Source organism: Mauremys reevesii, linkage group 1 (assembly GCF_016161935.1).
Source record: "Mauremys reevesii isolate NIE-2019 linkage group 1, ASM1616193v1, whole genome shotgun sequence".
In the NCBI taxonomy this organism is placed as follows: Eukaryota; Metazoa; Chordata; order Testudines; family Geoemydidae; genus Mauremys; species Mauremys reevesii.
The window spans coordinates 260,583,096-260,727,274 of NC_052623.1; the positions used below are offsets into that span (position 1 = coordinate 260,583,096).

The 144,179-nt window shown below is 40.8% G+C and overlaps 1 protein-coding gene and 1 long non-coding RNA gene across 2 annotated transcripts; one reads left to right on the top strand and one right to left on the bottom strand.

Annotated features, from left to right (window-relative positions):
* Positions 1-4,748: 4,748 nt before the first annotated feature.
* Positions 4,749-86,037, bottom strand: IGF1 (insulin like growth factor 1). Its single transcript, XM_039489762.1, has 4 exons — positions 85,810-86,037; positions 81,630-81,786; positions 24,431-24,612; positions 4,749-5,784 (listed from the first exon to the last, which is right to left on the bottom strand). The coding sequence occupies exons 1-4, from the start codon at positions 85,870-85,872 to the stop codon at positions 5,725-5,727; spliced, it is 462 nt and encodes a 153-aa protein (XP_039345696.1). The 5' UTR covers positions 85,873-86,037; the 3' UTR covers positions 4,749-5,724.
* On the top strand, positions 54,323-64,501 carry LOC120372564. The gene is made up of 3 exons (XR_005585050.1): positions 54,323-54,404; positions 57,061-57,172; positions 64,475-64,501. It is a non-coding gene; the product is annotated as an uncharacterized LOC120372564 (long non-coding RNA).
* Positions 86,038-144,179: the final 58,142 nt, after the last annotated feature.

The following is a 144,179-nucleotide window of genomic DNA, read 5'->3' on the forward strand; positions in this document are numbered from 1 at the left end:
CCTTAGAACTAAGTGCTATTAATCTCAGCATTTAGCACTTCTGGGTGGTCTTACAGACAGCTAGGGAGACAGAAAGAGTGCATATGATTTGAATAGCAATAGCAAGATGGCTAGTGATGCTGCTTCCATAATTTAACTTTGTTTCGTAAAATCATGAGGCTTTATGCTAACAGCGTCTTTAATGCACAACCCCAAAGACTACTAGAACTATGTAAAACAGAAACATCACATTATGATGAAAGCAACATAGTCTATTTGACAGCCAATGAATTCTGTGTCAGTGAAAGCACATTCAGAATGCTGATATATACCAACAGGCCACTTTATAACTCTTGTTTGATTACATTGAGTTTAATCAGATAACTATTGTGATTTATTATAAATTCATCACAATCATTATTGGATCTTTTGCTGCACTTCTATATATTTCAATTGTACAAATTCTTCATAAATCAAAGTATACACTGTTTTCATTCACTGAGCGATATTAGGTAGCTTGCATATTTCTATTTTATGCAAGCTCCTCACTTAGTGGAAATAATGCTCAATTAAAACATAATTCAGGTGGAATACTTAGATCTATGTTAATTTGAAGGATTAATTTATTACAGTAAAGTACCAAATCATTAAGGATAAAATTCACCCCTGTGTACTTAGCCAGCATGGGCTTTACAGTGCGACTTAAATCCACAAAAAAGTTCTTAAGTGATGCGTGGGCCCCTATACTGGGCCTTTGCACAAGGTGGAATTATATCCTATAATAGCAAAGTGTGCTAAATTAATTACAGTAATGGAAGACTTATTTACATTTAAAACTCATCAGGGTAATATCCCATTATCAAATATAAATTTGATGCAAAAATCAGCTCTAATTATAGTTTTCTGGATACAATTTTTCTTTAATTCACAAAGTATATTAAGCATGACATTAATTTTAAAGTGTTACCAATATAGAAATTCTTTCAATTCTGCATTTGTTTTGTGCTGATTGCGGGGTGGGAGGATAATGAAATTGTATTATTGAATTAAAATAAAAGACACTGAGTCTTATTGTATTTTATCAACTATTCTTAACCAAAGCAAAGTGTGAAACCATCTGAATCTCTTTCTTAACTGGATTGATGCTGTGTATTTGTTAGAAAAAGCTTTCAATCAAATACTATGTAGAGGTTTTACATAGATGCAGATTTTTACAAGTATATTTAGTGTATGCTTCCGGGAAACAGTGGGTAGCAGCGGAAGTATCATATTAGTGATTATCATGAAATGTATGAGCCACAGATTAGAAATTGGTGCTAAAAAAAAAAAAGTCCTTTCCACTTTTTGAATATTTGTCTGTGTGACTGGAAGGTATGAAGTCTTAGAGAAGTATTAAGTCCATTTATAAAGCTTATGTAGCTGACATAGGCATAATTCAGATGACAATAAATGACTGAGATCCAAACTCTCCCCATTTTATAACAACCTTTGTTCCTATGTCAAGAAGGAGACTTGAACAATTTTTGTAAAAATGGTATGTAATGAAGGATGAAATGAAAGAAAACACTTAGGCCAATATTTTCTAAACTGGGTGCCTAAAGTTAGGGTCTTAAATCCATACTTAGGCACCAAAATAGGTTTTCTTGATTTTTTTCAATAGGGTCTGTAAGTTCACAACATTTTTGCAAATCTGGCCATCTATTTAGAGGCCTAAATATAGATGTTAGATCTATCTTTAGCCACTCATATTTTAAAATCTTGTCCTGAAGTTGGAAGAAACATGGAAGAAATTCATGAGAAAAATGTGTAAGAAGCAGAGAAGAAAAATTTAATATGTTGTAGGTCAAATTTCACTGCAGATGTTTTTTAAAAGCACAATATACACCCTTTATGCAACCAGTATGGGACTTCCTAATGTAATGTAAGCATCAGGGAGGTCCTTGTTTTTGTCTCTGTCAGACTGGTATCTATACTGTACTATATGTAATCAAGTTTTAGATATTATAACCTCCTTCATGTAAAAATCAAACAAAAGATGTGTATATATCAGATATTGTGTTGGACAATGATCGTCCTGTAAAATATTACAATGCTGTGACAAGCAAAACGTGTAGTGTAGGATTAAAATTAACAAAAAATTGCATTTATGATTTTTTTTCTCTTTCAAGACAGACCTTTGATCCATTTGCTTTACTTTATGGTATTTCCACAGGTAAAATGGATAATTGGTGAGGAGTCTTGACAAGGCAGATTTAGATATTTTGTCAATTTGTGAAAAAATCCTTTAAAAAACCAAAACAATGATGCAAAGGCATTTTAGCTAGATTTGCCATTTGAAAAAATAACAATAGAAAAGTCTGTTTGAGTGAAACTTCGGCATCTTGAAGATTTGTTTGAATTGAAGAAGTGTTCCTAAAAGAGTAACCAGCTACATAGGTTGAGTCCCTAATAAATTATCAAAATTCCTTTTCAGACTAAAAATAACTTTAAAATAATTTTAAATAGACGGATTATAACTTCATCAGAACATAAGTATTCTAGCCTATAGGTTCAAAGAATCTCTATTTGGGTTTAACTTACTAACTCTCCATTCAAAAAATAATAAAACAATGAACTGTCATTTTATGCACATTAAGTTGTCCATAGTGACCATATAAAGTTAAAAAAAAATTCACAGACTATTAGCCATATCTTTCAACTCTTTCTCACAACTCAGAATTACTCAGTATTAGAAGATAACCTGTTTTTCATTGGCACTGCTTTTTCTTCATTTCCCACCACGATCTGAGACAGTGCTTTGCATTACTTTCTGTACAAGCAAAAACCTTATTGTATTGCTTGGGGCTAATAGTGGAGGATGGAGGGCTAGGCAGGAGAAATAGGGAGTGTTAATCATTCCCCTGAATTAGAACCTGGACTATATCATGTCACACTGACTAGAAGCAGAACCCACCACTGATTTCAATGATATGGGACCTTCCATTGACTTCAGTGAGCTTTGAATCAGACTCATGGTCTCATGACTTTAAATGCTTTCCTTCATCTGTAATACCCATTTGGAATAAAATGTTGATAATTGTATTGTGTTTGAAAGCCCTTACCCTGGCCCTATCCCGATCATTTAGCAGATTTCTTCATGACTTTTTTGTGATTAAAAAATTGAAAAGTTATGGCTCGACATTTCTATTTCAATAAGCTTATCTATATAATTGTCATTTTCATACTTTAAAAAAATATTTATATGCTTTCTTTTATATTTTAGTCAAGTACTTTCTTAAACAAAACAATAGCACCACTTCGGCATTGTTGGCCAAATCGGTAAAAGGTAAAGCAAATTGCTACATATTCTTTTCTGAACTTGAGTTGTGATGCACTTACTTGTTGAAACTGAGGGTCATTGAGCCATTGTACTTGGCATAGCAGAGGCTTCATGCATACATACCAATCATCAACAGAAGGGGCAATCTGAAAATGGCTACTGCTTATGGATGAAATTCACTCCTGCCTAAGGCCCATGCAAGGCCTATGGACCATAAGTCTTACAGACACATGTAGGCTGCATGGTCTCTTGGGCAGGGACTGTCTTTTTTATTACATTTGTGAGCTAGTACCACACAATATGACCATGTTCTCTGATGGTGGTTCTTGTTTATGCCATAATGCAAATAATAATAATAAGCCTTGTTCTGACCCTCCTCACAGGTGTGAATTTCACTCTATATGTACAATTTTACAGCTGTGCAGAGCATTTAGTTCTGCTATCCTTTCAAAACTGTTAATGGTTAGTGCTAATTATGATTGAATCTGGGCTCAAATCTTGCTACCATTGAAATAAATAGCAAAAACCATATTGACTTCAGTATGTGAAAGATTGAACCCTTTTTGCACTGCTTGTTAGTCAACAGTCAGGTTTAGCTCTCTCTTTTCTTTTAAACTTCTGTGAAATTCTATGTAGTAATTGAAAGTCTTATTTTGTATCAAATTTTAGAAGGTCAGGATATTTCCTGAAATTTAGTAATTTAAATTTAACACTTTAAAATTTACTAAGGAGTGGAGAGTGCAGAGCTGTCCAGATGCAGAGAGTAGAACTACGTTGCACACCTTGAAGGGGTGTAGCGTTGTGTGTGCTCCTCCCCATAGTAGGTCATTCTGGTGCTCCCTCGGCAACAGTGGTGGTTCCACATCACCCTTTAGTACAGAGCTGTTTTAGCTTTGAATCAGAGCATCACATATCAAGGTTCTGTGAAATGGCACCGATTAGAAACATATAATCTTATTCCTCCATCACCAAGGTATCTGAGTGTATAAAAGGTACAAAGTTACAGTCTAAAGAACTGCTCTGTCCACTTCTCTCTGCAGATTGTTTCTCCTGTGTTTGTAACTGATGATCAGGTTAGCCTTTCTGATTTACAGAGGGATGCTGCAGTATAATTAACACTCAGTTTAGTCGCATAGAGGTGTGGGAAGAAATAAGAGTATGATTAACCCCCTGTTATAAGCGCAGAATACTAATGTTTCTTAAGGATTTAGGGCCTGATCCTACTCATTGAAGACTGTCGACGTTTTTCTATTTACTCCAGTGGGCCTGTGTGTATATGTCTGTGTTTAGAATTACTGTAACTGCATTCATGTGTTACTATAAATACTAGAATCCAAATCTCAAAAAGGAAACTACTGGAACTTCACATCTTTATTTTCTTATGAAGGTGAGAAACAATTTTGAAATAAGAATCTAAAGCACTGAGTCTTTTAAAAAAATACTTGTGTTTTTTTAACCTACTTTCTTTTATTTCATCTTTGGCTTAATTTTCTACTTTGCTTTTTACCTTTTACGGGTTTGGCCGGACCCTTTCATATAATAGATTATAAAATAGCACCATTGTACTATAAAAGAGAATTTTACATACTGTTTGATATATGTGTATTATTGATATGCTAAATTTTACATACTGCATTATATGGAAGAAAAAAACGTTATTTATACTGTTGCAAAACAATTTACCTGAAACAATCATTGATGGTCTAATAGCCTACATATGCTTTAACTGCTTCTAACAATCATTTGCCTCACAGGTTGCAACTATTTGCATCTGAGCAAGATGTGGAAAAATAAAGCTTTGTCTTAAATGTATTTAACCCATATGCTGTCAAAATACCACAGATGGAATAAATGGATGTCTAAAAGTTGTGTTACTTTACTGCTGCTGCTACTGGGAATATCAGACTGTGCAAATATGAAAGGGGTAGACAAACAAAGTTATCAGACACTGTAAAACAAACAGCCTGTTCTTGTATAGAAGTGCAAAAAAAAAAAAAAAAAAGACCAAACAAAACGGAACCCCAACTCTAAGCCAAGGCTGATGAATGACTCCAGCGTCCAGGGTTCATAGGTTAATTTAGTGCAATTGGATCCATCAAAGGCCCATAAATTTGCAGGCTTTTGAGGGGCACAGGATTTTAAGAGTTTTCGTGCAGGACATTTATAACAGGTTAATAATCAAGCAGCATTGTACCAACCTCAGAACATTTTTAGTACTGGGTTGGTTTATAACATTCTGCTCTCTAAAGACTTGATGTTGGAATGTTTACTTGCATTGTTTATTGGGAGAATGCCCATTGGTTGAGATTTCATCAAGCTTATAAACTATAGTTTTTAAGTCTTCCAATGTTTAACAAATAATTTATTTACAGTGAAGTGTCCTGCAGATGGCACATTCATTCTTCATTCTTGTGGATGGCATTTTCTTACATTCTGTAGTTCCTGTTTCCTGTGTTCCCTCTACTTGTATTCTTCAAATGCACTTCCTGAAAGTTTAAAAATATATTTTAATTAGTTTTTAATCTGAGATATGGTTATATAAATAACTTGGGTGGGTGGAATTAGGATTAGGAATCATGAACTCCTCCATTCATATCACTGGTTCTGACAGTGATGCTGTCTGCGGCCTTGGGCAAGTCAATCATGCAATATCTTCCTTATAGAGGTTTATGGTGATTAATGAATGTTTCTAAAACAATTGGAAGATGTAAATCCCTAGAGCCTGTGCAGCAGTGCATACTCAAAGATTGATGATTTCCAAACATGTTTTCTGTCCATCAATACAGATATGAAGACGCAGATATCCTAAGTGTGGGTATTATTAGAGTTCTAACACCAAAACATACAGCACTGGGTCCTGCAGTCCCTTTGCACCCAGAACTCCCAGTGCTCCTGGCATCAGCAGAAAGAAAATTACATCCAGTTATTTATCTGATTTGATTTGTAATCCTGCTCCAATACTTCTGTACCTTTCAACAGTCTCACCAGATAAAAGTTAGCAATCAAGGGATATTCCAATGATTAGCTCAGTGAAATACTGACTCCCCTTTACCAGATATTACTTCTTAATGTCACTAATAAATAGTTGCCTCATATACCTTGAACACATGGGTGGATAAATTTAAATATGATCTGGATCCACTGTAACTTCAGGTTACATTTCCAGCTTCCTTGTGTAGCCCGATCTATAGATTATGGATTGATTATATTGATTACTTAAGAATGACCAGTTAACATTGAGGTCTGGTCTACACTACGGGGGGAAATCGATCTAAGATATGCAACTTCAGCTATGTGAATAACGTAGCTGAAGTTGAAGTATCTTAAATCGAATTACCTACCGTCCTTACTGTGCGGGATCGATGTCCGTGGCTCCTCATGTCGACTCCGCTACCGCCGTTCGGGTTGGTGGAGTTCTGGAGTCGACAGGAGCTCATTCGGGGATCGATATATCGCATCTAGATGAGACGCGATATATCGATCCCCGAGAAATCGATTGCTACCCGCCAATACGGCGGGTAGTGAAGATATACCGTGAGGGTTGATAGGTTCTTGTCCCAAGTTCAGGCCCAGTATTATTCAAATTATTATATAGTTGGAAACCCCAATGTACATAGCTGCAACACTCACACTATAGGAACTCTTCTATATTTACAAATAGTTTATTAATACATTTAGCACAGTCACAAACATCCCAACTCAGTAAGGTAGATAGCAATACTACAGAATGTACATCTGCACATCCATATACTCTCACCATCCCTTGTAGAACAACCTGAAATGTTAGCCATCATCTTTCTCATCACCATCACCTTCCTCTTCATCACCAGTGGCCATTATTCTGGCAACTCCCAAAGATTATGTCTTTCTCCTACTGTCTGTAGGCCGGGATGCCACTTTTATAATATGTTGTGCTGATGCCACTCTGATGCATATTCAGGAGGGATTTCCTCCCTTTTTCTTATTTGTATATCCTCACTTTACTAATGATGGAGTTTTCTTCTCCTATAGGGTGGTATATCAATGATCTCAACTTATCATATACATCAATTCGTTACCATGGCCCTCCTGTGGTTAGGTATCTGCTGATGTATATCTGTTCAAAGTTCAAAGGCCTCAGGTCTTATGCTAACTTGCAGAAGCTAATGTTTGTCAGGATACAGGCCTGTAGGTTCCTTGCATTACTGCTGAATATAATAAAAGCAGAATATAATGCAAAAACAGTGAATATAATAAAGGTAAGCTGGCCCAATGTGCTGAACTTGATTTGCCTCTCCCAGGCTTGGCAAAATAACTTTCCTTACCTGTCTCTAATTTTTCCCAAATGACTTCATCTCACAAACACTCACCCCCAGATGAACCCTTTGGTTTTCACTGATTCATTGCTGCACCAGGCCACCTTATGCTGCTGGCCCCATATCTTAAAAATCCCAAGGATCCTACTCTAATCCACCCTGATGGCAACAACAAATTGGGAAAGGATAAATTATTTGCATCTTCAGCCTTACAATTTCTGCTGTGACAATGGCTTAAAATACCAGCGTGATCATCGTTGCTGCAGGATGTGTACCGCCTCTAAGAAGAATTTACTAAGAAATGGGGAAAGGACAAATTATTTTACACAATAATTTTTTCCTTAAGTCAAGTATTCCAAAAATTATCCAAGCATATTATCTGTAAACTGGAAAGTAGCACAAATGACTGTTCTTGATCTACAGCCATATTACATTGTAGAGGAAATGGCTTCCAAAAACTATTAGGCTAATAATGAACCATGCAGTTCCCTAATGAGCAGATATATCTTCTCCACTATTGTTGTACTTTGAATTTATGATGGCTTAGTCATCAAAGCAAAATATAGATTCTGATGGGCTGGGGTAAAATCATGTTTCAGTAATGATATATGGCCAAATGAGACATTACTTATTATCCTGTCATAACACCAAGAATTAGGTCTGAATCTGAGAAAAGGTGGAGTTGCTTCTCTGCTGTTCTGCTTGCGGACTCAGTATTTTCATCACTGTTGCTAGACAGAGGAGGCATTGGCGGTGGTGGCAGCAGCAGTACATGCTTAAAAAATGGCTCTGCCCCAAGTAGCACATTTTCTACTAACATGAACAGCTGAGACCATTCAAAACTAACTGGAATGTCTGGTTAGCATTTGGATCATCTCCCAAGGTCTCACATGTGACCGCTTCATGCAGACAATGACAGCAATAGAATAAAAGTATGTGGGGAGCTTGGTCTAGTTCACATCTGCTGGTTCACACATGTTGGTTTTAGTTCGATCATGCAGGGTTTTCTCAACAGTGAATGACTTATCCCAATCACGTTATGCAGAGTTATGCAATGTATGCCCCCACTTTAATTGATCTCCAAAAGCCTATGATGCTGTGTCCCAAATTCAGCTAAAAAGCCCCCCTTGCATTTCCACATCTCGCTGAATAGATTTAAAAAAAGAATTCACCGTATTCTTGATGAGAAATTTGTAATCATTAAATACAACATTATATCAAATAAACTGGGACTGATCATCCAGCCCAGAGTGCCATGCTTTATCATTTTTTTTATGGATCTTGGAACTCTTTGACGCATAAGAATGAAATTCTTAAACTGAACAAATAATACAACAAATTATCCCCAAATCATCCAAAAATGAACAAAGTGAAGAAGAATAAAGACTCTACTATAGTCCTGATCCAAAGTGCTTTGAAAGTCAATGGGAGCCTTTCCAATGATTTTAATAGGCTTTGAATTAGGCATTTGGTCACTTATGCTGACATTAAAATCCAGAAAAATATTCTTTTTAAAAATGGCTCTTTTCTTTTTCAACTATTTGAGACTCTGTTAGCAATTATTAAATACATAAAGCACTAGCTATGATCTTCTTCAGATGCTGGGTTCTGGGATAGACATCTCCTTGGTTGCCATAACAGACAGAGATAAGGACTACAGGCAATTTTTAACTGACAAGGCAAAGTAGCCATGCTTTCAATGGCAAAATGCCAAATGCCTGCTATACCTGCACAGAACCAGCAGAGAGTGCCCATTGGAGCCAATCCTTCCCTTACAGCCATACAACTCTACTGAAGACAATCAGGCTACGGAGGCATGAGAACAGAATTTGACCTTGTCTTCTTCAGCGCTGACTTCTTGCACAGAAAGACCAGCCGATCCTCGGATAATGACTATCTCCATGATCTGAAGGGTCATTTAACTGAAACTGGCAAAGAGGATTACGAAGCATGCAGTGGTTTTCTTAAGCTTTCAGGATGGACATTCAAACCTAACATTGGCATAAAAAGACCTCTCTGCTTTACTGGTAATAATAATAAAAAGTCCAATGTTTGTAGTTTACAGCCACTATATCTTAGTTACGAACCCTCTAGAGTCTATTTGGAAAAAGCTTTTTAGCTTTGTGGGCAATGTGGTCAGTGACAAAATAACTAAACTGAAAAGTCTTAAAGAAAACAGCCGAAATTCTGCTCCCTGTGACACCTACTGCTTCCCATTGACTTCAGTGGTGTGGCATGAATGCAAGAGGAGGTAGGATTCATGTCATTGTGCATATTTTGGCCTATGCATGTATATATATGAATTGTTAATGAGCCAATCACCAGAGATGCTGCCAATCTTTCAGAAATAAGAGAACTAAATCAGTCTCCACTTTTCCTCTGCTAACGATGTTTTCTTAGTGTAAAAATAGAAACGTCCACATTTTTTTGTTGTTGTTGAAAAGTCTACTTAGGGCCAAAAGTTATAGATACACTCTTTCTGAGATGACCAAATATCTGAATTTTTTAAAGATTACCTATGCTACTTGTATCTGGATGTTACTACATGGGGGCTAAGCAAGAACAAGGTCCTAAAATAAAAGAAAGGGGAAATTAGACCATGAGTTGTCCGCTTCTCTGGCCCTTTTGCTGGAGGGTGAGGGGATTGTCTGCTAGTGAGTCCTTGTCCTCCCCTCTAGCCCTGATGTCTTTTAGGGAGATAAGGTTGGCCCATTAACTCCAGAATTTGTACAATATGTGGGGTCTAAAACAGGACATTCTTTTCTTGTCCTTAAGGCTGCCTGTGACACCCTTACAAGAGTGGCCAGTCATGCATTCCTAGAATACTGGACATTCCAGGAACAATGTGGGCCTTCCCCTGCCAGTGTGGCCTTCAGTGCATGGCACGTGCAAGGTCATGCCACACAGAGAACACCTGTGTGGAGAGTACTCCACCCCCACTAGTGTGACCTCGCATCCTGGCTGGGGCAGAACAGTGCGCTCTTCAAAATGGCGTTCTCCCCCTCCCCCAATCTGTGATACCAGACAAAACTGCATCTGATTTTGTCTCAGAACTGGACAGGGGACAAAGCATTTAAAAACAGGACTGTCCATATTAAAAACCAGACAAATGGCCTGCCTAACCCTTACATGTACAAGAGTGATGGTGCCTTTTAAGCTTAAGTCAACAGGCCTTTTTGTGCCCACTGTGGTAACCACAGCACTACTATGTAGGAAAAGTCATAGCCTTCCCTACATCCTTGATTTATATACAGGCTGTTGTGGTAATCTCTCTACCTCTTTTGCCTGGATTGAAATTAATTTCCTTTGAGAGTGCTGGCCTGTACTTTTTCTAAATAACTGTCAAAACCCAAAACTCAATTTAGGGATAAATTGACTAAGTTTTTATTGGCAGAAGAGAAAAAAAATCAGAAAAATAAAAATATACGCTCTTAACATGGGATGTACAGCCCACCATATCTAGAATTATAAACTTAAATTCCACAGGAAAGCTGAAGAAAGCAACAATGTTACCTCATGGCCTAAATAATGGAGAGCTGCTCTCACAGTTTTATACTGCAATCTTAGATATTTTATACATGTTATCCGAAAATCAGATTTCTACCTGAAAACCAGTTTGGTAATTGGTGTAATTCAGACTTTGGTATAAAGGTGTTACAAAGTACAGTGTACATTGGATTTAAAACATCTCTTTGCTAATTGTAAAAATATAGTGATGTCTTCTTTTCTTGGTATTATGCATATTAGTATATGATTAGGTTATGTCCTCTGTAGTAATTTGTTTGCTTCTTTACATGGATAACTACATTCACCTTAGCTGGATTTAAGTATAAAGACTTTTCATCACACAAGGACTTTCAATTTTAGATGACAATGCCTATTGTTTAATGATTCTGACTAGATAAATAAACAATTTTTTTTAACGAACTTCAGTTAACTATCCTATTGTATTGCTAAGAAATCTAGGTAATACCTTCCAGCAGAGAATTCCAATAACATACAAATTAACAAGCACTTTTAGCAACTTTGGATAAGCATAGTTGAGCAAAATAATGAAAGCCAAATAAATTTAGGTATGATTAAAATTAGACAGCTATGTCACAATACATATGCAGTGTTTAGGGATATCAGTACCTAAAACTCCATTGGACAATACAGATTGAATCAGAGGTCTGTCTCATATTAACAATACACTGTGACCATATGTGGGACTGCCCTTAAACTCAGTGGATGTTTGAAGACTTGGGTTGAAATTCACTCCTGGAGACAGAGTGCCAGCACAAGGGTTGTTCACCACCTTTAAGTTCTATTTTGAGGAGTTAAGTGGGATATAAGTGGTGCATAAGTTGTGTGCTGACCCGCCGCACTGGGGGTGCAATTCATCCTTAATGAATTTGTATATGTTTGGTGAAATCATGGCCCCACAGATGTCAATGGCAAAATTCCTATTTACTGCAATGGGGCCAGAATTTTGCCCATGTAATTACTGCAAATCCAAAACACATAAAGTATGTTTTGAAAATATTTTTTTCAGTTTTCCCAGAATACAACATAATAAAACTTTAGATCTGAAATATTAAATAGACTGTATGTGCTGCAAAAATATGATTTGTATTCAAAGACTAAAAATTCACTTAAAACTAGGGTCTTAAAAACATAGAGTAAAACTGATTTTTAAAAAATGGATTAAAAATGTTAGTTTAAAAGCTGCATAGACTAGAAATGGGCTGATACTGAAACATCCATCAAATCCCTGACCTATCAGAAGAGGACACCATTAAGTCCATGTGATTTTTACTATAATTATATCCACTTTAAATACAACTGTTTTAAGAATAGGTTCTGTGTAATTTAGTGAATTCCAGTGTATATTTGAGCATATAACTTTTCTTATGCAACTGCAGTATGCTTTGCCCAAAGATGTTTGGGAGCTCACAATTTATATCTTGAAATAATTTATTGAGCAATAGTATGTCATCAAATCGCCCTATGTGTATTTTACATTGCAGTTGCAGCCAGTTGGATCAAATTCTGCTCACAGTTACATTGGTGTAAATCTGGTGTGGCTTCACTGGCATTTTTGTAATTCACTCCCAACTTTGGAATTTTTCATGTGTGGCTTGGAAAACTTTGCACTGAAACATACACTGTTTAACAATTTAACAGTAATCTAAGGAATCAGTGCAGTTGTCTGTGTAACCTAATCTGTTGTAGCAAGGGGAAAAATTGCTGCTGTCTGGTACTGGTAAAAATATATGTAGTACTGATAATTATTCTTGCTAATTTATATGCAACCAAATAAGGTAGAATAGAGGAAAATTACTGGTGGCTATTATTATTCTGCATTGATTATTTCAAGTTAAGATAACTGTAAATGTGTGATTTTATGTTTGCAGTATTACATGTGCTTTATTTAGAATAAATATTTAGTTGATCACCACAACATAAAAGCCATAGAAAAAGATGTGGGTTTGAGTGTTACCAAAATTAAACTCATTAATTTTTTTTGCCATATGCTAACACCTAACTTGATTGAGAGAGGTTGGAAAATGGTTTTTGACATGGGACATATTACAGCACTGATTTTACAGATTAGCCTATGCTGCTTTCTGCAGCTCTCATTGGCCGGGAACAGTGAACCACGGCTACTGGTTGCTGCGGGCGGCCGGGCCTATGGACGGTCAACGTAAACAAACTCTCCCACAGCCCGCCAGTAGATTACCCTGACAGGCCGTGGCAGGTTGCCCACCACTGGATTAGCTTGTTCAATGAAAAGCTGGAGTTGGGGAGGATTTTTTGGTTGGCTCTGACCTTGCACACACTTACACACATGCTTAACTTTAAACATAAAATTCAATGGGACTATTTCAATGTGTAAAGTGAAATGTTTGCAGGATTGGGATTGTCATGGCTGGTTCATGGTCAGCCAGACCTAGTAGTCAGCACCAGAGTCTGTAGACACAGGACAGGAGCCAAGAGTCAACTGGGTTGGGACACTGGAAGATCAGAACCATGAGTTGGGAACCAGTCAGGCCAAGTCAGGATATTGGGGCCTGGAGGTCAGGAACCGCAAGTCAGACGTCCTGAATCAAGTCAAGTTGGAATGCCAGGAGACCAAGGGAAGCAATAGCAGGTAGTAGGTAGCAGGAAGCACAAGGCACACAGTCCAGAGCAGGATGGAGGCCAGTTGTTCATACAGATTCCTGCTCCTGGCTTAAATAGGGCCAGCAAGCCAATCAGGTACTCTGGGACTCTGCCAGTTGGACCTCATGGATGGAGCTTTACATTGGAGCAGGCTTCATGGTCTCAGGTAAGCTATTGCCAGTAGGCTGCTAGGTGAAGGAATGGAGTGTGGATGCTCCCATGAACCTTGTGGGCCCAGGTTAGAGACCTGTGGGTCATGACAAGGCTCTTGTTTTGTAATAATACTAGTGTGACCTACAAAAGGCAAAGTATTAAATTCCAGTAACTTCACCAATATCTTCACAACTCAAATTAAAAAAGGGCAACTACATCCCCTAAATATATTTCACATTTCTCTTTCAGGCTCAGGCCAGATTCCACTGTGCTGAGATCAGAGTGATCAGAGCGCCCTACAGGAGAATGGAGACAGCTTGTAGATGGTAAATGCAAGTTATTATTTATTTTATGGGAAGGTGTGATGGTCTATACTCTTATGGTCACCACTTTTACAAGACTATGATAAATTTTGTATAATGTATGCCTTATTGAGATATAATTTGAAAATTATAATCTGCTGAACATTATTGTCCTGGTAAACTATATATGTATCAACATTGTATGTAACATTATAAAATTTTACAGTATAATATTGCTGTAACATGTTCCAGAGTTAGAAAGGCAGGCTCAAACCAGTTTTTCAGAGACAAAGACACACTAGCACCCCAGACAGGTGTTTAAAGGGCCATCACCTGTTTAAATGGCCATCCTCCAGCGGGGCAGGAGGAGAGATGTAAACAAGAAATTTACATTTCATCACATGGATGATTCAAACTTCACATCTGCAATGGACTGTGTGTCACCATGACTCAGCAAGGATGTTTCTAGCACTAGCAATTGAGTTATAAAGTGGGAGGAAAACATCTGACTACATCTTTCGTCCTCTCATCTCCCTGTTCATGACATCATCTATGCTCAAAGAACTGAGCTAAGGTGCAAGTGGTCCCAGGCTTGAAGGAGACCTAGTCTGTGAAATTTACAGCAGCATATGATGAGACAAAACCTTTGCTTTTAAGGCCACTTAGTTTATTAAGTTAGGTATTAGCGTGTTAAGTTAGGCATTAATTTTCTTTTGTAACCAATCCTGACTTTTATGCATCAGTGCTTGTAAACACTTAAAATCTCTCTCTGTAGTTAATAAAATTATCTTATTGTTTTATCTTAACCAGTGTGTTTGGATTAGAGTGTGTGGAAAGCTCCATTTGGGATAACAAGGCTGGTGCACATCTCATTTTCTTTTGATGAAATGACAGACTTTCTATGGGCTTGCATTGTTCAGTGGTGTGCTGGACAGTACCAGATGCTCATTTCTGGGGGACAAGGCTGGGACTAAGAATTTGCGGGTGTTGCCCTGCAGTTTAATTCATGAGTGACTGGTCAGAGAGCTCATGTATTTATCTGGGAGTGAATTTGCATGCTGGAGGCTGTGTGAGCGGGCCAGTAGTGGACGTTCTGACTGCAAAGCAGTGTAAAAGGCACCCCAGGCTAGACAATTAAGGGGACAGAGCTGTTCCATGGTCCAGATTGTATCCTGAGGAATGTCACAGAAGTCTGATAATTTTCTTTCACAGATCACTTTCAATGGAAGAATACTTTTCAGCACAAGACAGTATAAAGGGTTACCTAACTTTCAGCCCAGATTTGACTAGTTTCTGACTAGTCAAAATACTTTGGTCTAGCCACAATGGTTATCTCAGGCTGTGACTCTAGGACAAGCTATTGGCTTTTTCAATTATGACTATTTAAACTCTTGGTGCTGACTGGACTGAAAGTTCCATGCTAGAATTAGGGCATTTTTACATTAGAAGTGCAACAGTGTTCTCACCTTCTGCAAAGCCTGTGAATTTTGCTAGTTGAGTTTGGAAGTAAAATTTTTTGATATGCTGCTAGAAACAATTGTGGTTTTGTATTGGAGAAAATCAATTTTCATGATAAAATAAAAAGCATTTCCTGTCCACAAATAGTCATTTCTGCCCAGAGGAAAAACAACAACCTGCAGTTGGCTGCCCTTGTATGCTGGGACCCAGAAAAATAGTATCTTTGGACAGGGGACAGCCTTATCTTTCTTGTTAAGTTGGTTAAGTCGGATAACTCCCACTGAAATGAATGGGAGTTAGGTGCCTAAATACTCCCGAGGCTCTGAATCTAACTCCCTGGTTAGCTAGTGAGTATAGGGATTCCTTTGGCATCCTTTCAGGTGGCTGCCTGCGAACAGGTTACTTCCCAAGGTTTCAGCACGGAGGACTGATAGGAGCTGTGTGTCATTGTAGTTTGCAACCTCCCCTAACCACCAATATCCAGAAATCTTTCTGGAAGGATGGCATGTAAGACTGCACTTGCTCAATATGGAGTTTGTTGTTTGGCCTGCAGCCCTACCAGCTCGCCCTTCTGCACACATCACTTTATCAGATTATTTCACCCCAGTGACAGCAATTGTGCATGTTTGGTGTAGTAGTTGGCTGCACTGGGAGAGGGTCATTTGGTAAAGGCTTGTGCACAGAAGAGCAGTTAAAGGGGGTGATGAGAGGTTGGCATTCGTAGGAGGGCAGAGTTACAGTTGCAGTGTGTGGTCTGTAGTGTGCCGTAGTTGTGACAATATTTTTTTTAAAGAGATACCCATCACTGATGAAAAGTAAGACTACCAAAAAATAATAAATTTTTTTGAGTCAAAACCCAAATTCAGTCTTCCTGTTTGAAACTTATGAAAAGAAACCAACTAAAAACTACATGGAAAATGCAAAGGGAATAAAAACAAACCACGTGTGAAATTTCACTCTCATTGGCCATCAAGTTTTAGAGCAAAACAAGAAATGATGCTCTGTTTTAAGTCCATTTTAGAACTCACTTCTAACTGTAAAAGTGTCTCCATAGCAGGACCTCCCTATATCACAGAGGTATTGTGAGGCTTAAATTTGTTGACACTGTAGCTGTGAAGTGCTTTGAGAGCTCTGGGAGAAAAGCATTGTAGAAGTGCAAATTATTATTGATTTAGTTCTGGGACCTGCAGGCCTACGAGATGTGGCTCTCACGTAGTTTTTCCTCCAGGGAAGAAGAAGCACAGATGTGAAACTTCTGTTTCTGAGAAGAAAATATTTATTTTCAGAAGATTCCCCAGGCTCAAAATGTGCATTAATCTCTCATAATAGGAAATCAAATTCAGACTTATTCTATTTCTTTATTATAAAACTCAAATTGCCTTTTGCTGTACTATTGTAGTCTCCTGAATTTGATTTCTGTTGTTCCTCATGGTACATCTTTTTATGCAAAACCTGTATGTAAAGTCTCAGCCTGTTACCTTCTATCTTATGAACATACTGGGTCAAATTCCCACTGAAGTCAGTGGGGCTGAATGGGTGTAATTGAGTGTAAAATTTATCTCATTGACTTATTAATGGTTTTTACTGTAACAGAAAAACTCAAACTTCTCACAAGACACTCATCAAATCATAGGAAGCCATGACTGAAATATAGCTTAATCATAAATAAATATGCTATTCAATCTTACTTATATATGTGAATTGGCTCATCACATCAGAGTCACTGAAACAACACAGAGAATATTTAAAAGACTTTCCAATGACCTTATCAGCAGGCTATTATAGGGGTTCTAAAGCCCTCCAGAACACCTGCTTTCACAGGCAAAAATAATCACTGTTATATTTGTATTGGCTTAAAGTCATGTTATGATGATGATGACCTACTTCTAGTAACTTAATTTCATTCTGTAGAGCTCTATTATAGAATGATAGAAACATTTAGGCATAGTCCAAAATTAGCAGACTTTGCTCAGACATTCAGGGATAGAGAAGTTGATCCCTTCCTCAGAAAGAAAAGTAGTCTCCTTCCAAAAAGTGCTTATGCTGGCTTTGATTTTCAATGACGTTCAGATATTTTATTGGACTTTAGAGTCTCGTTACTCATCGAACCTCAGTACTTCTTGCTTAATAGTACACTCCTATATTGGTCAATACACCTACGTTGGTCAGTATGTTGGCACCAGCTACACAAAAAATCTTCAACAGTGTCTTTATGTAGATAGGCAAATATGGGGTCAAATCCTCAAATTCCTTACTCAGTTTTTATTTAGGCAAGTCCCTCTTCGACTTCAATGGGAGATATGTTTGAATAAGAATTGTCAGCCCTAAGGTCCCATTCTTTCAAGCTATTCTGCACAGGAGGATCTTTGTGCCCACACAGAGGCCCACTGAAGTGAGTTGGGCTCTGTACAGACACAGGATATGCTTGCAAGATTAGGGCATAAGCAAGAACTTCAGGATCTGACCCAGAGGGCCTGCTTCAAAGCCAGTAATTGGAAAGACTCCCATTGGCTTCAGTGGGCTTTGGAGCAGACTTGTGTTGAGGAACTATGCAATGGATATTCTAAAGTAGATAAAGAAATTGTGCACAACCCCAAAAAATCTTTTTCTATTTAACATAATTAATTTAATACATTAAAATGAGAGTGCCAGATCATGGATTAGCAATCAGCTAAATATATTCATATATGGCATGCATTAGAGGAAAAGACCTCATTAGTTTATTAACCTTGCCTTCCCCAGTGGACACTTCCAAAGTTGACTGCAAAGGCTGTGAAATTTATTAAATTTGAAAATATATCTATTATACAAATCAATTGCTTGCCATGTTTTTGTTGTTTCATCTGTATGCTGTATAAAATCTGAAGGTCTGTAAGCTTGTATTTATTAATTTTTTATTTCAAAGTGAATTTATGTTCATGAAAAGTCCTGTATTGACAGCCCTAGAGACTGAAGTCCCGGAAGCTGCATGAGCTTTGAAATATCCTACATCTCTATTTATTTTGGCATTCTGGCTTTGCATTTGTGAGAGCTTGAATTCATGCTCCAATTAAATTTTCCCTAGGTACCACAGTTTTGGAAAAGCTATTCCATGCAAGGAACAATAAAAACACATATTACATTAGTTTAAGTGGTTCATAAAAATGGTGTTTCTCAAACACTAACTCCACCACCTATTAAAGCCATTATATAGTATAACTGTCCTTTTTATTTAAATACATTTAAAACTTGCTTTTCAGTTATAACATCTAGATGCATATTATTTCTACAAGTTCCTGAGTTAGTTAATTCATCCTTCTTTCCAAAGTCTGCAGTATATTAATTACATTTTGAACTCTCTAGCCTGTGTGCTGTAGGAGAATCCATTATTAAAATATTTCTCATGCTTATTTTCATTTCATGGCAGTAGTTAACATAGATGAATGGAGGTTTAAGGGAGAAAGAAGCTCACCAATTTTGGTGGCTGTCATCAGGCAGAGGAAAGTTTGTCTCATCAAACTTTACATAACGCATTCCTCTAAAAATGTTCAATTTGTCTTTTTTTTGCTTTCTTTTTACATTTCCTCCTTTCCCTCTACTTTATCCCTTCATCTGTTGTAGATCTGAGTTTCATTCCTTCCATCTCTTTCCCTGTCTCATTTGTCTCAGTCTGTTTTTACCCATGCTTAATGCTTAGCAAACATTTCAGTTCATTTTTCTCTCAGATTGTTCTTCTTTCACCTCCTTTTCTCAACTTTCTGACTGCCTCTTTTCAACTCTCTTCCCCTCTCATTTCTCCTTAATTATTTTCTCTTTCTTGCACAGATGTTTTTTTTCTCTCCCCTTTTTCAAACTCCAACTTTTTCTGTTGTTCTGGTAAGTGATTCCCTTTCTTTTGGTTTCCTTGAGTTCTCTCTCAGCCCCCTTCTTCTGTTCTCTTTCAGTCTATCCATGTATTCTCTCTCTTCCTCTCAGGTCCCTTAATCAATCCCTCCTCTCCTCTTTCTTCCCCAGAGTGTGTGCTCTCTTTCATCTGCTCTCCCTCTTCTCTTGTCCCCATTTCCCCCTGCTTATCTCTCACTCTCTTCTGGCTTTCCTTCCCCCAGGCTTCATTCTCCCTCTCCTTTTCCCTCCCATCGTGCTCACTTCCCCCTCCTGGTTCTCTCAATAATCCCTCCCCTTCTCCCACTTTTTTCTTCCTCCTCCAACCTCTCCCTCCCTTAGGATCATACTTTAGGTTTTGGGAGGATGTAGGGTGACCAGACAGCAAGTGTGAAAAATCAGGACAGGGGGGTAATAGGAGCCTATATAAGAAAAAGACCCAAAAATCGGGACTGTCCCTATAAAATCGGGACATCTGGTCACCCTAGGAGGCTGTGAGGACCTTTCTGCTAATCTTTCTTCCTTTTGTGAGGAGAAGTGTGTTCCAAGGTGATGAGGGCGGACCCATCTTCTGTTTGTGTGGAGAGTTGTCTAGAGGGTGACTGATTGAGGAGGAGGTGTGTCATGGGGAACCAGTAGGGAGCTGCTGGGAATCTTCTCTCCCTTCAACCACAGTTAAATTGTTTTTTCCCCATCTCCTGAGGTCATAAGGGTGTGGAGCACAAAGAGGAGTTGCCATAGTTCTTCTCTTTTTTTTTTTCCCCAAGGCCATGAGCATTAAAGTGCTGGGACGTACAGAAACCATATAGGTTGCTGCTCTATGGTTGATCTTTGCCTGGAGAAGACTCCACACCTCATACATTCATAGTGGGAGGTACAGCTCTGTGGTTGACTCTCAGCAAGTATTACAGAGCCATTTCTTCAAAGCGTTGAAAAAGCCTTGGGGAAGAGGTGAGACAGGGCTTGCTTTCTCTCAAAAAAGCAGGATGTTGCATTTCTGACAAGACATTCAGACCTTAGAAGTTGTTTTTAAGACTATATAAATTCAAGTTTGCTCTTCTGTAACTTTCACTGAAAATGCTTTATCAGCTTTAACTTTTGCAAAGTATAAATCTCAATATGCTGACCATTCATTTTTATTTAATTTGATTTAATTTAAATCCTTTTCTCACTACCGTTGGGTATTATTATGAATTCAGCTGCCAATTTGGATTCTGTCTTTAAAGAGAAAAAATCCTTCATGTAACTTTGCAGAGAGGGTCCTACAGGATAGAGTTGTGACACCAGGCCACTGCACACTGTACTCAGTCAAATGGCCTGGGCAGACTGGCCTAACCCCAGAAAATGTGCTGCACAGTGTAAAAGGCAAGTAACACACAAAGGAGAGATGCTCAGAGGCCAAACAAGAGACCAAGGTGGAGATGTGTCCAGATGTGACAGTGGCCATGGGCAGCTTACTTAGGGTCATTTAGATTGTAAGCTCATCAGGGCAGGGACATCTTTTACTACATACATGTACAGCACTTAGCACAATAGGGCCCCAATCCTAGATGGAGCCTCTAGGCACAACTGTGATACAAATAATAATAATGGGGACTCAGAGTGCTAGTGTAATGTATATGTGAAATAATAATGGAGAGCAAGAGCAAAACAAGGAATCACTGGACATCATTTATGTCTGTATATAATAGCTGTGGTGAATATTAAATTAATTTGGTTCTGGGGAAAAATGCCAGAACTACAGCTTTGGAGACTAAAGTCATCTATTAATTTACAGAGTAGACACAGCACACTTGGGCAGCTGAAATGAAACCTTCTTCCTTAATGTCCCCTCATTGTGCCTCTGTTCTGAGATAGTGAGAAAGTTCTGAGGAGATCAGTTCATGATCATTTAGTGTTTGGCTTCTCTATTGAAAATGGCACTTACTGTCAACAGTAGTGATGGTTTTATGATGTGAATACTTGTCCAGTGGGATCCGGAGTGAAGTTCTAAACTCACTTTCAGTAGATCCACAGTAGCCATCTGATTACATTTGGACAGTGATGAATTGGTAATGTAAGAAACTAAGAACATAAGAATGGCCATACTGGGTCTGACCCCAGGTCCTGTCCCAGTATCTTGTCTTCCGAAAGGTCAATGCAAGGTGCTTCAGAGGGAATGAATAGAACAGGCCATCATGGAGTGATCCATCCCCTGTTGTCCACTCCCAGCTTCTGGCAGTCAGAGGGTAGGGACACCCAGAGCATGGAATTGCTTCCCTGACCATCTTTGCTAATAGCCATTGATGGACCTATCCTCCATTAACTTATCTAATTCTTTTTTGAACCCTGTTATAGTTTTGACTTTCACAACATCTCTTGACAACAAGTTCCACAGGTTGACTGTACATTGTGTAGAGAAGTACTTCCTTTTGTTTGCTTTAAACATGATGGTTCTTGTGTTATGTGAAGAAGTAAAGAACACTTCCTTATTCATTTTTTCCGCACCATTCATAATTTTATATTTCTCTAGCATATCTCCCCTTAGTGGTCTCTTTTCCAAGCTGAAAAATCCCAGTCTTTAATCTCTCCTCATATACAAGCTGTTCCATACCTCGTCTCAATTCTAATGTATCTTTTTTGAGATGGGGCAATCAGAAGTGCACAAAGTATTCAAGCTTCGAGAGTACCATGGATTTATATAGTATCATTATGATATTTTCTGTTTTATTATCTATTCCTTTCCTAAAGGTTCCTAACATTCTGTTATCTTTTTTGACTGCTGCTGCACTTTGAGGAGGTGTTTTCAGAGAGCTATCCACAATGACTCCAAGATCTCTTTTTTGACTGGTAACTGCTAATTTAGATCCTATCACTTTCTATGTATAGTTGGGATTATGTTTTCAATTGTGCATTTCTTTGCATTTATCAACATTGAATTTCATTTGCTATTTTGTTGCCCAGTCACCCAGTTTTGTGAGATCCCCTTGTAACTCTTCGCAGTCTGCTGTGGACTTAACTATCTTGAGTAAGTTTGTATCATCTGCAAATTTTGCCACCTCATTGTTTATCCCCTTTTCTAGATCATTTATGAATATGTTGAACAGCACTGGTCCCAGTACAGCTTCTGGGGGGACATCACTATTTACCTCTCTCCAATTGGAAAACTGACTATTTCTATTCTTTGTTTCCTGTCTTTTAACCAGTTACTAATCCATGAGAGGTCCTTCCCTCTTATCCCATGATTGCTTACGTTGCTAAAGAGCCTTTGGTGCAGGACCTTGTCAAAGGCTTTCTGAAAGTCCAAGTACACTATAGCCACTGAATTACCCTTGTCCAGATTTGCTGACCCCCTCAAAGAATTCTAATAGATTGGAGAGTCATGATTTCCCTTTACAAAATCTGTGTTAAATCTTCCCCAGCAACCTGTGTTCATCTGTGTCTGATAATTCTGTTCTTTACTGTAGTTTCAACCAATTTGCCTGGCAACAAAGTTAGACTTATTGACCTGTAATTGCCAGGATTGCCTCTGGAGTCTTTTTTAAAAATTGATGTCACATCAGCTATCCTCCAGTTATCTGGTACAGAATCTGATTTAAGTGATAGGTTACATACCATAATTAGTAGTTCTCCAATTTCATATTTGAGTTCCTTCAGAACTATTGGGTCGATACCATCTGGTCTTGGTGACTTATTACTGCTTAATTTATCAACTTGTTCTCTAACCTCCCCAATTGACACCTCAATCTCAGACTTTTCTTCAGATTTGTCACCTAAAAAGAATTGCTCAGGTGTGGGAATCTCCCTCACATCCTCTTCAGTGAAGACCGATGCAAAGAATTCATTTAACTTCTCCGCAATGGCCTTATCTTCCTTGAGTGCAGGGCCGCCCAGAGGGGGGGGCAAAGGGGGCAATTTGCCCCGGGCCCCGGGCTCCGCAGAGGCCCCCAAGAGAACAGCAGAGGCTCCCGCCTCCGCCCCTCTCCTGGAGCCTCAGCGCATCAAGCGCCGAGTCTCCGCCGGGGCCCCTGAGCCCCGCCCCGCGCCACGCCGCATGGGGAGGGGGCGGGGCTGGGAGCGCCGGGCTGAGCTCTGCTCCTTCCGCTCGGCATGGAGCTCCCAGCCCCGCCCCCTCCCCACGCGGTTCTGAGCGGGACGGAGCTCAGGCCCCGCCGGCCACACGCTGCGGCTGTTCAGCCGAGGCGCTGAGACTCCGTGTGAGGAGGGAGCCGGGGTAAGAGGCTGGGGCTGGGGCCGGGGCCGGGGGGGAAGCGGGACCCGCCGAGCGCAGCCGGTCTTGGCGGCGGGGCCCTTCGTTCGGGACCCGCCGCCGAAGTGCCCGAAGACCCGGCGGGGACCCCGCCGAATTACCGCCGAAGACCGGGCTGCGCTTCGGCGGCAGGTCCCGCTTCGGCGGTAATTCAGCGGCGGGGGGCTCCCGCCGCGGGTCTTCGGGGCACTTCGGCGGCGGGTCCGGAACGGAAGGGGCCCCCCGCCGCCGAAGACCCCGGGCCCCCGGAATCCTCTGGGCGGCCCTGCTTGAGTGCCCTTGCACATCTCAAGCATCCAGTGGCCCCACTGATTGTTTGGCAGGCTTCCTGCTTCTGATGTACTTTTTGGTGGTAGTTTTTGAGTCTTTTGCTAGTTACTCTTCAAATTCTTTTTTCTCCTGGCTAATTATAATTTTACACTTGGCTTGTCAGAGTTTATGGTCCTTTCTGTTTTACTCTGTAGATAATTTAGAGGTGAAATACTCCATATTCAAGGAACCAGGCATTCCCTTGACAGACATTACTTTCCAAAAGTGCCACTAAATCTTTGATACCTATATTTGAAACCTAGGGGATATTTTAAATAAGAGTCACAATCATGATGCTTTTCCTTATTAGGTAAAACACACACTACTTGCTACATGACCAGGCTTGAGTAAAATCTCCTACCCTTTGTGCTTTTGGCATATCAGTGTGGCGCTGAGCACGTACAGAGCGTGCAGATTTGGGTGGCTTGATAGGAGCGCAGTACATTTCCAGCCTCCTCAGGTCACAGCTCTGGAAGCAGCATTCATCCACTATTCCCTTGTGGTGTAAACGTCTACTGCTGGATCCATACCCTGTTGGCTTACCTGCACACAACACAAATGGGAGAATTTTATTGTTGGGGGAAAAAATGCAAAAGCCTCAGTAACACTCCTATGATAGGCTGCATTATTATAGCTGGAATACTAGTGACAGCTGTAGTTAAGGCTGCCTATAAGACCCTATATGCCTATATGACCCTTTCTTCAGTTGCTCATAACTCTCTGAATCATTCACCTGAAAATGTCCAGCCTTTGTCTGTGCCTAAGGGCTATTTTATTTTAACATTTGAGCAAAACCATAACTTTTCTTATTATAAAAATGTTGTTAAAAGCTTTTTTGGAACTATTTTAGCACTAAAGAGGTTGAGGGTAGGAAGCTTACATTTGGCAATGTACCTGTCATCATTTGGGTGAAAACTGACTTTGAATTGGTAGAATTAGGAGTGTTTAAAGATCATAGTTTGTTCATAAAAATCTTAGAAAAGTAGGACTGGAAGGGACCTTGATAGGTCATCTATTCCAGTCCCTTGCGCTGAGGCAGTACTAAGTATTATCTAAACCAGCTCTGACAGATGTTTGTCCAACCTGCTCTTAAAAACCTCCAATGACTTTGGGCTAGTCTACACTAGAATGGCTACCTATGTAGCTGTGTCACTCTAGCATTGCTAGAGCAGACGCTTTGTGCCAATGGGAGAGATCTCTCCTGTCAGCATAATTACTCCACCTCCCTAAGTGGCAGTAGCTTCTCCTGCTCACATAGCACTGTCCACACTGGCGCTTAGACAGATGTAACTTATGTCACTCAGGGGTGGCTTTTCCTTGAGCGACTTAAGTTATAGAAAAGTAAGCGCTAGTGTGTCCAAGCCCAGAGATTCCACTGCCTCCCTATGTAATTTGTGCTTAACTCCCCTTAAAGTTAGGAAGTCTTCCTAATGTCTAATCTAAATCTCTTTTGCTGCAATTTAAGACCATTGCTTCTTGTCCTGTCCTCAGTAGTTAAGGAGAACAATTTATTCTTATTGAATTTCATCCTACTTATTTCAGACCATTTCTCCAGTTTGTCAAGACCATTTTGAATTCTAATACTGTCCTCCAATGCGTTTGCAACCCTCCCAACTTGGTATCATCCACAAATTTTACAAGTGTATTTGGTATGCCATTTAGCCAAATCATTTATGAAGATAGAATAGAACCAGACCCAGAACAGATCTCTGCAGGACCCCACTCAATATGCCCTTCCAGCTTGATTGTGAACCATTAATAGCTACACTCTGAGTATGATTTTCCAACCAGTTGTGCACCCACACTATAGTAGGTTCATCTAGATTGTATTTCTCTAGGTTGTTTCTGAGAAGGTCAGGTAAGACGGTATCAAAAGCCTTACTAAAGTCGAATTATATCACATGTACTGCTTCCCCGCTATCCCGGCTTGCTACCTGGTCAAAGAAGAATATTAGGTTGGTTTGACATGATTTGTACTTGACAAATTCATGTTGACAATTACTTATCACCTTATTGATAGGTGCTTACCTTGATTGTTTGATTATTTGCTCCTTTATCTAAGCTGACTGGTCTATAATTCCATGGGCTGTCCTTATTCCTCTTTTTATAGATAGGTAATGTATAGAAGTTTCTTTAAAATAATGGATAGTGCTGTTAAGATACTATTTCCTAACATTTTAAACAAAAGGGGGCTTCACTGAGCCTGCATGTGAGGCTAAAATTGAGTGTAAAGGGGAAAAATATAGTGAATTTGTACAGACTGTAAGATGTGGTTTAATCAGAAAACAGTAGAAAGTAAGGTTGAGTTAGCAGTAACCAGGAAAGTGCTGTAAAAGCATTAAGCATTAAGGTGTATGGTGAGGGAATGCTGTATACTGCTACCTAGCACTGTATAGTTGCGAAACAATGTATGAAACAGGACTGGTATTGCATACTGTTTGTTGCTTATTGTACCCTATGGTCACTGATCAGTTGCGATAAGTGTGTGCTCTGTGAACGAGGCAGTGTTTGCCCATTAAATGTTTGCGAAAGTAAAACTTGATGACACTAATGTTTACCCAATGTGAATACAACAGGGGAACCAATGCAGCAGAAATGAATCCACTTAATAACTCAAATTGATGGTAACAGAAAATGTTTTGCAGTATTAATCCAGCTCTAACCAACAGTAATGTTATTAAAATCCTCACAACATCCACTTCTACTTTTCTCTCCTTCTGATCCATGTCTTCCTTCTTTCTGACTTTCTTTTTTTGATTTCTTGGCTAGTTTCTGCTTTTCTCTCCACTCTTTGACACCAGGCAGGGAGTTGGGCATGGAGCAGCCCTCTCTTTGCTGGGCCTGTAGTTTTACTACTACACAGTGACAACATCCAGTTGGACTGTCAGGAGACTGAGTTTTAGGAAGGGACAAGGGACTCAGCCTGGATGAAGAGTGAGACTGTCACAAAATTGATTAATTTAGTTTTTCATTGGGAAAATTTTGCTTCTTTCCCTTTTACAGTAAATTCTGGAGGCATAAAGACATCCTGGAGTTGTCAGTTTGGGAAAGACAGTACAGTTTGTACTCCTTTGTGATTAAAACAAATAATCACTGATCAAGAGCCTCTGAGACCACAGTACATCCATAAAAGAAAAGATTTTTTTAGTGATAAAATATGTCTAACTTTTTAGCCAGGGATACCGTCAGCTCAGAACTAACTGTCCCTGAGAGCTTTGTAAACTTAAACAATAGTTTTTTTTAAACATCCTTTTCCAGGGATTATAAATTAAAGAAAAAGAAAAACATGCTTATTTAGTACATTGTAATCCACCGAGGGCCTCTATACTGTACATTCTCTGCTAAATTATTTGTTTCATAAGGATAAACAGGACAGCAAGCCAGTAATAGATTATAGTAATATTTTATGGTGTAGGGTTGTTTTTTTTGGTGTGTTTGTGTGTGTACCACTGAAATGTCTTATAAATGTACAGAGATAAAGAATTTTTTAAAGGATTTTCTAGATTATTTTCACCCAGTAAGGAACACTACTACCTGTGAGATATGCGAGACTTGATCCTGAAGCTTTCTAACTTGATCTCCTTAGCATAACTTATTTTATAGAACTTAGTGTTTAGGGGTCAAAAATAGAGTGGCACTTACTTTACCTGGTACTGGGAGCTGTCTCAGCCCTGGTCTACACTGGGGGACGGGGGAACTGATCTAAGTTACGCAACTTCAGCTATGTGAATAACGTAGCCGAAGTCGACGTACTTAGATCAACTTACCGTGGAGTCTTCACTGCGGTGAATCGACTGCTGACGCTCCCCAGTCAACTTTGCCTGCACCTCGTGGCCTGGTGGAGTACAGGAGTTGATGGGAGAGTGTTCGAGGGTCAATTTATCATGTCTAGACTAGACGCAATAAATTGAACCCCGCTGGATCAATCGCTGCCCGCCGATCCGGCAGGTAGTACAGACATACCCTCAGATTCTCTCAGACTTATTTTACATTTAAATAATTGCAGGTTAAACTCTGTCCCTGGATGTGCCTGTGTAACTCTCACTGACACAGATCATGAAACTATTCATAGAAATTAGTTTATTCATCAAATTTAACTTTTTCAATGTACATGTTGCCCATTCTCAGATTGTGATTTTAACAAATCTGTTGTGTCTTATTTTAATTTAGGTTGTAAAATTTTGAGGTCAAGAACTTTATTTTTCACTTGACATGTTTTTACAGTACCTAGAAAGTGCTAATCCTGACTGGTTCCTCTGGGCGCTACTGAATTACTAATAAACAATCAGAATCATATATTCACTGATGCACTGTTTATCAATTGCAATTTGAGTCGTATGCCTTTTTTGTCTAGAAAAGAAGAGAAATTACATTCTGCCAAAAAGCAGAACCAATTCATGGTAGCCATGGCTGCTGTCTTCAGAGTAGGGCGCTGTTTTAGCAAAGCACTTAAACATGTACCTGTGTCCATTCTTATTCAGAAAAGCCATTAAGCACGTGCTTAACTTCAAACACACAATAAAGTCCCATTGAAATGTGCTTTGCTGAATGGGGTTGGATGTAAACATGTACTTAAAGTTAAGCACATGCTCGAATGCTTTGCTGCATCAGGGCTTAAAGGAGCCGAACTACATGGTTCTGAGAGGGTGCTTAGGACCAGAGAATCATCATCAAAAAGTCAGTCTGTTCTCAGTCATTCTGTTTATCTTCTTAAGGTATGTAGAGTACAGACACAGCACACCCAGCTAGCACTGGTATAAATAGCAGTGTAGACAGTGAGACACTGCTTAGATGAGTACAGTAGAGACACACCAGAACCCTATGGTATATACCCTACATGGCTGTCTACACGCCCAAGCAGCACCTTCTATATCTACACTGCTATTTTTATCATTGTAGTGTGCCGCTACCTCCCCACTGCTGGAGTCTTTCTCTGCTGCAGTGATAAGCTCTGGTACTGAAAAGGCAATAGGGATAGGCTCTGGCAGCTCCCCACTGCTGGACCCTTTCCCTGCATCCTCCTCCTTGCCACAGACTTTCACAGTGTGGAATTAGGCCTGGTCTACACTGGGGTGGGGGATCGATCTAAGATGCACAACTGCAGCTACGAGAGTAGTGTAGCTGAAGTTGACGTATCTTAGATCGACTTAGAATCACTTACTTTGCGCCCTCGCAGCGTGGGATTGATGGCTGCTGCTCCCCCATTGACTTTGCTTCTGCCTCTCACCGTGCTGGAGTTCAGCAGTCGACAGGAGAGCGATTGGGGATCGATTTATTGCAGCTACACTACACACGATAAATCAATCCCCTATAGATTGATCGCTATCCGCTGATCTGGCGGGTAGTGTAGACGTACCCTTAGACTTCCTTTCACTGTGACATGGAGCTACATGTATCTCACATGCTGCCCACAAGAGTAAACAAAGTCTTATATGGTCCTTATCACCATAATATTTGAGTCAATGGGGAAGTCACCATCGTTTTTCATCTATCTAAATTCTATGAGATTTCAGCGATAATCATAATATTTAATACTTCTTTAGTGCCTTTCATGACAAGATATCACAAACAATAAAGCCTCACAACAACCCTAGGAAATAGGTAAATATTATTCTCTCCAGATTAGGAAATTGAGGCACAATAAGATTAAGTCACTTGTTAAATACTCCTATAAATCATGAGTCAAGTTGGATATAGAACAAGTTCCCTTCACTGACTACATGCCCTGTGAATGACAGTGTCTTATGAATTTTCCTGAGACAATAACAGTATCCCTGGTTCTCTAACAGAGCCAATTAGCTGTTATGCAGACGTATCAGAACATTTCTTACACTAACCTTTTTCTTTAATGGTAACTTTTTGTCTGATCCTGCAAAAGGACTGCAGGATCAGGCCCTCTGGCTCCTATTCAGCAAAGCACTAAAACATGCACTGAACTTCAAGCACATGCCTAAGTCTCATTGAAGTCCCATTAACGTTAAGCATGTGCTTTAGTGGTTTCTAAATGGGGATAGACTTAAGCATGTGCTTGGAGTGCTTACCTGAGTGAACAGCATGAGAAAATATCTTAAAAAGGCAAGAAGACCTACACATGCAACATCAGTTGTCCTGTTCATAAGAAATTTTATAATAAAAGGAAATGGTCTGAAGGGGAGTTCATTCAAGGGAATGAGCTCCCTAACCTTCCGTTGCTCATATTGTAATCTGTTACCTAAAAGCCAAGGTTGCCTAAAAATACTGATTGATCCTGATATGCCAGTATGACGTATCCAGTCCTGCTCACCCACACAATTCTTCCCTTTCGTTCTGACTCAACTTCAAAACTGCTCTCTGGCTGCCATCAAACAGTTCCTTATATTTATTCAACCTTCAGAATGATGCCTTTGGACATGTAACAGTCCTAGGAATTCCTTTTTGCTGATGTATACTCATGTCCTCAGAGGTTTGTTTCCTTTTTTGTCAGCTGTTAGCTCCAAAGAGGTTTCATATCATGTAGGTCAAAGTTTACTTAATAGAATTTTTGGCTACCATTTAATCTACTGTAGCAAAGTATTCTGCTGTTTCTTGAAAATGAGCCAAGTTATAGAATTCCAATGGTTAAACAGCTGGCTTCTGTACTTCCCTTTAAACAATGCGTGGCCGTGAAGTAATTTAGTAGGGCCTTCTCTATGCTAGACTCTTCGCAGCAAATTTCTCACTGCTGAGGCCACAGTTCAGCTCTACTGGTAGTAGCAATATTGGGAGCTCTAGTGTAGACAGCTACAGAAGGTTTAACCATCCTGCCATCTAGACCTCCTCTGAGGATTAGAAACCTCACTGGTAATATTAACAATGAGAAATGTCATGAAAAATAGTTCAGCAGAAACACAGAGCTAGCTTACTACTACAAAAAGAACAGGAGTACTTGTGGCACCTTAGCCGTGTTAGTCTGCATCAGCAAAAAGAATGAGAAGTACTTGTGGAACCTTAGAGGCTAACACATTTATTTGAGCATAAGCTTTCGTGGGCTACAGCCCACTTCTTCAGATGCATAGAATGGAACATATAGTAAGGATATATATACACATGCAGAATATGAAAAGGTGGAAGTAGCCAAACTAACTCTAAGAGGCTAATTAATTAAGATGAGTTGTTATCAGCAGGAGAAAAAAAACTTTTGTAGTGATAATTGAGAGAGCCCATTTTAGACAGTTGACAAGAAGGTGTGAGGATACTTAACATGGGGAAATAGAGTCAATCTGTGTAATGACTCAGCCATTGCCAGTCTCTATTCAAGCCTAAATTAATGGTATCTAGTTTGCAGATTAATTCAAGTTCAGGAGTTTCTCATTGGAGTCTGTTTTTGAAGCTTTTCTGTTGCAAAATTGCCACCTTTTAAGTCTGTTACTGAGTGACCAGGGAGGTTGAAGTGTTCTCCTACTGGTTTTTGAATGTTATGATTCCTGATCTCAGATTTGTGTCCATTTATTCTTTTGCGTAGAGACTGTCCGGTTTGGCCAATGTACACGGCAGAGAGGCATTGCTGGCACATGATGGCATATATCACATTGGTAGATGTGCAGGTGAACGAGCCTCTGATGGTGTGGCTGATGTGATTAGGTCCTATGATGGTGTCACTTGAATAGATATGTGGACAGAGTTGGCATCGGGCTTTGTTACAAGGATAGGTTCCTGGGTTAGTGTTTTTGTTGTGTGGTGTGTGTGGTTGCTGGTGAGTATCTCACAGCTCTCGGGAGACAGATCAGTCCTCGCTTGCAGACAGCCCCCTAACCTGAAGCAAATATTGGTCACTCAGTAACAGACTTAAAGGTGGCAATTTTGTTCTGTATGTATATATATCTCCTTACTATATGTAATATATATATATATATCCTTACTATATGTTCCATTCTGTGCATCTGAAGAAGTGGGCTGTGGCCCACGAAAGCTTATGCTCAAATAAATTTGTTAGTCTCTAAGGTGCCACAAGTACTCCTGTTCTTTTTGCGGATATAGACTAACACGGCTGCTACTCTGAAATCCTTACTACTACAAGGGCTCTGGAAGGAACTGTGGCATCACCCAAATCAGAATCATTACTCAAGTCTTCACACTGTGCTGTAATAAGTAACGCATTTGTCATTACTGGAGCAGAAGCTGAGAGTGATGTTTAGGCCCTGATTCAGGAAACCATCCCAATTTAGGAAACCACCTAAGCACATGCTTAACTTTAAGCACAAAATGCAAAATGTGAAATCCAAGTTAAATATTGCCAAATCTACAAAGCCAAGATTTTTAAATGTGACTAGTGATTATGAGTGCTCCAATTTTGGGTGTCTGATACTGGCCACCTAAGCAATGAGGTGCCCAAAATCACATTTGAAAATCTTGCCAATGAGGGGGATCATTTGCTATTGGCAATGGGGGCAGTTGCCCCCCAGGCCTCGATCTTGGTTTCCCCTCCCCACCAGACTTTTCATATGCCTGTGTGTCTTCCACTCTTTGCCTCACTCCATGTGACTTTGAAGATATGATATTGTCACATATAATGTTCTATATGCTGACACAACTTTGCCCCCAAGAATTTTTCTGCAATGACGCCCCTGTTGATGACTAAATTGTTCCCATTGTAACTTCTGTATGAGTTTACTTCTATGGCATTTGTTTAGGGTTTCCAGTCACTACTGGGAAAACTAGAGGCCTGTGTAAAATCAAAAGGAAATGTCTGTGTTTTGATGATGGTACGAAAGATTTACAAAAATCTTGCTACCTGTTGTCAAAGTTCCTGTACACTAGGAATTAATTAAAACTTAAATCTAGCAAACAAAGCAAGCTGATTTTAATAAAAATGTCCTGCACTTGTTTTGAATCCTGAACACTTACTTGCAGTTTTGCTTTTATGTTTTATTGAGTGTTGTACAATTAATATATTGAGCCAAATTTGGATTTTGTTTATATCCACCAAAATGAGCATATATTTGTATTTGTAAATATATGATGCATGGATGTACTAGCTCTGAAGCCTAAGTTTTACATGTATGAGACTAAAGGATGAGTTTTATCAAAATGTACTAGTAACATTTGAATGAGAGTTGTGCATTTTTTTTTAACATTGAGAGTACTAGATTGTACGCAGCTACTGCTTTGCAGGATACTTGGTTCCATTGCATTCTGAATGTAAAACAATAGGGGATATTGTCTTAATTCATTGTAAAAAGCTTTGTCTTTGCAAATCCTAAGAGCAGGGCTGCCCACAGGATTCAGGGGGCCTGGGGTCTTCAGTGGTGGGGGGCCTCTGCTTTGGTGGTAGTTCGGCGGCGGGGGAGGTCCTTCTGCTCCAGGACCTGCCACTGAAGTGCCCTGAAGACCCACGGTGGGGGCCTCCCGCCACCGAATTACTGCTGAAGACCCGGCACTTCGGCAGTGGGTCTTCGGCAGTACTTCGGCGGCAGGGGGTCTTTCTGCCCCGGGGCAGAAGGACCCCCCACTGCCGAAGATCCAGAGTGGAAGACGCTCCAGGGGCCCTGGAGCGAGTGAAGGACCCCCACTTGCCCCCCTCTCTGGGCGGCCCTGCCTAAGAGAGTTTTGTTGGGAACGCATGAGCACTCAGATGGCATAGCAATGTAACATATGAAGTCATATGACTTTACTGAGAGTTTTGCCTGAGGAATCATATAATCATAAAGACTTAGGGCTGGAAGGCACCTCAAGAGGTCTCTAGTCCATCCCCCTGTGCTGTGGCAGGATTAAGTATATAAAGACTCATGGATTAGGCTTTATGAGAAAAAAGTCACTGTGTTTTGAACAGAGAAATCCACACAGACAACAAAATCAAACATTGTATTTCAGCTCTGGAAAACCTAGATTAACATACTGTAGGCTAAATCCACTTAGAAGGAAATTATTACTTCTGTCTATGTGGATTTAGTCTCCAGTTTGTGTTAATTTTTAATTTTAGTTAGTGTTTGCCAGACAACCTGACACATAATTAAACAGGGTATTTTTCTTCCCCTAGGAATCTGCTTTCAGAAACAATTTTTTGCTCTTCATTTGATATTTAATCTTAATTTCCTCCACCCCCAAGAAAACCCAACAACCCCTCTTAAACTTGTTTCCAAAGTACAGAGGATGTAACAATTTACCCTCACACATAGCTGAATTGCACTATGCCCTCTGCACAGAGCTGCTATTTGGAGGCCATTAAGTCTACTAAACATGCAATAAGGCCATTGTCGCCACATGGTAATTTTCAAAGTCAGTTGTGCTGATGTGAAGAGTAAGGCCTATAGGCTTGGGTAATAGTGCACTGGGGTATGAAGTGAAAATTGTATAGTTTTAGAATTCTTAAAAAAAAAACTAACAAAAAATTGGGAAACAATATGATGAATTGCTTTAGACCAATACAATTCTCCAGGGGGTGAAAACTTTGCCAGCACAGCACAATTTACAAGCCTAGATCAGATTCCAGCACTGGAAAGTGATAGACACTGCCAAAAAAAATTATACTTTGGCAAGAGAAATGCTTTGCTGGACAGAAATTCATTTCTAAGAGAATAGCCAGGTTTATCAAGGTCTAGGATAAGATAATCAGAAGCCAGTAGATCATTGTTACATTTGAATTCACATAATGTTGCATACTATGGTGCAGCTTCCATAGAGGACGTTGGGATTGCATTCTTCCAACTGTAATGAGAATATATTCCCTATTCTTGTTACAATAGAATAAATTAACATTACACCATATCCTCTTCTTCTTGTATTTGTTCTCACAACAATGAAGTACTGTATAACAATTTTCTGTGGTAGTGGTGATGGTATTGCCCTCAGCTATCCAAGTAAAACATGGACCCCCAAAATCCAATTTAGATGGGGTTAGAGGCCTCTTTAATATTGTTAATGAAATAAATATTGGGAATTGTGTGATTATAGGAGACTTTAATTTCCCAGCTATAGATTGGAAGACAGGTGCTACTAATAATGGTAGGGCCCAGATATTTCTGGATTTGATAACTGACAGATTTCTTCACCAGATAATCACTGAACTAACAACAGGTGATGCTATTTTAGACTTAGTATTGGCAAGTTGCAAGGACCTCATAAAAGAACTGGTTGTAGAGAACAGTCTTGGTTTGAGTGATTATGAGCTAATTCAGTTTAAACTAAATGGAAGGATAAACAAAAATAGATCTGCAACTAGGGTCTTTGATTTCAAAAAAGGCAATCTTTACAAAATTAAGGAAATTATTTAAGGAAGTGGGCTGGACTGATGAACTCAAAGATCTGAATATGGAGGATGCTTGAAATTACCCTAAGTCAAAGTTGGAGAGACTATCTGGAGTCTGCATCCCAAGCCAAGGGAAAAAATGTGTAGGAAAGGGTTGCAGACCAAACTGGATGAATAAGCATCTCAAACAGGCTATTAAGAGAAAGCAGGAAGCCTACAAGGAATGTCAGAAGGAATAGATCAGCAAGGAAAGCTACCTCTTGGAGGTCAGAAAGTATAGGGAAAAAGTGAAATGTCAATCAGGGCTTGCCAAAGAAATTAAAACCAATAATATAAGGTGTATGAATAAAAAGAAGGAAAGAAAGGAAAGAAGAAGTAGGATGGCTAAGCACTGAGGATGGGGTGGAGATTAAAAATAATTTAGATATGGCTAAGGCTGCGAGTCTGTCACGGAGGTCACAGCAGTCATGGATTCTATGACCTCTGTGACTTCTTCAGCAGTTGGTGCTGGCCCAGGGCAGCAGTTTGGATGTGTGCAAGGGGGCTCAGGGCTAGGGGCAGGTGTTTGGGGGTTGTATAGGGGGTGCTTACCTGGGGTGTCCCCCCCCAGCTCCTAGGCAGTGAAGGGGCGAGGGGTATCTCTGCGCTGCCCGTGCCCGGAGGCCCCATCCATGCAGCTCCCATTGGTTGTGGTTCCCAGTTAACGGGAGCTGTGGCAGCTGGCGCTTGTGGTGGGAGCAGCAAAGGAGCCCCTGCCCTGGCCCCTGCCTCTGCCGCCTAGGAGCTGCAGAGATGCAGAGCTGGGTAGGGAGCCCCTGCCAGCTCCGCCAACTTCCCCACCCCCCGCACCTGCGGGGTCCCAGGTCACCTCCCCCAGCACCCACGGGGCCACCAGACCACCCCATTCCCAGAGCACCCCTGCCCAAGTTTTAGTCATGGTGGATATTTTTAGTAAAAGTCATGGACAGGTCATGGGTCTGTGAATTTTTGTTTACGGCCCGTGACCTGTCCATGACTTTTACTAAAAATACCCATGACTAAAACATAGCCTTAGGTATGGCCAAAAACCTAAACAAATACTTTGCCTCAGTTTTTAATAAGAATAATGAGGAACTTGGAGACAGTGGCAGGATGGCTAATGGAAACAAGGATATGGAAACAGAAATTACCACATCCAAGGCGGAAGCCAAACTCAAACAATAATGGGACCAAATTGGTGAGGCTTAGATAATTTCCATCCAAGAATATTAAAGGAACTGGCACATGAAATTGCAAACCCAATAGCAAAGGGCTGTAACCTAGGACTGGAAAATTGCAAATATAGTATCTATATTTAAGAAAGGGTAAAAAAAAGGTGACCCGGGAAACTACAGGCAGATTAGTTTGACCTCAATTGTATGCAGAGTCTTAGAACAAATTTTGAAAGAGCGAGTCGTTAAAGGCATTGAGATAAATGGTAATTGGGATAAAATGCAGCATGGTTTTACAAAAGGTAGACCGTGTCAAGCCAATCTGATCTCTTTCTTCAAGAAGATAACTGATTTTCTAGCCAAAGGAAATGCAGTAGATCTAGTCTACCTAGATTTCAGTAAAACAGTTTATACAGTTCCACATGGGAAATTATTAGTTAAATTGGAGAAAATGGGGATTAATATGAGAACTGAAAGGCGGGTAAGAAACTGGTTAACAGGGAGACTATAATGGGTCATACTGAAAGGTGAACTGTCAGGCTGGAGGTAGGTTACTAGTGGAGTTCTGCAAGGATTGGTCTTGGCACAGTCTTATTTAACATTTTCATTAATGGCCTTGGTACAAATAGCGTGAGTGTGCTAATAAAATTTGTGGATGACACAAAGTTGGGAGGTATTGGCAATACAGGGGAGATCTGGAATATCATACAAGACAACCTTGAAAACTGGAATAATAGAAATGGTATGAAATTGAATAATACAAAGTGCAAGGTCATGCACTTAGGGACCAACAACAACCATCATGAAAAAGGCTAATGCAATCCTAGAGCATCGGGTGAGGTATTTCCAGTAGAGATAGAGAAGTGTTATTACCATTATACCAGGCACTGGTGAGACCTCACCTGGAATATTGTGTGCAGTTCTTGTCTTCTATGTTTAAGAAAGATGAATTAAAACTGGAACAGGTGCAGAGAATGATCAGAGGAATGGAGAACCTATCTTTTGAGAAGAGACTTAAGGAGCTTGGCTTGTTTAGCCTAATGAAATGAGAGCTGAGGGGAGATATAAATGTGCTCAATAAATACATCAGAGGAATAAACACCAGGGAAGGAGAGGAATTATTTAAATTAAGAGCCAATGTTTGCAGAAGAATTAATGGATATAAACTGGCCATCAACAAGTTTAGGATTGAAATTAGATGAAGGGTTCTAATCATCAGAGAAGTGACGTTCTGGAACAGCCTTCCAAGGGGAGCAGTGGGGGCAAAAAATCTAACTTGTTTCAAGACTGAGCTTGCTACATGTATGGAGGGGATAGTATGATGAGATTGCCTACAATGGCATATGGCCCATTTGTGACTGCTATTAGCAAATATTTCTGATGGCTGGAGATGGGTCACTAGATGAGAAGTGCTTTTAGTTACCACAGAGAATTCTTTCCCAGGTGCCTGGCTGGTGGGTCTTGCCCACACACTCAGGATCTAACTGATCATTATATTTGGAGTTAGGGAGGAATTTTCCCCTGGGTCAGATTGGCAGAGACCCTGGGGTTTTTGGGGGTTTTTTGCCTTCCTCTGCAGCATGGGTTAGGGTCATTTGCTGGTTTGAATTAGTGTAAATGGTGGATTCACTGTAACTTGAAGTCTTTACATCAAGATTTGAGGACTTCTGTAACTCAGCCAGAGATGATGGGCCTATTACAGGAGTGGGTAGGTGAGGTTCAGTGGCCTGTGATGTGCAGGAGGTCAGACTAGATGATCACAATGGTCCTTTCTGACCTTAAAGTCAGTGAGTCTATGTATCCTTTCCTTGCCCACACTCAGTAAAGATATGGTCCTGAGAACAACTATTATGCCTCTTTAATACCCATCTTTTCCTGTGGTCAGTGTAACATCTCCCTTTTTCCAGTTGGATTAGTGGGTGAAAAGCAATGTTAAAGCCATTGTTTGAGTAAAATCTTAGCTCCATTGAAGTCAATCTCAGAACTCTCGTTGACTCCAGTGGGGTCAGGATTTCACCTTATACATTGCCTGCAAGAAACTGCTTATGTAGGCCCTGATCCAAAGCGCATGGAAAGACTTCCATTGTCTTTAGTGGGCTTTGGATCAGGTCCATAGTGAGTAATCCTCTGCTTTTCCTTCCAGATGGAGAACAAACATCAGCTCACTAACATGTAAAGAGACATGGGGTCAATGGATGTTTGGGGAGACCTTGAGGGAGGCAAGAATAAAAAAGCTAGTGAGATACCCTATATCAGAATGATCATTTTCCTATGGTAATGCTGGTGAAAATGGAAAATAGTATACTAATCTGGCTACATAATAAAGTTTCTAACCATGTAGTGCTCCTTGGATGTCCTTCCTTAGTTGTATTCTGAGGAATGATAGAAGATAACAAATTACACATGTGGTGTTCTTCTACATTTCAGCATCACTATCTTGTTAGGGACAGTAGGATTTAAGAGCTTTGGCATAATGACATAATAGAATTTATTTCTCTGTGGCATTTTTCACACTCCAGGTATGTCAAAATATCTTACAAAGATGTGCTAGCCCAGTGACTGTGTAAGACTGCACACAGCCATTATAACCCATGTTATGATGATTTTCATTTATCCTATGATAGTCCCCAAAGGTCTCAATCACAATCAAGCCACCATTGTGTTACCCTCTTATAAACACATAGGTAGACAATACTCCCTGTCTCAAAACATTTACAATCTCATTAAAGACAAGTGAGAATGACAAACAATAGGAGGGACGGGAAGAGGGAGAATGAGGATAACGGTAATAATATTGTACAGTTATTTAGGTTTGCAATGTGCACAATATGATAGAGGCTCAAGTTATCATTACAGTCAGCAAAGCAGCAGCTTCATGCTCTACACTATGCAGAAATAGAGAATGAGCCATAAATAAGCCACTAACGTTTCATTCTGTGGCTTCAGGTTGAGTAGCATTGTTTGAACCAGCCCTGACTAAGAGCTTTGTAGTTCTTTATGAGTTAAAAGGTGATTGGTTACCAGAACTGTGACACGAAAATAACTTAAATATGGCTGCTTATGTAATTTCAGTTTGTAGATTTCTTATGCCCATAATTTAAAAAGTGAGTTATTTGCCAGGGAGTTGAATTTTGGTTTACTGCCACTTTCAAGATATTGAGGTACACATATGTCCCTGTCATCACTGTGTTCCCAATGCCTCCCAAGTATTTGTGAAGATATCCATGCAGGACCTCTGATAGGTAGTGATGTATTTACCCCTTTTTCAGGTGGAAAACTAAAGCACAAAGAGATTAATAGCTGTATTAGTTCATCCCTTCTTATGTTAAATAATACCTTCCTCCAAGTTCAGAAGGTTCCTCACAGAGCAAGAGACTTCTCAACTTGAACAATGGTGGCAGAATACAGCCTTAAGTGATTTGCCTAAGGGAATTCTGTGACAGTGTCAGGAACCAAACTTAGATCTCCCAAGGACCAGTATAATGCCTGAACCACATCATCTTCCCTTCATCCCTCTTTTTAGTTATTAGATTTATGCTATTGACTTGTAAAAGAGTAACCTTGAAAGAAAAACATTCCTGTAAGGTCACGATGCTCCTGTCAAACTTGTTTTATGAGCTAAAAGAAAAAGTGAAGCTTTCCAGTAGAGTACATGGTTATTAGAGAGTGAGGATAAAGTCACAGGTGAGAGAAGGACAATGAGTTGTGCCTGGATAAAAACCAACAAGTAGCTAAAATATACTGGTGGGCCTGATTCACCTCTCTCTCACACTGCTTTTACATTACTGTGACTCCATTCACTTTGATGGATTTGCTCTCATTTAACACTAAAGTAAGTGAAAAGAGAATCAGCTTCAGCTACAGCAATAGAAACAAAAAGCCTGTTTTGAGAAATAAGTGAAGCTTCTCCAGAGATGTTCCTTGGATGTTTGAACACTCCTTGCTGCTGCTGAGGGGATCCTAGAGGGATCAGCTCTGGTATAATACTTGTAGGACCACAGAAGACTGTTTACAGGCAGTGAAGTTTGGTAGCAAATAGGAAAAATCCTGAACTTGCAGAGCTGACAGAGCCCTCCTATGCCTGCTTTTATTACTTTTTTTTTAAAGGACAAGATGCCTTTCTAAGTGGGAATTTTTGAGTTCTCACTAACTTGGTATAGTCTTTTTAGTGGTGTTTCAATGATACATATGTTAAATTCCCTCTTAAAGTTGAGTTACTTAAGTAACCAGAGTAATTGCTTTCTTGTACTATTTCCACTCCAACTTTTCTAAAAACTTGAATGATGATGGAAAGCCCGGATCATTTAAAGATGTTTCTCAGAGATTTCTCTTTTATTTGGCAGTCTTTCTGTCTTTTTGTTTCACTAGGTTCATTCTCTGGATGAAACAGGAACATTGTAAATTTTAAGAAGGGTGTGGTTATATTGAAGTCTGTATCTGAAATGAATCTAGCTTTCACTCGAGCTCCTCCTGGGATTGGTATAACTCCTAAATTCCATATGCTATATTAGAAGCTCACAGACTTCTTTTGAGTCCACAGCATTACCCAGACACAAGGATGTATGCACAATAATCTAGCTCAGTTTATGAGGTGGAGAGACAGGATGAAACAATAGCTCTAAAAATGTGTGAATTTTTTCATTTATTTTAATACTGTGTTAACTTGGAATCCTAGAATTGACCATTTAGATGTCAGTTTTGATGGATGCGTTTTCCTGTTGATCATTCTTCTAGAAAGAGCCAGACAATGTTTTTGCCTAGTCACATCATGACAGCCCCTTCAGTGGATGGGATGGTTCACAGAACTAATGTTGCAAGTTTTGAATATGCAGTTAGGCAACAGGCAAACTATTTGCTGCTAATTTTTAAACTGGGTTAAAAGTGAGGTTTACAGTAATGTGGGCTAAAAGTGGTTGACTGAAGCAGTGTGGTTTTTGGAATATTGCAGATTTTGTGGGATTTATGTTCAGCTTCATTGACGCTTGGGCCTGGTCTCTCATTCCCGAGTCAAACAGAAGTTAGGAGTGTTCTGGAGCAAAAATAGTAGCGGGACAGGAGGGAAAAATACTTGTCTGTAACATACTTGAGAGGTTTATGGGCCACAAGTGCCATATTAGTGTGGTAGTAAAGGAGGGCTGAACAATTTTTACGGAATAAATATGTTTCTACAAAATGTCTTTTACTCCTGTGTAGGTTATTGGAGAGCACAGTCTCTTTTAACTTTCTAGCGTTCAACATCTGTAATTCAGTTTTCATTTCTTTAAATTTTAATATCTCCAAAGCCTGGGGGAATTTGGAGGAAGCTTTGTATCACCTGCATGGGTTCTAAGTTGCATCTAAAGCAATTACAAAGGTATAGACCACTGTATGGATGTCTCCTTCAAACATTTTTTGTTGTGTGCCCTGAGGTTCTTAATCAGTGCAGTCAGAAGTTTCTTAAACTATCTACATTTATCTAAAATTAGTTATCTATTATTCAAGAAACTAGATTAATAGTTCCAGTTTCACATAAGGAAGTGATGTGAAACATGCTCCCTGGGCACCAAAGTTTGGTTTAATGAGATGATAGACATTTTTGAATGACTATCCTTGAATTTGTATGCAGTGTAGTTGTAGCCATGTCAGTCTCAGAATATTAGAGACAAAGTGGGTGAGGTAATATCTTTTATTGGACCAACTTCTCTTGGTGAGAGAGATGAGCTTTTGATTCACACAGAGCTCTTCTTGAGGTCTGGGAAAGATACTCCAAGCATCACAGTTAAATGCAAGATGGAACAGATTGTTTATCATAAGTAGTAAGCACATATCCCATTCTAAGGAAACATTCAAGGTAGAGTGGAATACGTGCTAACTACTTATGCTAAACCATCTGTTCCACCTTGCATTTGCTGTGCCGCTCGCAGTGGCCCAAAAGCTTGTCTCTCTCACCAGCAGAACTCGGTCCTATAAAATATATTACCTCACTCATCTTGTCTCTCTAATATCCTGGAGTTTTACAGTTATATCTGGTATTGAAATACAAGAGCTGAGCCAAGTAAGATAGAAAACAGAAAAATCCTCACCACAAAACTGTAGACTTTGGATCAATCCCTGTGATTCTGGGAAGATAAACCTTTGCAGATCTAGAAAAATCATCATGCATTGCTATGTCCTTTGCTAATATCATAGGAAAGGACATGCTTGATTATTTTATATATATATAAATGCATTTTGTTCAACCAGAAGCAGTTTGTATGTGAAATTCTATTAACTGTGAGTACAAACGATAGTGCACAGATAATTAGGGACCATGTTTTGAAAATCTAGCTCATGATGGAACTGATCCAATAACTTCAAAGTGTTTGTGTTTCATTGTACTTGTATGCATTGAATTAAAAAGATTTCCCCCCACACAACTAAGGAAAAATGACCAGCAAGTTATTTGATAAAATCTCATTAACTCTGTTAATAGTTGTTGACACCTTGAAAAAGAATGTTTAATTACCATGAAAATGGGGAGGAAACCCTTGACTGCAGTATTACATTCCTAAACATTTCTGTAGTGAGACATGTCCTTTCATGGTCTCAATATTAATGATTAGTAACAGCTCAATTAAAACTGTAAGTAATCCATTTTAAATAGGCTTAATTTAAATAATATGGGATGATGAAATATGAAGGCGCAAAAGACATGAGATTATTTTGTTTACCTCTTGCCAGTGAAGGATAGTCCATACAGTATATTCTAGAGTAGCTTCTCCAGTCTAATTTGAAATGACTCAAGTAATGTGCTGTTCCCTTGGGGAGAATATTCCATGGCCTAATACCATAGATGTCACTGTTAGGAAGAGCTTCCTATCACCTTATTTGGATTAACATTTCCTTGGCTTACTTCAATTCCACTACTCTTACTAATGTGCTCTTGGGAAACTCAAGTAATTCTGCCACATTCTTGATGTATTTACACTGTTCAAATGTTTATGAAGATGTCTATTGTATCCCTCCTTTAGTCTTCCTGTACCAAAGCTATACATACCGTAGTTCTTTCCATACAGAGTGATTTTTGGATAAAATATGACTGCTCCTCTCACTGCACCTTTGGTCAAAATGTGTACCAAATGAGGCTTTTCTGTGGTTTGGGAAAGTTGGACTAGCTTTTTTCCTCTTGTTATTTTTCATTTCAGTGCCAGCCTGAATGGGAAGTGCCAGAACAACCCAATGAGGTTGTTCAGCCTGGCTGGAAGAAGGAAGTACTGAAAGTCTAACAAGAGAATCAGTTCATGTAAGATTTCCAAATTAATGTCTTCATCATGTGAGATGCTTTGTGCCTTCAACTCCCATTAAGAAGAGGACACTCAATAAAGGCTGCTCAGCACCATGCAGACCAGACCTTACTTTTGCAGATCCTCCAAATTTGTAGAGTTCAGAAAAGCTTCAGGTCAGCTTCTGGGGTGAAATTCTGACTACACTGAAATCAATGGCAAAGCTCCCATTGACTTCAGTGGGGCCAGAATTTCACTGCTGAGCTTTCGGAGGCTTACTCAAATCAAATCTTTCGCAATTTGCGTTTGCTACTTCTGGTCTTTCCTCACATGTCAGCCTCTCATGCCTTTTGGTCATTGTTGCTGCTGTTCTTTGGGCTCTCTAATGTTAGTCATTAACTTTCTGCTAACGAATTGCCCAGATCTTGGATAGTAGCATTCAAGATGCTTTTTTGTTTATCCCTCTAGTAGTTAGACAGCAGTCATTAAAAATAAAACACAATCTCTTTAAAAAGCCTCACAATTTTATTTTTCATCTTCTATTTATTATAATAAAAATGCTGTGCAGTAAGCCATGATCATTCAAAATTCTTAGAGATTAAAAGATGATGACAAATAAACTATTAAATGAAGCCTCATTTAAACAGCACAAGAATTATGTAATCTGGAGGCTATTCACATTTTAAAAGACATAATTTATTGTTTGCGAGTAATGAACAATCACCATAAGAATGGTCTATGGTAATATTTTTGTTATCAAAACTGAAGCTGTTAGGACCATATTAATATAACTATTTCAAAACAAAGGGTGAACCAAATGTTTTGATCCATTATACAATTACATATTACATTTGTGTGTGTGTATAGTTACATCAATAGAACTCCTGGTGTGTATGCAGTTATACTGGTATAAAGATACCACATACTGGTATAGCTTATCCCCTTTCACTTATGGCTGAGGCTTTAAGGTACTTAAGGACATTTTGAAAGTGGGACTTAGGCTGCTAACTTACTTGGTCACTTTTGAAAATTTTCCCCTACACATTCAAGTATTTGTTCTATATTATTTGTTTTTTACACATTTTTGCATCTTGACACAACAGCCATAGGAACAACTTTAGAAGTATAGGTGAGTCACTTCAGTGTTTAAAGAATTTGGTCTCCCCATCCCATTTCTTCCCATTCAGCTCAGTGATTCATCTGGTTCTTTATCTGTCATGATTCCATCTGTGAAAGAGTTTCCCTTTCTCCAGGTGGTTGGTTAAATGAGATACTGTGGGAGCCAGGACATAAAATTGTGAGGGAACATCATGGAATTGCACTAAGTAAGCTGCAAGCAGCTGAGCTGGAGACAACAAGGAAGAGAAAATGGGAAAGAGCTATTGTCGCACCTGTTTAGATGTCTTGCCTTAGTCAGCACCCTGTGACTCCATTTCCTAAAGTTGCTTCTGCATAAACCTGAGGTGGCTGACCTCAAGTTCAGTAGCAAACTGTCAGAGCTGACTTTTGGAGCCTGCGACCGGTTCCTCTCCTCCTTCACAGTTTGGGAGACCTAGAAATGTCAGGGGCTTATCTTATCTTTGATTTAAGAATAAATACGTTTCAGGCTCTTTTCTTGGTAAAGAGAAACTTGAAAAGGTAAAATGTTATAAACTGGTTAGTAGGATTGAAAGTTTGTCCCAAATTTTCCCTAAAAAAACCCATAGGTTATTTAAGGTCCTTCTTATAGCCACCCATGGATGGATTTTGGGGTCTGCTGAAAATCATGACCACTTGTCCATCAATTGTTAGGAGGGTCCAGATCACTTTGTGGACTGAAGGAGTTAATTATATTTTGGTGGAAGAGAAGTTATTGTGCTAGTTCACCTCAGAATGCTAAGACCAGCTCTACAAACTGTAATAGGTGCTTTATGTGTACCCAGACATTGTAGTAAGTGCAGGCCCTGATAAAGGCCTAGTATGAGGCCTGAGGCCTGAACTGAAGTAATGAACAAGACTTTGCTAACAAAAGCAAAGTTAAGCTGTGAGCCAGAGGCCGGCTTGGTTCACAGAAGCTGGCACGAAAAGGGCTAATGCTGCAGAAATACATATTCACCTAGCATACCAAAAAATAAACACAGTATTAGAACATATTATACTAAAACATTCCATAGATAACGAAAGGACAGGCCGACCCATCCCAATGACAGGGGCAAAAGGGTAAAATGATGGATAGAGTTGTTTTGTTTGCACCAACATGTACAAGGTAGAAGGCGGTGCCTTAATACGTAGAAAGGTTGTAACCTGCTACGTAGAAAGGTGGCACCTCAATACGTCAGGTGTGATGTGTAACTTGTTTGTATCTGTGTATAAGAATGCATCCTTGGGGCGGTGTCTTTGTCCGGCCGTAGGGGGAGTGGAAAGTCCCGCCACTAAGCCGGGTCCTTGCCAAGAGGCACTTTCTCGTAGTATGCCCTGAGTTAGGCTAAGAAACCTACAGGGAACTACAATTGTGTCCGAGGTTGCAATAAACCTAGCCGACGTGACTTTGCATCTTACTGGACTCTGTGGTCATTGGGGGTTCTTGTCGGGTCTGCTGTGTCAGCTATCTGCAGAGCTGGGGCAGCACACAGAGGGAACTCACGCACGCAGCCGAGTGATATCAACAAGGAGAAAGCAGAGCACCACACCGGTACCGCTCTGACAACAGACATCACAGATACAGTAGCTCAAACACCAGGCAAACAGTAGATAACAAAGACAGGATAAGTCTTAACTGTAGCTGAAAGGCTCCCCCTTTTGATAAACAACTCTGGTCTTGTTTATGTTGGAATTGAAAATGATTTGACCAATCAATAATAATAAATAAAAATTGGTGGTCAGTGTGTGGCTTTCAGGAGGTAAAATTCCTGTCTATCACTTTCCCCTTGCTTTGTGAACATCCAGTCTTTCGTTAGCCATGAAAACAGGACATTATTCCTATCAGCTATGTATTCCCATATGTCTAGGTAATTGTTTAAATGTTACAGATATATTGATAGTGGATTAAATAAAATAATAATAATAATAATAAAAACAGATGCTGAAGAACAGAACTGCTTTAAGTGGTTTTCTGCTATATACGGAATTATTTTACTGTCAATCCAGTTAATCTACCTTCCTTTTCAGATTAAATGGAAAATTATGGTAAGAAAGCAGATGATACAAATTTAGGGCAAGATTCTGATACTCTACTTTAGTAGTGCTTTACTCCCGAAATAGCGGGTCCCAATGATTTCAAAGGGACTGCTTGTGGAGAAGAGGTACTATTCCATGTAAATAAGTATATCAGAATCTGTCTCTAAAACCTGATGATAATTTTTTTTTACTGCTACTGATCTCTACAGACTTAGTTCTTAGCTTTATGCTACTCCTTGTCAGCTTTGTGCTGTGGAATGTCACAGGGCTGACAGCTGGTGATGTGGAGATGAAGAGCCCAGTCCTGTTAAGTGTCAAAAATATGCTTGGGAAGTACTGCCATACAGTAGAAAGACAAGACACTGTAACTGCTGAAAACAAGATGTGCTGCTTATAAAATCCATGACCTCTGGTTTCCTACAGTATCAGAGAACTCCGTGTTGGTTCTAATTGAACATATAAGTGTAGTTGAGAGGTGTGTTTCACCACCATTCCTCAATAATGCAGCAATGAGGAGATTATCCTTGCTTCCTCTCCAAGGTGACGTCACTGCATTAGGTCTCTTGTGCTGATAAGCAGGACTTAGAAAAGGTTTATGTTCTTAGCACCAGCATTTAAAAATATAATACTCATTTCAATCACATAATTTTAGCTCTGCTAACTCTTAATATTTATCTTGCAAGATCCTTAGAGAATTCTGTAATAATTTCTTTCCGGTTTGGAAAAAAACAGAGAGAGAGAGAGAGAATGGGGTGATCTAAGGATAACTAAGCTCTGTGTTGTCGTGTTCCTCATCCACTGTATCACATCTGGCAAGTATCTAGACTATCTTCCAAACTGATATGCTGTAAAATGGCTAAGTAAATTCAACATTTAGGAGTTCAAACATATTGTTAACATTTTAGTGCTGAAGCTGGCAATAATGATTGAGTATATTTGTTCTCTAAGACAGTGGTTTTCAACCTTTTTTTCATTTGCTGACCCCTAAAAAATTTCAGATGGAGGTGGACCCCATGGAAATCTTAGACATAGTCTGCAAATCACAGATTGAAAAGCACTGCTCTAATAGAACTGGAGTTTCTAATGTATGATTTCACATTGCAAACTTTCATGTCTGACACTGCACTGGCTGAAGATGTTGTATCAGTGATAGGGCACTTGCTTTTTCATACAGACATACTTGTGCCATCTTCCATATCTTGTTGAGATTCATTTTGACTAATTTCCTTCAGAAATTGCTAAAGCCTCTCCATGTTCTCTATGGGCCATGTATTAATTACTACCTCTGGCCTGTTGCACAGACACCTAAAGCCTCTTCTATTAGATATGGAAGAAGAGACTTAAAGGGCTAGATGCTCAGGAGTGGCCCTGTGGCACTGGCACAGCTCAGGGTGGGGACCACTGGGCACCAGCCTGATCCCTAAGGAGCAAGTTATACGCTCTTATTGTGCAAATGGTACATGTAATAATTTGATAGCAAAATATCTCTGCTAAAATGAACAAAAAAATCCTAGTACGATGATCATCAATCTAATGGAAGAACTGAGATTATAAGAATCATGAAATATAAATTGTAATTTCTGGCATAGAATATTACCAACCAAGTAAACTATAATTAAGGTGGCATGACAATTTCCATTATAAGATCCTGTTTTTGGTTACTTATAGCTTAGAAAACTTAAACCTTTTGGGTTGAAATTTTCCATGGAAGATGGCTTCCCCCGGCTTACATTTTTTGGGATGTTTCAGCTAAAACAGTTCTGCCATTTCTAAGAATGAGATTAGGGGAAAATACATTGTTTTGTCCATATTAAAACAAAATGTTCAACTGTTTTGTTGAGAAGCTGTAGCACTTTCATGCTGCAGAGCAGAGACTTGAAATTTCGCAAGTAGGTTGCCTGGGTGTCAGGAATGTGCAATTTGCCATGTGTGTGAAAATTTCCCCACGTTTGGCCAAGTTATAAACCTCTGAAATATCTCAGTTTGCACATGCTGAATAGAGATTTGTTACAGTTTGGAAGCTATAATCTCTGAAAACTCCATCTGTATTGAGCTTTGGATCAGGCCCAACATATCTCCTACATGTTGTCCAGACTCTGCATGTGCTGTCCTCAGAGAGTGATGGATGGTCAGAGGGGAAGGAGTAAAGGGAGAGCAATGGCAGCAGGAACCAGAGCGGGGAAGGGACAGGAACAGAAGGATGCATATGCAGAAGGGCACTTGTTGTACAGGCAACATTAGACGTTTCCTAACTCTTGAGTGCTTGACTTTTCAGCCTTGACCACATAAGTTTGTTTTGTTTTTATGTAATATCATTTGTAGAGTGCAGAGGCAATGAAAGGGTCACAAAGGCCCAGTCTGTGCCTAATCTATGACTGGCACAAAAATCTGAATGAATGAACCTATTGGACTAAGAGAGCGAGAGTCTGCAGAGACAATGGAGCTGTCTTTGAAAACCATGTTAAAAAGCAGTTCAGTCTCAAAAGATTCAGAATTTCAATTCAGGTAAGATAAGTTCCATCCCCTAAAAAGATACTTAGACAAACCTTTTGAAGTGAACTCTCTCCTCTCTGGCACCCTCCCAAGTCCCATCCTTGCTGCCTTCCAGACCAAATAAATTCTTCAATCATCCCTGACTATCCTCTTCGCTTCCCACGAGCTCTCCCTCCTTTCTTTCCAGTCCAATGCTAATTCACAATTACTATCTTTTTTTGAAAATAGGATAGACAATTAGCTTCTTTAATTAAGAATGAACCTCCTAAAAGTTCACAATAGAGGGTTTTTTGGTCTTAGGAAATGCCGAAGCTAAAATGGAGCAGGAATAACTAGATATAGAGACTTTTGAATCCTCAACTGGTTTCCCGCAGTTGCTCAGAAATCCTGACAAACACTGCTTTCAGCCTGATACTGAACACATTTCAGACACACACAAATGTAAGTTTGAAACATGCAGAGTGGCAACTGAAGCTATCACCGCTCCAGGGAAATCTCTGAATTATGTTTGTTACTCTTTCAGGATTGATTGTAGAAACATTTATAGGGAAAGGAGAGGCAATGCTGCCCTGTCACTAGGAGCCTTTTGACTCATCCCTGATGTGGCATTGGCTGAGTACTTTAGAGAATGAAGAGAAGCTGCTTGCCAGGCTGCACCACTGAAGTGGAGCGATGCAGCAGTAGTTGCTGTGACACATCTAGGGAGAAAGGGGGAAAATATGAGCTGGAGGCTCAGAGAAATCTAAAGGATGATGAGTCAGAACGTACCTAAATGTAAACTGAAGACTGGAACTTGGTATTTAAAACCTAACTGCACCAGTTTGCTCAGCACAACAATCTAAAAGCTTATGTGGTAAGATAAACAAACCACTGTGTAAAAAGATATGAATTGTGGTTGAAGGTTAATGCTACAAATGGTGACCAACAGTATTATTATTAGTATTTATTAATATTCTCCAAGAGACTCAGAGCCTGGTATCAGAATTGGAAGAATATTTTTTATCCTTCCCTTAACATTTCTAATGTAATCCAGCACAATAATGCCTAGGTGCCTTTTACATAAATAAGGTACCTAACTATTGTTCTGTCCAAAATAGATTTAAAACATTCTTTCTCACCTTTATTTTATCTAATTATGGCTGTTTTCCATGAGACCATGGCAGGAGATTACTATTATTGTGGGAAAGCCTGCTCAAGGAGATCATGCTCTATAAATTCTGAGACTTAGGCTCATCATGGTCTGCTGGTGTTTCACAGCCTAAGGCCTTGCATCTAGAATACCTTGCCCTTGAGAGTTTCATTCTAGGGATTGGTAAGTGTAGCATTGTGTTTGACCATAGCTGATACATGAAGCATGAAGGGAGAAGTGGGCTCAGAGATAACATGGGCGTATCCCACTGAGAACTTTTGAGGTTCAGGATCAACACTTTGAACTCATGCCAAAATTAGATGTGGAGCCTTTGTAAAGTGCAGAGTACTGATGGTTTTTTGCTTTTTAGTCTGTCCTATATTGGAGGCAGGACAACATGGTGCACCAGCTGCAGGAATTTAAACCTGCTTATGGTTGAGCCTCTTCCTCCCCCTACAGGATAAGGAGAGAAGTCCTCCTTAGATTTGCTTGGACAAAGTGGTGGTCAGATCAGATTATCGGCACTATTACAACACCCCTGATACCTCCCTTTAGGACAAAAATCCAGTTCAGTCTCTGTTGGGCATTATGAGTAGGTTTGGAAGTCATTTCCATTAATTCTTTAGTACGTGTGGTCTGATTTGCTCTCCATTAGAGTTCCCATATTGGATTTAATTTGGGATTGACACACTTGATGAGCACATTTGAAAAAGTTTGTTTCCAGAAGGGTTTTTCTTGCATTTTATGTCAGATGCAAATAGTATAGTACTCTACCTCCCTTGTCCTCTCTTTTTATGTGGCAAGCTGAGCAGTGTGGTGGACAGAGCTACACCAATTCATACAAGGTCAGTGTTGTCCTGACAATAGCCTCCTGTTGTCATCGATAGGTATGTGGCAAGCTGAGTAGCATGGTGGAGAGAGCTGCGCCAGTTTATAGAGGACCAGTATAGTCCCGGCATTAGTCTCCTCCTGTTTAAACTAAGGGCTTGTTAGTTCTGACATCTCCACTGGTCACAACTGCTGGGGTACCATTAAAAGAGAAAGGTGGCTTCTTAGATAGCTGGGCTTTATAGGTCAAAACTAACCTGAAAACAAATTTGAAGCAGAGCAGGTTGTGGAACATATTTAGCAAGCTGCCCTATAAGACATGAGACACTGGATTCAGCACTAGCTGACATTTCCCAGTGATCTTCAGATATAGCACCATGTAGACAGCAATATTATAGAGGTAATCCCAAGCCGACAAAGGAAGAGTTAACTGTAGCAAACTCACAAAGCAAACTAATGTTTTAGCTCTCTGTGAAATGCATCACTAAATTCTCAACACATTTTTCATCCAAGCATGTGGGAAGGCTCAAATCTACTTCTGCTGAAGTCAAAGGTGAGATGTTTGAACACATGGGAGTTTTGTTGTTTATTTCAATGGGGATGGAATTGGGCTCATATTCTGTTTTAAAACCAATGTTAAAATAATTCCTTTTGTTTGGAGAACAAATTGTAATACAAATCATGGACCCAATCACATACTCTTTATACTGGCAATGTTCTTGTCAGTGTGCTCTACATTTAATTTCCATGAAATTTTATATAATGGTACAGAGATTTACTAAAAGCTTTGAAGAATTCTGTGCAACCACATGACATACAATGACAGTTTTTTGAAAGCTGTAGCTAATTTTTATTTATTTGTCAATTGGAATGTGTTTATTGAATTTGCTTGGACTCAGTCTGGTAGCTGATTATAACCTATAATTTCCCAGCATGTTCATATTGCATTTTGCTTAAAATTTGGATTAGTTTTATTCCAAAAACGCAATTATAATGAATGAATTTCTAAAGCAAAAGAAAAAAAAAGAATTTATATCAGATGGAAAACATTAAAAAAAGACAAGGTAGAAAAAGAACAATTGAACCTTATTGTGTCTTGTAAAACAGTTTCACTACATTCAAATAATATGAATAATATTTATATTGTCCTTTTAATCAGTGGATCTCAAAAACATTGAGAAGGTGGATCACTAGGTTCCTCCTTCCATTTTGCAGCTCCCACTTGTGGATGCATGGACTGTCTGGATAGGGGCCAAGTTAGTCTTAATGGTGTTTTACTGAACTTCATCATTTCAATAGCTAACTCTTTCCTTTTATTGATTTAAAATTATGGATAAGTTGTTCTGTACATATGAGAATTTGATCAGAGACATGAACAACTGTCCTGTGTTGCATATAGAGAAATCAAGTGACTAAGAGCCTGATACTTGAATTGCTGTGTGTGCACACCCCTGTTGACTTCAGGTGGGAATTACAAATGTGGAGTGCTTGAAGGATCAGATCCTAATCTTGTTTCTTGACATCAGAGAAGCTCATGTACCCTTGCACATTGCCACAAAAGTTGTGATCCATCCTAAACTAGATGCTGGTGTATTTGGGGCACCCTCTCTGGAATCTTTTGAAATTAGCTGGAACCACAGCTAAAAATACATTTGGACTGTGAGTAACCTAAGCTGGTTCCCTTCCTACCCCTTTCACTGCCACAGGGGCAGAGACTGTGACTCTGCCCAATGTCACAGACATTTATTTCAGCTAGGTCAACATACAAACAAGTGGCTGGGGCCTGGATTATGCCTTGATTGACTGATGATTGTGATGAGTGGATGTGTCACCTAATGCAAGTCATTGTCTCTAGTTGATAACTCTAAGATGGAACTGACAGTCCAGAAGGGCAGATAGGTCGGTGGCAGCTTCCATTGTTTCACTGGAAGCAGAGAGAGGCCTAGGATCCATTGCAAGTATGCTTAGGTTTGGGGAAGAAGAGAGGAGCTCATTTGCATGAGTTTTCCAATCTCTAGCATGGTTGGGTACCACCCTTCATTCCGTTTAGTAACTAAGCCTGACCATCCCCAAGCCAGTTCATGCTGCAGTCTGGGATGACCATGCTGATTACTGTTACATAAGTCTAGGTCAGGATTTGACCCAATGGCTTAAAAAAATTAAGACTATTGTTGCTTATTAAAAGTCAACATCAGAATTAGTTCCTTCTAACAACCTCTCTTCTCCTGAAACTCTGAAAAGCCTCTGCAGCATGTGAAGCTGTTAATAAAAAAATTCAAAAAGGAATATTCAATCTCTTGGTTCTTAGTTGCTATATATCCTCATTACACAATCTATTATCATAGTTAGAGTCACTTTTGGCAGCCCAAGTGATGGATTAAATATGCACAGAAGATGATGAACTACTTCTCTCATTCATATTGACATGGTCACTTTAAGTCAGGGTTCAGGCAAACTGCCAGAACAATGCTCATGATTCTTGTATTTTATTGGTGGTGAAACCTACCCCTGCCACCTCAATTCTGTGAATAAATAAAGGATTTCAATTTCCACTGCTAGCATTCTGGCTTCACAACCTCTACATTCTCTTTTTCTTACTTAAAAAAAACAAAGAGCTCTCATATGTCAAAAAAAAATCTTGAATGATGCTTTTATTCAGCATATGTGACTGTTGAGATTTTAAGTTGCTGAATGAATGCAGAGTGCATTTACAGAAGTCATATTGCTATGGTTATGAGTTACGCAACAACACAGTGTCAGTCTTCTGACTGGAATCACGCTATTTAGCAATACCATTTGGACGAGTGAGTTCACATACTGAAGCCTGTCCAACAGTTCTAAGAAATTTGTACCTTTGAAAGTATTCAATATATTTCTTTATGTGTTGCGGCATGTGTTATTGTTCTCCAGAAATCTCAGTGAACTTGGGGTCATTGGATTGCTTTCTTACTGGCTGCACTGACACTGAGCAGCCGTCAGTGCACTTACTGTAATTTTAAATGCCTCTAAAATGGAACACAAAGCAGTGCTTTAAAATAGCTTCACAGCTATACCTTTAAAATAGTATACAGGAGGAGTCAGCGTCTGAAGAAAAGGTAGGTGATTCAAAGTGTAGTTTATTACTCTGCCCTGGGGTCATGCTGCTGTGAGATGGTGATTCCTAACTTTTGTCAGCTTCAGGCACAGTCTGTTTATTCCAGTTTCTTTGTAACTGTAGGCCTTTCAGCAAGGAAATAGTCTTCCACTGGTATACAAATAGATTTGAGTTTACCTCAGGGATGTGCACAATCAAACTCCTCTGGGGCCAGAGCGGGGAGAGTGAGCTCCTCCATCCCAGGCCAGGGCAGGAGATGACAACTCCTCTGGTCCTGGGGCCATGGGGGAAGATCCAGCTCCTCTGGCTGCCATGGGACAGTGAGCTCCACTGGCCGCATGGGGAGTGGTGTAGAGTCAGCTCTACCGGCCCCAGGGCTGCGGTGGGGAGATTCAGCTCTTCCAGCCTTGGGGGGAAGGGAGAGTGAGCTTCTCCACCCACCAGGGGCACAGGAAATGCCCCTTCTAAAGCAGCCACATTTTTATTCCTGCACAAGCCCCTGCTTTGCCTGGATAGCCCGTCATCTCTTGAGTTTATAAGCAACCAGCAAAATGAAATCTTTACTCCATGTATAATCAACCTGCTTTGAAAACATAGAAACAAACAGCTATCAGTTTCTCTATTCTTCTGAAAAATTCAGGTCAGAGCCAGTTAAGATGGATTTATTGGGGAAAAGCCTGATTTGTCAGTTCAAATTGTTCAAAGTAGATATCAGTTTTTGAGAGTTGAACACAATGGTGAGAGAAGACAAGCCACAAAGAGAGAAAGCAATGTATCATGGCACTTGGATGCATAGAGAGGACTGGGATGGTTCAAGGTATTAGTGGGGTTTTTGTAGTGCATCAGTTCAATTCCAATCAGACTCAATAAGTGAAATGCGTTACGATCTGTAAACGGTTGGGAAAAGAGTTAGTAGTCTCTGTTATAGTTCCTAAGGGGCAATAATTCACATCACAAAACCATTGGCACTAGCTGGCACTCTTGTTAGTAGTTTCAGTAGACTGGCAATGGCTGAGTGAGCAGAAAGCCTGAATTATACTTTCACCCTTAGTAGTCTGGAGATAGTCAATCCAGCTCAGGGCTGAAACACATTCACATCTTACTGTGAGGGATGCTTACACTACTGCTGCAAATTCTGCACTTGTGGACAAATAAAGAGTTTCTGTCTCTAAGTTTCTCAATGTTACCTGTCACTACCTCCTACATTAACTTTTTAAAAAAAGACAGAGAAAAGAAGGTTGTCATAGTTCTTTTCTTTTCTTTTCTTTTCTTTCAGCTAGCTAAAACCAGGAAATAGAGGAAATCATAGGAAAGAGTCAGATTTCATGAGATTTCCAGACCAAATTGGTTTACATTGGATAAGAAAGCTAAACAAATTTCTGAACCTTCTGAGCTTCACTGACAACTTTTAATGCTGGAGGCTTTACTGATCTAAACTATGCTCAGAGAAATATATAGAGAAAAGATGTTGAGATGTGAGGAGTTTAAGAAGTTATTGATAATCTGTTAAGAGGGTTTGCTATTACAGGGTTTTCTGTAAGTAAAACTGGAATACTGTACATTGTATTGAAAGAGAGACACTGAGTTTTCTATAGAATATAAAAGTTAGGGAAGAATCAAAGGTTTTGCTTCTTTGTGGCTTGAAAAAGAGGTTGAATGCAGCGAACAATGAACTGAAAACAATATACAATTCTTCTTAGAAACAAAACTCGAAATTGTTCTAAACATAGTGCTGAGATCTGCAAAATACAAACCATCTTTAGAGGAAATCAGTGAACATAGTTAATTGCTGGATACAACTTTTAAGGAGTTAGGAAGTAAAAATCAAAAGGAGAGGAGAAAACACGAGAGAACATTTTTGAGTGACTACACACATACACTATAGCCACCTTCCCCTCAGGTTGAAAGAGGGTTAAGGCATTATTGTTAATCGGAATCATGGTAGTATCTAAGCTTTCTCAGGTAAATTAGAATTGCCTCCTTTATGCATGGGGATACACTTACTGCTGCACTTGTGACGCCGCTGTACAGGGCTACTCTGCTGAGGGTTCCACAGTGGAACAGCTTTCTGTGGGTCTTCCACAAGGGTGAATTTCACTTAGTAAGCCAGGCTTCATTATGACAGTGTTTACCACAGGGCTATTCTACTCTGTATGTACACAGATTATAGCGGGAGCAGCAACAATCTATAGTTAGACTTGGAAGAATTCAATTTTGACATTTTAAAATAATTTTAACGAATAATATCAATGTTTAATTTAGGTATTTTTTCTGTATTTTGATAGATTTAAATGTACACAATTGTGGGAAATTATGGATGTGTGTGTGGGGGGGTGTCAATAATTATTTAATGACAGCAGACACTGAGATTCAAAAAAGTTAAAGCTTTATAACCGTTAAAACACACCACATGTCAAAATATACAAAGTAAGTATCCTTAAATTAAACTCTGATAAGTTCTCAAGCAGTACTTTTCATACCTTGCCTATCTGTCAATTTCAGTTATCGTTGATGGAAATATTTTTTCATCGATTTGTAGCTGTACAGTGAAATTGATGTTTACTGACATTTACTAATATCTAATCCTTCCAAGCCTATTTATATTACAATGCCTAACACTTCCCATTGTGCAGTTTCTCTGACTATTTTTTTTTGAGAGTTCTAAAGACTCCCTACTTTGCAGCAGGACTTGGATGTTTGGCAAAGTGATACTTCTGGGTCAAGAAAAGCCCTTTACTGTCCCTGTGGATCTGTCTCTGTTCAGAATTGGTGAGTGGTAAAGCAGTCCACTGTTTGCATGTGTTTATACATGCTCCACTAATGGCTGGTTCACACAGTATAACTTCATACTCCTGTTGCCTTCTGTTCTTGTTAGTCTTTTAGCTCAAGTGGTAGAGGTCTATGCTGCAGTGCCAGGTTTTAGACCCCACTGAAGAGGTACTGGAGTAGTGGGCGGGACAGTTACAGCTGCATATTATAGAATTTGGTTTTGCTGTGTCTCAATTTCACCATCTGCACAATGGGGATAATAATACTTAGATCTCAGGGGTAATGATTATGAGGATTAATTAGTTGATGTGTGTACACTATCTTAAACATCTAAAGCTCTATTAAAAATGTTAAATACTCTGAAAAATCAGGCCTGGTCCCTCAATGTATTTGGTTGGATGCCCAATCAGTAACATATCTACATTTAGAAAACATCCTACACATTTTGGCCTTAATCTCTCTCTATCTCAGTTCAGTGAAATAGGGATAATCACAGGGAAGTTGTAAAGTTAGACACATTAGTCTTTGTGAGGTGCTCAGATATATTAGTGATGAGCAGCATAGGAAAGCTTGTAACAACATTAATAATTCTTTATTCAATGCAGTTTTTGGCTGGTGTGCCGTTGATAGGGCCATGCATTGAATAATGAGGAAAAAATGAATAATTACATGATGACACCTATTTTTATAGGACCAGCTGTTCAATAAAGACTATCATAATATAGAAGCTGATTTGCCCAAAGCCGCACAAAGGAGCAAATTTAAGGTTAATAGGTTCATAGATTTCCAGTCCAGAAGGGACCATTATGATCATCTGGTCTGACTTTCTGCATAGCATAGCCCATAGGACCCTCCCAGAAATTCCTTCATTTAGCCCATAACTTCTGTTTGAGTGATAGAATAATTTTTTAGAAAGACAGCCAGTCTTCGATTTAAAGATTTCAAGTGATGGAGAATCCATCGCATTCCTAAATAAATTATTGCAATGGATAATTACTCTCACTGTTAAGTTTGTCCCATATTTCAAGTCTACATTGGCTCTTGTTATGCTTTTGTCTGTTTGATTAAAAAGCCCTCTACTATTAGACATTTTCTCCCCATGTAGGTACTTATTAGACCATGATCAACTCATCTCCTAACTAGACTTGGTTGGGAATTTTCAGACAAAACTGTTTTTTTGTTCGAAAATGTTGATTCATCAAAACTGAAATTATGTGCAGGAAGGGACTGGTTTTCATAAATCTCCTGGTTTAAAAAATGTTGGAAAAAAAGGTTTTGAAAGTTTCAAAACATTCTGTTTTAACATACTGTATTCAAAATGAAAAAAGTTTTGGTTTTTGGTTCAAAACAACTTTTTGTTTTTATGTTAGTTGATTTATACTAAAAAAAGGTTAAAATGTTAAAAGGTGGAAATCAGTATGAAACATTTTGAATAATTTACCCAATCTGATTTTTTTTTTCAGATTATCAATTCAGGAAAAATTTTCAAGATTGACTTTTTGTGCAGATTGGGTTCAGGAAATTTTTTTTAGAAATCTCAAAAGATCTCATGGGATGGGAAAACCAGTTTCCACCCAACGGTAGTTCTAACCTTCTGTCTGATAAGACAGACAAATTGATTTTTAAGATTGCAGAAGCAATCTTAATGCTGCTACTTCCTAGCTTTTGATTACTTAGCCACATAACCTTGAGACCATTCTTTTAACATATTTTTAGTATGTAATACAATTGTGTGTGTGTGTGTGTGTGTGTGAAGTGTCTTCTGTTGACGGATGTTAAGAGTAAATGGTATATCAGACATCAAGTAAAATATTTAGGATTTGCATTACTATGGGCTTCCCACATCCCTACCCTTCCCAAAATAACTAAGTCTCTGTGCCTGTTTACACATTGAGATACTGGCCAAAGATTGGGGTGATATCACACCCTGTCTGTATGTCTACACAGCAAAAAAAAACAACCTGTGGCTGGCCCATGCCAGCAGACTCCGGCTGGGGCTGCGAGGCTGTTCAATCGCTGAATAAACTTCTGGTCTCAGGCTGGAGCTCAAGCTCTGGGACCCTCCCACTTTGCAGGGTCCTAGAGCCCAGACTGTGTCCCAAGCCTGGAAGTCTACATAGCAATGAAACAGCCCCACAGGCCAAGTCCTGAGAGTCGGAGTCAGCTGGCCTGGGCCAGCCGTGAGTTTTTCTGAGGTCTGTAGACATACCCTAAGAATGCAGGAATGTATGGGTATGTCTACACTACCCGCTGGATCGGCAGGCATCGATCGATCCACCAGGGGTCGATTTATTGCGTCTAGTCTAGATGTGATAAATCGATCCCCGAGCGCTCTCCCATCAACTCCTGTACTCCACCGCCGCAAGAGGCACAGGTGGAGTCGATGGGGGAGTGGCAGCAGTCGACTCACTCACCGTGAAGACACCACGGTAAGTAGATCTAAGTACGTCCACTTCAGCTACGTTATTCACGTAGCTGAAGTTGCGTAACTTAGATTGACACCCCCCCCCCAAATGTAGACCAGGCCTTAGTGAGTACTTAGATAAGATAAAGGAGTAATACTGGTACTTTATAGCAACAGAGACATTTGCAAATCACCAACAATTCTTTATATTCTTCAAATTGCAAGGAATTTAAAATTATTTAAATACAGTTAGTTGCAGCTCATTGTTATGGAGACCAAAACTATGGTCAGATTATTCAGAACCCACAGAGATAAAATCCTTTAATAATATGGACAAAACTCCTTAAGAGGTTATGAGGTATTTTTATTTATACTCTTCTACATATGAGACATTGAAGACATTAGAAAACAGGCATTGTCTCATGCTTCCTGCATCAATTATTGTTTTTCCAATACTGAATTTTTATCCTCTATTGTTTGTGTCCCACGTTTGGGCTTTGGCATGTTGTAGGGTCTTGCAAGCAATAACTTGCAAACTTGAGGTTTTGCAGTCTTGACTGACCACCATCTGTTTCAGACTACTTCCTGATATAGAATATTTGTTCATATTCAGCTTTCATTATTTTTAGCTTGCTCTGGAAATTACCACCCTTCATTTTATGTTTTACATATTTATGCTAGAAGATTTTATACTAAGCATATTAGAATGTTTCACGTCCAAGAGACTCACTAAGCCAATTTTTATTTTAGAGAGTTTTTGATGTCTCTCTCTTTAAAAATGGTCATGTTTTTTCACAAGCAGTGACAGGGTTTACAAACACTACACAAATCTGGAAAGGGTTAAACAGCTCCCGGGGTCCAATCAGCCCTACCCACTGATAACTTTTGAAGTAGATATGAGGCTTTGAGAAAGAAGGTAAAAAGGGAGAACTCAGCTCAGTTGGTGACTGACTGGGAGGGAGAGCAGGCCTTCAGCTTTCACTGTGGGGAGTGAAGGCTGCCTGGGGTGAGGAATTGAAGACCTCCCTGAGGGAAAGTAGACTTGGCCTGGCCTGTTTGCTTTGTTTGGTTGCCAGTGACCAACTTAAACTTGCACGAGCCCATGCGGGGCAGAAGTATTTGTTTCTTGGTATGCTGTTGAGCCCAGGAGGAGTGGAGGAGTTTGTTTCTTTGTGTTTATTTTGGACTTTGGGCACCCTGGATGGGGTGGAACTTCTATATGACCTAGCCAGGGGGCTAATTCACCTCAGCCCAGAAGGTGTTGGAGGCTGGGTGGATCAGTGGAAGATCAGGAGTGAGACAGAGGCAGAGCCATTGCCATACTGCACCATGGAGTACAGGGGCATGTGGGAGAGCATGGCTGCCCAACCATTATTAAAGTCTGTGAGTAAAATTTTCAAAAATGCCCAAGTGACTTAGCAGTCAATCTTCTATTTTCAAAATTGACTTAGGGCCAGATTTTTAAAGATGTTTATGCTCCTAAAGATGCAGATAAGAATCTAGTGGGATTTTCAAAAGTGCCTGAGCACCTAACTTCCACTGATTTCTATAGAAGTTAGGCACTTAGGAGCTCCTATGTTCCATTGGCTTTCAATGAAACATAGGGCTTGTCTACACAGTAATTTGGACCACTGTGCAAGTATAGATATATTTTTTCCGTTATGCGCTAAGCTATTTATTAAAACTGGGTGGAGTCCTACTTATTTAATAATTCAAAAATAATCACTTTAAATTCAGAATCTGTTATCTATTACTTGATTCTTTTTGGTGGTGATATCAAATCTGATTTATTAAAAAAGTTTCAATCTATTTCCACTCAATTCAGGTTGGTCTGTTTGAAATCAGAGGTGATCCAGAATATAACTCACATTTGAAAAGAGTCATAGAAAAATAGGATACCACCACCACCACCACCATCAATTATCTTCTCTTTATGAGTTTTACTCTTAGTGATAACAATTAGTTTTACAGCATCAACCCCTGTAGGTTTTGAAAAATAAAATAAGATGCCTTTGCAACAAATATGTTCAACTTAAAACAGAGGTACAATAACAGAGGTATACTCCAATGCTTGCAAAAAAGAAAAGGCTAAGGGTCAAATGCTATTGTCTCTGCAAATGTTGCATTTTATAGTTCCTGAAAGAGTAATTAATGATCCACAAAATATTTTCTTTAAAAAAACTAAAAACATTCGGTGTGAGCAACAGATATCAAATTAAAAGAATTGACCTAGTGCAATGATTAAGAGTTACTTGCAGTCACATAATCTGATAACGTACTATTATTTCTTTTGAGGAGACTAAATTATTTTGACCACAGCTTGTGAAGCTAAAATTGTGTTTAATACTTCTATTACTTGACCAGAGGGCTATTTAGGAGTGTTTCTAAAGAGTCAGTGTTGTGAGTATCTATTTCTAGAGCACACCCTTCAGTTTTTAAATTGCTGACCCCAACACATTTTTACAGTTTCTTAAACCTAATTTTCCATTCACACACTGAGACAGACTATTTTTTTTCCAAACAAAGTCAAAATAGTACAAGGCAAAATATTAAGATCGGGTTGAGAATGACAAAGAAAATAACACCATTCAAGTAAACTGCACATTTATCTATTCATAGCAAATATAAATCACCCTCTTTTTTTTTTTAGTGCTATTCTCTGGCTCTTCTTGAAGAATGTAACTATTGAAAAAAATTGGCAAGATCCAAATAACTGAAGTACTGTCCTGGCCCCAGCAATTGGTTTGGAAATTGCAACCACAGCAATTAGCATTTCCAATTTCCAGTTCACAGAAGGTCAGGCAATGGGGTTATCCTTGGAGCAGTTATATTAGGGTTGGAGTTAAAGGGATTTTGCACTGTTGAGTCAGCACATGTATTGGTAATGACCTCAAGCAGAGTTTTGTCTTGTTTTCTTCCATCAATTGTTCTGCCACATACATGTCCATTGCTGAGCTAAGTAGAACTACAATATCTGTTACTTTATTGAATCCCTCCAAATGCATATAGAACCTATGGGTCCTCCTAACAGTTCAGCTTAGTGTCATTCAGTGTTCACTTGCTTATTGAAATATGGTCCCTTTCCCCATGTACTTTGGGGGCACAGCATTATAGTACAGATGCTGTTTCTTTAATTGTCAGATTGAATGGTCCAGTGGGTTCAGAGATAATCCTTATATAAAAACAACAAAATCGCTTTCCAGATTCAGAGCTCAATCTTGGCTTCTGGTAAAACTGTCTCCTCCCTCTCTAAGAAAATTGCATTGAGTCAATTTCTTCTATGTATACTCATGGAGCAAGACACTAAATATGAGAAAACGTTGTTAGAACCTGGCCCTGTATTTGCACATGGATAAATCATAGAATCATAGAACTGGAAGGGACCTTGAGAGGTAATCTAGTCCAGTCCCCTGCACTCATGGCAGGACTAAGTATTTTATAGACCATTCCTGACAGCTGTTTGTCTAATCTGCTTTTAAAAATCTTCAATGATGGAGATTCCACAACCTTCCTAGGCAATTTATTCTAGAGCTTAACCACCACGACAGTTAGGAAGTTTTTCTTAACGTCTAAACTTAACCTTCCTTGCTGCAATTTAAGCCCATTGCTTCTTGTCCTATCCTCAGAGGTTAAGAAAAACAATTTTTCTCCCTCCTCCTTGTAACAACCTTTTACATACTTGAAAACTGTTATCATGTCCCCTCTCAGTCGTCTCTTTTCCAGACTAAACAAACCCAATTTTTTCAATCTTCCCTAGGAGGTCATCTTTTCTAGACCTTTAATAAATGTTGTCTCTCTTCTCTGGTCTCTCTCCAATTTGTCCACATCCTTGCTGAAATGTGTTGCCCAGAACTGGACACAATACTCCAGCTGAGGCCTAATCAGCGTGGAGTAGAGCAGAAGAATTACTTCTCATGTCTTTCTTATAACACTCTTGCTAATACATCCCAGAATGATCACTTTTTTTGCAACAGTGTTATACTGTTGACTCATATTTAGCTTGTGGTCCACTATGATCCCCAGATCCCTTTCCGCAGTACCTTGTTCCTTCCTAAAAGGAGTACTTTATATTTGTCCTTATTGAATTTCATCCTGGTTACTTCAGACCATTTCTCCAGTTTGTCCAATTCTTTTTGAATTTTAATCCTATCTCCCCAAAGCACTTGCAACCCCTCACAGCTTGGTATTGTCCACAAATTTTATAAGTGTACTCTCTATGCCATTATCTAAATCGTTGATGAAGATATTGAACAGAACTGGACCCAGAACTAATCCCTGCAGGACCCCACTTGTTATGCCCTTCCAGAATGACTGTGAATCGCTGATTACTCTCTGGGAACAGTTTTCCAACCAGTTATGCACCCACCTTATAGTAGCTCCATCTAGGTTGCATTTACCTAGTTTGTTTATGAGAAGGTCATGCGAGACAATATCAAAAGCTTTACTAAAGTCATGAAATAACCACATTTACTGCTTTCCCCCATCCACAAGGCTTGTTACCCTGTGAAAGAAAACTATCAGCTTGGTTTGACACTATTTGTTCTTGACAATTCCGAGCTGACTGTTACTTATCACCTTATTATCTTCTAGATGTTTGCAAATTGATTGCTTAATTATTTGCTCCATTATCTTTCCAGGTACAGAAGTTAAGCTGAGGGCTCTGTAATTCCCTGGGTTGTCCTTATTTCCCCTTTTATAGATTGGCACAATATTTGCCCTTTTCCAGTCTTCTGGAATCTCTCCAGTCTTCAATGACTTTTCAAAGATAATTGTTAAAGGTTCAGCTATCTCCACAGTCAGCTCTTGTAGTATTCTAGGATGCATTTCATCAGGCCTTGGTGACTTGAAGGCATCTAATTTGTCTAAGTAATTTTTAACTTGTTCTTTCCCTATTTTAGCCTCTTCTGATCCTACCTCATTTTCACTGGCATTCGAATACAGCAGTGGACTTCTACAGATTGCCCTCTTTCCACTTTTGCTGTACCAGTGTGAAGTTTGCACTCCTACAAAACTCCCACTGAAGTTATTGGCTGTTCTGCTTGAGTAAGAGAGCAGGAGGAGACTCACCTACCATGATCCACATGAGCAGATCCCTATGTCCATGCAGAGTTCCACTGACGTCAGACCCAACTAACACAAGCTTGAGTTTGCAAATTTAGGTCTGCAATCTGATCTGTATGAGCTATGCCCATGGTGGAACCTACTGAAGTCAAGTGAGGGTCTGAAAGATTCAGGAGACAGCTTGTGTGGATCAGATAGGAGGATCCAGGCCTTAATGAGGTTTGTAAAATTAGAAGTAAACTGTCATATAAGGAAACTACAGAGAAGAACCATTAGCACTATTATATTATGCAATTTCTAGCCTTATATCTTTCAGGTGCATGTATTCATATAAATGCAAAATGACACAAGCTTGTCACTGACCATCAGTCTGAGAAAGGACTGAGTGAAGAGAAAAACATCTTATCTTAATTTGACAAAAGAATCAATGGAATTTTCAATATAGCTTGGGAGAAGGAGTTATTCTAACAACACATCTCTTCATACAAAAAATGGGAAAGTAACATCAATGTAATTGATCAGAACCTGGTGGAAAGTAAATAATTACGCTAATAAGGAATGTTTGTTTGCTGAATTCCAAAGTATAGTTAGGGTCATACTGGAAAAGGTTTCAGTAGGATCCGTAGGATCCGTGTTTTCGTTCAGTGCCCATTGATTTAAGGGACAGTGCCAAAAACAATTAGAAAAGGAGCCAGGAATATTTTATAAACCAATGTACAGGTATATTTGCATTTGATCTTTGTTATATATTTCAGGAATAACAAGACTTCTATACAGGATAAATATTTGGCAATAATGCATCTGATTAAACCAAGAAAAACTACATGTATTATTAGTAGCTTGCTCCCAAATTACACAAGGAGAAATTGGATACATTTTCAGTAGCTTGCTCTCAAATCTCTTCATTCCATGAGTCACCAGAGTCACTCTGCCAAACTAAATATGTCTCTGAAAGGCTGGAAACTTTAATGGAAAGAAACATAAAACTCAAAATACGTAGGAAAATTTAAGCTTCTTCTTGGATGACCTATTGGCTAGTAATTCAGGAATTTAGGGGATGCAGAGGCAAGACATTACAACCTTCTAATCTACAGGAGTTTTGAAGTATTGCGGAATGTGAACATGCAAATTAAACTAAAATAGATGTGCAAATTAACTCTCAGAAATCTATTGTGGCTGATGAAAAGTTACGAAAAGATGTTTTAAAAAAGCTCTTAGTAATAGTAGAAGCACTTGTCTGATAATTGAGTGTTGACTCACAAAATAGAAAATGTCAGTATGTTGTGTGCGTATATGCATCCCAAACAGAAACTCTGTTATAAACCAGTAAAGGTTGCTGAAGTGCATACAACACTAGCACATCCATCAAAAGTACCAGGGAATTCCAAATTAAGATTTCCTCATTTTTTCAACCTGCAACCATGATTTCACCTTCTTCACACTATCTCACCCACATCCCCTATCTACGACATACACGCCTTCTCTCTCCACCACCACATAAACCACACAGCATTTAAATCTGACCATGTAGAGTTGTTAAAGATGGATGTTTGTCAGTTGTTTGGAATGTAGAATTGGTGTTGCATTGAAAGAGATGGCAAGTGTGTAGGGTTTAGATTTTTATCTCATGATTCAGTAACTAGTGTTGGATGACTGTTGGAGAGAATTGTTTAAGATGAAATAGTTTGCATTTATCATTTTGGGTAGTTGTTTGCAATATTTCTGGTAGTGTTATTTTGTTGCTTACCTCATTTGGAGGTAGAGCTGGTCAACAGGTGTTTTTGCAACCCTTTATTTATCTTCAGTAATAAAATTACTTGGCCAAGGTGATTGGAATGAGTCACTTCCACTCTTCACTTTTCATAAAAAAAAAGTTTACATGATAGAGATTTTAAAATCTTTTCTTTTCTTTCACACACTCAACCATGGGTAAACATTCACTTATCATACAAAAGCATGAAGAATAAAAAACCCAAATATTTTTATATTAAGAATCACATGGTTTTGAATTAATGTGTATGGTCTAATTTTCAAATAAAACGGGACATTCTTCCCCATATTTATGCATTCACACAGGCAAACATAAGATTCATTTTGCACGCCACAATGGGAGATTTGGACATTCTATTATGTTTTCAATGCTGGAAAGTTGGGATTTCAGTTGAATTTCAAAAATAATATAGGGAAAATATAAATATGAAGGGTCAGAAAAGATGAAATCGGTATAGCTCTATTTAAGCCAGTGGAGCTATGCCAATTTATACTAGCTAAGGATTTGGCCTGAAAGCAACATCTGTCTGGATAGACTAGAGAAATCAGGTGTAATCTGCTTTGAGGTAGGTTCTTTGAAGGCCTGTTGTCTTTGACTCTGCATAGATGCTGTAGTTCTTGATGAAATTCTATCTCAGACTCATTTGTCTGCTTCAGATTTTATAGCAGTTTAATCATTACTGTGACATTCCAAAGCAACTCTACAGGAGTTGGCATTGGATGGGGAAATTTAAGAATCAGAGATACATAAAAATTAATAGAAGTCAGAATTTTAACTTAAAGATTGCTGCCATAACACTGACAAAATAAACCCATCTCTAGAATTGTTTCTAATCAGCAGTGAAGTTTTGGGAAGGGATATCATTTAATTTTACTTCCCTGGATAGAAGTAAAGCAATTTGTCACCCTATGCTGAGTATTATTGGTTAACACATGACTATGATGAGCTATTTTGGATCAGGAAGGCACTGAGAGATGTTTTAACTAGATTTACTTGTCTAAACCTGTGCTTATAATGACACTGTTAAACTCTCCATTGTTGTGTGCAGCCCACTCATCAGTGTATGTTACATGTTCCCTTCTGTGCCTGATGCACAGAAGATATCAATCTGTTAATGCTCTCCCATTGAGAACCTGGCTCCTTAGCTCAAACTGTGGAGATGTATGTTTTTAGCTCTGGTTTTTAGCTCTTTAATCTCTGATGCAGCAGTTTAGATGGTGACTGTCATATTTGCTCTAAACCAAATTGTAAAATAGTTTGAATTTCTAATAATTTTTTCCCATTTGACACAAGGGGCCCTAGAGTTACTCCAGGGATGAATTTGGCCCAATATCTTTGCTAGGAGCAGCATGAAAGAATTTGATGCCACATTTTTATTAGTTTTTTATTAGTTATATTGAAATATAACTTAGCTACACATAATCACTTTCATTTGTAGTCATAGTTTTGAACAAATGGGCTCATTTTAAGGAGGAATGTCGACATTAGGTACAGTTAAATAAGAAACTTATCCCAGACATTTTGAAAAGCATTAGAACATATGCTTAAATCCATCCTTATTCTGCCAAGCACTTAAGACCATGCTTACATCTAAGCACACATTTAAATTCCATTGAAATCAGTGGGATTTAAGCACATGCTTTGCTGAATAGACATAGACTGCTGAATTGAGTCCCTAGAGAGGCTGCCGTATGAATTCCCTGTCCTGAAACACTTACAATATGGATTGCTGTTGTATCAATCAGTCAAGGTACTAACAAACTTCAACAGGACTTTATTTTTAAAGTGGAAACCTCTTTACCAAGCTGCTGCTGCACCCTCTGTAACTCTCACTCTGCCTCCTCAACTCCTCCTTCCTGTTTCCTGTCCTTTCACACTCCCAAAAGCCAGTGCTCCCAGTTCTAATAATTACATGCAACATCTAAACACCACTGTCATAAACAGTTAGTTAAGGGTTAAGGTTTTTTTCTACCTGTAAAGGGTTAACAAGCAGTACCTGTGAACACCTGACCAGAGGACCAATCAGGGACAAGATATTTTTAAATTCCTGTGGAGGGAAATTTTTTTTCTGTTCTTTTGTTTTTAGAGAGTTTCTTTTGGGAGTTAAGGGAGTTCAGACATTTTAATTAAGTCCTCCCAGGATTTTGCAATAAATTCTTTTATTTAAGCTAGTGAGTATTAGCAAGGAACTAGTATTTTTATACTTTTATTTTTGTATTTGCAATTCTCATTCAGCAAGGATCAGATCACAACTTCCATCCTGTCGTGTTTCTCAGCAAGAAACTGTCTGAGAGGGAAAGCCACTGGTCCATCAGTGAGAAAGAATGTTACGCCATTGTGTATGCCCTGGAAAAGCTACGCCCATACGTTTGGGGATGGCGGTTCCAGCTACAAACTGACCATGCTGCGCTACAGTGGCTTCATACTAACAAGGGAAACAACAAGAAACTTCTCCACTGGAGCTTAGCTCTCCATGACTTTGATTTTGAAATTCAACACATTTCAGGAGCTTCCAACAAAGTTGCTGATGCACTCTCTTGTGAAAGTTTCCCAGAATCAAGTGGTTAAAAAGTGTTCTTGACATTTTACATGCTTAGTAGTAAATGTAATACTGCATGTGTTTTATTAATCTGTTTATTTTACAGTTCTAGGAGGAAATCACCGCCAGTGGTTCCCACTGTTGGCGATTTGGGGTGTGTGTCATAAACAGTTAGTTAAGGGTTAAGGTTTTTTTCTACCTGTAAAGGGTTAACAAGCAGTACCTGTGAACACCTGACCAGAGGACCAATCAGGGACAAGATATTTTCAAATCCCTGTGGAGGGAAGTTTTTTTTTCTGTTCTTTTGTTTTTAGAGAGTCTCTCTTGGGAGTTAAGGGAGTCCAGACATCTTAATCAAGTCCTCCCAGGTTTCTGCAATAAATTCTTCTATTTAAGCTAGTGAGTATTAGCAAGGAACTAGTATTCTTATACTTTTATTTCTGTATTTGCAATTCTGTGTTTTGCTATAGAATTTCTTTAATTCTGTACTGTTATTGCTTTTACTGAGAAAGAAAGGAGGGGGGATTCTCTCCAGAGATTAATAAGTTTAGACCCTGTGTATTGTTCCATCTTGGTATTACAGAGACAGTTACTTTCTTTTTATTCTTTAATAAATCTTTTCTGTTAAGGACTTGGTTGATCTTTCCTTGGGTGAATTCTCAGGGAAAGGGGGAGGAGGGAGGAGGATGGCATCCCTCTGTAGTTGAAACCCGGTATCTCTCCTAGGAAAAGGGAGGGGGGAGGAAGCAGGGGGGAATGGTTTATTTCTCCTGGGTGTAAGAACTCCATGGATTTCAGGCTCTTGGGATCCCCAAGGATTTTGGGGAAGGACTGTGTCCCAATACACGTACATTATTGGGTGGTGGCAGCTTTTACCAGATCTAAACTAGGATTTTAGTTTAGGGGAGTCCATGCAGGTCCCCATATTGGAACCCAACAGTTCTAAGTGGGGGTGAGACCTATGACAACCACATTCCCTCCTTTCTTAAGAAACTCTCCCAATTGAAATAAACATTGTTGTTCTAACCACAGGAAGAAATAGGAAACAAGACACTATACTATTGGCAGAAATATTACACTGAAAACACTGTAGATACTACATAACATAGTCTCTAGTCTAGACAGGTGGTCGTCTGGGTCTGAGAGGCCATCTCTCAAGCCCCGGTTTCAATGCAATGTCTTGTTGTGTTGATACTACGGTGAAGTCATCCAATGCAGACTGGGTGTTGGCATAATCTCCTCTGCCTCCTCCATAGGCAGGTGCAAGATAAGAAGCATTCCATACCCGCCCATCAGAAAGTCAGTAGGTGTAAGATCCCTTCTTCTCTATGATTTTAAGAGGAACTGTGAATTCATGGTCACCTTTGCGTAAAATTCCAGGTTTTTGTATTCTAACAAAGGAACCACACTCAAACTTTGGTTCCTTAGCACCTCGCCGCTTGTCTGTGAAAGCCTTATACTTTGCTTGGTTCTGTTCAATTGTTTTTCTCACATCATCCTTGGTTGGGGCCTCAGGTCGTGCCTTTAACAATCCAGCAATGTTCAGTTTAGTATTCATCTGTTTCCTATGCAGTAACTCTGCAGGTGATCTTTGCATTGTGGCATGTCGAGTAGCCCAGTATGCTTTCAAGAAATCAGTAGTGAAGGGTATCCACAATCACCCTTCCAGTTTAGCCGTTTGCAAACTCTTTCAAATTTCTTTTAAACCGTTTGATTTCCCCATTGGCTTGAAGGTAATATAGGAATGACCTTCTGTGTAAAATGTTCCTCTCTGCTAGAAAAGTTTCAAACTCCAGGGAAGTAAATTGACTACCATTATCTGAAACCAGTTCTTTGGGGTTACCTTCCCTGCTAAAAACTGAAGAGAGGAACTTAATTACTTTAGCAGGAGAGATTTGCAATGTAAATGCTACCTCAGGCCATTTACTGAAATAGTTTATTAAAGTGATGGCATAATGACAGTCAATTGGAGCAGTATCACAGGGTCCTACAATGTCAATCATCACTTTTTCCCATGCAGATTCAGGAAGAGGAACAGGCTGTAATGGAGGAGTACGTGTCACTGCTGTCTTATCATGCATTTGGCACAAAAAAGTTCTTTAATGCAGTAAGTGCAGTCTTGTATTTATCATCTGCAAAGGGAAAAGTGTAAAATATACTCTGCCCTTCTGCTCCATGGCAGTGGATTAGCAGAGCATGCTTTCTTACTTCAGAAATCTCTGTAGCACTGATTGCAAGCAGATAAGTCTCAAACATATGGATCCAGGCAGTAAAAGCAATTGGAGGCTCACCTGGGCTTTGCAGAAAGGGTACAGGTGGTTTCAGAGGCAGAAGACCCACCCTCATCCCCAAAATGTTGTATCAAACAGGCAAGATACTAACAAACTTCAACAGGACTTTATTTTTAAAGTGGAAATCTCTTTACCAAGCTGCTGCTGCACTCTCTGTAACTCTCACTCTGCCTCCTCAACTCCTCCCTCCTCCTTCCTGTTTCCTGTCCTTTCAGACTCCCAAAAGCCAGTGCTCCCAGTTCTAATAATTACAAGCAACATCTAAACATCACATTTGCCTTAGATGCTCAAGCATTTAATGCAAAAGGTTTGAATTAAGAGACTGTGTGGTCTTGGTCAAAACTGTATGATTTGTCTTTGTGACTCTAGCAGCTCTGACCAAATATTGCAAAGCCATTAATAATATCAGGACAAATGCAGAGGACCATGTGCAAAGGTTTTGGCCAATTGCATATAGGAATATGCCAGAAGTAAAATGAGTCAAGGGTTTTTCTTGGTATTTAAGGTTCAGTGAAAAAGTAAGAGGGACAGCAATGCCAAGAATTAACGCTGAGCTTGCCAATTTCTTCTTTAAGCGACTTTAGCCAACATGAGACTAAACAATGCATTAAATACACATACAACTCGCTGCAGTTAAGGAATCACATGTTAAGTAACAGCTTTTTGCTCAGTGTTAAAGTTGAGCTAGCACATTGATAAAGACAAACATCATGACAAGCTTTGTCATCTCTTTTGTCTAACCACTAATGAGGCCACACATAATTTGAAATTTTAGGGAACCTACTGCACTCTCATTTGGATCTTTCACAAAGATGTACATGCGTGAAAGTTTGCCCACTGCTTCAGCTTCAGAGCAGCCAATCAGCTGATCACTGTGCTCAGTGTAGTGCCACTGAATGAAAATTAAATTTATTTTTATTATGACTGGGAGACTCTGTAGGAGAACACAGTGGCACGAGCCCCCCAACCCTTTCCAATGTGGCAAAAATTGCAGACCCTCTCATAGGCCCTGCTTCTTTTTAAGGCATTCCTCCATGTTTTTTATGAATGGCAGTAAAATGTAGGTCATCACACCAGGGATTGAATTGGGAACTGCAAAGATAAAAAGCATGAGCTGCTGCATCTTGAACTAAATAGCCAAGACTCTATAGGTGGAGTTTGGAACAACTCATATCCTCTGTGGATTGGCACAGAGCAGGGATCCATAGCACACACTCACTGGTGGGTTATATAGATACAAAAGAGGTATGTGTCAGATCCAATTTGATTCCACAATTATTTCAATCCAAAACTGCACAGTTTCCATGTTGTTACTACACAGGCTCATCTGTTTCACCAGGATATATTTTTGAAACATCTATAAAAAATTCCCTAACACAGTTGAACATAGTACAGTAATTGCAACTTTTCAATGTTTCTTTTCAGGGCTTGTAATAGATCATTGCTTTCAGCTTGGGACATTTAGATGCGTGAGCATCTATATGGTTATCATAGTCCCCATAGCTACGGGAGAGGTATGGAATGCAATGCAATTCCATCTGTTGTAATTACATTGATTAATTCTGCTGTCAGGCCTAAAAATCCTAAAGCCATCCTAAAAGCAGACTTTGAGCAGGGAGGGGAATCATTGTCCTGGTACTTAGCAGAAGCATTGTGCTGGTCCCGTAACTACCTATTACTGGGCCACTGATTTCCTTCTCTGCAGGATACTGACTCCTTCATTTATACCTCCTTCTTACACAGCATGGGAGGTGTGATGACAGGTCTGATTATAGGGATTCCTGCCCATTTGGAAGAATTATCCAGTATTCTCATGACATGTACAAGGGAGGGGGGATATCTCTGAGCATTCCCAGGGATACTGAATTGGTTTTGTTGTCTCAGTGGAAGAAAATCAATAGTAAAAATATGTCATAATAGTCCACACAGTGGTTGTCAAAGGCAATGGGAGGGGGAATACTGGGAAAACCTAAGTCTGCCCATCCCAGTTATTAGAGAGACAAGGTGGGTGAGGTAATATCTTTTATTTGACCAATTTCGATTGGTGAGAGAGACAAGCTTTCGAGCTCTTCTTCAGGTCTGTGTAGCTCCAAAGCTTGTCTCTCTCACCAACAGAAGTTGGTCTAATAAAAAATATTATCTCAACCCCCTTGTCTCTCTAATATCCTGGGACTGTCACAGCTACAACAACACTGAATACATTCCTGTTCTGAAATTCTTTCTTCTATGTAAGGAAGCATGTGTTAGATCATTCTTCACTCTTTGAAGAATGTCGGAAGAGCTTCACTATGCTAGGTCCCTAATTTTAGCTTCCATTTGTATACATGGCCCCAGGTACATCTTACGTCTAAATTGGGCCTGAGAAATTAGAATGGCTCATTGAATTATCTAACCATCTGAAAGGCCATTTATTTTTTAACACTTATATGCACTTTTAACTAAATTAATCATCCATATTTGGGAATGTGGCAATGCATGTTTCTTAAAGAAGAAGGAACTGAATTGAAAACAATGTGACTTGTTTCCTAGAGCAAATTGCACATGCTCTCCTCTCCCAAGCTACTGCAATTTATTCATAACATAGACATGTAAGCTAGAGTAAACTGTATTCTGTTATTCTCTTTGAATTATATAAAGAAACAATCTCCTTTTAGAGAAATTGACTGGATAACTCTTACAAGAAGAGTAGAACACTTACAGCAAAATTCTCCACCTCTAATCTGTGCTGTAGCTACCTGGAGCATGTTCTGCTTCTATTCTTTACCTTTGAAGTCTCTAGTGAAATATGAATGATGAAAGAATAATCTTCCTATAACACGATTTTCCTGAGCAAGTTACACACAGATTTATCAGTTTGCCAGGCGAAATAAGCACGAAGTCTACAATGTATGAACCTGAAATACCAGGATGTGAGAATACAAGGTCTATGTTGCCCAGAAAGCTATCACAAGGAAGGATGATCTTGTGGTTTATACACAAGACTGCATCAGGACAAGATCTGTGTTCTATACCTGACTCTATTACAGCCTTCCTGAGTTTCCTTGGGCAGTCACTTAACTAGTTTGGTTTCAAGCTAAAGCAGGTGACCCTTGAAGGTGTCAATTGAGTTGTTTGTGTTCATTCCTACTGAAACTCTGAGTGAATCATAGATATCTTAACCCATATTTAGGGAAACAAGGGGAAAGGTCCACATTGATGGCAAACCAAAATTGCAGAATTCCACCTCAGTGTAGCAATAATTATCCTTTTAACTTCCTGCTTACATATGGTAATATCTTAAACAAAAGGGAGGGTGGTTCAGGGAGTATAAGAATTTGAAACAGAATCCTTAAACTCAAGATCACTAGAGCTGAAAGTGAAATGAGTGACCACTGCTGACTAATACCTTACCTTTATGTTTACCCCTAAGAAACCTAAAGAGCTATACATACACTGGGTCACATTGTATGGCATTAGTTGCCACAATTGCAGTAAACAGATGCAGTGGTCCTTTGCACAAGCAACAGAAATTCTGCATGTAGAGAAAAGACTGGTAGTGAGTATGACAGGACTGTCACACCATTACAGGGGCCAACACATGCTTCTCACAGTATTGTCCTCAGCTGCCAACCAGTATGGAAGGGGAACGGCACATGGTCACAACCCGCAATGGCATTATGGCCCTCCTCAAACTCTTACTTAGTGAACATAGAGTGTGGGATTCTGGTTGCCTGTTAGTGCAGGAACAGAAGGAGGACATGCAAAGCTCCCTATTCTTCCTCTGCCCATGTCAGAAACCATGCAAGAGAAGCCAGAATATGGTCTTTTATTAATCTACCACTTCATGGAATGTAGCAGCTGTTGAACATTACTGGATTTAGTGTTTAAAGCAACATGTGTCAAAGGATGGAGAATTGACTGTCCCTTCAGGGCAGATCCCAGTGTTTGCATGGGCAGCAATTGGATGCCATGTTGATAGGCACTCTAGAAATTCTGATAAATAGATAGTAATAGGTAGATATGAAGCACAATAAAGGAGGATTCAATTACATGCATGCAGGGTGGTAGACTGACTTCCCAAACTTCAGTTTGGACAAGCCACTGGGACTAATTTTTCGTCTCTTGTAAAACATGAAATAGGATCTTTTCAGTGATTAGGACTTCTCTTAGTCTCATCCAACAGATGGCACCTTCCTAATAGAATACTTTGTCACTGGCTCAATACTGACGCCCAGGGAAGAGTATCACTTACTGAATATGCATCTCCTGCAGCAGCTTGTTGTTTTCCTTGAAGCTCTCCCATCCAAATACCAATCAGACCCAACCCCAATTAGTACACTAGTTCTAACAAGGTAGCAACAGAAGGTGATGTGGTTGAATTGAAGGATTCAGTCTGGTAGCTAATAGACAGGTGCTCACATCATAAAACTGCCATCATAGTAAGTACTATTTAGCACTCTTGATAGCATTCTCAGTAGAGATTGCCAAAGACAAATGCAGCGTGTGGAATGAACTACCCTCTCAGCCCTAGAGATGGTCCCTCCAGATCAGGGTTGAGGCACATTGGCAGAATGGTTTGGGGAAGCTTGCATTGCTGCTGCACATGCTGTATTTGTTCTGTGAATAAGCAGAAGACTTCAGTCTGCCAAGCTATCGACACAAAGCCTATTACGAACACTGCATTCACTTAAAATACCGTGGTGTTTAATACTTAACCATTAGTTAAAAGTTTGCTTCTCCTCACTGGTAATGAAGATAGCCTAGGTACATGTGCTGTAACTAAACGCTTGGCTGTGCTAGTAAATGGAAATTTAAATTTACATATAATTACGCACACAACCCCCCCACCCCATATTAAAAGAACATTATGAAGGTTGCAAAATCAAGCACTCAAAAGCGCCAGAATTAAGTCACCTATGCCCTTTGCATATGCATTATTTGACAGTGTTTAATTACATAGTCACCATACTGCTTCTGCCACAGGACTCCTGCCTCTTTCAATGAATAGGATGGACAGTGCTCACTTAGTGAGCCTCTATTCAGTATTTTGTTTCCTCCCCATTGTTCAATCGGTGGGCCTAAGCCTTATTTACTTCACGCTATTCAAACCTTGCTATGAAGAAAGAATTATTAATTTCCTCATGGGTTTTTCTATGGCGCTCATCACTATAACATCTGAGTACTTCACAAACAATTAATTTATTTTCACAAAATCCCAGTAAGGTGATGGGGTGGTATTAGCCCCATTTTACAGATGGGGAAATGAGGCATAGTGAGACTGAGGTAAAAATATCAATGAATTTTGGGAGCCCAGTTTGAGTCACCTAGGACCTTTAGAATCAGTAGAACTATATATTCAAAAGAGAGCTGCCATTGACTTCCGTAGCAGCTGTGAGGAACCCTGTACTCTAGTGAGTTCAGACTGTTCTGCCTATTTCCTCCCAAGCTTGAATGCTTCTGCCCTGTCCCTATCCCAGTCCTATCTCTTCCCCACCCTGGCTCCTCATCCCAGTCCCATTCTCCTCTCCTAGCCAGTCCCAGACTTCTAGTCACAGCATCAGAATTTAGATGATGAAAGTCAATTTGAGAAGTTACCAACTTTTCAGCTGAGATGTTGCTATGGAATGTTGGCTCTGGTGAACTTAGTACAGCACTTAATAAGCATCTAGCCCCTTTTTTTACATCCATAGACCTAAAATGTAACCTATTCTCAAATGAGGCTTGGTGAAATAAAAGATAATTTTTGCCAAAATGGTGCATTATGGGCTTTGAGCCTCCTCAGGCTCATGGGGTTTTTCACTTATACAGACCTATGAAGATTCACAGGAAAAGGGGAATGACCTCTGAGCTCTTCCCTCAAGCTACCCCTTCCTTGCACCTACTGAGGTCTTCCTTTGGGATCTGATCCAAAGCCCATTGAAATCAATGTAAATGCTTCTATTGACTTCAATTGGCTTTGGATCATGGCTGTGGTCCTCTGTGGCAGCAGTAGTCCCCTGTAACCAGCCCCAACAGGTTTGCTGAGTGGAAAAGGCAGGGAAGTGTTGAGGGATAGTGTGTGTATAAGAGACACCTTACTTATTTTAGTGTGGGGAGAGCAGTATTGGGCTGGTTGAAATAAAAAAAAAGATCTAAACTGTTTTTCAATAGAAAATTTTCATGGGAAGTGCCTGCTTCCTGTAGAAAATTTCAACTTTTTCTTGAAAAACCAAAAACAGGAAACCTAAAAAGTTTGGTTTTATTTTTCCACAGGGGAAAATAATAATCTGACCAGCTCTAAAGGCATGGTAACTTGGAGCAAAAGGCGAACTGGGACGTGTTAACCCATAGAGTTTTAAGTACTGAGGGTCAACATTTTTCAGGAGCTCTTGAAGATCTCATAAGTGCTCCAGGAGCCCAAGGTATAGTATGTTCTTAATATTCCTTAGGGGGAAAAAAATCTCAGACAAAATCTTCATTGTTAAAGTAAAAGTTGTTAGAGTAAGTAATAAACATCAGAACAATAAATATCAAGAATGTTATACTTAAAAATTAGAAATAATAAGGAAAGTTTTAATTTAATTATTAGGTTTAATTACTCATATAATTCAACCATTTGAACTACTCAAAGAGTATCAATGGTTCACTATCAAACTGGGCAGATGTATCTACTGGGGTTTTGCAGAGGTTTGTCCTGTGTCCAGTACTATTCAATATTTTCATTAATGTGTTGCATAAGGGAGTGGAGATTGTATGTATAAAAATTACAGATGGCACCAAGATGGAAGAGGTTGTAAGCAGGTCAGGATTGGTATTAAAAACTACCCTGATTAACTGGAAAATTGGACTAAAATCAACAAGATAAAATGCCATAACAACAAGTGCAAAGTGTACTCTTAGTGAGGAAAATCAAATGCCCAAAACAATATGGGGAATAACTGGGTAGGCAATAGAACAGCTGAAACTGATCTGTGGTTATAGTGGATCACAAATTGAATATGAGCCAACAATGTGATGCAGATGCAAAAAAATCGGATATCATTCTGGGGTGTATTATTAGGAATGTCATATGTAAGACACAGACAGTAATTGTTCCACTGTACTCAGTAGTGATGAGGCCTCAGCTAGTGCACTGTGTCTGATTTTGGGCATTATACTTTAAGAAAGATGTGAACAAATTGGAGAGAGTCCAGAGGAGAGCAACAAAAATAGTAAAAGATTTAGAAAACTTGTCTGGAAAGATTAAAAAACTGGGCATGTTTAGTCTTGAGAAGAGATGACTGAGTAGGAACGTGATAACAGTCTTCAAATATGTTAAGGACTGTTATAAAGAGGACTGATTAATTGGTCTCCATGTCCACTGAAGGTTGGACATGAAGCAAAGGGATTAATCTGCAGCAAGGGAGATTTAGGTTAGATAGTAGGAAAAGCTTTCTAACTATAAGGATAGTTAAGTACTGGAAAGGTTACAAAGGGACATTGTGGAATGCCTGTCATTGAAGGTTTTTAAGAGCAGGTTAGACAAACACCTGACAGGAATGGTCTAGGTATAGTTAATCCTGCTTCAGTGCAGGGGACTGGTCTATATGACCTCTTGAGGTCCCTTTGAGCCCTATATTTCTGTGATTCTATGATATTTCCAGAAAAAATTTAAACATGTAAAAATTAACATTACATTACAATTACAGCCTCAACTCTGACCCCAGGACATAGCTTTAAAAAAAACATAGCACTTCAATTTTTTAATTATAGAAAGATAGTTATAAACATTTAAATAACGGTGTTGAAAGATAAAGAGCTAACAGTTCTACAGTAACTATAAGCCCTTGCACCAAAATACAGAAATAACACATTCTAAGGTCCTTTGAACACACAATTTCTATCAGAATATCGATATTTTATAATTATCAAACTATGCAGACATTGTGAAAAGAAGAATGTTGCATATTTAATACATTTAACATATCTTTGTACAGTATACCTTCTACTGTGGTAATATATAATATCTAAAGTAACACCATGTTTTCACTGTTCATTGTACTTATATATCTGACTTCCTTTGTCATACCATAGCAATTAGATAAAATACAGAATAACTGTATGAAATTAAAAAGAAGAAAAAAGAAAAAAGGGGTCAGAGTTAAGGTTGTTATTGGAATACCTAATGTTTATTTTAACTTGATTTTCATTAGGCAGTATAATCACTATAAAGGTATTCATATCTTTAGGTACAATGACATCATTATAATTTTGTATGCTTTAATGAGTAGGGTATATTTTGTTTTACTTGTAGTGTTCTTGGTTTTTGTTTTAATCCTTTTTATTGTACTGTAGGAACCCTAATTTTAAGTTGATGAGGTTATTTTTATTTCTGGTAATATAATATTTTAAAACTCATGAACAGGCTACACCTCATAAATGTATTTTATGTATGAACTTCCATCAGATCATTAAATGTATTTTAAACTATGTTTACAATAGATAAAGGAGCGTGGATGTCAGTCATTACTGTTGGTGCTAGATGTATATTCAAGAGATGTACAGTACATTCATTTAGCCTCTTATGAAAACCTTTGAAAGTGGGAGAGAGGTTTTAACAGTCTTTCTAGGTCACAATAGGAATGGGTTAACTATTTGGAAAAAATAATAGGTGTCTCAAAGTTCAACCCAGATGTTGAACCAGAGCTTGAAGGTCCAGGTTGGTAATAACCTTCCACCTTTCTAACCTGTAGTTGTTTCCTTAGGGCCATACGCCATACAACATTCAGAGTTGTTCTTATGACCTGTGCAGCTCTAGAACATATGAATTTTGGGAACAGTGCTTGTATATAAGTAGAGACCTAATGTACTTGGTGTGATATCACCAAAGCTATGGAAAGCCTGAAGGAGACCAGGGAGAAGGTTATTTGGTGTTGGAGATCACAATAAAAGCATGAAGAGAGAGATAACCGTGTCAGAAACCTGACTGTGCTGGGGAGAATGGGGAAGAAAGAGAGAAAGTGACTTCATTATTGAAGTGAAGTTGGGGACGGCTGGGAAGAAAAGGAAGGATCCAAATAGACTGAAAGGATGGAGAAAGCTTCCAAAGATTTGGATAAGCTTCAGGTAAGTGTCCAGAATTGAGGCGTTTTATCTGAATCTTTTGTGGTTTTCCCAAAATGAAGGCTAGTAAAGGCACAGAGTGAGCCTTACACCAACTAGAGTAACTTCACCAGATGCTGAATGGCTTTTCTTTAGCAAATCACTGAAAGTTTCATTAGAGGCCACATGTCTTTCAGTGGATTCAAAAGCTGCAATCTGAGTAGTTACCAGACTGACATGCACTCGACATGAGTAAATGTGGAAACTTTGATATTTTGAAGTGTATCAGAATATACTTGATGCACTGGAATCTTAGAATAAGCCACCTTTCAAGTAGGAAGTGACACTGAAATTCCCTCTGTTTCATAGCTTTGCTCTTTTTGAACTGCAGACCACCTGTAATTGTTTAGTATCAGGGGGTAGCAGTATTAGTCTCTATCCTCAAAAACAACGAGGAGTCCAGTGGCACCTTAAAGACTAACAGAAAGCTTATGCCCAAGTAAATCTGTTAGTCTTCAAGGTACCACCAGACTCCTCATTGTTTTTGTAATTGTTTAGGAAGGTATAATGAGTTTGAATCACCACTGCATTATTCTGGTTTCATACCAAAGAAGCTAAGGAAGTGAAATATTGCAATGGTCTATCAAGGCCAATTTTGGGGCTTTTGCTCAGAACAGGAACTCATGTACTAACTTATGTTCAGCCTCAGAGTCCAGTCAGTTGAACTGTTGGCTGTATTTGTGATTATTGTTTTTTATTATCCCAATGCAAATTAATTTTGTCTTCGCCTGAACTGAATTGATGTAGTGTATGGATATTTGGATGTTGTAACTTTCTGCCTGCTGCCTTCCAGATTTCCTCTCTCAAACCAGATGTTGGAGCATAGTGTGTTTTTAACATGATGTGATATGTACTTAACTTGTTTTCTATTGCCTGATATTTTAGTCCATAGAACATCCAATAGTATACAAATTGATACATTCATGTACCACTGCACCTACTACGCTGCCACATGGACCTATCAGGTCTAGCATGTCCTGTCATTCCATTGATTTCAGTGGAAGGCCAGCAGAAGGTAGCAGCACAGCAGGTGGAATAGAAGCAGCTGGTAAGTGGTTAAAAGGAATAACATAGTTGAAAAAGAAAACCCATTAAAACCTCAGATAAGCTGAACTCTGACTGTGCTCTATGCTTTATTGAAACTTCATGATTTGGAGAACTCCGAGATTTAGGATAGTAGCCATACTTCACAGTCGGGTTTGATTATTCTAGTGCATGCTTGCAGTGGTTGCAAAACCCAAAGGATTACATGGAAAAATGTCGAAGCTGAACGATAGAAAGGGTTTACTTACTGAAATAAAAGCCTCTGTCTCCACAAACGAACTGGAGAGCATCAACCAGCTCAGCACCACAGAGTGTCTCTGGGCCAGCAGTGGCAGAATTGGTTAAGGTAAGCAAACACAGGCCAAGGTAGAAGAGATGAATGTAGGACACAGTGTGCATCTTCACCTGCCAAAGAAGCAAAAGTATTGCGTCAGAGTTTCCCAGTAGAGTCCTAACGAAAATGAAATACTTCACCCCAGTGAATTGGGAATGCGTACGCAGTGTAATTTGTTAAATAAGAGTAACCACATATTAAAGCAGCTCTCATGATAATACTGCAAGTCTTTACATTTTCCATTGCATGCATTTTATAACCTGTTTTTTTCTTCCGGGTGAATAGTCATGGTTCATGTTTACACAGAGTTAAAGAACCTTCTAAGAATGGACTTTGACTTGTTGCAGCTGCATGTGGAAGAGGTAGAAAGAAGGCAAGGGAATGCAGGGAGGCCAAAATAACTAGGGAGGGAGAGAGAAAGCAGGAAACAGGAAATGTTCAAGAAATTAAGATGAAAATTAGTCATGGTTTATGGGCCAAATTCAGTTCTGTGCCAGCAGGTATATCTTCATTGAAATTAGAGTTACACCCATTTAGCTCATGTCTGAACTTGACCATATACACAAGAGATTATAATTACTTTCTCTCTCTTGTATTTGTGGTATAGACTCACTTTTTTCTTTCCTAGAAAAAATATTAAAGGTCCAAATTCTCAGCTGATGTAAATTGACAGAGCCCCATTTGTCTCCATTTCTGTATTGATTTACAGCAGCCAAGGATCTAATCCAATATGTGTAGTGCTACACTACCCCTAGGCTGCAGAAATGACATAGCAGTTTTAGAAAATACCATTGTCAAATAGTAGGAGAACCCATTTATGTCTAGTAGTAGGGGCAGTGAGTGAGATAAACATTCTGCAGACTTACGCCCCATACTTACCATGTTGCAGATTTCAAAAGAAGAAAATATATCAATAATTTGGAATGCTTTCCCTTTTTTCTAGATGGCATTTCCGCTGTGAAAATAACCAACAAATCCAAATCCCTTAATATGTCATACAAAGTATGAGAATAATTATATTCCCATTTACAAGAGTCTTTAGCCAATTTTGCCATGGAAAAACCAACAAATGTTATTGCATTAAAATGACTTCAATGGTAGATGCAAGAACATTAGATTATACATGACTGATAACACAGGGCATCATTTCCTGTAAGGATTCCATATTTTAACAACACCAGTTTCTTCTTTCCCCTTCCATACTCTTGAATTTCAATAAAAAAGTGATGCACCTGCGATTTAAAATAGCTCTTACTTCAGAGGAGATAAATCAGAAAGCTATTAAACACATAGCCTCAGTAGACTGAAAGGCTTTGTATATATAAGAACATTATGTATTTAACAGTTTGTTCTTGAATAACATTTGGGACAGCAATAAACATAAATCCTAAGCATTTAACAATTTTATGTTTTTCAAGAGTTTTCAGCTGGGTTACATGGTAAGATAAATATCAGCATGTAGCTAGGACAAGACAGATTCTCCGGTGTTTTTCCTTTAGTGCAGGCCAAGAAAGCTGCACAGTCCAACCACAGAGCATTTCTGAAGTTTATCCCAAAATATAAAACAATCAAGAACTTGCAGACAAGTTAAAACGTTGAAAAAAGAAATGGATTCCCATGGTCATAGGGCTCAATTGATTTTTTTTTTTTAAGTTAGGTACTGTTCCCTCCAAACTTATTCTGAAACTGTATTTATTTTCTTTATCATTTTAATTAAATGTGCCATTAGTTGATTCAAGATGTCAGTGATAAGATTGAGGTTCCCATTTACATCTGAGGGCAATATAAGAAAAATACTTACAGAAATGTAACACAATTGGTTACAGGTTTTTTACAACAGGTTAGTGTCTTTATTGTGTACCCAATCTGAGTAGAAAACTGAGGTATTTAAAAAAAGGCACTGGTTAGTGGGTGGGGTTTACTGAAGCATTTAATTACATTTGGACACCAAATACAGGTACAGGATGAGCCTGGGTAAACTATTAACTGTGGGTTAAACAAAGACTGGGAATGGTTGGGTCATTACACCAATTGAATCTATTTCCCTATGTTAAGTTCTCCTCACACCTTCTATGGGCCATCTTAATTATCACTTCAAAAAGTTTTTTTCCTCCTGCTAACGATAGCTCATCTCAATTGATTAGACTCTGCCTGTTGGTATGCGTACTTCCACCTTTTCATGTTCTCTGTATGTATAAATATCCCCTGTCTGTGTGTTCCATTCTATGCATCCGAAGAAGTGAGCTGTAGCTCACGAAAGCTCATGCTAAAATAAATTTGTTAGTCTTTAAGGTGCCACAAGTACTCCTGTTTTTTTGGCGGATACAGACTAACACGGCTGCTACGCTGAAACTTCCATTAATTGCATCAAATGATTGATCATATTTTCACAGCTGGAATTCCATGGATCTTTCTTCAGTAACATAACCAGCCATTACTGCAGGCCTGTTCCAGCAGTGCAAAATAGTGGCACATAAATGACCTGACATAGACTGAACACTCCAGACCTCTTTTACACCTTTCATGTTTTCTGACTCCACCCATTGCAAAAACTTTAAATCAGTTGGCACAAATTGCATGTAAATAATCTTTACATTCATGATGACAGTTGTCCATTTAATTACATTTGCAGTCATTATAAATACTATGTATAAATACCAGTAATGACATAAGTAGCATATATTACAGTGTAAAATAGAATATAGGGTTATATGTATCTTCTGAAGTACAGGTTGCATATGAAACTGCTGAAGCGAATTACTAAACCAGAGTATCTGAAGAAACATGTAATTACAATGTAATAACATAGTATTCACTAGTAATTATCATGTAAGTAAAGTATACGTTTGGACCAGATCTTCACTGGTGTAAATCAGTGTCGTTTCATTGACTCCAATGAAGCTATGCCAATTTATACCGACTGAAGAACTAGCCCATTATTTTTAGGTCTTTTAACTGTTAGCATTGCTCAGCTATTTTTTTATTTGTTCATCTTTTAGGTATGTTGGAATGAGGTGCCTATCTGGACACCAAAACATTGTTCAATTGCAATTCACATATTTTACTTAGAAAAGCTATTATGAATTATAGTAAGGAAAGTGGATGAATTCTGCTTGTGACAGGCACTTTTTTTTAATGAATTGGGCCCTCAGGTAATTCTAGCTGTGGAGGTTGTGTCAACTTCTTAAAACTGTGGTGCTTACAAATTGGAAAAAAAAATCCCAACATAGTTCTTGAAAGATATGATTTTGCTGAGAATGGAAACTTGAATGGGGGCCAGTTGATAGAAACAGAGGTCAGTGCATCTATTGCAGTCAAATTTACCTAAAGAGAATTGACACTCCTGAATAGAAATGATAGTATTATAACATGAAACTTTGCCTGGAAAAGCCCTCCCTACAAAGGGAAAAGTTGACAAGATGATGGGGAATATTTCCACTTTCCTTATGTACAATTGTTTAAACTATATGAATATGCAAAGTCAGCAAGAGTTGTAACTGGTTTCTAATATAAAAGGCAAACTGAACTTCATTTTTACTTTTAATATATGAAAGCACAAAAATAAGTAAATGTAATATAGTGGCAACACACTGCTGCAATGATACTATCACCTATAAGTTTGAACACCATAAAGTATGAGTGTTTTATATATTGTTTGCATAGAATAATAATACAGTACTTTAACATTTACCATATGTATAATGCATATATCAATATAAACCTCTGCACCTGCAGAAAATATCTAGAAGTTCTTATTCTATGTTGAACAACATTAATTAACTATAGATAATAATGTAACTGGAAGCTTTAATATTGATATAACAGAAATATTGTAAAGTTTTCCTAACAGAAGCAGAATTTTAAATAATTACCTGCAATAGTTTTACCTTTACAGTTGTTATCGGTATGTAATTGCAACTATCACATACAGCCATTTTTCAGATCATCTAAAACTGCATATTCAGCAATTTATAAATAATTTCCAGTTCAGAAATAATGTTACTAAAAAGTGCATAACACTCTCTTAGCCAGAAGCAGACAATACACACTAAAATAAAACTCCAAAATGATTTCAAATAGTAATAAAGATTTACCTTCAAGAAATCACAAAAGCAGCACTTTAATAATTGTGTTGAAAGACTGTTGATGTTTTCCATTGCTTCTTAAAAGTGCAAAGTCTGGAAATGAATTTGTTAGCAGAAATAATGAGAAAAAAGAAATCCAGAGAGATGTGAGATGTTGAGAGCAATGTCACATTTCAATATTGAGGACTTTATTCCATTGCGCAGACTCTATCTGCTCTGATTTTAGCAGTGACAGTGAGATTTAGCAAACAGAAGAGGGATTTAGAGAAAATCCTCACATTTATCTACATTACACAGACACTGTAGACAGGAAACAGCTGGGGGAGCATTTGCCTTCTCTCTCTCTCCCTCTTCTGGCAAAGTTACCGAGTAAGGACTTTTTTGGGCATGGTGACAAATAACATCATACCTTTGCATTTTAAAACTAGAGCACAGAAGCATATTTTTTTCCCCTTAAAAGAATGTGCATTAGTGACAGAAGGGTTAGCACATGAAAAAGCTTATGCTGCTATGGAAAAGAAAGTGTATTATGGTTAACTTTCAGCTGGGTATCTATCTATCAGCTTATACACCTTTGCATTGTTAGGGTGGGAAATTTGGTAGTCTATACAATGGGTAATAATTTAAGTCTCCAGCTTGTAGTGATGTTAACCCTGAAATAGCAGTTAGCAATTTGATATAAATATGAGGCTCGGTGAGCCCTTACTTGCGCTAAATACGACAAAATACCTTTAACAACCTCACGGGAGAAGTGATATAATTTCCTAGAACCTACTGTAGTCAGAATATAGCAGTGCTATTGGCCTAGTATGGGACACTGTCTCATGACTTTGCTTTTTTTTGTACAGTAAAAATAAAGTGAAATTTCCCCTTTCGCTAGTATTCTTCATAATTATTCTTGGTAACAAGTTAAATGCCAAGAGGCAGGAGATAATTTTATTTTGTTAGCTTTATAATACATAACTTTTGCCTTTTTATTTTTCCTCAGTTATGTGTATATTATAAATAACACCAGCTGGCCAGCAACATGCTCTCACGGGTTATGATGTCATTCAAATCCCTCAACTGTTAGTGGCTTGCAACACAATCCAAGCCAGCTGTTTTTCTGTTTATAATGTATATTGCATTTCAATTTTTGCCATTGAGAATAAAGATGTGATGCTATTTCATAGATACAATTTGTGCTTGTTATCCTTTGGGCTTGAGAGGTGGCCTATACAAGAAGATTATTAAACAACATTGCATGGCCAGGGACCAAACACATGCCACAGACAGTGCATTATTTCTATAAAAACTGTTTATTTACATGGCATTTTGTCCTTATCTCTTTCCACTCCTCCATATAATGAGCACCTACTTGGATGTTATTAAAAATCACATGTTAGTTCATATCATTACATGTGTAATGGTTCAAGTCCAGTTTTCAGGTCCACCTTGAAGTACATCATATCAGTCAGGCAGAAAAGATACATGACAATGATTAATCAAACAACATTTGGTTATTCCAACACTCTCTCACTGGTTAATAGTCCTTTGATTAATTCTCTGTATACTGTTCTAGGTAGCATACAACTGTCCAAATTGAATACTCCTTGGTAGAGACTTCTCTCTCCTAATCATAGGGCAGTAAGGCTGAATCATTTGTACTTTTGAGCTAAATTAAATATTGGTTGCTCAGATAACACCCAACATTTAAGGGATCCTCATATTCATGTGTGGTACAGGTACTGTATTTTATTATTTTACTCTCCGGGGTGGCTTCAGTGTATTTTAACCTTGTCAATACATTTCAGAGAGTCTATTGAATAATCACATGATCATGCAGAGAATCAGACATGTCCTGCTGTAACTCAGAATGCATGTATCACCTTACTTCATCAATTTAATAGGATTGTTTTGGAAAAGAGGTGATCAAAGCACTGATCTCCTATAGGAGTAACCCTTATAGCAACAAAAATGAGTATGCTTGATCCTTCCTCCACACTCTCCCCTAACCAGCAGAAACTCCAAACACAAGCCCTCCCTTACTCCCTTCTTTACTCCCTCCCTCAGTCCTTCCTTCCTCCCTCCCACCTGACTAGTCCTTCCTTGGTTGTACTCCTAGCAAGATGGATAGCGATTATACTGGAAGATGGCACTAATATAGCTCCTATGGTGGTTGGAAAGACTTGAGGTCTCTGGTCACTTTACAGCACTGCTAATTCTCCCTCCGTACATGGATCCATTCTGAACTCCTGCAGTGTGGTGGAGTGGCTTCCCTCTGAGCCAGAGGGTGAGGGGCTTCTCTCTGTGCCTGGGTGGGTGAAGGCAGGCTGAGCTCTGCCCTCTCACTGAAAGTTGAGCGGTGGGACAGGAAGTATAAGAAGCAGGGACCACAGCTCAGTGGAAGAGGAGTCAGAGAAGGAGACAAATGCCTCTTGTTTACTGCAGGCCTCTGGCCTTGTGGCCAAACCAGGCTGCCGCCTCCCCCCAAAGGAGACTGAGCCCAGAGAGGAGCATCTGGGATTGCTGGCAGCCTCATACCACAAGGAGATGGAGGATCCATGGACGCCGGAGCTCCCCGCCCCAGATTGTGGTAGGAAGTGTCCCAGGGAAATCAGACTTTAGTCCGTTTTGCTGTCAGTACTGGAATCGGTATGTTACGGTAAGATCCCCACTGACCCAGTGGCACAGTTCTCTGCCACTGTCAGGCCCTGGGCTGGGACCCAGTGGAGTAGGGTGGGCCCTGGTCACCCTACCCCCTGCTGCCAATCCCACTTTTGGGTGGCAGCTGCCGCACCATAGGCCAAACAGTTTGTTTGCTGCTTTTCCCTGCCTGAGGGCCAGAGCTCACTGTACTGTTTGCTTTCCTGCCCTACTTGAGGGCCAGAGCCCCCTAACTGTTTGCGGCTCTGCACTGCTTGAGCACCAGGGCCCCATATATCGTAGCCCTTGAGTCTCTAATTCCCCCTGAGACTGGGCTAACCCCACAGTGACACAGTGAAGTGGAGTGGCCTCTCTCCTAGCCAGAGAGGGAAAGAGAACCGCTAAACCCACTACAACTCCACGTTCCTCACCTTGCCTAACTTTCTCATGCACTTCACTTCTTTCTACCAGTTCTTGGCCTAAGAGTGAGGTCTTGAAGACGCAACCAGGGGGAGCCTCAGAGAGAGAGAGCAGACCATGTTAAGAAGAAGTTCCATGCAGTGGCCCATTTACACTTTCTGCTAGTAAGACTCCTAACCTGAGCTCTCTTCCCATCAGTCACAAACTATCCCTCTTACAGAACCACTTGTCAGACTCCCACTTCCTTCCTTTAGAAAATTAACCATTTCATAGGTGACATCTACCTTGGGTTTTGCTAGTTCCTGAACATGTAAGGTACAGAGTCACAGCTCCTTTTTCTGGTGGCCACATTCCAGTAACCTCTTTCTAGCCCTATCTTGAAGACAATATTTTTTAAACGGGTATCCTAGCTATTGGACATAAAACAAATAAAACTGATTTTTTTGGTGAGTTGTAATCATCCTCATCAGATGCCCATTTTGAAACATTCTAACTTTAAATGGCAGTTTCTAAGAGTGAGAGACAATTTCCTGAAAATATTTTTGTATAGATTTCAGTTTGGGGAATGTTTTTTATTATCATGCAGGACTGTCTATTAACTCTCACTGCTATGTAGAAGTAGGCTAACTACCAGAAAAGTGTCCATTCTTTCCTTGCTAATTCTAATAGCCTTGACTATATAAACCACAGGGAATAATGTGCCATATGATTACTATTTAATGACTGAGTGCTTACATGGTTACTTGTGCCTCATAAAATAAAGCACATCTATAAACTACAGACTACATAGTAGTCATAAAAATGATCACCAAGAAATGGTTAGGTCACAAATAAGGAGTTAATTTGAATGCATCTAATCAATCTAAAATTACAGAATGATTGCATGGGTGGTGCTTTGTTTGGTGAGAGTTCATCTTAACTAGATCCTGAAATTATATGATACCCATACAGATAACTGCAAATATATGAGATAATTGAACTTGTGGAGATTTATATATCATCAGTGTCACCTTTTGCACTTTTAAGACCTGTATGATGTAATGGTCATTTGTCAAGTTTTCCAACAAGCACAATTGCACCTTCTCTCTCATCCCTGGGAGGAGCTCTTGGTAAAAATCTGCAAGGCTGTTACAGTAGCCTTCTTTAAATCTCTCCTTAAAACCCACTAATGATATGATGTCTGCAAAACACTCGACAATGGGTAGGCAATTGAGGTGCTGTGACTTCTGCTTAATACACTAATCATAACTGTATCACTGTTACTTTGTGTTCCACCCATCTGTTGGTTATCTCTAGACTTATGCATAGATTGTAAAGTCTTTGGGGCAGAGACCAAGATGGTGTGAGGGAGGATGAGAAATACAGTGTCACTATTCTTGAGCAGGGAAGAAGGTGGGATGTAGGACAGCAGAAGACCATAAACAGAAATAGTAGTGAGTAATTTTGCCTCATTGTACATCTCTCTTCTTCCACTCTAGCACAGAGACAGAGCAGTCATCTGATTGTGCTGCTTGAAAGACAATGATCCTGAAAGAAACATGCAGAGAAGCAGTGAGATCAAAATGGCAGTGCTTTAGGAATGTGAGGAGATATCATGTTGTCTTGAATAACTGTGGTAAGATTTCTTCAGCTCTCATTCCCCAAGAAGTAGAGACCTGTCTGGAGTGATGCCTAAATAAATATGATTGCTAGCTTGCTACTAAATTAAAAGTCTTTGGCCTATCTGGCAATTGTAGTTTTTGTGGCAGCTTTTCCCCTTGTGTCCTTATTGGCTAAATTAGAAGTTAATGCTGAGATTTCCAAAGGGATGAAAGACACCCAACTCCCATTGAATTTCAATGAGAGTTGGGTGCCTAATTGCCTTTGAAAATCCCATCCTCAGCTCTGTGAAGTGGGGACCATCTCTTTTCATACATTCTGTAAATCACCTCGCGCACTTTTAGATGCTGTAAAATTATAGGTACTATCTCCTGAAACATACGAGGATTGTTTGGCTTTTCTAAACTCTTGTGAATGAGGTGTAAAATTTCACATTAACCTTGGACAAATGTAGTTTTTATATCCTGGGAGGAAACTGGGCTTGGAGAGATGATGGGGGCAAACAATAGTTTTATTGATATGAAATTCTGTGTTACAGTAAGGGATAAAGTCAGGTGGACAATGAAAGACCATGTTCAGCATGCTGCAAGTAGTGGGGAGTAACTCATCTCATTTATTTGCTTAGCAGAAGTGGTAGCTACCAAAAAGGGTGCTTTAAAAAGTTTTTCCTGCAGAGGCTCCTGACTTAGGGTTTTTTTCCATGAAGTTATAACTTATTTTTTGGAAATGTTTGATTTCTATTCAGCAGGTTCGTTGGTTCTTTATTCTGCTGACTAACAAAGGAACAAAAATTAGAAAGGGCCGTGTGCTTTAAAACATATTATAGCCAGGTTACACATTTCCACACAAATCAGACAGTGTGAGGACATGGCAGGAAAACCTGTTTTTATCTTATCATAAACTGAAGCGATCTTGTGTGATGTTTGATAAGGAATTTATTTACCAATGTCTGAAGTTCTATAAATTTCCTAGAAACAAACGTTAATGGGGTTGAGGGGGGGAGGGAGATGACTCCAAATGGAAAAAGGCAAGCCAAACAGTCCATTTTCTTGTATTCACCACCAAGCCACATCCCATGCAAGGCCAATGTGATGATAAAAGATTGTTACAAATATGTTGTATTATTCATCCATTATTAATATTGTAAGCACTCCAACATATGACGTATGGGTCTACCAAAAGCCCAATTGACATCAATGGATATTGGATATTTAATGATCTAGCAACCATCTCTCCCCATTTCTCTCCACTCCAAACAGTTTTGACTGGCCAAATTATATTTGCTTTTCACCCTGAGGTACAAACTAGATTGGGCTGGTGGGTACTTCTGGCATTAGGGACAGCATCTACCAGTATGGAACCATTTTCCCTGATCGTGTTTGCCTAAATCCTTTGGTGGCTCTCCTCACATCGCTGAGCAAGAGCTTGCCTGTCAAGCCAGTTTATTATTCACCATCGATCCCTTTTGTCACCAGCAGCTCTTCCTTTGTCCATAATGTTAGATTTCCTGAATGGTTCTGGCTGCCTGGTCCATGGAGGCTAGTTATGTTAACCTACAGTTTCACATTTCAGAGCATTCAGATAAATATGTGGATACTACAGAAATAAAAGAACATCTTTAGCCATTTGTAATTTTTCTCAAATATGTTTCCATTGAAAGTGGCTCCTAGTCCCACTTCTCCCTCTGAATTGCTGGGTGACCTTGGGCAAGTCACTTCTCTCTGTGCTTCATTTCCCCCATCTGGAAAGATGCTCTCTCCCTTGCTCTCCTTTGTAAAACACTCTGAGATCTATGGATGAAAAGCAATATACATAGTGATTTATTTACTTATTTATGCATTATTATTATTTTTGAAAACATGGGAGCACCCTGGTGGCCAAAGTAACATCTCTACATTCGAATAGGTAATAACAAATTACCACATAACCTAGGTTACATCTACACTACAAGCTAGGAGTGTGATTCCCCTGCTTGTGTACACATTTTTGCTCTAGCCCTCACTGAGCTAGTGAGACTATAAATAGCAGTGTGGCTGCAGTAGCACTGGTAGCGTTAGCAGAGAGGCATGGCTGAGCCGCGCTGAATACAAACCCACTTGAAACCTGTGGGTATGAACTTGGCACAGCTCAGTGACCTATGCTACCAGAGTGACACTGCTATTTACTCTTGCGCTAACTAGCAAGTATGTGTGTGCGAGTAGGAGAATCACACTGCTACCTCGCAGTGTAGCCATAGCCTTAGTGGTAACTGTCTGGATCATTTTTCCCAGGTGTTGAGCATAGCTGGATGAATCTCCAACAGCTGTTTGCTTTGACTATTCTTATCCCCCTTTTCGTACCCTATTCACAAAAATTCTTGTGAACAAGTTTATGTCACCCAGTTGTTTGGGAGGATGGCTGTTCTTTGTACCAATGCTAATATTAGTGCATAATAAATATTCATGGTTCATTATTCTCCTGTTTAAGAAGCTCCAGTTGTTCAATCAGACAGAAAAAAACCCACAGAATACCATGGGCCTGATTCTTCTCTCTCATAAGCGAATGTAAATCAGGAGTTGCTTAGCTGAAGTCAGTGGAATTGCATGAGCGTAAACCAGCATGATAGGAGAATCAGGGCCCACGAGACTTAGGGGACCAGCTGCTTGCTATTCATTATTTGTGATGTATAGGTGAAATGAACAGTTACAAATAACCCATAGACTGAAATTTGTTCCCATAAAAGATTTGTCCCTCAAAAATTCTGATTAGAGAATAAGACCCTGATCCTACAATAGGATCTACTAGCATGGAATCCCATGCTCGTGCAAAGTCCCATTTCAAGTTGCTGGCTCCACACATGCATTTGCTCTAGTGGATTGTCAGGATCTACATTTGAACAAATTAAGATCTGTTGGTAAAGAGTTGGCAAACAGAACCATGGGCAACCAGGAGCGCCGCCAGCTTTTTTGATGCCCTAGGTGGCGGAAGGTCCTGCCCCTGAAATGCCACCCCCGACAGAGGCGGTGGAAGGTCCCGCCCACGAAATGCCTCCCCCGACAGAGGCGGTGGAAGGTCCCGCCCGCAAAATGCCTCCCCCGACAGAGGCGGTGGAAGGTCCGGCCACTGCGGTTGCCGCCCCCCAAATGTTAGTGCCCTAGGCGACTGCCTAGGTCGCCTAATGGGTTGCGCCAGCCCTGTGGGCAACATTTGGCAAATAAAACAATGGGCCTATTTTTGAGGGGTGCTAAGCCTTTGAAGTTGTAGGTGCTCCACGCTTCTGAGTGTCAGGCCCTATTTGACTGTTGTTTGTAATTCTTAGTGATTCTATTGCCCTTTCTCCTTCAGTGGGATTGGAGATGAATTTCTGCTGCTTTTTTCAAAATAAAAATAAATAACTGATCTGAAAGGTTTTATGATATGTAGAAGGATTAGTAAGAAAAATGACAATTCAGCCATAAAAAGAGATTCATAAAAATATGTTATTAAAGGGTTAGCTGTGAAAATGGTGAGGTAAAACAAGGTACATTTAGGGCTAAATTGGTCTTTGCTTAGGGTTTTTAAACCTATACATAGAAGTTTTGACTGAGGGAGGGAGGAGACAAATTATGCAAATTGTATCTGAAACAATACACACCTTTCTGATGTGGCTGTTTTTATAGTTATCACATTTATTTTGCTGCACTATTTTTTTTTAGTTTGGCTTTAATGCATAGGAAATTTTCTGGATCAGATAATACTGCTGCTTCTTTAGAAAAGTGCTGCATTTGTGCTCTTTAATAGTTTATGATCTTTTTTTTTTGTGAATAAGGGCATCATGATCCTAAAAAAGAACTGAACACTTCTGCAATTTTTTTTGAGGGGGGGGGCAGGGGGGCGTTCATCTGAACAGCAATTCTGATTAGACAGGACATGCATTTTAGATTGTAAATGAATTGGGTTTTATGAATGGGGCAAAAATCTCTCCTTGTGAATGGATTAAAAAGGGTTCTCTTTATTTACAGAAACAAGCATTTCTACTTCTATTTATATGGTATTTAACACAAGGGAAAGCACATGCACAAGATCTATGGCTTAAGCAGGTATTTGTGCAACAATCCAATATTTTTCTCCCCATTATCTAGTAGCATTTTTCTACTTTTACATCTTTTGCAGAGTGATTCAACCTTCTGCAAAACACAATAAACCAGATACTCAGCTGATATAAATTGGCATGGTTCCAGTGAAGTCAAGGCCATTGGAGGATATGCCACTTTATGCCAGCTGAGGATCTAGAGAGATATCTGATTTCTAATACTGTTAATAATTTAATAATTCTCCCTCTCTGGATATGATGATCTCATTACCAAGACACAGAACATATTCTAGCTTCATTAGAAAGTTCTAGAGATTCTTACAGGTACAGTTTAAAAACGGTATCTACATTTCATTACTGTAGATTATTGCCTTCTGAAAAAAATTGTTAATTGTCTTTTTACCTGTTATTTGCTGCTGTCATTATTTTATTATTTATTTTATGTTACAAAAATGTGCTGTCAACATTTTGTTGTCATTTATGTATTCAGTTCTAACCATGCCAAAATACATGTATGTGCAAATCTTTTTGTTCAATCCTTTTCCAGGTGATCTGGGACATTTCTTCACACCAAACTGCTTTGCCTGTTGAGCATTTATGGCACCTGATTTATGGTACCACTGACACAGTTTTTATATGTATATGTACAAAGTTAAAAATATTATTTAGATTGCAAAGCTAAGCACTCAAAAATTAGGAAATGTCAGATTTACAGTTGCCTCTGCAACCTTAATTCAGCATCCTTATGTATCCAGCCTGTGCATTGAATGAGGCAGTTATGATAATGTAATTAAAGATCATAATAAGGGGGCTGAATCCAGATTGCATGGATAACTATAAATTTGGCATTTCCTAAGCCATTTTCCAGTTCTGCAAACATACATGTGAGTAGTCTCATTGGATTCAGTGAGACTACTCATACATGTTAAGCACATCTGTACAAGTTTGCAGGGTCAGGGTCTTAGTTTGTCAGCAACCAGACCATCTTGTGTTGTGATCTTGTCACGTCTCACACTCTAATAAAGGTTTAATAAGGGAAGTATTTGAATGGAAACCTGCCTCTGAGAAAAATGCTATCCACTGCAAATATTGGTTCATCAGGTGGCACTCTTTCAGTAAGGGACCGGAGTGTAGGCAGTCTGGCCTAGCAATCACAGCTAGCCTGAGATCTGCCTACCAGGGACAGGAGTTGCCAGGCAAGAATTGGGGGAATTGCAAGGCTGGGTCCCATAAACAAGAGTCAGAGCCAGAGACAGGCCAGGGTCAGAGACCAGTGGTAGTACCAGGTTAGAATTGACAGACAGGAATCAGAGTCAATGTCAGGCTGGAGTCAGAGATCGGGAGATGAGGCAAAGTCAGGCATTGCAGCAGGCCAAGTCTGTGTGATTTCCCAGACAACTTCCTTCCTGGTGCAACCCCTGGGTTTAAGTAGTGGTACTTGGCCTGTCATAGGGCTGCAGGGTACTGTCACTCTAGGTCTCTTGGGCTGTACTTCCTGTGGCACCTACTCTCCACACTGCTCCCTGGCTGTGCCTCCTCTTGGCCTCCTGGTGGCACTGTGGGAATATCAGCTGCCCTATGTTCCTGGGCCCTTACATCCCCAGCATGGTATGAGTGGGCACTGGCTGCTGGAAAAGCTGCCTTTTATTTCTTTTTAACTTTATTGCAGGAATGAGGGGCATCCTGACAGATCCCAATATGGTTCTGTATAAACTTCCTACATTCCCCTGCAATTTCAGTTGGTTACAGTATTCTGAACGTTCTGGTGTGCAGTCCTTTGCAATGTAAAATAGTTGCCATGTGCCACTCTACTGCTGCATGAAGTGAGACTTTTTTTGCAATGCACTTTTAGATTCTTCAAGATACACTCTATTATATACTAATTTATTGTGTTTCATGGGCAATGCAATCTATATTTAAAACACGATCACCTAGCACTTTGTGTAACATTATAATTAAGGTAACATTTGAGCTATAGGCTGGAGAGAGAGGTTCGATAAGAAAGGGTCAGTTACTATGGACCAAATTCTGCCACCTTCACTCAAATTGAGTTGTACCTTATTACAGTAGTAGTCCCAATCAATGAGACTAGATGTGTTTTAATGTATTATTCAGTGTGCATGTAAAGAGTGGCACAATCTGGACTCAAGTTAAGTAGAGGAAACTTGCAAGAAATCTACAGGGTTTGCCCACAACATTTTGGCACCTGAGGCAGGGAGCTCAAATGACACCCCCATGCCTCCTCGCTTGGGCCAAAACTTTGAAAGGTTCAATTCTGCCTTCTTCCAGTTCTACTCCTCTCATGGTACTGCTCTGCTACCTACCCCAATAAAGGAGAACTAACTACTTAAAATGCCTTGTTCAAAAATTTTAAGTAACACTTAATTTTCAAATGCCTGAACAGCGAATGTAACTTTTCTTGTCTGCATAGTAAACACTGGCATTTTTATCTGTTTGAATAATCAAAGTGATGCTTTCCATGCTTTCTTGGTTGCAAAGATTTGAACTGCTTCCTGAAGGTCCACAGTCTGGGCCAGCTCATGCTCTACTGAGATGGTTGCAAGGCCGACCAGCCTCTCCTGTGTCATTGTGGAGCATAGATGTGTTTTTATTAACTTCAGCTTGGAGAAGCTGCGTTCTCTACTGGCAACTGTTACAGGAAGTGTTAGAAGTATGCACAGAGCAACAAAAGCATTTGGAAAGAGGTTGGTCATCTTATTTGTGCACATATATTCCAGAACAGCCTTTGGAGTTGATCCTGCTGAAGTGTATCTTGAAAGGGCTTTCAGTTCATCACCTAAATCACTCGCATCAATATCGCGCATGTCATCATGTGTCAACACTGTCTCTAGTGCCTTGCATTGCTGGTATAGTTCTTTTTCAGGTATAGTGAGGAGTTTTGGAATATCATACAACATCCCAAATATACTGCTGTGTTCCTTGAGCTGCATGAAACGTTCAACTGACTGTATTGCACAATCTAGCACCTGGTTAAAGAATTCAACTTTGAATTGTTGTTTGGGGTCTCTTATGGGATTATCCCGTGTCTCATAATCAAAATGTCTTCTTCGGTGACTCTTGTATTCTTGAATGGGTGGGAAAATAGCTTCAGTGTGAAGTTCCTCTGCTAACTTCTGTGCACTCTTCAAAATGTTTTGAAATCCCTCATCTGACCAGTAAGACTGTAGGTATGACCTTGCTTTGTCCAGTTGTTCCATTGCTCCAGATATATCAAGATCAACACCTTGGAGTCTCTTGCTTACAACCTTTATTTCAAACAGTATGTCATGCCACAACACTAAGCCACACAGAAATTTGAAGTTATGTATGTTTCTGGTGATTCCATTTCCCTTTGCCACTGTTCTCCCATGAACAGTTCCTGTCATAGTGTTATCCTCCATAATGGCACTATGGCATCATCTATCTTCCCAATTTGGTGTTTGATAGGCTTTATCGCCTCCACTCAACTTTCCCATCTTGGCACTAAGTGGTTTCAGTGTCAGAGAGGATGTTCCCAGATGTTGCTTCAAAATTTGCCATGGATGAGTTGATGCAGAGAAAAATACATAGATGCTTTGAATTACATTAAAAAATTCAGCAGCGTCACTAGAAGCTGATGCTGCATCACTGACCACCAAGTTCAATGAATGAGAACTGCATGGGACAAAAAAAGCTTGAGGGTTTAACACTCAGATCCGTGTCTGCACTCCTGTGTTCTTTCCTCTCATGTTGGCACCATTATCGTAGCCCTGATCTTTCATGTCAGCTATCGCAATTCCCGTATCTTCCAGCTTTTTAAGAAGCACATTTGTCATACCAGCTCCTGTAGTACCATTAATGTCAATAAATTCTAGAAAATGCTCTCTGACAGTCATCATTGCAGGGACATTTTCACTAGGTTCTGTTGTTGTTACAAAATGCACCATTAAAGTCATCTGTTCCATATGGCTGATGTCAGGTGAGCAGTCCAGAATAACAGAGTAATATATTGCTGACTTCAGATCTGCCACAATCTTCTGTTTGACTTTTGTTGCCAGTACCTGTATGATCTCATTTTGAATTGTTTTTCCAAAGTAGTGGTGTGTGTACATTTCTTGGGTGTTGACTCTTCTTAGATGCTCCTGGAGTACAGCATCAAACTCAGCCTTCAGTTCCACAATTTTAAGGAAGTTTCCATTGTTTGGCACATACAACTGATCTGAAGTGCCACGCAATGCTAGGTTTTGGGTAGAAAGCATTCTCACAATGGCAATGAGTCTTTTCAGAACATTTTGCCAGTAAAGAGACTCTGATGCAATCTTCTCTTGATGCTGATCATCTATGGTGGCCTTAACCTTAGTCTCATCTCAAGCTCTTTCCACCTATGGAATGCTCTCTGGTGATTTGCTGCTTTCTCATGGCATGCCAGATTTCTAGCCAGATTTTTCCAGTCCTTTGTTCCTGTAGAACCCAATGTGTCTGGAACATTAGACTGGAAGAGTTTGCAACAAAAACAGTATGCAGTATGCATTCTGGGTTTTTTAGTACATAAACCATGCCCTCTCCACTTTGTCACCATTGGGGATTTCACGCCAGTAATGTGTTGGATGGAAACTTCTATTTTCATTGTCTTTGGGGAACATGAAGTTTTTCACTTGCTGTGGCTCAAGCAGTACAAGGAAGTCCCTCAGGCTACTGCTCAAGTGGGTCCACAGTCCTGAATCATCTAGACTTAAGGAACTAAACTCAACAGCAGCTGTTTCTTGCGCCTCCACCACACTCTTCTCTGATCTACACTTTTCTTCAGGAATGCGCATGGTTACATCCATTTGAGATGGAGATATGGATGGTGCAGTAGCTGTCAGGTCACCTGCACTCTGACTAACTGGAAGATCAGGCATCTCCTCACCATTCACATCCTCACTGGGGCCGGAAGGCTCACCGTGAACATTTGTGTCTATGTATCTCAGGAGAGCTCCTTCCTGCTTAGATAGAAAAGCTTCCTTTGCTTTCTTTCTTTTTCTGAATGCTGCCCCAGAGGGGTGTTTTCTTCTTTCACTCATGACTACTGTTCTGTGCCAGCTATAGTGGCTCTCAACACTCAGTTGAAGGGGACAAATAAGCAAGCTGGTAGCAGGGCCTGAGTGAGGGAAGATATCAGCGTCTTAAGGGCCTAACTGACTCTTACTACTTCAGTTGACTGCCTATTCTCCTCAAGTGGGTTCAGGGAAACAGGAAGCTCCCTGAGAAGCTGGTGTTAATCAGTCAAGGCTCCTGGGGGTGCTAGAGAGGTACATCAGAGGCTCCTCCTCCTTGCTCTCCCTGCAGCTCCTGCTGCTTTCTGTTATTCCCTCTCACCTTTAATCCTGCCTGCCTGTTATGTCTCTTGTGCCCTCCTTCCTCCAGCACAGCACTTCACCATCTCTGTGCATCTAGAGCAGAGAGAATACATATGCACCAGCAGCAGACACAATTTTCTACACTCTGGGTCCTAGTGGCACCTCCCCGTCTAGCAACTGAGGTGACCTCCTCAGTTCATTTCATGGTAAGGCCAGCCCTGGAAATCCAATGAAATGCATTGTATCTTGCAATACATTTTTTCAAACAAATGTTAGGTAAACATCTCTGCTCTGGGTAAATTCATGTGTTATAAAAAGCAGCTGAAGTTCATGATGTAACCATGTTAACACTTTTTATAGCTCTGTGAGAACACAACAAAATTGTGTTTAATCGTAATCATTTAAAAAAAAACACCATATGTTCCAGATGTTGAGTATGTAATCTTTTTCACCCAGCAAAAAGAGGTGTTTCTGCCATGTCCATGTTCAGTATCAGTGACCTGTGTATGTGTAAAGCTGTTATCTTTCATTATAGATTATACTAATAAGCCAGAGTTTGAATTGCGTGTGTGAAAATAATAGTGAAAGAGAGAGATCTAGAAAAGCATTTTCTTCTTTTGGTTCGGGACCTTTAGTCCTCAGCAGACTACAGTCCACCCCCACAAAACCACTACAATTAGAATGACTGGCAGACTCTGTTCTCATTGTCAAACTAGCCTTTTAAGGTAAATTTGTAAGAACTATGAAAATTTTGCTAACACCAAAAAGTAGAGAAAAGAAAGCAAGCCACACACAGATTCAAACATACCATTAAATAACTGATTTTGAGTAAACCATGAAATTAGATGACCTATATTAACAGAAAACATAGCATTTACTTATTTGTTGCTTAAATTTCAAAAACTCTTCCAAGGAAAACTTGACATTCAATATCTAATCAACAAGATGGGTGTGTCTTACTATACTTACAGTAGACAGCTATGTCTAAACTTGTTCAAAATGTTAAATAAAGATTCTATTTAAGGTTATAACTTAAAGAAATAAATAAACTAGGGCTTTGGGAGGTGGTGGAACATTTTCTATATATCCATTCCATGGTAGTAGCTGTCAAATGTCTCCAGTGGTGGGAATAGGTTAGAATAAATTTCATTTCTAGGCCTACCTTTTTGCATCTCTCTATCCTACATGAATTAGGAGGAATTAATATGGCCCAAATGCTCTTCTGCACCTAGATCTGTTCAAGGGAAATAGTGAGGGGTGCAGTCAGGGAACTAGTTATGGCTCCTTGATTCTCAAGCTGCACTGGCTCTGACCAAAGCCTTGGCATGGCTATTCTAAATCCACTTTCCCCAGTGACCCCATCCCATCCCCTGATCTCTCTTGTGCACATTCTCATCCCTTCCCTTACTCTTCTCCTTCCCCTCTGCTCTCATAGACTTTAAGGTGAGGGGGGACTAGGGTGACCAGATGTTAAGGGGAAAATATCGGGACCGCCACAGAGGGGGCATTTTTTTTTCACACTCACCTGTCCGTGAGTTCGGCGGCAATTCGGCGGCGAGCCCTTCAGTCCCGGACGGTCTTCGGTGGTATTTCGGCGGTGGGTAATAAACCTTGCCGCCAAAGACAGAAGCACCCGCTGCCGAAATACCGCCAAAGACTGTCCACGACTGAAGGACTCTCCACTGAAGACCAGGAAACAAAATATCAGTACAAATAGCGTATGGGACGTCTGGTCACCCTAGGAGGGACCATTGTGATCATCTAGTCTGACCTCCTGCACATTCCAGGCCACAGAACCTCACCCACCCACTCCTGTAACTTCTGGCTGAGTTACTGATGTTCTGAAATCATGGTTTAAAGACGTCAAGTTACAGAGACTTCACCATTTACACTAGTTTAAACCTGCAAGTGACCCGTTCTCCATGCTGCAGAGGAAGGCAAAAATCCACCAGGGTCTCTGCAAATCTGACCTGGGGGGAAAATTCCTTCCTGACCCCAAATATGTCGATCACTTAGACCCTGAGCATGTGGGCAAGACCCACCAGGCAGATACCTGGGAAAGAATTCTCTGTAGTAACTCAGAGCCCTCCCCATCTAGTGTCCTGTCTCTGGCTCTTGAGGATTTTTGCTACTGGCAGTCACTAATAGGCCATATGCCATTGTAGGCCATCTCATCATACCAGCCCCTCCGTAAACTTATCAAGCTCAGTCTTGAAGCCAGTTAGGGTTTTGCCCCCACTGCTCCCCTTGAAAGACTGTTCCAGAACTTCACTCCTCTGATGGTTAGAAACCTTCACCTAATTTCGAGCCTAAACTTGTTGTTGGCCAGTTTATATCCATTTGTTTTTGTGTTCACATTGGCGCTTAATTTAAATAACTCCTCTCCCTCCCGGGTATTTATCCCTGTGATGTATTTATAGATAGCAATCATATCTCTCCTCAGCCTTCTTGTGGTTAGGCTAAAAAAGCCAAGCCCTTTGAATCTCCTATCATAAGGTAGGTTTTCCAGATCATGCTAGTAGCCCTTCTCTGCACCTGTTCCAGTTTGAATTAATCTTTCTTAAACATGGGAGACCAGAATTGCACACAGTATTCCCGATGAGTTCTCACCAGTGCTTTGTATAATGGTACTAACACTTTCCTGTCTCTACTGGAAATACCTCATCTGATGCATCCTAGGATTGCATTAGCCTTTTTTCACAGCCACTTCACATTGATGGCTCAGAGTCAACTTGTGATCAACCGATACACCCAGGTCTTTCTCCTCCTCTGTCACTTCCAACTGATAAATCCGCAGCTTATAGCAAAAATTCTTGTTGTTAGTCCCTAAATGCATGACCTTGCAGTTTGCACAATTACATTTCATCCCATTTCTATTACTCCAGTTTGCAAAATCATCCAGATATTCTTGTATGATATTCCAGTCCCCTCAGTATTGGCAATACTTCCCAACTTTGTGTCATCTGCAAATGTTATTATCACACTCTCACTTTTTGTGCAAATGTTAAGTAAGATTGGTTCCAAGATCGATCCCTGAGGAACTCCACTAGTAACCTCCCCCCAGCCTGACAGTTCACCTTTCAGTATGACTCGAAGTCTCCCCTTTAACCAGTTCCGTATCCACCTTTCAATTCTCATATTAATCTCATTTTCTCCAATTTAACTAATAATTTTTCATGTAGAACTGTATCAGATGCCTTACTGAAATCCAGCTAGATTAGATCAACTGCATTTCTTTTGTCTAAAAAAATATCAGTTATCTTTTCAACAGAGGAGATCAGGTTGGTCTAGCATGATCTACCTTTTGTAAAACCATGTTGCATTTTATCCCAATTATCGGTCACCTCTATATCCTTAACTACTTTCTTTTTCCAAATTTGTTCCAAGACCTTGCATACAATTGAGGTCAAACTAACAGGCCCGTAGTTTCCTGGATACATTTTTCCCTTTCTTAAAAATAGGAACTATATTAGCAATTCTCCAGTCATAGTGTATGACCACTGAGTTTACAGATTCATTGAAAATCCTTGCTATTGGACTTGCAATTTCATGTGCCAGTTTCTTTAATATTCTTGGATGGAGATTATCTAGCCTCCCCTTCCTCCCTGGTGATTTAGTCCTATTAAGGTGATTTTTCCACCTTGGATGTGGTAATTTTTACCTCCATATCTTTGTTGCCATTAGCCACCCTGCCACTACCCCTATGCTTTTCATTAGCCTCATTAAAAACTGAGGCAAAGTATTTATTTAAGTATTGGGCCATACCTAGATAATCTTTAATCTCCACCCCATCCTCAGTGCTTCGCGGTCCCCCTTCTTCTTTCCTTGTTTTCTTCTTGTTTATATGGCTATAGAACCTTTTACTATTGGTTTTAGTTCCCTTTGCAAGGTCCAGCTCTGCCTGGCTTTTGGCAGTTCTCACTTTGTCCCTACACTTTCTGACCTGCAAAAGGTAATTTTCCTTACTGATCTTTCCCATCTTCCATTCCATGTAGGCTGTCTGCTTTCTCCTAATAACCTGTTTGAGATACTTGCTCATCCAACTTTGTCTGCAATCTTTCCCTACACATTTTTCCACTTGCTTGGAATGCAGGCTTCAGCTAGCTTCTGCAACTTTGACTTAAAGTAATTCCAAGCCTCCTCCACATTCAGATCCTTGAGTTGTTCAGTCTAGTCCACGTCCCTAACTAATTCCCTTAATTTTTTTAAGTTAGCTCTTTTGAAATCAAGGACCCTTGTTGCAGATTTGTTTATCCTTCCATTTAGTTTCAACTGAATTAGCTCATGATCACTTGAACCAAGGTTGTCCTCTACAGCAAGTTCTTCTATAAGGTCCTCACTACTCTCCAATGCCAAATCAAAAATGGCATCACCTCTTGTTGGTTCTGCAACTGTTTGGTGAAGAAATCTGTCAGCTATCACATCCAAGAAAATCTGAGGCATAAACATCCACAAAGCTACCTCATTAAGGCCTGGTCTACACTGGGTGTGGGGGGGGAGGGGTCGATGTAAGATACGCAACTTCAGCTACGGAAATAGCGTAGCTGAAGTCGACATATCTTATTTCGACTTACCTCCTGTCCTCACGGCGTGGGATCGATGGCTGTGGCTCCCCCGTCAACTCTGCTATTGCCGCTCACCCTGGTGGAGTTCCGGAGTCGACAGGAGCACGTCCGGGGATCAATATATCGCGTCTAGATGAGATGTGATATATCAATCCCCTATAGATCGATCGCTACCTGTCGATCCGGCGGGTAGTCTGGACATACCCTAAGTAAGTAAAATCCATTGACTCTGAAAATTGGTGCCACGAGAGCAAAATTTTTGGAAGCCTTCTTGATCCATCTTTGAAGATTCAGCTAACCTCAAAGTGATCTGCAAGCACCTTCTATCCATCTATTTGCTGGTCGGCCCCTACTGAGATGACCTGCCAACATTCCTTCCATGATAAATTTCTTGAGGTTATTTCCATCTCTACACCTGATGCGGCCAAAGTACATAAGTTTGCGCCTGTTGATTTCTAACAGTATGGTATGCTTCTCTCCAATATTGTTTCAAACATAAGCATTTGTCTTCTTTTCTGTCCAGGAGATATGCAAGAGTCTTTGCCAGCACCACATATTGAAGACTTCAGTTTTTGTCTTGTTAGCAGCATTAATTTCCCATGATTCACATCCAAAAGTCACTAAGGAAAAAAAATTAAGCATTTAACCAGTTGAACCTTCATACATTTCCAGCTGCCACGTTTTTTCCAAACTTTTGTAAGTGAGGCCATGGCTGAGCGAGACAATCCTAGTCTTTTTCTGATTTCTTTTGAACTGCCTTCTTGGTTATATAATATATATATGATCCAAGATAATTTAATTCATCTACTACTTTTACAACTTGACCATTAATTGTGATGTTTGCTTGCATCTTATTTTTGCTAATCATGTCAACATGCAGGCATTTCATTTTTGCCATATTCAGGAATAATCCATATTCCTCACTAACTGTTTTTACAGACTTACATTGCACTACATTAGTGGCTGCAGTAAAGAGAATCATATCATCAATCTTAGGTCAGTTAAGAGGTGTCCACCAATTGAAATCCCAGCTCTTTCCACTTTGTCAAAACTTTCCAGGGCATCTTATAATAAATTCTGTGTTCATGTTGAAAAGGTTTGGGGACAGAATACAACCTTGGGTCACACCCTGCCCAGTAGAAAACCACTTGCTCTTGCCTGCTGCTGTTTGCACCATGGTCTGTTGTTGACAGTAGAGACTTATGATGAGTTCAATGAGGTGCTTTGAAATCCCCATGTCTGCCAATATCCTCAAAAAATGGTCATGTTGGATGGTACTGAGCATTTTTGAGTAGTCAATGAAACACACGATCAATGTGTGATTCTGCTTCCTGAATTTTTCAATGATGTGAAGGATATTCACTATTTGATCATGTGTGCTTCATCCCTCTCTGAAACCAGTTTGTTGTGGTGGTAGTTCTGCTTCTATTATTTTCTTCATACAATTCTAGATTATGTAGGGCAGAACTTTCTTGTGTACAATATCATGGAGACAATACGATTATTACTACATTCTGTTATGTCTCCTTTCTTTGGTAAGGGCAGAAAGATTTGTCTGCTTGTATGGTCAATTTAAAGTAATCCATATCATTATCCACCTTCAAATCCTCATTATCCAACTTCAGCTCCCTCCTCAAAACTCTCCTTTGCTGAGTGTTACACTCTCTGGAGTGGCTCATGACTGTGAGTGCCTACCTCAGGACAGACTGTCAAAGACAGGGCAGACACTCCCAGATGGTGGTGTGTTCTATAATTAGATTTCACCAAGCCAGTAACAAATGTGAACTCCTGGATTACTATGCCAGTCTTACCATGGAGTCAGACAGTCCCCTTGGGCACTCCAGTCTATCTTGCCATCCAGACAAATTGGACTTCGTGATAAATGGTCATTACACCAAAAATCACACTGCATTCAGATTCCTTCCGGTCCCAAGAGACCAGTCACTTATGCCCAGGTCAATTAGTGTCCTAGATCTTACATCAGTATTCCCCAACCTTTTTCGTCTGGCGGGTGCCAGACGATGAGCCACAGAGGACCGTGGTGGTGAACAAGCATCTGCCGAAATGCTGCCGACAAGCGGCATCATCCAGAGGCGTTGTTGCCAAAATGCTGCCGAATTTCGGCAGCATTTTGGCGGGTGCTCATCTGCCAGCCAGTACGCGGGCGCACTTAGACGCCCTGGTGGGCACCATGGTGCCCATGGGCACCACGTTGGGGACCCCTGTCTTACATCAAAGACAATGCCTGTAGCTAATCCTGAAATAAACTATCTAAAGGATTATTAACTGGGAAAAAGAATTAAGAGAGTTATTTATAGGTTAAAGCAAGCAAACATATACACACAAAGGAGTTATTATCTAAATCCTGAATGACAGAATTGTAGAGCTCTGTCTAATCAAAGTGTCTTTCAGGGCAGACCCAGGAGAATCTGGCTTCAGTCTTGAGACTATGGCCCTTCAGAGTTCAAACAGTCAAAAAGATGCAGTTCCTCTTGTCAGGGATTTTTGTTCCCTTCCCGCAGAGTTCAAAATGAGGAGACTAGTTCGGTCTCCTCTTCATGTTTGTGTGTGTGTGGGAGTGGGGGAGGAATCAACAAAGTCTTTTGTCCTATGATATTCCACAATGGTTTGTCTGGTATCTATGGGCCTTCTTTTGTTGTGCAAGAGAGAACACCTTCTGTGGAAAACTAATATTTCACACTTGGTAATGTTTCCCTCCAAATTGGGGTGGGGAGTTACAGTTTCAGAGCAAACACTTTTACAGTTACAGAGCAAACGCTTAAATATTGCCTTATAACAATGGTTTTCAATCTTTTTTCATTTGTGGACCCCTAAAAAATTTCAGTTGGAGGTGTGGACCCCTTTAGAGATCTTAGACAGTTTGCGGACCCCCAGGGGTCTGTGGACCATAGGTTGAATACCACTGTTTTATGGTTACAACCACCATTCTCGGACCCCTCAGACATAGTCTGTGGAACCTCAAAGGTCTGCGGACGACAGGTTGAAAACCACTGCCTTATACCATGGGCTATAGATATTACAAGTAAGATCAATTCATACATCAACATACAAGCATTTCATAGAGTCTATACACTAAATACAGTCTTATAAGATTAATACCCTTTTGAGCAAAACTAACATACAAGTGATCTGGTCTGGTCCCCAGCTGTTCTTAGTTAATGCCAGCGTCACACTGGCATGCCTAGAAAAAACTTGACAATAGTTAAGCTGTTGATATGCAGGGACCCCAGTGTTTAGTGCTGCTCAGTATTATCTCATTGTTCACTTACAGTTAGCACTTAAGCTACTTGTTGCGTCTCTCTGTGATTTATGTGGAGGTTTATGACATTTTGCAAAGACATATGATTGACCCTGGTGTGAATTAGGGAATTGGATTTGTGTGAAATGTGTAGTTCTAAGATACAATTTCCCCACTATACTTATAATCCTCATTATTCAGGAAGCACTACCAGAGAGCTCCTGTAGCTAGCACATGTACATGGACAACAAAACCTGAGTAGTGTGATGGATGCAATGTCAGGTTTACATCACACAGGTAGTGAATTCAAATCTAGCTGTACATATTCTTTTATTAATAGCTGGCTGCCTGTAAAAACTTTTTTGGGGGAGCATTGGCCTTCCCAGAAGATGCCTGAAAACGAGTGCTAGAGATGTTGTTAGGACAGTGGGTATGGCTAAATGGAAAAGGCAAGGAGACTCCTTGGGCTTGTTCTGGGAGAGGGTGGAAAGGTGTCTGATGGAGGGATATAGTGAGTACAGGGGCCTATTAGTGGGAAAAGGGGAAAAGAAACATGCAGATTCCATTAGGAAGTTGGTGACTGTTGCTTTGTTTGTACCAGTTTCATCCAGAGGATTTGGGATTCAATCATCCCTGGGGAGAAGAGATGGGTTGGATGGCGAAATGTTGTTTATAACTTAGACAAGTCAAACTTGACAGTTTTTGTTGGCCCAAACAAGATAAACCAAAAGTGGCAGATATGAAAATCCAATATGGTAGCCAAGATAGGCTCATGTGGATCCCAACTTCCTTGAACTTTGGGCCCTATCCTGATAATAAGTCAAAGCCCTGAAGCTAAGCATCCCCATGCATTGTAACTGAAATTGAGGTTAAAAATCAATATTTACATTTCCTGGCTTGGGCCTGTCCTACGGGAGTTACCGATTGTGGCAAACCCAGGACAAATAGCTACCAAGGGAGGGGTAGTAATTAGTCCCAGAAGGGTTAAAAGGCCTCTCCCTATCCATTGAGGGGAGATAGCCACGGAGAAATTAGGTTCAGCTGGAACAGGGGTTACCAGGGAACTAATTAGGATCAGCTGGCTCCAATTGCTGGAGACCTTTTTAAACCCTCCCTGGCAGGGAAGCAGGGGGGGAGAGAGAGAAGCAGAGAAGCTGCCAGTGAGTAGGTGCAGCAAGACTCTGAACTCTTCCAGCAAGGAAGACTGCACTCTGTCCCCAGAAGGGGAGAAAAACAGCAAGGGACTGACTGAGAAAAGGATCAGCCAAACCCTGCGTGGCCGGGAAGGTCTTTGCTTTGCCCAAGCCTGTGTCTCCAAGGCAAAAAGGGACTGAGCCAGCCGAGGAGAAGCAGGTACTTTGCCACACGATAAAGCATTAAATAATATTCAGGGGCGGCTCCAGGCCCCAGCACGCCAAGCGCGTGCTTGGGGCGGCATGCTACGGGGGGCGCTCTGCCAGTCGCCGGGAGGGCGGCAGGCAGCTCCGGTGGACCTCCCACAGGCATGCCTGCGGAGGGTCCACTGGTCCCGCGGCTCTGGTGGACCTCCCGCAGGTGTGCCTGCGGGAGGTCCACCGGAGCCGCGGGACCAGCGGACCCTCCACAGGCACGTTTGCAGGAGGTCCACCGGAGCCGCGGGACCAGCGACCGGCAGAGCACCCCCCGCGGCGTGCCGCCGTGCTTGGGGCGGCGAAATTGCTAGAGCCGCCCCTGATAATACTGCAACTTGTGGCCTCAATATACTGTATTAATGGCAAAGTCTGCATCATTCATTAATTAAATCTCCCTGAACCATTTTTCTGTTGCTCTCATTTCCTTGTATCACTGCAACCAAAAGAAATTGTAGTGGCTGGATGTTTTTAAAATAAACAGAAAAGCCCTTGCTGTTATTGGACTAGATGTTCCTGATAATATGTTGCCAACAGAAAAGTTCTCATCCTTGAAGAAAGCTTTTCAAGTGGTCATGACACTCTCAGTCATATAAGCCTCTCTTTGGAACAGACATCCAGTGCCCTCAGATCACTCTCCAGACTGGCTCAGAAACAGCCTGACACAAAAGGGGCTAATTAACACGCTGATTTTCATGTGGAGGAATCTGGTTTCTAAACAGATTTTTACCAGCAATACAGCTGACAAACTGATTCTGCTAGGGCTGCTTCCTTCCTTCCATTTGAATGAAAATGGAAATGGAGAGGGGGGAAAAATTTCATTCCCATAATGATGCTGACATGATGAGTTCCTTTGAGCTGAACTCTTGTCATGTCAAGGTTCTGCTTGACTGAAGCAAGACACACAATTTCAGGGTAAGACAACAGATGGTACTTTATTTAAAACAGACAAATGTTAACTGTGCCATGTGCACAACAGGACACAGCGTGTTAGTCATCCTCTCTCTGGTACATATGCCAATTGGTCCTATGGTTAAGGTGCTGGACTAGACTGGGAATAGAAGCTTTATCTTCACACTTCTTCGATAGACTTTGTATCTCTTAATCCTGCTGTGTTTCAGTTCAATCTATAAAAGTGGTTATAATAACACTTCTGTACTCTAGTTTACAGGCGTGTCTAGTCTGCATACACAGGTGAATGTGAAAGAAGCCATTTGTAGGCCTCCAGGAGGAATGAGGACTCTGGTAGGATCCAGAGACTAGACAAAACATTGACCACTGTGGGGGGCATATGTCCTCATTGGGTTGGGTCACCACTGTTTCCTTTGACTAGCACAGTCTGTATTTCAGCTGGGTTGATTTGGAGCCAGTTATTACCCTTTCAGGCCCCAGGGGAGATTAAATATACCCCTGTCCCCACTAAAGGAACAACTACCTAGGGTTGATAACTAATTGCTCCAGACTAATCCACTGAATGTGCACATTGGACTGGTAGGGTATTGTATTGGCTGCTATTAAGGGGTTTTGGAGATAAGAACAAGTTAAAATAAGTTTTAGTGCATTACAAAGAGCCCATTGTAACATTATGCCCTTTGGATTAACATTAAAGAAATGTCTTCTTTGTCAGTTTATCAAAGGAAAATTAACGTTCTTGGACATCAGTTATATTGAACATGAGCCTTTAATCAAACTGACAAGAAAAGATAGAGAATTTATTTGAGCTGAAGAATGTGCTTATAGCCTTAATGTTGGGCCTCTGGGATTTAACTCCGTATCACCTACTGATTTTTCTAAAATACAGATACTGCTTTTAAACAAAAAGAAAGCAAAACAAAATAAACAATGCCCCCCGCCCTTTTCATTTCAGTATAAAATATTCCAGGAAACTTCATGATAATGATAATGACATCTTACATTTACAATAGATAATATGCTATTTTTCATTCCACAAGGTATTAGACACTATTCTATATACCGTAAGTGTATATTCAGGAACCACTGAAATGCACTAGCTGTTTAGCAGCATGCAGCAGTACCAGATAGTAGTTTAGGCCTGAAGAGCCTGATTCTCCTTTACATTAATGTCTCTTTATACCACCTGGCATTGTAAAGGGCTCTTTACGTGAACATAATTATAATTTATAGAGCAATATAAAGGGGCCTTAGCGCAATTAAGAACCAGGCCTCAAATGTAGAAATCTCTATCCATTTGAAACTGCAGTGCAGTTGTAATATTACCTAAATCAGAGTATAGTCAAAATTGTAAGATCAAGAAAATTCCCCTACTCTTGGAGAAAGATCCAAGGGATGTTTAATGAACACAAGCAGTAAGGACCATATTTTTATGTCTAATTCAAAAGATAGCTCTCCCAACCGCATAATGCACCTCCCCCACACCAAGCTGGAACACTGGTTCAATACTAATTCAGAACAAAAATTGCCACCTACTAACTCACTACTATGATGGGGTGTACCAACCCCATACTGGGCCGATGGGGATGGACCAATCACTGGGGCCCAGGAGGCCACGCCCCATTTCCCCTGCTGCGCATGCCCCAGGTAGGCAGCCCAGCTCAGTCGGGGCTGGCTGTGGAGAAGGAAGGATGTGTACTGCAGGCTTCTCCAGAGGGGCTGGTGACACTATGGGCAACTCGCTGACTGCGGAGATTGACAGGGACGCCAACCACCACCAGCTGAGGAGATGCCTGGGACGCAACTTGTGGTAGGAAGTCACCCAGGGGATGTAGTAGAAGCCGATGCCTCAAACCTTAGCGAGGAAGTCTCCGGCTTCATAGGGCCCTGGGTTGAACCTGGTGGAGTGGGAGGAGCCAGGTTCCCCTACCACACCCCATAGACCACTAGGCATGGCTGCTGTTTGCTCTCAGTCCCAGCCCGGAGGCTCAGGGACAATAGACTGTTGGTTTGTTCTGTCCCACCCCAGAGGCTGATTCCTCAATTGCTACTGCCTGCCCCAGCTAGGAGGCTTAGCGGCTATAGACTGTTTGTTTGTCCAACCCTGCTCGGGGGCTATAGGCTGACCCTTGTTCCATCCTACCCAGAGGGCCAGAACCCCAACTATTGTTGTTGGCCCCAGCCCAGAGACTCAGGGGCTACTGGCTGTTTGTTTGCTCAGTCCCACCAGGGGTCTAGAGCAAGTACCTGATCTAACAGGGACTCCTGACAACTGGGTGATGGGGTCTACCAAGCCCATACTGGGCCAATGGGGGCAGCCTGGCTAGACAACAGGGCCCTTGTCACAACCACACCACATCCGAGAGCCTCTTGGGTGTTCACTGGAAGTCTAATATCCAAATAGTGAATAGACCTGACCCTCTTTACATCTGTTGCAATCTCAGCTCAAGGTGGTATGACTGTGGAACTGAAAAGCCTCTTCTTCATGCATCTGCTGCTTCACTGAACCTCATAGTTCATAGTATCTCAGTCCCAAAATGATGTAAAGAACTAGTGAAAAGGCAGTAGAGAGTCCAAGAAGATCCTTTCCAGTCTTGCTGCTCCTGTAGAAAACAAAATGGGTTTCTGATGTGATCCCTTAAAAAACAGAAGGGGGAGCAGGCCAATCAGCTGCTGCCTCAAGATCAGTGTGTGGAGAGTGGGTCTACCAGCCATCCTCTAAAGATGAGAGGGACGAGAGAAGGCCACAGGTCATCCAAACTGATGGTAAGAAAGAGATTGGGGCCTGTCACAAGAGGTTCTTGGCTGGATCTGTTGGCACACAGTCTGAACCAGGTCAAGACTAACTCCTGAGTTTCAATGAAGCTTGACTAAACTTCTGATTCGTTTTGGGTTTATAAACAGTCTAAGGTACCTAGTTAAAATGTGTTCAATCATACTGAACTTCTTTGAACTTGAACGTGGGATTGGAAGGGACTTCTTGGGTCATAACGTCCAGTCCCCAACTTGGTTTGTCCATAAATCTCAATGTGAATGCTAGTCCAAACTATGAAAAAAGGCTGTCTTCTGACACCAAGGGATAAACCTTCTGAATTTTGGTTTATAATTTGAACAGCACAACTGTGTCTCTATTTGAATGGCATCAACTGTAGGTTTGGGCATTTGTTCAACATAGGTTATCATGGAAGTTACCATATAAATACTACAAACATTTTTGCCAATAAATCTTGCAGGCAGCTGAAAGAAAATGTTGAGCCACAGGAAAAAGAAACTTTTTCCTCTGGTGTGTGACGACCAGGTCTTCCTATATTTGGGGGTGTCAAGTTTAGCGTGATATCTAACCACAGTCCTTTATAGTGGTTAATGTCTAAACTTGAGCCAAGTGCAGATGTCATTTGAGATTGCAGGAATTTGGACTTTCAGATAAACCACAAACCTGGATGAACAACTGTTATTTCAGATGCATTAACTCTTAATCTAAAGAAAATAAGGTTGGAGAGGAAAGAATAATAGATTTTTTCCCTGTATGAGCACTTATAGCTATGGTTAGTCCTTAGCCTATTAGAAAAGATTAACCCACAAGTGTGTAAAATTTTAGCCAAACCAGAGCTGAGGATCATAGTGCTTTTAGTATCCCTCAGATCCATAAAGAGGCATTCAAAATTATCTGAATTTATTAATTATAAAGATTTATTTGGGATAAGAAATCTTAGGTTAAAGCCAAGGATGGGAGAATTATACAAAATGCATTGAGTCAAAAATGTATCCATGGTCTTAAGACATTTTGAAAAGATCTGATCTGGTGAATATTACACTTCTAAATTTTTGCTCGTTTATGTTATACTAGCACCATCCAGCTAATGGCAGTGCTTGGAGCACATTAGTGTGCAGTGTCCTCATGGTAAAAGGTAGCTGGATAGCAGTGACCTATGGGCTTGCACTATTGTCAGGAAACAGCATAGTGATATCTATGAGTACAGCAGGACCTCAAGATTAGGACTTTGTGAGGGTGTGAAAGAAAAGATGTGAGGAGGAGAGAGGAATGTGTAGGAGAGTTGGAGCAGGTGGAGAACCCGGGCTCCATGATTCCGATTAGTGCATGGTGCAGATGTAATATAAAAGTTGCACACAAATACTCTTCCTGAGATGATTACACATACATTTAATCAAAACTGACTCCCTGCAGCTGCAGCTCTGTGCTCTAACAGAATGATGAATCAATGCCGTTGTGCTCAGTTACTTGTTCTTATATAATTAGTCTTCTGGGGTGAGAGAAAAAATGTAATTAAAAAATAAAGGGGAATATAACAGGAAAAAAAATCTGTATGCCTTCAGCTCATCTTCATCTCCAGTACCATTAGTGCTACCCCACCATTCACTGGTTACTTAGCTGAAGATGCCCTCTACACTTTTGACAGCATTGGGACTAATACAATTTATAATTAAAGTTAATTTCTATGCAGATACACTCATTCATAAAACAGTATAGTCACCATGAATGACAAAGCATTTTGTTAGGTCACTAAAATTGCTGAATTATAAGGAGAGAGACACAGCAAGAGAATTGATAGCTTCCTGAAGGAATGAAATAAAGGACAAAATTCTCATTTTTTCTTACTTACAACTGGACTACTGTGGTAAGGCTGAGGGAGAGAAGTAGACTATCCTGATGAAGGGTGTTTATAACTTCAGTGTCAAAAAGAGGAATGATCAATGAAATTGTCATCCAACTTTTCCATTCATGACACATTGTGAATACAGTTTTATTACATACTTTGTGATGAAACATACATAAATAACACCAGTATTGGCTGTCTTTTCAGGTAATACATAGGTCTATATGGAACAACTTACTAAAGGCTTTGGTGAATTCTCCATCACTGGAAATTTTAAAATTAAGGTTGTGTGTTCTAAAATATATGCTCTAGGTCAAACTGGAATTAATTTAGGGAAGTCCTATGGCTTGTGTCCTGCAGGAGGTCAGATACAATGGTCTCTTTTGGCTTTATAATCTATTAATCTAAAATGCACAAGTAAATGTTCTGTTGTGTTGATAAGGAAGTACCTTTGTGAAGGGAGTGACAGAAAATGTAATTTGTACTTCTACAGGACTTTTCATGAAAGATCTCAAAGTGTTTTACAAACACTGATTAATACAGCTTCATCACTCCCTTTTAAGTATTTGTTAGAGCAAAATTTCATTTTGAATTTTTCATACATCTCTAATTATAATCCCCATTTTATAGAGGGGCAAGCATATGCTGTTTTATTTATATAGATTAATCAAGTTTCCCAAGAAGGCTGCATGAAGAGTCAGTGATAGAAGGCCTAGAACTCAGGAGTCCAGGCACCCAGTCTCTTGTTCTATGCCTACGTAAGCAGAGTCAGGATGAGCTCTACCCTGACATCTGGTGGTGAATTATGGTGAGTGTGGAAAAGAATTTCAGGGGCTGATCTTGTTTGCATAGGCACACCCACCCCACCTAGCATTGCCCACGGCAGCCTAAAGTGGTCACTTTGACAGCTGTGGGATCCCCAATTTCTCTATTATTGGGGCAGGAGGAATAAAGTGTTGTCACCCTGATTATGTGAATGAGGAACTATGAAACTATTTTATGACAGAGGGTCTCACCATCAACTAAGTAGCACTCACTAGACAAGGGACATGGGTTCCAAAACCCAGTGACTTTAGAGAGGATGGGGACAGGTATCTGTACCTGGTGGTGTGGGCCTCTTGTGTGAGCCAGAAGCACCAATTGCACCTCCTCCTCTCTCCACTGTTGAATGTCAGAGCTGATTTTTGATTCCATTAAGAATCTAGTTACAGGTTACTGAGCTGAACTCACTTTGGGCTTATGGTGCACCAGCACTGGGGCGCCCCTACTATGAGCTAAAATAACTAAAGAGCTAAAATTACTGAGCTGAGATCACCGAGTGCTGTGCTAACTAGTGGGGGAGCCTGAAGCTATATTGCGGAGCAGAGCAGTTTGTGGGGATGGCTGGAGCAGATCACGGGACGGCTGGTGGAGCAGAGCAGCTGGCAGAGCGGAGCAGTCTGTGGGACGGTTGGAGCGTCCCACAGAGCAAGCAGAGCTGAGCGGTTTGCGGGGAGGGCTAGAGTGGATCACAGAATGGCTGGTGGAGCAGAGCAGCTGGCGGGGCGAAGTGGAGCTGAGCAGTTTGTGGGGGCGGCTGGAGGAGCAGAGTGGAGTGGCTGGTAGAGCGGAGCAGTTCATGGTGAAGGCGGAAGCAGAACCCCCGCAGAGAGGCAGGGCAGTCGGCCCCAGACCACGTAAGGTGCCCTTTTCTACCCAGGCTGGGGGTGGGGGGGAACCCTGCAGATAGACTCTTGAACTCTGGGGCTGCACTGACCCAGGACAGAGACTTTTGGGTTGCGGGACTTTTGGGACTGTGAGTGATTTTTGGGTTGCTGGACTATAGGGACATTTGGGAAAAGGACACGGCCCAATTTCCTGGGGTGGGTCTTTGCTCATGGTTTGGTCTATGAACTCCAGTTGAGGTGTTTTCCCAATTTAATGCTGATGTTGTTTATCTCATGTTATTAAACATTTTCTGCTACACCGAGACTCTGTGCTGGTGAGAGGGGAAGTATTGCCTCTTTGAGGTGCCCAGGGGTGTGTGTAAGATTTTCCCAGGTCACTGAGTGGGGGCTCGAGCTGGTTTTGCATTACGTTGTAGGGAAGGGACCCCTATATACTGAACCCAGCCCTTGCTGCTATCAATTCGGCCTAGCAGAAGGGTTACACCTAGATCACATTCCTTCCCTAAACAGCAACAACAAATCCCTGTTCTAGCTGTAAGAGGGAAATTGCTTTCTCCCCAAGAAAGAATAAAAAAAACAGAGAACCAAAGGAAAGAAAAGAAAAGCTACTGTAGATCTAGCATTCTAAGTTTCAGTTTGTTCAGTTGATTTATCTCTGGCTGGTTTGGAGACTGGCCTTGTGGCTGATAAGTTCTATTCAGGGGTATAAAGAAAATTCTATAGGTAGCACTGAATTGCTTCGTATCATTTGGAAATACTATTGTGGAGTTACGTGCTACTGTCATTACCATCCTGCCTATAGAGTTTGTACACAGGCTGAGAGAAGAGACTGTGACCTGGAGTTAGTCTTTCTGTGCTCTGGTGCAGCCTTCAGTATGTGAACACTGAGCTATATCACATCTGGGCAGTCCTAGAGTTCTCTCTCTCTCTCTCTTCATAACACCAGCATTAAGTGAAGAAAATAGTGTGTTTCACTGTTGGTTCAACCTGTGTCATCAGAGTGATTGATGGTTTCTGAATTCCAGTTGTGGAAGGAGCCAGAGAATGAGCACATGTATAGGTATAGGAAACAGTGACATGGAATGAATATGCAGGATGCGGAAGTCAGTGATGCTCGAAATATTGCTGTTAATACCTTAGCAAAATATCCTGGCTCTTCTCACAGCATATATATCTTTGAGATGTCTATAGTTAACCAAATGATGAAGATTTAACCAACCTCTTATCAGTAGCTAATTGGTAAGGGTTTGTGCCAGAGAAGACTGGTGTGACATTATTGACATAAACTGTGACCGTATAGATCATTGTTGCAGCCAGGGTCCTATGGTTGCACCAGTTCTTATACAGAGGAGGCCAAGTGGGGTGTCTATGGGAAGCTTGTAGTTTGCTGGTTATGATTATGCTGTCTGTATGTGTGTATCATTTTTGTATTTGAAGTTATGAATATTGGCTATGTATTTGTTTGACTCTCAGTAGCCTCAGTGAAGCATTTGGTCAACTTCTTGAGAAAGGGCTATTCTCAGTAAGTGCCCAGTCAAGAAACACTTAACTGACAATGGACTTTGGCAGACACCAATCCACATCTGAGCTTTCCTGGGAATGTTCAAACTAACATGTATACAATGGTGTCAGCCTACAAAAAGCTGAGGCCTTGGCTACACTTGAGAGTTACAGCGCTGTTGGTGGCTTTATAGCACTGTAACTCACTCCCCGTCTACACTGGCAAGGGACATACAGCGCTGTATCTCCGTGGCTACAGCGCTGCTTGTACTCCACCTCCCCGAGAGGAATAAAGAGCATAGCGCTGCTGCTGCAGCAGCGCTGGGGCGCCAGTGTAAACAGGGAATAATCTTAGTATGCTGTGACTGACCTCCGGAAGCTTCCCATATTCCTTTAACTGAAGGTTCCACTCTTTGTTTTGTTGTGAACTCCGGGCTCCTGGAGCTGCTTATCAAAAAAACAAACACAGCCCCCATTTGCTGTGAATGATCAGAGGCAGGGGGGCTCCCTTTGGAACACCCACAGCTAAAGTTTGCTTGAAGAGAGGGGGAGGGAGGGGGCTTGAGGAGAGAAGCGGCACATCTCGCGGGAGGGAGGGAGCAGGGGACCATTTCAGAGCAGCTGCTTATCTGGTCTGTTTGCTTTCAGTGAGTGAGAGGGGGTGGGGGAGGGGGTCGGAACTTGCAAGGCAGCCTGCTGACACAGTGTCGTCTCCAAAAATCCACTCTCTCTCTCCCCCATGCTCCCTGTCACACTCCACCCCCGCTCTTTTGAGAAGTACATTGCAGCCACTTGAACGCTGGGATAGCTGCCCATAATGCACCACTCCCAATGCCGCTGCAGATGCTGCAAATGTGGCCACGACAGTGTGCTGGTAGCTGTCAGTGTGGACTGACTGCAGCGCTTTCCCTACTCAGCTGTACAAAGACAGGTTTAACTCCCAGCGCTGTACAGCTGCAAGTGTAGCCATACCCTGAATCATTCATAGACATGTGACTTGCCCAGGTGACTGCAAACTCCGTCTTATTGAGGGGATTTTACACGGGAGAACAAAAGGGTTTCCACCCACAAGAGAAAGACTATATAAGGCTCTGGAAACTCCTCCATTTTGTCTTCAGCTGGCTCAAAAGATAACCCCTCCACCCAAAAGAGATGTGGAAAGAAACTGGAACAAAGGACAGTAACTAGGGAGTGTGAATAATTGCTGTACCCAGAATAGGAAGGCATCTAGTCTGTGAAAGAAGCTTATTGGAACATCTCTGAGGGTGAGATTTACCTGCATTTAGTTTCCTATTGTATTAGGCTTAGACTTACATGTTTTTGTTTTATTTTACTTGGTAATTTACTTTGTTCTGTCTGTTATTACTTGGAACCACTTAAATCCTACTTTTTATATTTAACAAAATTACTTTTTGCTTATTAATTAACCTAGAACAAGTATTAATATCTGGGAGAGAAAACAGCATATCTCTCTATCAGTGTTATAGAGAGCGGACAATTTATGAGTTTACCCTGTATAACCTTTATACAGTGTAAAACGGATTTATTTGGGGTTTGGACCCCATTGGGAACTGGGTAACTGTGTGTTAGAGACAGAAGAGCTTCTTAAGCTGTTTTCAGTTAAACCTGCAGCTTTTAGGGGACGAGGTTCAGACCTGGGTCTGTGTTTGCAGCAGGCTAGTGTGTCTGGCTCAACAAGACAGGGTACTGAAGTCTCAAGCTGCCAGCGAAAACGGGCTCAGAGGTAGTCTCAGCACATCAGGTGGCAGCCCCAGGGGGTCTCTGTGACTCTACCCATCACAGAATGGTATTGTTTTAGTTAGGGGGTAACTGAAACCTTGTTATAGATATTTTATGGGAGAATTGTGTTATTGATGCCATATGTCAACCTCCAGTCTTGGTGAACATTGCTATAATAAGGATTGCAGAACTGTGGGTAGTGATTCTTTCCAACCACAACTCATTAGGATCTGGATGAAAAGCTGAAGATTTGCTAACATGCTCCTCAATAATCTATATCTGACTACTTAACTTATAGGTGCCAACTTAGTCCTACCTGTATCTTGTTTACCTCTACCATTTAAATGTCTAGTCCTTGTCTGGCTTGGTCATTTTAAAATAGATGACACATCTTTCTCCTATCTTGATTTCTTTCAGAGATGATATATTTTGACTCAACTACTATATCTTTTTTCACTCTTACTTTGGAAAAGTAGTAAGAATAACTAATTAGTGGCATTGATAATAAAAAATAATAAAAGAAAATATACAGCTAAATCTGAAATCACTACCTGTGTGATATAAACCAGATGCTGCATCCATCACACCACTCAGGCTTTGTTATCCATGTCCATGTGCTAGCTACAGGAGCTCTCTGATACTGTTTCCTGAATAATGAGGATTACAGTATAGTGGGGAAATTGTATTTTCGAACTACAAATGTCACACAAATCTAGTTCCCTAGTTCACACCAAGGTCAATCATATGTCTTTGCAAAATGTCATGAAAATTTGACTTATGACAAGGTAGAAAGGTATTCCACAAGCCCCAGTGTGTAAAGCGTTAATCCTGCCTGTCCCCTGGGTGATCAGGGTTGTACATATCAAGGTAGAGGGGAAGTGGTCACGGTGATGGTTAACTCGAGGGAAGGGTGTATTTTTTCCTCTCCTAGCTGTTGAGAAGCTGGAAAGTTCTCTTGCAGCTGGCACTCACTGTTTTGAGTGGCTTGTTTTGGTCTCGGATCTTTCATTTATGACTCAATAAAAGAAGACCCTGAGGTAAGGCACTGAAACTCAGCTGCTGTTGAGAACATTATTCATTTTCTCTGGCTGGTCACTCTGCCCACAGACGCAGTATGTCAAGCATGTAGATTAAACAAATAATGATGAACATCAATTTTCTTGCATTTATTTATAAATCTTTCCATAAATAAAGCCTCTATTCAAATAACTTTTTCAATATGATGTGATTAGGTGTGTGCAAAACACAGAAAGACTAGATTTCCAATTCTTGTTTATGCTCCTTTTTACCTTCCTCAGCAGGATTTGACTTCCAATTTTTAATGAATGCCTTTTCCCCTCTAATTGCCTCTTTTACTCTGTTGATTAGCCCTGGTGGCATTTTTTGGTCCTCTTACTGTATTTTTTATTTGGCATATACATTTAGTTTGAAGCTCAATTATGGTGTTTTTAAATAATTTCCATGCAGCTTGCAGGCATTTCACTCTTGTGGCTGTTCCTTTTAATTTGTATTTATCTAGCTTCCACACTTTTGTGAATTTCACCTCTGAAGTTAAATGATACTGTGGTGGGTTTCTTTGGTATTTCCCCCTTCTACAAGGATGTTACATTTAATTATATTATGGTTGCTATAACTGAGCAGTTCAGCTATATTAACCTCTTGGACCAGATCCTGTGCTCCACTTAGGACTGAATCAAGAATTGCCTCTCTCCTTCTGGGTTGGGAGTAGGTGCTCCAAGAAGCAGTCATTAATAGTGTCTAGAAATTTTATCGCTGCATCCTGTCCTGAGGTGGCATATACCAAGTCAATATGGAGATAGTTCAAATCCCTCATTATTACTGGGTTTTCTGTTTTTGTAGCCTCTCAAATTTTCCTGAGCATTTCACAATCACACTTACGCCCCTGGTCAGGTGATTGGTAGTATATTCCTACTGCTATGCTTTTATTATTCAAGTATGGAATATCTAGCCATAGAGATTCTATGGTATAGTTTGATTCATTTAAGATTTTTATTGCATTTGACTGTATGCTTTCTTTCACATATAGTGCCATGCCCCCACCAGCAAGAACTACTTGGTCATTGCTATATGTTTTGTACCTTGCTATTAGTGTGTCCCATTGATTAACATCATTCAATCAAGTTTCTGTGATGCCTATTAAGTCAATATCCTCATTTGATACCAGGCACTCAAATTCACCCATCTAAATATTAAGACTTCTAGCATTTATATATACACACTTAAAAATTTGTCAATATTTAGTTGTCTGCCTTCATGTGAAGTAATTGAATGGGAGTTTTTTGTTTGACTATTTCTCTTCAGTTCCTATTTGTACTTTATAAATTTCTATTCTCTCCTGTTTACTACAACTGGAGAAATGGTCTGAACTGTATAGGATGAAATTCAATAAGGACAAATGCAAAGTACTCCACTTAGGAAGACACAATCAGTTGCACACATGCAAAATGGGAAATGACTGCCTGGGAAAAAGGGATCTGGGGATCATAGTGGATCACAAGCTAAATATGAGTCAACGGTGTAACACTGTTGTGAAAAAAGCAAATATCATTCTGAGGTGCATTAGCAGGAGTGTTGTAAGCAAGACACAAGAAGTAATTCTTCGGCTCTACTCCGCGCTGATTAGACCTTAACTGGAGTATTGTGTCCAGTTCTGGGTGTCACATTTCAGGAAGGATGTGGACAAATTGAAGACAGTCCAGAGAAGAGCAACAAAAATGATTAAAGGTGTAGAAAATATGACCTATGAGGGAAGATTGAAAAAATTGGGTTTGTTTAGTCTGGAGAAAAAAAGACTGAGGGGGGAACATGTTAACAGTTTTCAAGTACATAAAAGGTTACTACAAGGAGGAGGGAAAAATTGTTCTCCTTAACTTCTGAGAATTGGACAAGAAGCAATGGGCTTAAATTGCAGAAAGGGCAGTTTAGATTGGACATTAGGAAAAACTTCCTAACTGTTGGAGTGGTTAAGCACTGGAATAAATTGCCTAGAGAAGTTGTGGAATCTCCATCATTGGAGATTTTTAAGAGCAGGTTAGACAAACCCCTCTCAGGGATGGTCTAGATAATACTTAGTCCTGCTATGAGTGCAAGGGACTGGGCTAGATAATCTCTCAAGGTTCCTTCTAGTCCTACGATCCTAAGATTCTATGATGATATAGAGTATCCCCTTTGATAAATCCTTCCCTAAGGGATGTTTCGTAGTTTCCTCCCTCCTGCGTCGACCCTTGGAAAGCTAGGAAGAAAGCACTATTGTTACTTACTTGCCTCAGGTCATTCATGATCTTCAGAACTAGACAGTAGTTTTAGAAATATGTTGCCTTTTTGCTGCCTGAAGTTTTATGTTTTAACTTTTAGCAGTAAATGTGTCACCCATCCAGAAGTCTGATTAATTGGTACGTACTCCATTATATCAAAAAATACTAAATAATGAGTCAGAATGGAGACTGATTATTAATGCAGAATGCTTTGCAAAAGCCAATGAATAGAACGACAAAAATAGATGGAATAATTGCGAATCTCAAAAAGGATGTTGAGATGTACATCTTACATAAATCAAAAGTGAATGAGTCATCCTGTGAATAAGGGGAAGATGAATTTAAATGTTGTGTGCCAGTAGTAATAGATGGTACCACACGGGTTCTGTCAATCTGCTACATAATAGTGATGTGCCTGATCCTGCATTCCAAATACAGGAAGTAAGTGGGAGTTTTGCTTGTATGACGAATGCAGCATAGAGCACCGTCAAATTTCGGAAGTTAAATAAGAGTTGCATTGGCTTGCCTTCTGATCCCACTCTGGATTCAGTATATGGGAAAATGTTCGTTAACATTAATGGGAACAGAAGTAAACACCTAGATAAAAATAAAGTATTTTGTTGTTGGCAAAGTAAAACCTTAGATAAATTGCAAATAATCTGTCTAATATTAATTTTAAGCCCCATCCCCAGTATAAAAAGCTTCCATGTATGTCATTTCAGTAATGGATTTTACAATCCCGTATGGTTGTGCCAATAAAAGACCAAGTAGGAGAGAGCAATTCACTTGAGAGAAAGTGTTAGATTTATATATATGAAAACAAAATGCATGATAAGTACGGAGCATGAGATTTTGGTAACTTCACTTGGGTAACGTTTGTTCCTTTTAGTCCTGGTAAGTGAAGATACAGAGCTGAAAAATCCAACCTGGTGTAAGTGGGCATGATTACATCACATCAGGTCTTAAATTGGTCTTGAGTGTTCATCTTTGGAGCAGAGATTGTCAGTTCAAATTCAAATGGTGTCTTTTTATGTGAGAAATTTAGAAGGAGGATAGGAGGACCACAAATGGTTCTGAAAGTTTCCATTGGTTTTTAGGCTTTTGGGCTGGTTTGCAGAACTCAGCTTTCAAGTGCCTTCAGAAATGAACATGTACCTCCATCTTTCCTGTTCCTATGCATAGATTCTCATGATGAAAACTGTCCAAATGTTTTCTATTTTACTGCTTCTGTGAACCTAAGCTCTCCGCATTTTCAGTTGTCACTGCTCAAAACAAAGAATAGTGGCATTTTTGGTACTATGGAATTTATTTTATTGGTGCTCTAGGAGCAGAAAGACTTGGCTAGAAAAGGGATAAAGAGAGACTGGAAAGGCAGAGGGGAAATAGGATTGAAGGAAGAGTCTGAAAGAACAGACAAGACCGCAAAAGGAAGAAAGTTTGGAGGAGAAAGATGGGCCTGGAAATAATAAAAAGGGCAAATGAATTTTTGGAGTAGAGAGATGTCTTGGACTCTTAGAGCAGAACAAAACAATGAAAGAGGATTTGGGGACCAGAGAGAGAGAGAGAGAGAGAGGAATCACACGTTGGACAGAGGGATAGGGAAACAGGGAGACCGGGAAATAGGGCTGAAAGAAAGATGTGGGGGAGAGATGGAAAAATGAGATTCTGGGAGCAGTAGAAAGGCTCTGAAAGGACAGAGTTAAGCAAAGAGTATTGCTGAAGGATCCAACTCTGTGAAATGTCAGCCAAGATGGCTGTCTGTAAATCTCAGGGTTTGTTTATTTTTTCTTGCCATAATATATAAAGGAATTTATTTAGTTAGGGAAACATATTTTTATTGCATTCTGCAGAGCCTATTCTCCTTTCTGTGTATATGCTAATGGGAAATGGTTCTGCAAATCGATGGGAGAACAGATGTCTCTGAGTAGTTTTTCAGCGACCTACCTTTTTTAGAACTGGAAATGTCCAGAGAGAATACAGATAATTTATGCAGTGCAAGTACCAAAAGTTGGAATGTATCTCACAGGTGAAGGACTAGACTGTGTAACTCTTAATCACTTTGTTGAGCTTTTAGGCTTGGATCCAGAAAGTTACTTAGGTGCTTAAGCCCCATTTTTAGGTGCTAGAGCAATTCACAAAACTTGCGTTCAGCTACTGCCTTCCCTGTAGGCATCTTAACTCACTCGGCACCTATGTTTCTGCAGTAAAAGTTCCCCAGGCACCTATGTTTCTGGCTCTGGGCACACGCACTGCTGCTTAACTGAACACCAATGTCCCACCTAAGCCCCAGAACAATCCACAAATTGGGGGAAATAAGTGCTCCTCCACCTAATTTGTGTGTGGGCCATGATCCAGTAGGCATGTTCATAGGCTGCCAGATCTACCCAAAACATGTCGGGGTGGGGAGGATGATGATGATGCCCCATCACACCATTCAGTCTGTAGTCTGTAGCAGAGCATGGGATTCTTCCGTCCTAAGTGCAGAACTCTGCACTTGTCCTTGTTGAACCTCATCAGATTTCTTTTGGCCCAATCGTCTAATTTGTCTAGGTCCCTCTGTATCCTGTCCCTACCCTTCAGTGTATCTACCACTTCTCCCAGTTTAGTGTCATCTGCAAACTTGCTGAGGGTGCAGTCCACACCATCCTCCAGATCATTAATGAAGATATTGAACAAAACCGGCCCCAGGACCAACCCTTGGGCCACTCTGCTTGAAACCGGCTACCAACGAGACATGGAGCCATTGATCACTACCCCTGAGTCTGACGATCTAGCCAGCTTTCTATCCACCTTATAGTCCATCCAGCCCATACTTCTTTAACTTGCTGGCAAGAATACTGTGGGAGACCGTATAAAAAACTAAAGTCAAAGAATAACACATCCACTGCTTTCACCTCATCCTCAGAGCCACTTATCTCCTCATAGAAGGCAATTAGGTTAGTCAGGCATGACTTGCCAATGGTGAATCCATGCTGACTGTTCCTGATCACTTTCCTCTCCTCTAAGTGCTTCAGAATTGATTCCTTGAGAACCTGTTCTTCATAAGGGGGGAAGGGACTTGAGCTGGAAGTCTCCTTATTCCAGGCGAATACCATAACCAGTGAGCTAAAGGTTTTACAGATCTTCCCTTCACCCAGATGCTTTGTGTAGATCTAGGTAGCCTCTGCGCACACCTATTGGACTGGGCCCTGCATGTGAGTTCGGCAGAGGAACACCTATCTTGGCCTGGTTTGTGGATCACTAGCAGAGATAGGTGCCTCCCTGCTGCCTGGACTTAGGTACTGATCTCTGCAAGAGGAACAGGGCTTAGGACACATCCCTCTCATCAGTGTATCCCATTGGCTAGTTTAGATGGCTCTCTGCCTAGCTTGCTGGCTTTATGAATCACATTTTAAGGCCGCCTATCCATACAGGGACCCTACGCACCTAAATGAGACTTTGTGGATCACAGTGTTGTTCGTGTGATTTTCTAGGCACCTAAAAGTTAGGTTTTGTGATGCTGAGTGGATTCAGGCCTTACTCACCAGAGTAGTCCAGTTGGGTACTGGTGGTGCTACTTATGAAGTGCTCACTAATGTGAGTAAGGATTGCCCATTATAGTTCCCAAATGAACACCTCTGATGGTGAATTTAAATAGGCTGCATGATTAATAGATATGGTTTGTACTAAATGGATTAATCAACCATGGATGGAGGGTAGTGGTGGTAAAGAAGGAAATGGGAAGATATAAATTGTGTCAGGTGCACCCCAGCAGTACAGAGCTTCCATTAAAGAAAATAGAATTTGGAAGATTGTAGCCAACTGTATATTTATAACGAGATACAACTGTTAGGACTAGATTCTTCCACCCTTAGTCATGCAGATGAGTGCCTTACGTCTCTACTAGTCCCATTGAAATAGTGGGACTGCTTGAGAAATAATACATTACTCATTATAAGGTTGAGAGACTCTGACCCTTATTGAATAAGATATTAAAGCTACTCCTTCATCCTTTCTTTATTTCCCCATGACATGCAAATGAAATCCCAGCATAATATTATCCTGCTTCCAAAGATTTTATTCGAAACACATCCTGTTCTTCAGCTTTCACCACCACATGTAACTGGGAGCAAACCCAAACTAAAGGTGGCTAATCTTTGCAGTTTTCCATATGCTTGGTGTTCTTAAGAGTTTTTCCAGTGGCCTCATCACGGATTAACTATATCCAAGCTTGTAGATGTGTGGTGGCAAAACTCATTACATTTCTCATGGCATCTCCCACAAATGTGATTCTTGCTGGGATGTGATAAAACCTAGTGCCATAATGATTTGGGATTGGAATCTGAAAAAACAAAAATTAAAATTTCTTTTTTCTCTGAAAATAAGCTATAGGTTTGGATCCTTCCTCAGCTTCATTTGTATGTTTTCTTGTTATATTCCCTAAAAAAATATTTTCTTCTCTGTGTGTCATATTGGCACATGAATGTTAAACTAATATAAATAGAGGCAGCAAAAATATGTTCAGACAGTTTTTTGTAAGCTGGTGTGATATGGCCAGAAGGGATAACCATTCCCTCTGCTTGTCTTTGGATGTGGTTTCTCTCTCTTTCTGAGTTGAGGAAAGAGCACAGCTATATGCAGTAAGTACAGAGATTGTCAGGATAGCAGGGTTGGGCCAGCTGTTGTGAACTGAGTAATTCCCCAGCATGCTGCGAGGGAAAGTTAGGTGGCTGGCACAAGGAGCCGGATTCTTCTTTGGGGAAAGAGAAAACTGTTGGCCTCTTTGAATTCTGGTTCAACACTGACTTACATCTTCTGTGTATCAGAGCAAATGGTTGATGCACAAAAAGAAGGCCAGTATCACAAGGCTTGCCTTGCAATTGACCTCAATGAGACTTCATCCACAGCCTCCCATAGGGATCTGAGTGAATACCAGACCCCCTTTAGGTCAGAGAGCTCTGCCAACTTGCATCAAGTTTACATTAAAACAAGGAAAGGAGAAATGAATTCTCAAACCTTTCAGATAGGGAAACATTTTTTGAATTAAGATTTATGACTTGGTTTCATAATCTGTTACTTGACAGCGGCTGGTCATACAAAGTGTGGAGTCTATTGGATTAGTTTATATAACAGATGGTTCTGTTTTCAAATTTACTCCAAATGTTCAGATGCTGGACTAAATTAATATTTACCATGTGATAATACCCGATGGGCTTAGCTTTAATCTTTGGTCTTTCAACAAAAAAGAGTGAATAAAGACCATCAGGGTTCACTGACACTTGATTTTAACATGACAGATTAGGGAGTGACAGCATAAGCAATGCCAAATAACAAGGATGAGGCAAATAGGAGATTTTTGTTAGAAGTACAGTATATACAGTCTTGTGTTTTGCACTTCCACAGGCCCTTTCATCTGAGGAGCTCAAATCCGATTACATATGTTGGCCCAGAGCCTATTTTCCTTGCACCCTCCAGAAGTCCCACTCGAACTAATATAAATTTTGAGGGTGTAAGGAAAGCAGGATTGGACCAATAAATTAATTAAGCCTTACAACAGCCCCGTGAGATTTGGAATATTGTTGATGTCCTTTTCCAGATAGGATAATTGTAATTAATGGGTCAACTGTGTGTAATTTTGAAGGGGTGGGGGGGGAGTGAAGCCAAGTCAGCCCCAAAAGACCTCCAAACAGTACATTATGTTCTCTGTCTCAGGCAGTAGACTGTGTCTCTCTCTCTCTCTCTCTCTCTCACACACACACACACACACACACACATATATATATTTATATATATATATATATATATATACATACACACACACATCTGTATTAAACTCTTTCTCTGCCTTTATCTCTAATTACTTTAAAAGAAAATTAAGGTGGCAAAGTCAAGCACTCAGAAATTGCATAATGCCAGAATCAAGGTTGCCTGCGAAACCTTAATTGGGCCTCTCATGTGTGTGCAATTTGATAGTTTTTAATTACATGATAACATACTTTTTTCCCACAAGACCGCTGCCTTCTTAGGAGGAATGGTAGCTCTTCAATCATTCTATTTATCCTCGTCATTCAGTGTAAGGCCCCATGCATCATTTACTGTACACTATCCAAGCCCTGCCCTGAGTACAGACTTATTAATTTCCACCTAAGTGTTTCTATGGCTCTCATTAGCTTTTTTTACAAACAATAATGAAATTTTCTTTGCATCACCCCCGTGAGGTGAGGCAGCATTTTACACATGGGGAACTGAGGCACAGAGATTAATGCCAAAATTGCTAAAAGTGTCAACGCCTTTTAGGTGTGTAGTTTGACATGCTTAGGGCCTGAGTTTTCAGAGTACTTAGCATTATGTAGATCCTACTGAGCTTCCATTGACCTCAGTTGCTGTTGTGATTGCACAGCAGTTCTGCACATCAGATGCCAGGTGTCTCAAGTTGTCCACCCAGAAAATAAGGAATACACAATTAGTGACCACTTGTGAAAAGATTGGTTTAAGCAGCTTGCCTAGCATCACATAGGAACTCTATGGAAGAGGCAGGACTAGAATCCAGTTCTTAGGGCTGGTGCAGCCATTTAGGCAACCTAAGAGGTCACCTAGGGCGCTGGCATTTGGGGGGTGCCATTTTCTTTGGCAGTGACCGTGGCGGCCAGATCTTCGGCCGCCCCGGTCGCCGCCGGCATTTAGGTGGAGGGAGCTGGGGCAGGGGAGTGTGGGGAGGGCCGCCTGCAGCAAGTAAGGGGGGGGGGGCGGCACGCAAGGGAACTCCCCGCCCCAGCTCACCCCTGCCCCGCCTCCTCCCCGAGCATGCCGTGGCCGCTTCACTTCTCCTGCCTCCCAGGCTTGCGGCGCCTAAGCTGATTGGTGCCGCACGCCTGGGAGGTGGGACATGTGACGCGGCCACAGCGTGCTTGGGGAAGAGGCGGGGCAGGGGTGAGCTGCTTCACTTCTCCCGCCTCCCAGGCTTGTGGTGCCAATCAGCTTAGGTGCAGCAAGCCTGGGAGGTGGGAAAAGTAAAGCAGCGACGGTGTGCTCGGGGTGCTTGTGCACAGAGCTGGGGCAGGGGAGTGCCTCAGGGCGGAGGGTGGGAGGTGGGGAGCTGCCGCGGGGGGGGGGGTGTGTGTCTCGGGAGGGGGGAGCTGCCGTGGAGGGGGGAGGGCACAAGGTGGAAGTTTCGCCTAGGGCGCGAAACATCCTTGCACTGGCCCTGCCAGTTCTCCATGGAAGCATTCAACTGCAGTAGCCACAAGACTGTCCTTTCTCTTCCTGCAATCCCCTGCTTCATTCACAGCACACCTAGAGTTAGATCTCCAGGACTCAGCCCTCAGTCAGGGCTCAGTTCTGCGATACACTGAAGACCCCCGATTCCCTAATTGTCTTGGCCACATATACTATTCTGACTGTGTCACCTCAGGCTTTGTTGTATTCTATTATTTTTCCTACCCCTGTTCATTTTATTCCCTTTCCATTCATTTTAGATTTTCCCTCCACAGTGGTGAGTTTTCATTTACCATAGGCCTGATCCAACTCCCATTGGAGTCAAAGGAGTTTTGCTATTGACTTCCGTGGGAACAAAATCAGCCCCTTCCTATTCTTTCTCTCGTCACCCTCCCACAGCTGTCATCCATCTATTCTTGTGTTGTATTACTAGTTTTTTTTAATCCTCTGTCCAGTATTATAAACTTCATATTTTTAAAATATTCCCCTGGTCTCTTCATGTGCTGTAATCTGACTCTTTTGCTATTCAATCTCCCTAACATTTCACACACCCATTCCCTCATCTCTGTTTCATTTTGCTTTGCATCCAAATCCTGGCTTCCCAGTTTTAACTTCTCTGACTGAAATAGGAAACAGAAAAAATAAATGAAAATACAAAGCACTCTACACAGTAGCTGAGTGAGGCATGGGGTTGGATTAATCAAAGGAAATTCATTTTTCAAATTTTAATGACCAGCTAGGAATTCTGTTCATAATTCATCTACTTTAGAGTTGCAGTGAGAAGTTCCAGCAATGGGAATTGAATTTCCAGACAGAAGTTTCAAAAATAAACTAGCATTTCATAAATATCAAATTATCCTACTATATTCATATGCAGAGGTTCTCTATCATTATACAGATGTGATAATTATCCGTGATTATTCATTCATTATAATTTAAGAACTGATAATGAGCAGGCAGAAAAATTATTCACTAAAAAGGGAAAATACCTACAGCTTTAAAATCCCATCTGTTATGTAGTTGGATATTTTTTTGTTTTGTTTTGTTTGTTTGCTTTGTTTTTCCACTTTGCAATCAGGACTCAGTTCTGCAAAGCATTAAGCATATTCTGAAACACATCTTATTCAGTACGTTAAGCTCACATCCCATTGACTTTCTGAATCAGGGCATTCTCAATCACACTTAATTCCTGGAACAGGCTCTTTCTTCCTGAGTAGTAGGTTGAATCCATCAGCCATTTGATGGAGCCAATCAACTGCATCAAAACTGATTTTGCTATTTTATCAAGTGTTTTTTTAATCAATAGTGATCAGATGATCTACTTTTCCAGAATGGGGCCCTCTCTACTAGAGACTGAAATAATCTATTTAGCCACAGAATAGGTACAGCACAGGCAACAGCAGTGCAAGATTCTCTCCCTCTTCCCTGCCAATGTACCTCAAGTCCTTACTGGAAGGTCAGCCTCTAGGTGGAAGAGGACAGTTAAGTTTCCATGGCCTAGTCAGTCACCAGAATTCCTGTTGAGAGTGTCAACAAGGATATCAATTGTAGTAGTGTTTCTTGTGATACCCACTGGGAACTGGACAGAGACCACCAACCTCATTTCACAGAGGGACCCAAATTGCTATCAGGTTAGTAAGACAAGGTGGCTGAGGTAATATCTAGAGCTCTGTGTAAGCTCGAAAGCTTGTATCTCTCACCAACAAAAGTTGGTCCAATAAAAGATATTACCTCACCCACCTCATCTCTCTAATATCCTGGGACCGACACAGCTACCACAACACTGCGTAAGTCAGGTTAGTAACAATTTTCCTCATCACTGAGCTAGAATGGGTTTGAACCAGTGACCTAGAAATGAATAGAATACCATTATCGTGCGCTGTAGTTACAGTACATCCAAACAGGGGAGGGAACTCACCAAATCCCATGGTGGTGGTGATTATTACTTATTATTGTTTAATATTTATATTGTGATATCAGTGCTAGGCCAACCTGGGTGGGCTGCGATGTTCTAGGTGCTGTCTAGGATAGACCTCAAATGCTTACAATCTGAAAGTGGTTGCATGTCATTATGCAGGTTGAGGTCATGTTGTATCATTTGGTATCCTGGGAACTGGCTTGGAGGAGAAAATGGAGGCAGCGGAATGAAGGTGTCTGGACAGAATCTATCCAACTCCTGAAGGCCTACTGCCACTAAAAGGTGTGCACATGTGAAGAATATGGAGCTAGATTGGGGAATAACCCTTGTGCTCACAGGCTCTCTCTCAATTTCTACCTCACCTACACAGCCCCATATGGAGTGGCAGGAGGGAGAGGAATTTGACAGCTGTGTTCTGAGCATCTGGTCCTGAATGGTGGTTCCTATCCCTCTCCAGTGGAGCAGAGCAAAAGAGACAGAGCTGCATGTTGAAGAAAGGAAGCAGGTAGGGGATTCCTAGCTTGGGTGATTCTTCTTCTCCTGTCAAGTCCTAGTGCCTAAACATCTACAGGCAGGAAAAGTTTGGAACTTTGTAAACTCCACAATCATGGGTCAGTTTCTCCTGCTGCTCCCACTTCAGCTTCTCCTGCCTGATGTGTCCTTGTTTCACCAGCCAGTGAACAGACAGAAGGAGGTGGGCTAACCTCCCTCAAGCTCAGGAGAGGATAGGAAGAAGAACCCCACCTCTTCACTTAGCAGAAGTGGAGCTACGTTCCCAAATACTCCTCTTTCTTTTAGCCCCTGCCCAGAATCTCTATCTTGCTGGACAGATGCCAAAGATGTCAAGTTAGTGAATCCTTTTTTTCCTGGGTGTATGACAAGTTGCAACCTGAGCAAAAACCAAGGAAAAACCTCTCATGCTTGCTGGCTGTGTATGAAGGTTTAGATGTCTATGACATCTATGGATGAGAACCTCTGCATTGTTTGTCAGAGGACAATCCACAAGTCACTAACTGAGCATCTTTTATCATGTTGGTGTGATGTCAAGGGGCAAGCCTCTGTGAGGTCACTGACCCAGCAACTCTATCTTGTTGGTCTGATGTCAAGACAAGGGCTTCTGTGTGGTTACAAGATCAGCACCTTAACCTTTCTGTGCTTTTCTCAGGGCACAGATTACTGTGTGGTCTCTTGTTCAGAGACCATACATCTCTAACTTTCTGGGTTTATATCATGACTCTTTAGTTCATTGGCTGAGCAGCTCTAGTTTTCACAGAATCATAGAAATGCAGAACTGGAAGGGACCTTGACAGATCATCTAGTCCAGCCCCCTGCACTGAGGCAGGACTAAGTATTATCTAAACCATCCCAACAGGTGTTTGCCTAACCTGTTCGTAGAAGCCTCCAAAGGTGCAGATTCTACAGCCTCCCTAGATAATTTTTCCAATGCTTATCTCCCTTATAGTCGGTGGTGAAAGTAAGCTGGTATGGATCAGTACGGCATACCAGTACAAATGAATAAAATAGGCCAGGTTTAACTATAGTAATAAAAAATCAGATTAATCACTTTAATGAAATATATTTTACATTCTCTAGAAACAAAATGCTCCCCTTCAGTTTTCAGTTTTTACTTCTTGTCGGGTGGAAGGTGTTCATGTGATTTGGAATGTTAGCTTTTGAGTGCCATCATGGTAACCACTTGCTCTTATTGGTCAAGTCTGTCGTCTCAGGTGCGCAATTTACATTATAAAGCACCTGGTGTGACTGTCCCCTCCATTGGCACAATGTAATTAATTGTCGTTGATTGCAGAATCACACACTGCATAATTCAGCCTTTGCTAAGAGGGAACGACTCACCAGAATGGAAATGTTGCTGGAAGGGGACCAGTGTTGTGAAATCCATGAAGGCAGAATGGATTGCAGCAAACATCCCTCTCTGCAAGAAAACAGACCACCCCTAAGCATAGTTGGAGAGGGAATCAGAGTTGACCTCAGAGAATATGGGAGCTGAAAAGTGGCAGGCAGGGGGTTCTAAGGAGTGCAATGCGAACAGGACCCAGGAGTGTGATTGTGCAGAAAGCCCCTTGCTCCCCACCCGGTTCGCTCTTGGGCTGGTTCTCTTGTGGGCCGCCTGCTCTCCAGCGTGCAGATCCACACATGTGAGCCTTTGGGGGACAAGGCAGCTTGGGGAGCGAGTCTTGTGTGCACACTGCAGAATGGAAGGGTGGCTTTGCACTCCGTGCCCAGGGCACTGTGCTATGCTTTCAGCCCTTGGATTCACTCATTATTCAGCCAGCTGCGGGAGGGAGAGCTCACCTGGCTGCAATCGGGGAGAACCAGAACCAGAGACCCTCCTTCCTTCTCCTGTGCTCGGGATCTTTAGGGAAGTCTCTGCAGCAGTCTCTGTTGCAGGTGGCTGTGGGGTGCCAGAGGCAGGAGCCAGCAACGGGGCAGGGACAAGGTGTGGGGCTTGGCAGCACGCGAGCTGGGTTCCGAAGCAGCTGGTGCCCTGGGTGAAACTTCTCCGTCTTGCGCCTTTTTCCCACTGTTTGCTGGTCGGGGACACCTCCCAGGCCTCTGCCTGTCTTACACACTTATGGGTACATTTAAACGTAAAAGTGAGGAAATGGGGGATTGTCAGTCAAAAAGAACAGCAACAAATGAAGAAGCTGAAAGTTATCCACAAAAGGGTATGTCTATACAGCCAACATTAAAGCACTGCTGCGGCAGCGCTTTGACGTCGGCTGTGTAGATATACCATTAAAGCTACTACCAATACTTTAGAATAAAACTAGTAGACAGCTACTGTATCAAAGTCATGCAAAGGGATCCATGAAGTTAAGTGTGTAAGAGTGGAGGTGGGAAGGGAGTTTGCGATACGACTGTACCAGTAATAAATTTAAGTTACTTTCTCCGCTGCTTATAGGTAGGAATTTTTCCGAATATCTAACTGAAATCTCCCTTGCTGCCTTTTAAGCTAATTACTTTTTGTCCTGTCCTTAGTGGATAAAAGAACAATTTCTGGGTTTATGACATAGTACAGTAACTCCTCACTTAAGATCATCCCACTTAACATTGTTTTGTTGTTACATTGCTGATCAATTAGGGAGCATACTCATTTAAAGTTGTGCAATGCTCCACTCTTACGTTGTTTGGCTGCCTGCTTTCTCCACAGCTGCCAGCCTCTCTACAGCCCCCTCCCCCCCAGCCCGCCGGCAGACTCTGCAGATCAGCACCTTCTCCCTCCTCCCCCCCGCCACCTGCCGGAGGCAATCAGCTGGCTTGCAGCATTTTGGAAGCAGGAGGGAGGGGAAGGAGTGAGGACTCAGTGCGCAGGCTCCCCCTGCCTCCCGAACACGGCAAGCCAGCTGATTGCCCCGGGCGGGAGGGAGAGGGGAGGAGTGAGGACTTGGCGTGCCTCCCCCCTCCCTCCGCTGCCTCCCGAATGCCACAAGCCAGCTGATTTCTGCCGGCAGGAGGCAGGAGGGAGGGGGAGCCTACACGTCGAGTCCTCACACCTCCCCCTTCCCTTCTGCTGGGGCAATCAGCTAGCTTGCCGCGTTCAGGAGGCAGGGGAGGGATGGGGGAGGTGTGCCAAGTCCTCACTTCTTCCCCCTCCCTCCTGCTTCCAAACGCCGCAAGCCATCTGATTGCTCTGGGCAGGAGGGAGGTGGGAGGAGTGAGTGACTGTAGAACACTGATAACTACTCTCTGGGAATGGTTTTCCAACCAGTTATGCACCCCATTTATAGTAGCTCCATCTAGGTTGTATATCCCTAGTTTGTTTATGAGAAGGTCATTTGAGACGGCATCAAAAGCCTATCTAATGTCAAGATATACCACATCTACCACTTCCCCCCATCCAGAAGGCTTATTATCCTGTCAAAGAAGGCTATTAGGTTGGTTTGATTCAATTTGTTCTTGACAAATCCATGCTGACTGTTACTTTTCACTTTATTATCTTCTAGGTGTTTGCAAATTGATTGCTTAACTATTTGCTCTATTATCTTTTTGGGTACTGATGTTAAGCTGACTGGTCTGTAAGGCCTGGTCTACACTAGGACTTTAATTCGAATTTAGCAGCGTTAATTCGAATTAACCACGCACCCGTCCACACCAGGAAGCCATTTAATTCGACATAGAGGGCTCTTTAGTTCGAATTCTGTACACCTCCCCGACGAGGGGAGTAGCGCTAAATTCGACATGGCTATGTCGAATTAGGCTAGGTGTGGATGCAAATCGAACTTAGTAGCTCCGGGAGCTATCCCACACTGCACCACTCTGTTGACGCTCTGGACAGCAGTCCGAGCTTGGATGCTCTGACCAGCCACACAGGAAAAGTCCCGGGAAAATTTGAATTCCTTTTCCTGTCTGGACAGTTAGAATCTCATTTCATGGTTGGACATCGGGGCGAGCTCAGCAGCACCGGCAGCAATGCAGAGCTCTCCAGCAGAGGAGTTCATGTAATCTCTGAATAGAAAGAGGGACCCAGCATAGACTGACCGGGAAGTCTTGGATCTGATCGGTGTGTGGGGCGAGGAGTCTGTGCTTTCGGAGCTGCGCTCCAAAAAACGGAATGCAAAGACCTACGGGAAGGTCTCCAAAGCCATGAGAGACAGAGGATACAGGCGGGATGCAATGCAGCGCCGCGTGAAAATCAAGGACCCCAGACAAGGCTACCAAAAAATCAAAGCGGCAAATGGACGCTACGGAGCCTGCCACCACTGCCCCACCAGTGACCGTGGACTCTGATGATGGGACAGTGTCGACGGCCAGTTCCTCGGCGATGTTCGCGGACGGGGAAGATGAGGAAGGGTTTGTGGAGGACGAGGCAGGCGACAGCGCTTACAACGCTGGTTTCCCCGACAGCCAGGATCTCTTCAGCACCCTCACGGAGATCCCCCAACAACCCTCCCCGGCCGTTAACCTGGACCCTGAATCAGGGGAAGGAGCAGTCGGTAAGTGCTTTAAACATGTAAACTTTTATTATTAATGGAACAGGAATCTGAACTATGTGTAAAAGAGGTCTCTATATATATGGGGATAGAACAGAAATCCTCCTGGGAGATCTCCATGAAGCTCTCCTGGAGGTAATCGAAAAGCCTCCGCAGGAGGTTCCTGGGGAGAGCTGCCTTATTGGGTGCTCCGTGGTAGCACACCTTTCTGCGCCAGGCTTTCATGAGGTACTCAGGGAGCATTGCCTCCCCGAGCACGGCTGCATAGGCCCCTGGTTTGTGCTGGCTTTCACGCAGCATGCGCTCTCTATCTCCTTCAGTGACCCTCCTCAGGGCGATCTCGCTCTGCGACTCCTGCATCTAATTAGGAAAATTACCGTAATGTTACGCCTGGTCCAAAGTATTTTTAAAAAATCTCCAGACAGACGGCGTAGCAGAGAGTCAGCACGCTGCTGCGTGACAAGCGTAACGGAAAGCCAAAGAATCAAATGGACGCTCATGGAGGGAGGGAGGGTGGGAATGAGGACGCAAGCTATCCCACAGTTCCCGCTGTGTCCGAAAATCATTTGCATTCTTGGCTGAGCTCCAAATGCTTCTAGGGTCAAACACAGTGTCCGCGGTGGTTCAGGGCATAGCTCGTCAATGTACAGCCACCCCCCACCCCCAGAAGGAAAAGGGAAAGAAATCGTCTCTTGACTCTTGTAAATGTCACCCTATGTGTACTGAATGCTGCTGGTAGACGCGATGCTGCGGCACGCTACGGTAGCATCCTCGCCCCCCCTCCCCCGCCTCATGGGTGACTGATGGTGCAAAATGACTGGTATCCGTCCTCATCATCAGCCTTGCGATAGATGGTGTAGTGCAATAGGACTGCTACCTGTCCTCGTCATCAGCCCATAAGTAGACGGCCTGCTAACCGTCTTCATCATAGCAACAGGGGGCTGAGCTCCATCAGCCCCCGCCCTTCATGTGTAAAGAAAAGATTCTGTACTGCCTGGACTATCATAGCATCTGGAGGCTGCCTTACCCTCATTTCATTTCCCTAACAAGTCACTGTTTCTTATTCCTGCATTCCTTATTACTTCAGCATACAAATGGGGGGACACTACAACGGTAGCCCAGGAAGGCTGGAGGAGGAGGGAAGCAACAGGTAGGGTTGTTGCAGGGGCACCCCCTGTGAATGGCACGCAGTTCGTCATTCCTGCGGGATCTGACACAGAGCGGCTGTGCTCTGTAGTTCTCTGATACACTAAAACCCTAGTACAGTTGCCCCATATTCTAGGTGGGACTGTTTCTATTTTTAGATACCATAAAGGAGGGATTGACTCAGGGAGTCATTCCCAGTTTTGTCTTTTGCGCCCCTGGCTGATATCGGCCAGGGGCACCTATGACAGCAGCAGAAGGTGTAGTGCAATAGGACAGCTACCCGTCATCACCTTCCCAATTTACATTGGCGTGGTTGATGGTGCAATATGGCTGATAACCATCTCTGCTGTCATGCAAAAGCAAATGAATGCTGCTGTGTAGCACTGCTGAATCGCCTCTGTCCGCGGCATCTAGTACACATATGGTGACAGTGACAAAAGGCAAAACAGGCTCCATGGTTGCCACGCTATGGCGTATGCCAGGGCAATCCAGGGAAAACGGGCTCGAAATGATTGTCTGGCGTTGCTTTCCCGGAGGAAGGAATGACTGACTACATTTACCCAGAACCACCCACGACAATGAAATTTGCACCATCAGGCACTGGGATCTCAACCCAGAAGTGCAAGGGTCGGGGGACACTGCGATGGGGTGGAACAGGGGCAGAGTTTATGCTTTCAGGATTGCCTGCTGCAGGAGTGCGGACGAGATAGGTGCTGTGCATGCTGTTGTTCACAGACACAGACTAGACTGTGTTCATTGTTCGGAAAAATTTATCTTTGCAAGGAATTCACTACCTTTTTCCCATCACACAGCTTCGACTGTCTCCAGACCTGCCACAGCATCCCCCTCACAGAGGCTGGCAAAGATTAGGCGGCGAAAGAGAAAGACACTGGACGAGATGATCGCTGAAGTTATGGGGTGCTCCCGAGCCGAGGCGGACCAGCAGAGCCAGTGGAGGGATACCCTCTCTCTGTACCAGCGCTCACACAGCGAATGGGAGGAGAGGTGGTGTGAGGAAGACAAGCAGGTGACTCAAACGCTGCTTGGACTAATGAGGGAGCAAACGGACACGCTCCGGCGCCTTGTGGATGTTCTGCAGGACCGCAGCCAGGAGGACAGAGCCCCACCCCGCAGTGTATCTGCAACCGCCCTCCCCCGCCACAAAGACCCATACCTCCCGTCACCCAAAGTAACCAGAAGGAGTGGCGCCAGGGGCCGTGAAAACTGTCACTGCACTCCAGCAGAGTGCTCAAGTACCGAAAAGCTCTCATACCCTAATTTTTGAGAATTCCTTCCCTTCCTGACTCACCGTAGCCCCAATCCCAGTTTAATCCCCTGACTGTCTGGTTAATTATTAAAAATACTTTGCTGTTAATTACTGTTTCCGTCATGCTTTTTTACACAGCGCTGCGTTTGAAGGGGTGGGTGGGTGGGTGGTTGGGTGGGGAAGGGGGTAGGGTATTGCATAGGACAGTCACCTTTAGCAGGGTACAGAGATGGGGGCAGGATCAGCAGCAGGTCACACACACAGTGCAGTCAGTAGGCACCCTGGTCGGTATGGGAGGTGGTTTGATGGTGCTGTGTGGGTCGGGGGGTACGTGACTTTGTAGTGGGGGAGGGTGGTTACAGATCTCATGCAACGGTCCCTGTCCTGGACCACAGAGCCACGCAGCAGAGGAATCTGTATCCGTCCTCCCCCGCCACAAGGCCACATAGCCCCCGCACACAGAGTCCCAAAAAGGAGGGATGGCAGGCTCCGTTGAAACAACCAGTCCGGCACTGCAGACCGCTCTGGGAGCAGGAGCCTGTCATTCCTCGAGTTTAGAGGTGGTCTTTACATCACCGCACACCCTACCCAGCACAGTCTGCGTCCCAGTTTCAACCCTGTAACGCAAACCTTTGTAAAGTTACAGTGGAACATGTCTTTTATTTTTAAACGTGTGTTGGAAGTGGGGGAAGCGGGGTGGACGGGGTATGTAACTGCAGATGCTAGTCAACAGTAACTTGGTAAAGAAACAGGGGCAGGTTCAGCTTCTCTGTAAAGAAACTGAACAGTCACAGGTCACGCTGCTCGCTGCTCGCTGGTACTTGAAGAGTTCCTTGTCGCTGTGCAAGGCGCCTGCATAGGGCTTCACAAGCCAGGGCATTAGCGGGTAGGCTGGGTCCCCGAGGATCACTGTAGGCATCTGCACATCCCCAAGAGTTATTTTGTGGTCTGGGAAGAAACTACCTTCCTGCAGGCGTCTAAACAGAGCAGAGTTCCTGAAAACACACGCGTCATGAACTTTGCCTGGCCACCCGACGTTGATGTTGGTAAAACGTCCCCCATGGTCCACCAGTGCTCGCAGCACCATTGAAAAGTAGCCCTATTTCTCAGCAGCTGACTGTGGAAGAGGTGGACGATAAGGTGCGAGGAGTTGACAACGGCCATAACTGCAGCGGGCTCCGTGCTCGCAGTGCTGTGGCGCCCGTGCTGTCACTGAGCAGAAAAGTGCATGAACAGATTGCCTGCAGGCGCTTTCGGGGAGGGAGGGAGGGCGTGATTGATGGTTCAATGATGACAGTTACCCAAAACCACCCTCGACACATTTTTTCCCCCAGCATGCATTGGGGGGAAATCCCAGAATTCCAATGGGCAGCGGGGAGTGCGGGAACTGTGGGATAGCTTCCCACAGTGCACCGCTTCCAAAGTCGACGCTGGCCCCGTTACTGTGGACTCACACAGTCGAATTAGTGTATTTAGTGTGGATACACAAATTCGACTTCATAACGTCGATTCCACAAATTCGACTTAAGTTGATTCGAAATAGTCTTGTAGTGTAGACATACCCTAATTCCTCGAGTTGTCTTTATTTCCCTTTTTATAGATGGGCACTATATTCACACTTTTCCAGTCCTCTGGAATCTCTCCTATCTTCCATGATTTTTTGAAGATAATAGCTAATGCTTCAGATATCTCATCTGTTAGCTCACTGAGTATTCTAGGATGTATTTCATCAGGCCCTGGTGACTTGAAAACATGTAACTTGTCTAAGTAATTTTTAACATGTTCTTTCCCTATTTTAGCCTCACATCCTATCTCATTTTCAATGGCATTTACCATGTTAGATGGTGAAAACTGAAAAAAGTCATTTAGCACTTCTGACATTTTGACATTTTCTGTTATTGTTTCTCTTCCCCCCCCTCACCCCCCATTGAGTAATGGGTCTAACCTGTCCTTGATCTTCCTCTTGCTTCTAATGTATATATAGAATATTTTAAGAACATAAGAACAGCCATATTGGGTCAGACCAACGGTCCATCTAGCTCAGTATCCTGTCTTCTGACAGTGGCCAAGTCCACATGCCCCAGAGAAAATGAACAGAATAGGTAATCGTCAAGTGATCCATCCCCTGTCGCCCATTCCCAGCTTCTGGCAAACAGAGGCTAGGGACCTCATCCTTGCCAGTCCTGGCTAATAGCCATTGATGGACCTGTCCTCCATGAACTTATCTTTTTTCTTGTTACCCTTTATGTCTCTAGCTAGTTTAATCTCATTTTTTGCCTTGGCCCTTCTAATTTTGTGCTTGTGTTTGTTTGTTTATATTCATCCTTTGCAATTTCACCTAGTTTCCTTTTTTTGTAGGACTCTTTTTTGAATTTCAGATAATTGAAGATCTCCTGGTTAAGCCAGGGTGGTCTCTTGCCATACTTCCAATCTTTCCTACGCAGTGGGATAGTTTGCTCTTGTACCTTAAATAATGTCGCTTTGAAAAACTGCCATCTCTCTTGAACTGTTTTTCCCCTTTGACTTGCTTCCCATGGGATCTTACCTACCAATTCCCTGAGTTTGCTAAAGTTTGCCTTCTGGAAATCCATTATCTTTATTGTGTTGTTTTTCCTCCTACCATTCCTTAGAATCATGATCACTTTCACCCAAACTGCCTTCCACTTTCAAATTCTCAATCAGTTCCTCCCTATTTGTCAAAATCAAATCTAGAACAGGCTCTACCCTAGTCACTTTCTTCACCTTCTGAAATAAAATCACATGGCCTTGTTCCCAAGACAGCATAGGAGCTGTATTTCCCAGGAGACTGGTGCAAGAACACTTTGTAATGTGCACACTGCCTCCTGCTGCAAGGCATAGAGAGTGCTGTGCTCCCCAGAGGTAGTGACTGAGCCTCTCCTCCTTTCTCCCCCAGGTATGTGTGCTGGACACTTATTTTTGAATTTATTTGTCAAATTCAGAGAAAAGTGAATTTATCAGTCAAGATCATGTCATGCACATCAGCCGGTGCTCTCAGTGAAGCTTGGTGTGACTGCTGGTTGCTAATTTTCCTTTTCTGTCTCCAGAAAGAGCTAAATTGTGTTGACAAGTCCACAAATGTCTCAAGTCCTCCCTCACACAAGATCCCTCATACCAACAATGGCTCTCCAACCATGAGATGCTGACCATGTATACTCATTTCCCCTATGACATTCTCCTCTGGTATGTATGAGACATATCACTGCTTTGCCATCAAAGACATGCCCGGCTTGACTCTCTCCTTTCAAAAAACTCTGCACTCCAACCTTCAGGCACAAAAGGTGGCGGGGAGGGGTAGCTCAGTGGTTTGCACATTGGCCTGCTAAACCCAGGCTTGTGAATTCAATCCTTGAAGGGACCACTTAGGGATCTGGGCAAAATCAGTACTCAGTCCTGCTAGTGAAGGCAGGCAGCTGGACTCAATGACCTTGCAGAGTCTCTTCCAGTTCTTTGAGATAGGTATATCTCCATATATTATTATATTAAGACATTTGGCTTGGTGGAGCTTTTTAAAACTGCTACAACCGTAGGCTCTTTAGATGAGAATGTGTTCTAAGACTCAGAGTTTAAGATCAAAGTGGCCCAAGTGTGCCTTAATTAAACATTAGCAGAATTTGTGAACAGGAGACACATAACTCCTGTAAATGGTTATTCTTCTTTTAATTTATTAAATAATATTTCATAAGTATGTATCTTGACTGAGAAAGTTCTCATTGCCTGTCTGACTCGTATCTCAGATTTTATGAGATCATTTCACTTTAATTCATTGCTTAATTTAGTACTATCAGTTAGGAACCTTTTTAGATATTCAGATTTGAGTTACTGATGAAGTAAACTGAGGTGTCAGAGGGTATAGTTTATCATTCTGCAAAAGACCTCTGCATCAGTGAATTGGTGTTTTGAAGGGTTATGTGAGATTTCAGTCATGCATTGTTCTTATGCAGGACTTCTACAACAGTGAATTCACCCAATATGAATAGTCCAAAAATCTGCTTATACTAAATATAATACAGTGTAATTAAATTAATGATCATCAACCCAAGAGTGTACAATGTTCCCTGTAGCAATACCAAACTGATATGACTTGTGTATGATTGGTTGCATTAGACACCCCATACTGATATTTGTACTTAGTCTGCGTTTACCAGGGAAAGCTTAGGTGCTGTCTAATTCTTTGAATCACGTGACTTGAACAAACCAACTGTATTATCAGCAAAGAATCCTGTGGCACCTTATAGACTAACAGATGTTTTGGAGCATGAGCTTTCGTGGGTGAATACCCACTTCATCGGATGCATGTAGTGGGTATTCACATGCATCCGACGAAGTGGGTATTCACCCACGAAAGCTCATGCTCCAAAATGTCTGTTAGTCTATAAGGTGCCACAGGATTCTTTGCTGCTTTTACAGATCCAGACTAACACGGCTACCCCTCTGATACTTGACAACTGTATTATGTATTAGCAAGATTCTCTTTTGTGGATTTAAATGAAAGTCTAACAATTCTAGCATTTAATTGTTATCAATCATAAAGTATTATAGACCTTCTCAGAGTCTGCTCTTTTCATCCTTAGCTTATTTGATCTTTAGCCAAGTAACCAGCATGATTCAGTATTCTCCCAAGATACACTATTAAAGTTTGCAAACGTGATTGGTAAATGCTTTAATAATTTAGATGAGATCATTAATAACATCACTTGTCAGTGACCTAAGTGGGATAATAACTTTCTTGTGACTTGCATCAAATAGATTTTTTTTAAAATTGATTTCCAAAGGTTTCTAGATGTCTTTCAATTGTTTGCCAGTGACTGAAATAGCTTTTAGCTGTGGTATGTCTTGAGGTTTATGCATTCATTTCTAAGAAAATGCGATAATCGGTTAACCAACTATTCCTCTTTAACCTAACTCTTTAACCTAACAACTTCAGCAGTAGTTGCTATAAATAAAAA

Excerpts from the sequence above, each read along its gene's own strand:
- IGF1 (XM_039489762.1), bottom strand. The coding sequence starts at position 85,872 with ATGGAAAACATCAACAGTCTTTCAACACAATTATTAAAGTGCTGCTTT. Across the intron at positions 24,613-81,629 it reads AGACAGAGGCTTTTATTTCA|GTAAGCCAACAGGGTATGGA; the intron begins GTAAGTAAACCC and ends TGTTGTGTGCAG. Across the intron at positions 5,785-24,430 it reads ATATGCCAAAAGCACAAAGG|GAAGTGCATTTGAAGAATAC; the intron begins GTAGGAGATTTT and ends TTAAACTTTCAG.